At 35.9% G+C, this 101,186-nt stretch overlaps 10 protein-coding genes, 1 long non-coding RNA gene and 6 other non-coding genes across 52 annotated transcripts; 14 read left to right on the top strand and 3 right to left on the bottom strand.

Moving 5' to 3' along the window:
• The first annotated feature begins 9,386 nt into the window (after positions 1 to 9,386).
• On the top strand, positions 9,387 to 10,130 carry LOC147565284 (putative F-box/FBD/LRR-repeat protein At1g78760). The gene has a single exon (XM_086651420.1). The coding sequence runs from the start codon at positions 9,387 to 9,389 to the stop codon at positions 10,128 to 10,130; it is 744 nt and encodes a 247-aa protein (XP_086507546.1).
• Positions 10,131 to 12,638: 2,508 nt separating this feature from the next.
• Positions 12,639 to 18,944, top strand: LOC147565285 (uncharacterized). 6 transcript variants are annotated; one of them, XR_015230150.1, is made up of 8 exons: positions 12,690 to 12,766; positions 13,274 to 13,309; positions 13,393 to 13,454; positions 15,219 to 15,380; positions 15,823 to 15,885; positions 17,507 to 17,670; positions 17,809 to 17,844; positions 17,970 to 18,944. It is a non-coding gene; the product is annotated as an uncharacterized LOC147565285 (long non-coding RNA). The 6 variants fall into 6 exon arrangements; XR_015230151.1 differs by having other exon boundaries at positions 12,737 to 12,800; XR_015230147.1 differs by lacking the exon at positions 13,274 to 13,309 and having other exon boundaries at positions 12,639 to 12,766.
• A 9,792-nt stretch (positions 18,945 to 28,736) lies between these two features.
• LOC147565286 (small nucleolar RNA SNORD14) lies at positions 28,737 to 28,858 on the top strand. The gene has a single exon (XR_015231586.1). It is a non-coding gene; the product is annotated as a small nucleolar RNA SNORD14 (small nucleolar RNA).
• A 75-nt stretch (positions 28,859 to 28,933) lies between these two features.
• LOC147565287 (small nucleolar RNA Z103) lies at positions 28,934 to 29,041 on the top strand. The gene has a single exon (XR_015231600.1). It is a non-coding gene; the product is annotated as a small nucleolar RNA Z103 (small nucleolar RNA).
• A 115-nt stretch (positions 29,042 to 29,156) lies between these two features.
• Positions 29,157 to 29,279, top strand: LOC147565288 (small nucleolar RNA SNORD14). The gene has a single exon (XR_015231626.1). It is a non-coding gene; the product is annotated as a small nucleolar RNA SNORD14 (small nucleolar RNA).
• A 1,064-nt stretch (positions 29,280 to 30,343) lies between these two features.
• Positions 30,344 to 30,465, top strand: LOC147565289 (small nucleolar RNA SNORD14). The gene has a single exon (XR_015231602.1). It is a non-coding gene; the product is annotated as a small nucleolar RNA SNORD14 (small nucleolar RNA).
• A 75-nt stretch (positions 30,466 to 30,540) lies between these two features.
• On the top strand, positions 30,541 to 30,648 carry LOC147565290 (small nucleolar RNA Z103). The gene has a single exon (XR_015231601.1). It is a non-coding gene; the product is annotated as a small nucleolar RNA Z103 (small nucleolar RNA).
• Positions 30,649 to 30,747: 99 nt separating this feature from the next.
• LOC147565291 (small nucleolar RNA SNORD14) lies at positions 30,748 to 30,870 on the top strand. The gene has a single exon (XR_015231615.1). It is a non-coding gene; the product is annotated as a small nucleolar RNA SNORD14 (small nucleolar RNA).
• Positions 30,871 to 32,109: 1,239 nt separating this feature from the next.
• On the bottom strand, positions 32,110 to 38,651 carry TIC62 (NAD(P)-binding Rossmann-fold superfamily protein). 4 transcript variants are annotated; one of them, XM_086651756.1, is made up of 18 exons: positions 38,196 to 38,644; positions 36,917 to 37,046; positions 36,735 to 36,807; positions 36,612 to 36,648; positions 36,298 to 36,471; positions 36,096 to 36,177; positions 35,894 to 35,966; positions 35,692 to 35,802; positions 35,447 to 35,599; positions 34,950 to 35,083; positions 34,664 to 34,855; positions 34,298 to 34,501; positions 33,838 to 34,044; positions 33,402 to 33,608; positions 33,108 to 33,314; positions 32,735 to 32,926; positions 32,544 to 32,590; positions 32,110 to 32,344 (listed from the first exon to the last, which is right to left on the bottom strand). In XM_086651756.1, exons 1-17 carry the CDS (start codon positions 38,371 to 38,373, stop codon positions 32,548 to 32,550), a joined length of 2,397 nt encoding a protein of 798 aa, XP_086507882.1. In that variant the 5' UTR covers positions 38,374 to 38,644; the 3' UTR covers positions 32,110 to 32,344; positions 32,544 to 32,547. The 4 variants fall into 4 exon arrangements, with proteins under 4 accessions (XP_086507882.1, XP_086507884.1, XP_086507883.1 ...); XM_086651758.1 differs by lacking the exon at positions 33,402 to 33,608 and having other exon boundaries at positions 38,196 to 38,651; XM_086651757.1 differs by lacking the exon at positions 34,298 to 34,501.
• On the top strand, positions 34,077 to 45,298 carry LOC147565293 (protein DA1-related 1-like). Of its 10 annotated transcripts, XM_086651766.1 has the most exons (14): positions 39,997 to 40,515; positions 40,820 to 40,849; positions 40,944 to 40,997; positions 41,613 to 41,749; positions 41,977 to 42,061; positions 42,236 to 42,386; positions 42,989 to 43,109; positions 43,232 to 43,315; positions 43,441 to 43,560; positions 43,673 to 43,885; positions 43,987 to 44,052; positions 44,132 to 44,247; positions 44,328 to 44,386; positions 44,485 to 45,298. In XM_086651766.1, the coding sequence occupies exons 4-14, from the start codon at positions 41,639 to 41,641 to the stop codon at positions 44,805 to 44,807; spliced, it is 1,449 nt and encodes a 482-aa protein (XP_086507892.1). In that variant the 5' UTR covers positions 39,997 to 40,515; positions 40,820 to 40,849; positions 40,944 to 40,997; positions 41,613 to 41,638; the 3' UTR covers positions 44,808 to 45,298. The 10 variants fall into 10 exon arrangements, with proteins under 10 accessions (XP_086507891.1, XP_086507888.1, XP_086507890.1 ...); XM_086651765.1 differs by lacking the exon at positions 40,944 to 40,997 and adding an exon at positions 34,077 to 34,108 and having other exon boundaries at positions 40,122 to 40,849; XM_086651763.1 differs by having other exon boundaries at positions 39,871 to 40,849.
• Positions 45,299 to 54,053: 8,755 nt separating this feature from the next.
• On the top strand, positions 54,054 to 60,337 carry LOC147565294 (Pentatricopeptide repeat (PPR) superfamily protein). Of its 8 annotated transcripts, none has more exons than XM_086651771.1 (5): positions 54,054 to 57,448; positions 57,531 to 57,674; positions 57,776 to 57,885; positions 58,025 to 58,211; positions 59,521 to 60,337. In XM_086651771.1, exon 1 carries the CDS (start codon positions 54,294 to 54,296, stop codon positions 57,183 to 57,185), a length of 2,892 nt encoding a protein of 963 aa, XP_086507897.1. In that variant the 5' UTR covers positions 54,054 to 54,293; the 3' UTR covers positions 57,186 to 57,448; positions 57,531 to 57,674; positions 57,776 to 57,885; positions 58,025 to 58,211; positions 59,521 to 60,337. The 8 variants fall into 8 exon arrangements, with proteins under 8 accessions (XP_086507897.1, XP_086507899.1, XP_086507898.1 ...); XM_086651773.1 differs by having other exon boundaries at positions 54,070 to 57,448; positions 57,754 to 57,885; XM_086651772.1 differs by having other exon boundaries at positions 54,101 to 57,436.
• Positions 60,338 to 63,691: 3,354 nt separating this feature from the next.
• On the top strand, positions 63,692 to 66,463 carry LOC147565295 (cyclin-D3-1-like; the record flags this gene model as incomplete). The annotated part of the gene is made up of 4 exons (XM_086651779.1): positions 63,692 to 63,949; positions 64,055 to 64,256; positions 64,349 to 64,483; positions 65,733 to 66,463. Coding segments are annotated over 4 exons (1,137 nt in total), but the record flags the coding sequence as incomplete, so codon positions are not given.
• Positions 66,464 to 69,398: 2,935 nt separating this feature from the next.
• LOC147565296 (uncharacterized) lies at positions 69,399 to 70,991 on the bottom strand. The gene is made up of 2 exons (XM_086651780.1): positions 70,814 to 70,991; positions 69,399 to 70,361 (listed from the first exon to the last, which is right to left on the bottom strand). The coding sequence occupies exon 2, from the start codon at positions 70,332 to 70,334 to the stop codon at positions 69,648 to 69,650; it is 687 nt and encodes a 228-aa protein (XP_086507906.1). The 5' UTR covers positions 70,335 to 70,361; positions 70,814 to 70,991; the 3' UTR covers positions 69,399 to 69,647.
• A 2,978-nt stretch (positions 70,992 to 73,969) lies between these two features.
• On the top strand, positions 73,970 to 78,382 carry LPAT5 (lysophosphatidyl acyltransferase 5). The gene is made up of 4 exons (XM_086651781.1): positions 73,970 to 74,273; positions 75,814 to 76,472; positions 77,098 to 77,228; positions 77,810 to 78,382. The coding sequence occupies exons 2-4, from the start codon at positions 75,871 to 75,873 to the stop codon at positions 78,256 to 78,258; spliced, it is 1,182 nt and encodes a 393-aa protein (XP_086507907.1). The 5' UTR covers positions 73,970 to 74,273; positions 75,814 to 75,870; the 3' UTR covers positions 78,259 to 78,382.
• Positions 78,383 to 84,648: 6,266 nt separating this feature from the next.
• LOC147565298 (inhibitor of trypsin and hageman factor-like) lies at positions 84,649 to 85,200 on the bottom strand. The gene is made up of 2 exons (XM_086651782.1): positions 85,124 to 85,200; positions 84,649 to 85,038 (listed from the first exon to the last, which is right to left on the bottom strand). The coding sequence occupies exons 1-2, from the start codon at positions 85,140 to 85,142 to the stop codon at positions 84,845 to 84,847; spliced, it is 213 nt and encodes a 70-aa protein (XP_086507908.1). The 5' UTR covers positions 85,143 to 85,200; the 3' UTR covers positions 84,649 to 84,844.
• A 5,613-nt stretch (positions 85,201 to 90,813) lies between these two features.
• LOC147565299 (2-oxoglutarate (2OG) and Fe(II)-dependent oxygenase superfamily protein) lies at positions 90,814 to 95,444 on the top strand. Of its 12 annotated transcripts, none has more exons than XM_086651787.1 (5): positions 90,814 to 90,975; positions 91,884 to 91,947; positions 92,120 to 93,202; positions 94,395 to 94,772; positions 94,941 to 95,444. In XM_086651787.1, coding segments are annotated over exons 3-5 (1,422 nt in total). In that variant the 5' UTR covers positions 90,814 to 90,975; positions 91,884 to 91,947; positions 92,120 to 92,160; the 3' UTR covers positions 94,943 to 95,444. The 12 variants fall into 12 exon arrangements, with proteins under 12 accessions (XP_086507913.1, XP_086507918.1, XP_086507917.1 ...); XM_086651792.1 differs by having other exon boundaries at positions 90,815 to 90,980; positions 94,395 to 94,725; XM_086651791.1 differs by having other exon boundaries at positions 90,815 to 90,975; positions 94,395 to 94,725.
• A 1,543-nt stretch (positions 95,445 to 96,987) lies between these two features.
• On the top strand, positions 96,988 to 99,507 carry LOC147565300 (thioredoxin O2, mitochondrial-like). The gene is made up of 6 exons (XM_086651754.1): positions 96,988 to 97,421; positions 97,586 to 97,651; positions 97,749 to 97,799; positions 97,901 to 97,980; positions 98,326 to 98,370; positions 99,212 to 99,507. The coding sequence occupies exons 1-6, from the start codon at positions 97,166 to 97,168 to the stop codon at positions 99,308 to 99,310; spliced, it is 597 nt and encodes a 198-aa protein (XP_086507880.1). The 5' UTR covers positions 96,988 to 97,165; the 3' UTR covers positions 99,311 to 99,507.
• The last annotated feature ends 1,679 nt before the right edge of the window (positions 99,508 to 101,186 follow it).

A 101,186-nucleotide genomic window follows, 5' to 3' on the forward strand; every position in this document is an offset into this window, starting at 1 on the left:
AAAGAACTAAATCAAAAGCTGTGAAGGGTGTAGGAGAGAAATCAGATGTTGTTGTTCAAACACCGAAACAAAATTCTCTATTAAGATGATAAAGGAAGCGCCAAGAACAAGGAAACACACTTAAAAGGCAGAGCCAAAAGACAAGGAAGACAAAGATAATAAGAAGAAGGCTGCAATATCGAAAAAAGATGTCGTCAACGTCGAAGAATTGGAAGATAAGAAGGGAAAGAAGTCAATATCAGATGTTGATGACAAACTAAGTAATTGGAAGAAAAGTAAAGTATGGAAACAAGTGAAAGAATATGAAAAGGGGCTTTTAGAGGAATTTCACCAAGGAGGAAAAAACACGTAATGAATTATTAAAATATACCGTCGTTGTCGTACTTTGATTTCAATCTCGTGTTGTCTATGTAACAGTATTGTGTTTGTAACTGACATTATGTGTTCTTTATAATATAATATATGTATTAATCTTCCTCCAACAAAAAAAAATATGTATTAATCTTATAATTTCATCTTTATGGACTAACAATAATTGATATGCAGAACATTTATATGGGAAACCCAACTAATGAGTGATATCAGAGGGAGATAGGTGGACCTATGAACTACGAAATAGATGCTCAAATTATCAATGGTGGGCAAAGCATCTATCTTCCCAAGTTATGGTTGGAGCTGGACAAGTCTTCGTTCTCAGAGCTGAGTTATGGGTAAGTATGTGTAAAAATATGATTTACTGTATGGAAATTACGACTCATTTAATATACATTTGAAGGATATATCCGTTCAGTCTGAAGGAGATGTCCTTCTGAAGGAGTCTCCTTCGTTCAAGATGGAAATGCGATCAATTGTCAGCTAGGATAACGATGAACTCATCATGAAGATCATCCAGTCCGGTCTAATTAGGGGTCGCAATGCTTTGCTAGAAGCCGCTTACAATCGTCGGATGAACTCGGTGATTCGCGGGTAACATAAACCGGATCCTACAACGGGTTACACATAAGAGTGGTAACTTGATAAGAGATAGATTTGACTAGACGGGGCTAGGCTAAAGATGGATTGTATCCAACTAAATAGGCCAAAAGGGTTCGAATGGCGATTCGGAACAAGATAGAAAGAACCGGACCCAAAAGGGGGTGCCCGGAGCAAGGCTCCAAGGGTCGGCCATGTGATAGCCGACCAGGTTAAGTGGGCCGGCCAAGCCAAGCCCATAGTGGGATGCTTTGGCCGACCACTTAGAAGGGAAACCCTAAAATACCCAAAAGGGGTATTTCAGGTATTATCTTTTCTGTGACCCGAAAAATAGAAACCTAATTTGATTACGATACTAATTAGGGTTTCTCTATATAAGGGTCTTGTAGAGAACAGAAAAGGTGTGGAATTTTCTCATAGAGAAAATCATCTCTCTCAGACAGCTTAGAGAGAGAGGGTTTTAGAGAAAAGGCTCTTGTTCTATCAATCTAGTCAAGAAGAAAGGTTCTTCTCAACCTTCCATTGAGTTCTAGCAGACATTAAGGAAGGGAGATCAAGTTAACCTACTCGGTGTCTTAGGTAGAGGAGCTACACTTGAAGCTCTGGATCTTCACATGCGAATTGGAAAGGTTCGAGTGAAAAACGCGATTAAGGTATTTATCCCTCTTCCAGTTTATTGATTAATTCTTGCTTAATGATCCTGGTAATCTAGTGTTAACATGTGACGTTTGAGATTCCGCTTAGAACACTAGAGAGTAGTCTTAGAGGAGTACAAAACCCTACAGTGGCATCACGAGCCGGTTGCATGAAACTAACTTTGACTAGACGAATTAGATTCGAACTTGATTGATTAGATAAATTTATGTTTGAATATAGATTTAGACATGAAATTGATTAGTTTGAATTAGATTTAGACCTAATCGAATAGAAATTGAAAGAGTTTCAATGCATAAAACCTTAGTTTATCTGTTTTTTAGAAAATAGTTTTCAAAAACAAAGAAATAGAATTTTTATTTTTTATTTAAAGTTTCAAAAATCTGTTGTTTTGATGAAGATTCATCGATATTCAGCAGTTGGATAAGTCAAATTGGAGAAGAAGATGCAGCTCGGATTGAGTGTTTCTATTTTAGAAAATAGAAACAGCCCGGGTCGGACCAACCAGGACGCGTCTGGCCAGTCCGGGACTCCGGGCATCTCGGGAGATATTCCTGAGATGCGGAAAGATCGGATTGGGATATTTCCAGTCTGAGTCCTACTGGGAGTCCGAAACCAGGGAGTCTCGGGCGTCTCAGACGCGTCGAGTACATCTCGGTCTAGGGTCGAGACATATTCTGAGAAGAACTGGGAGTCTGAGACTAGGCCTCAAACATCCCAGATGCGTCTGGGATCCCAGTCCGAGTGCGACTGGGAGTCTAAAATGTCTCGGACATTCCAGAAGGTCTCGGCCTTAGGCCGAGACATGGTCTGACCATCCAATCGCGTCTAGGACGCATCTGGCACGTCCCAGCTTCTCGAACTTAATGTCTGAGAGAGTTATACTTGACCAGACGCGTCTAGGACGCATCTGTGGGCAAGGGACGCGTCTGGCCTAGGGCCAGGACGCGCCCACCTGAGGGACCCGACACGCTTTGGAACATGCCGACCCGGTCCGACCAATGCTCAGACCTTGACCGTGACCTGTCTTGGTCTTCCCGAGACTAGTCAAAGGATCCCTTAACCAAGTTTGACTTGGGTCGTTAGAGTTTGACTCGGGCCTTTTAGGCCTTGACCCGAGTGGGGAGTTTTGATGTTTCTTCTTCCGACTTCAACCAATTTTTTCCGAGAGTGACCCAGGCCATTCGAAGGCCCAAAACGGAGTTTTTCCAAAAATGATTTCAAAATCCTTTAGGATAAAACCAAAACGAGCCATTAGTCTGAATTTTTTGGAAAACTAGACTTTAGGCAAGTTCGACATAGAGATGTCAGTAGTATCCCCTGAATAGTTATTTAGGAAATAACAAACCAAGATTCGACCTTAGGAAGCGAATCTCATACATACTTTGGTGTTTTATGAATGTCATATTATTATGTGTGTATGAATGTGAATGCGGGTTCTAGTATGGCCATAGGAATTGTTTTATACTTGTTTTTAGCACAAATGGGTGCCCGATGTATTGATTACTTTAATTTCAAGTTTATACGATCTGCGAATCGTTAAGTATTGTAATTAGAGTTTAGGGTCAAATAGAGTCCATTGAGGAACCAAAGAATGGGATCGTGGTTCGAGTGGGAGAATTCAATGGAGGTTTGAGGACGGAGATGCATGCGGACAAAAGGCGAAAAAAAATACCTAAGAAGATTAAATCTTTTGGGTTAGGGGTCATACTAGGATCATGTCTGCTTGATTTATTATCTTGCACGTATTTAGTTATTTACTTACGTTTTATGTTATGTATAATTATGTTAGAGTCCATAGTAATGCATGCAAAATAGAAACGTAGGAGTCCCAAAAAAGAATTTTGAGTAATGTCTAACTAGATTAAGACACTTGTTGAGCTCTTGTTCATCGATGGCGGGTCTGCCAAAGCAGGGTTTCATCTTTTACCTCGGGACAATACGGGTAGACCTGTGAAGAGGTTTACGCGTCTAAATGGTTATTCTTAACGAGTCAGCAAAAGGGTTTTGGACTTCGAGGCAAAAGGATGAATTCAACACATAAGTGTCATTCATCAACCAACAGTCATAGGAGTATGATCGGTAAAGAGTTTACTCACCCAGGAGGGTGGAATTGAGGGTAGTGCCAAAGTACGCTTAACTCCATAAGAATGGGATCTTGGAATCATGTTATTCAAACGGAGACGGTTTTCATTGAATAATATGGCAAAACTATTTTTGCTAAACATTAAATGTAGTACTTAGCAATATCCTATTTTGTCTATGTCGAGTAGAAATGGCCTATAGTATTAGTTCGCACTTAGATAGGGATCTATACAACTTTTTAGATTGGGAGAAAGATCAGAGAAGAGTTCTCGAGACTTCGAATAAAGAAAGCGTAATAGAGATACCTGAAAAGAAAAAAAAGTAAGTGTCTATGTTATAGAGGTCAATTTGGCAGATACGACGGATTTCCCCTCATTGGTATTTGATACCGGATGCGGAGCACATATCGTCTCGGATTTAGATGGGCTTGTGGGAATTAGGTATCTGACAAAGAACGAGATGGTTCTACGAGTCGCAAACAAAGCAAGAGTTGTTGTTGTGGTTGTAGGAACTTATAAGCTCAGTTTAAAAACTGGATTAATACTAGCGCTACATAATTGCTATTATGTATCTATTGTTTGAAGGAACATCATCTCTGTGTCGGTTCTAGACAAAGAGGGATATCATGTAATAATAAAGAAGAAATATTGTTCTCTATACAAAGATGAGATGTTTTGTACCAGTGCTAGACTATGCAATGGTCTTTATGTTATGAACATAGAAGACGAAATCCTAAACATAGACGCGAAACGGCTCCGTACTCATGATTCAAACCAAGGCTATCACTGGCATTGTCGTTTAGGCCACATTAACATGAAGCGCATGCAGAAACTTCATGCAAATGGACTTCTGGGTTCGTGTAATTTGGAATCATATGATACATGTGAATCATGCTTAGTGGGTAAAATGCACGATCACCCTTCAAGGGAAAAGGTGATCGAGTGAGTGAACCATTAGGACTGATACATACAGATGTATGCGGACCTAAGAGTACACTCGCAAGAGGTAACTATGGCTACTTCATAACGTTCACTAACGACTTCACTAGATATGGATACATATATCTTATGAAGCATAAATCGGAATCGTTTGAAATGTTCAAACAATTTCAGAACGAAGTAGAGAAGCAACTTGGCAAGAAAATAAGTCATTCGTTCGGATCGAGGTGGTGAATATTTGAGTCAAGAGTTTGAGGATCATCTTAGGAGTTGCGGAATAGTATCCCAACTCACTCCACCAGGAACACCTCAGATGAACGGTGTGTCCAAAAGGAGAAATCGAACCTTGATGGACATGGTTTGACCGATGATGGACTTAGCCGATCTTCCAAACACTTTCTGGGGATATGCTCTTGAAACGGCCGCTTTCACACTCAACCGAGCTCCGTCAAAAGCTGTGGAAAAGACGTCATATGAGTTATGGACTGGAAAAGTTCCAAAGTTGTCTTTTCTCAAAGTCTGGGATTGCGATGTTTATGTAAAGCGTTTACAATGACATAAACTAGCACCAAAATCAGACAAGTGTCTCTTTGTTGGATATCCAAAAGAGACAAAGGGCTATTACTTCTACAACCCATCAGAGAACAAAGTGTTTGTTGCTCGTAATGGTGTCTTCCTTGAAAAGGAATTTCTTTCCAAGAAGACAAGTGGGAGAAATATAGAAATCGAAGAAATTCGATCTGAGCAACAAACTGACACTAATGTACCAATGTCAGAAGTCGCGATTCCTAACTATTCTGAGCCAATAGAAAGGGAAAAAGAGGAAGAGATGGTAGATCTTGGAGATCCTCCCGCGCAAAGTGAATTGGATTCGTAGGAGAACCCTCAAGGAGTTGAGAGTATCTCACCTGTTGTTCGAGCCCTACGTAGGTCCGCAAGGCTGATTGAATTATCTCAACGAACAGATACCCTGTTGATAGAAGATAATGAACCCAACACCTACACAGAAGCTATGACGAGCCCAGACTCCCGAAAAATGGCTAGGAACCATAAAATCCGAAATGGACTCAATGTGTGAAATTCAAGTTTGGAACTTGGTTGATTTGCCTGATGGATTGAGACCCATTGGTTGCAAATGGATTATTAAAATGAAAACAGACAAGGATGGAAACGTGAGCATTTTCAAAGCTAGACTCGTAGCAAAAGGTTACAGACAAGTCCAAGGAATAGACTATGAAGAAACCTTTTCCCCTGTCGCAATGCTTAAATCCATTAGGATTATTCTAGCAATTGCAGCTCATTACGATTATGAGATATGGCAAATGGATGTCAAAACCGCCTTCCTCAATGGAAATCTGGAAGAGGATGTGTACATGACACAACCTGAAGGTTTTGAGGACTCCGAAAATGATGGAAAAGTATGCAAGCTTCAAAGGTCCATCTATGGTTTAAAGCAGGCAAGTAGGAGCTGGAATCTTCGGTTCGACGAGAAAATCAAAGAGTTTGACTTTCTGAAGAACGAAGAAGAATCTTGTGTATACAAGAAGGTTAGTGTGAGCAACCTAGTTTTCTTGGTCCTGTATGTAGATGACATACTGATCGTTGGAAACGACGTTCCAATGCTCAACTCTGTGAAAGAATGGCTTAGGAAGTGTTTCTCAATGAAAGGCCTAGGAGATATAGAATATATTTTGGGCATCAAGATCTATAGAGATAGATCAAGGAAGATGATTGGACTCAGTCAAGAAACTTATATTGATAAGATTCTTGGGAGATTCAAAGTGGAAGACTCTAGGAGAGGATTTCTACCCATGAAACATGGTACGGTGCTTAGCAAGACTCAAAGCCCTCAAGATCCAGATGAGCTAACACACATGAAGAAGGTGTCTTATGCTTCGACAATAGGATCTATCATGTATGTCATGATCTGCACTCGCCCAGACGTCTCATATGCCCTGAGCATGTGTAGTCGTTACCAATTAAATCCAAGTGAGGAACACTGGCCCGCAGCCAAGAATATCCTGAAGTACTTGAGAAGGACAAAGGATCACTTCTTGGTATATGGCGGGAAAGAAAAACAAATCGTGGAAGCTCATGAAGATGCGAGCTTCCAAACGGACAGAGACGATTTTTTATCGCAGTCGGTTATGTCTTTTATCTAAACGAAGGAGCAGTAAGCTGAAAAAACTCAAAGCAGACTACTGTAGCAGACTCTACCACAGAAGTAGAATACTTAGCCGCTTCAGAAGCAGCCAAGGAAGGAGTTTGGATCAAGAAGTTTATCTCCGAACTTGGTGTCGTTCCTAGCATAGAAAAGGGAATAACTCTATATTGTGACAACAATGGAGCTATTGCCCAAGATAAGGAACCAAGAGCACACCAAAAGTTCAAACATATCCAAAGGAAGTACCACGTGATAAGAGAAATCACAGAGCGAAAAGATGTGGTCATTTGCAAAGTCCATACGGACGACAACGTAGCCGATCTGTTAACTAAACCACTACCTCAGCCCAAACATGAGAGTCATACAAAGGGCATTGGTATAAAGTGCATCGAAGAATTGCTTTAGGTTGTAATTGAATTAATGAAAGGAGTTTTATGTAATCAATTAGCTACATTCAATAAAAGAAATAAATAAGTTATTTCAGTCATTAAATAATGGTTTAGTGTTTAATGGACAGTCCAAAAATAGTGAAGCATTCCAAGTAGGTTTATCAGATGCGTGATCTGATAAATGAAACCCTACTAAGTGAACTTGGAATAGATTCATTATTAACTCCCTAGTCCAGGTCATTGTATGGGCAACAATGACTCATGAAGACTAGCATGTGGGATTGACTGATAGCGTTGTTTCATGGGCTATAGAAATATGGTACTCAAGTCAATTACATGAGTGTATGATTGGGGAATATACACTGGATAAACCAAAAATGAGAGTTATTCAAAATATTGATAAACAGCATGAACACTCATAGGCAAATATTTAATTTATAGCCCAAAATTTTACTTGATCGAACTTTGTCTCTTAATCTTCATCTTCTCATCACCTTCACCACCACAACTTCTATCTGCCACCATCGTTTTTGCCCACCACCCTTTAACCACTCACCTTGAATCAACAACTACCTAATAAGTGGAGCTATCGAAACCTTAATCGCACTTAAGAGAGTCGTGATTTCCAAATATCAACAAAAAACATGACACAAAAAAGAGTGAAGTGCGTACAAGGAGGATTTTTCACTTCCAAAGAAAGGAACCCATCTTTTCTAGCCCGAAAGAGGCTTAAGATTACTACCCCTTTACAACATTAGCCACTTATAACCCTTGGTCTTATTGCTAGGGTTTGTGTTAACCTGGAGGAAGTGACTATTATCATGAAAAGAATACCCAGAAGTCATTCTTCCATAATCCTAGACCACGAAAGAATCCAGATGAGATAAATAAAGAGAAAATTAGCAGGAGAGATAGAAAGATAAGAGATAAGATAAGCATGATATATATATACTAGACAAAGATAATTGAGTCAGATTAGTCCTTATAAATTATAGCAGTGTTATTAATGGTTTATTCAAGGAAAATCGACCAGTCAAGCACTTGAATTTCTCACAAAAAAATGACCCTTTCCTACATCTGTCGATAGGAGAAAGAAGATATTGGGTTTTGTGATGAGGATTGTACATGGGAAGAAGAAGAAGAAGAAGACGATGAAAAAGGAAGGAAGAAGAGAGAGAAATAAATAAAAAATTGGCCGAGGTCGTCGGAGCTTGTCGACGACGACTTAACGACAATTGACGCCGTTAAGTCAAACATTGGTTGCGGCATTGCCTCTTAAACATGCATTGCTTTTAACTAAATTAGGGATTGCTTTTAGCGAGATTGACTATAACAACTTTGGGCATTGCCTATAAAATCTCTCATGTTAGAATGTCATTACATTCTGACTAATAACGATTTTTTGCCATATTTAAGGGGATTATTAACCATGGCTTTGTCCTAATTTACTCTTAATTCTATTACAAAGGTTTCTAATTTTCTCCCCTTGCAAAATCGTTCTTTAGCGGCTGAGCTCTCAATCAACTTCCTCGGGATTTCACCACTATCACTAGAATTCTGCATATCAGGTTTCTCTCTCTGTCTCTCTCTCAAGTTAACATTATTCGAGATTAAGATTATGTTATGCATATATATATATTTTTGTTTTCTAATATATTCTTCAAAGATTCAGAAAAAAAGTTATGAATTTCTTTTTCATGTCCTTCTAAGACATTTAGTAGTTTTACTTTCCACAAGCCAAAAACACCAAAAAAAAAATTGTTAAATCTACCAAGGGTCTAAGTAGCAAGTTTTCAAGCATAATACCTTATTTAATTTCCAAGTATCCTATACCTTTAATGGATATTCTTCAACCTAAATATAGTTAGGCTTGACCGTAGTGGGAGTTGAATCAACTCAAATTGGATATCTTTTGATACAACACATAATTGTAGGATTCGCCTTTAAACGAGATTTAGATCACATTCCAAAGATCAATTTAAATTGTAAAATTTGACATCAATTCTTACTTGGTTTATTTACCATCTTCAGATTTAGGTCATATAGATGTTTATGCAATGCGAACTTAGAAAAACTGTTTTTTATCACTTACATGTTTGAGTTCTATGTTTTATCTAATACCAACAATCAATCTAAGATTATTAACACTTATTCATTACATCAGAACTTTGCAACAAGAACTCCATGGATAGAAGAGACTCATCTGTTTGTTTGCGCGAGGATAGACTAAGCAAGTTATCTGATCCCCTCATTCATCGTATACTCTCTTGTATTTCCATAAAAAATGCAGTGCAAACCTGTAATTTGTCAAAAAGATGGATGCATCTTTGGAGACGACTCCCTATTCTTAAGCTTCACATAAATGAATTCAGCTCGGAGACTGAATGTGGTTGTGATGCCTTCGAGCAATTTGTTGGCAAGGTGCTCATGTTACGTCAGTGTGATATAGAAAGGTTTCATCTTAATTGGAATGACAACTATGAGCATGCCTCCGATATTAAAAATCATAATAATGCATGGATCCGCATGGCTTTGGAATTCAACTTACAAGAGCTAGTTATTCATCTTTCTATTAAGGGGCATCGTACCTTTGAGCTCCATCCATGTGTCTTTACCTGTAAGTCATTGGAGATGTTGGACTTGGGTAGTAAGGAGGAATCAATGATTTCTCTACCTGATGTAATTGATTTAGCGAAGCTCGAGTGCTTAGAGCTTAATTCGCTTTCAGTTAGTGATGGGAAATTGGTTAGTGAGCTAGATTCAAATTGTCCAGTTATGGAAACATTAATCATAAAAGATTGCACTGTGAATGTCAGCAATATATCTTCTCTGATACTGAAGTTATTTTTATTAAAGGATTATATACTTCTGTTGGGTGATAGCAGTTGCAGGTGTATACGATCTGAATCTCAAATCCTTCTCCTTTAGTGGTTACATGTGGCACAATTATGTTTTGGAGAAACTTTCTTCTCTGAAAACTGCTTATGTTGATATAAAGGATAATTGTGGACTAATAAGAAGAGTCTCACATGTTACTCCATTGATGAATGAATTGACGCCTCATGTACTCATTAAAGAAAGTTGTGCTCATTTTATAATGAATTTGTTGTGAGGACTTCAGAATGCGATGGATTTAGTTTTTGAGCCCATAATTCTTGTGGTATGGATGTTTTCTTTTTTACTACCTAAAACAAATTAGTTGTTTATACTTTATACATAGTTGTTTTAAAAAAACATCTTACTATTTACCTCGTTTGTGCACTAAGGTTTGTCAGCAGTTCCTCGTTTAATACAAAATTGTGGACTTCGATTAAATAACCTTAAAAGGTTAAGGATGAAGACGTCTTTTTCAAGAGGTTGCTTATTTGTAGTGACATACTTGTTGAAGACAACTCCTAATGTAGAAACTGATGTAGACGCAGCGGAATTTTGGCACCAACTGTTAAGGTTGTTCAATATTCACCCTGCAAAAGAAGAATTTACAATGGTTATGAATCTCATTTGAATAGAAAAATACATAAGAAAGACCAAATGTATTTTTCTATACAATGGTTATGAATCTCTTCCTCTACGATTTTGTCATGCACCGAGTGCTTTACAAAATAGTTCGTGTCGGAGGCACGGGGCATGCCTAGTTGATTACAAAAAGAATAGCCAAATGTATTTTTGATATGATCTCAACTTAGATTCTTACTACTAAGTTTTGTTCATTTCTGATTTCACATCACAAGGATTTCTTCCTCAAGTTGTACCGAGATAAATTTCGTACCTAAAAAAGAGTTAATTTATTTTGAAAATGTACCAAAAGAAATCAACAAGCTTCAGTACCAAAAATGGAACAAGATTCAGACTAAAATGGACTCTCGTTTCACCATTATCATCTATGCAATTCTCATAACCTTCTGATATGATTTAATGTCTCAACAACAATAAGATAAATGGTTAGCGATAAATAAGAAGAATAAGTTTGTAAATTCAACAAAGAAAGGTTTAAATACATTTCAACTTACCAATCGTAATTGACCAACCTTACCAATCTTTTATTTGCTTATATCTTGATCAAGGAGTTGACAATTTCTTCTTCCCTTTTATGATAGAGCAATTCGTGCTGATAACGTGTTGTGAAAAATATAAGAGGGAAGAAGAAATACAATGGAAATATAAACCAAGAGATACAGACAAGAAGAACTTGATTTGTATTCATATGTTTGTAGAGAATGTGTCTATTTTGGTACATTGGTACATTAGCTAGACACCTCTTTATATAGCCCTTTGAATAGATATACCCATCTAATTCAAAGTTGCATATAATCAATGGTGCTTGAATATAAATAGTAGTGGAGAACTTATGATGGTGGCTATTACAAAGTGCGGTGGTCATCTGCCATAAATCAAATATTTATAACAGAAACTCAATTTTCTGGATCTTCGAATATCTTGAACTTTTGTTCATCACTAGATCTTCGACTTCTTGATCTATCACGTTATACACATAACTTATTATCGGCGATAAATGAAATGCCATTTTCTCTAGCTTTGAGTTTTCTTTTTTAGTTTAAATTTTGGGTATTGAGTAATTATTTATTCTAGTGGAGAAGTGTGGTCAAGGGTTTTGGTTTGAGTTACGGTTTTTACAAAGACTCTTGTGATCCATTGATCTTATGGGCCAACTTGAAGGTTGTAAGCACGCTAATTTATATTTTGTACATAACGCAACATCCTGTTGTAATGGTGCACCACTCGACTTACTTGTGCAAGATTTTCCCTGAAGATAGTAAAAACTCTAAATATATCACAAATGGTGCCACTTTCCTTTACTACGAGTTCATGGCCCGTCTTACTAAATGTTTTAGAAATTATTCCAATCTTAGTGCATAGATAATTGGAATAATTTTGTTTTTGATTTCAACTTAGATACTTACTATATTTCATCAAAAAAACTTAGATACTTACTAATGTCAGTTTATTTCTAATTTCAAATCACAAAGATTTCTTCCCTTATGTGTACCCAAATCAATTTCATACCTAAAACAGAGTCAATTTATTTGAAGAACAACCAAAAGACATCATCCCGTTTCATTACCAAAATGGAACACACATCAAACTAAAACGGATTCTTATTTCAATTATAATTCATTACCAAAATGGAACACGCAGCAGACTAAAACGGACTCCGGATTCAATTATAATCATTGGAAACAATTAAACAAAAAGTGTATCACCAAAACGTAACATAATTATAAATTCGATGACTAAAAATCGATGGCGCAAAAATTAAAATGCTGAGTTGGGTTGGTAGAGACTTGAGGTAATCTGTTGCCCTTCAAATACCATGGTTCTACACGGTTACATTTACTATTTCCAACGCTAATATCTTTCTCACATGTTAGGTTGTAAATTATTTCTAATTTTAAAAGGTTAAAATTCAACCATTTCCTTGACTATATTAATTGCAAGATTTTTATTTGGAAAATGAAAGAATATAAATATATTTCTTAACATTTATGGTGCTTAAGCTCCTAGATGGATTTTTTTTCTTGCAAGAGATTCTAGATGGATCTTAGGTAGGAAGCAATCTCATTATAAATACTACGTTAGGTTTGTTTTGTTTTCAACAATCTCATCTTCTTTCATCAAAAAACTCATTCTCTTCCCTTTAACCTTTGGTAAAACAACTTTATTTTTGCTACTTTATACATACCTCATTGAAGGATTGAAAAAAGACAAGAAAGGACTCCATCTTAACCAAGGTTTCTTTTTTCCTTGTTTTCTCTCTTTTTTCTCTTTTATTTTAGTTTTTCTCTTCTCTTTTTCTGTGATTCATCTATGTTTAGTTTTTTTCGTTTTATCGATCTTTATCTTCATGACAAATAATTTTCTTTTAGGATGTCTTCTTAGGAGTTCTATTAGTAATTGATCATTATATTTTAGTTTATTAGTTTTAATGTTTTAGCAAGTCTTTGTTTATTTTACTTAGAAACCTTTTTAAGTTATTTGATGAATCAAACCAAATTAAAACCTTATCATTTTATACCCAATAAAAACCCTAACTGAACTTCTGTTTTGGGTAGATACGCTCTCATCTTGGAAATATTTTTATACCATAGGTAATATTTTGTGAGTGTCTTTAACAGCGTCTTTTGTGTTTTCATAATGTTTTTTAGTTAACTAGACTTTTGTTCTTGTGTAGATTATCCACCAAATGATTTAATTTGAAAGAAGTGGAACAAGTAAGTAAGTAATCAAAGCGAGGTATGCATTGTTTTCTGACTTTTAGATTTTTTTTTTCTATAATATATATGGTTGTTTCGGCTATTCACACCATCTTTACAAATAAAGTTGGCTAAACAATTTTCTTAATTTTCGAACAAAATAAAATTAAGAAAAGTCATTTGATAGGAAAGAAGTTTTAATTGAAGCAATTCATCGTTCTGATTCAGTCGAAATATTTGGAATAACGTTATACTTGTCGGAATGTTGTATTTATAGAATATCACCTTATTTTAATACATTAAAATGGATTAGATTCTAACAGTTAAAAGATGAGTAAAAGTACATCGATCTCTCAAAACTATATGTGGAAACCATAGTTCCATACAGTAGCGAGGCCAGAAAATTGTCTCTGAAGGCACTTTATCGACTAACTGATAAAAATATATCTACGATAAGTTTTCATCATATGAAAAAGTGCAATTATGATGTATAATAGTTTTAAATATGTGTTTACTAAATATAAGTGAATCACTCTCCCATTTGGTTGACTAGCAATCTTTGTTGTAAGAATATACATTTTGTAAGAAAAAGGGTAAAGTTAATGCTAAGAGCAAGTAATTCTAATGATCTTTCAACAAAAAAAAAATTCTAATGATAGACGTTTTTTTCTCTTAATCATTTCTACAAGATGAGTCATCATTTTCATCCGGTAAATTTGTTGTTTAATTTCTCTTGAAAAAAGAAATAATAATGAACGCCTTTGATTAATCTTTTTTTTCAATATTCCCTCGTAAGAACACTATTGTAAACCCGTTTATCCAATGAACGTGAAATTTTGCAGTGATTTAGAAAATCATCTCTTCCAGAATTTTGGAGAAATAAAATTTCTCCAGATTGTCAACTAAAAACATGTTGAGACTGATTTTCAACAAATAATGTATGATAATGCTAAAGGCGCCCTCAATAAGTGTTAAAGGTGCCTCCCTTTAGATTAATAAAAGTAAATCTTTTGAAACTATGGGAACCATAGTTCTTCCTGTCTAAAACAAATATTACCTTTCCCGCCATCAAATACCTTCAAATTATATGATGATATTCCATACGAAGGAAGACAAAAAGAAGTAGAAGAAGAAACGTACAGGGACGGAACACGAAAAGGAAGTAGAAAAATAGGAAAAATGAAAAACAACTTCAATTGGAGAGTACAATATAAATTTCATTATTTAGAAAATATCTGAAATTTTAAATTTCATTTGTAAAGCTTTCGCAGAGTTAGTCTATAATTTTTTGTGGTGCATATGATTTTTATTTATAAGACGTTGTCACTCTCTTCAAAGTTAGAGAAACAGAGATATCATGAATACCTTAAGGGAAACTTGGGTACATGTCAAAGATTTTTATATAATTATGATTTTATAAACTCATGTTAGAAACTCATAAAATAGACTTGGAAGGTTATTTACTCATTTAATATAAGGTAAATTTTTATTGGGAGCTTTTTATAGAATAACCCAAGGGTGAAAGGTAGTATATTCTGAAAAAAAAAAAAAAAAAAAAAAAAAAAACTATGTACTAGAGTGATACACTTTGACTCTTTGATTTCGTGGAAGAGCCACATGCACGTTCGATGAGAAATATCTATTAACACTTCTCCTACGTAAAATATTCGTTACTTTTGGTTAAATAAAACCATTATTTGGGGATTAGTTTTTTGAGATCACCTACAATTTGATTCAATCGTTGGCTAAATATCATATCAAAATAATTTGTATGACAGTTTATTCATACATTATGACTTTGTAGGTTTTTTGTCGGTCATATGAATTTGATTTCCCACAAAGAAAAAATGTCTGCTATCACTGTATTTGAGCTTGATGAGGCTTGATTGTGAAGTTGTCCGAAAGATGAGGTCACAGATTCGATTCCAACCCGTCTATTATTCTCAAGGATCAATTCTTGAAGGAGGTAAAGAACTACTTTAGCACTTAAGTTCTGATTTTGTTGTTGCGAGTTAGCTACTTATCTCTCCTTAGAATTAAACGAAAGACTTTTAGAAATTTTTACAAATTCAACCCATTAAGCGAAGATTTTTACCACTTAACAAAATTGGTCGAGGTCGGCTGAGCTTGTCGGTGACGACTTAACGACAATTGACGCCGTTAAGTCAAACATTGGTTGCGGGATTGCCTCTTAATCACACAGTGCTTTTAACTAAAAACTAAATTACGGATTGCTTTTAGCGAGATTGTCGAAAACAACTTTGGGCATTGCCTATAAAATCTCCCATGTTGGAATGTCATTACATTCAGACTAAATTAGGGATTATTAACTACGGCTTTGTCCTCATTTACTCTTAATTCTATTACAAAGGTTTCTAATTTTCTCCCCTTGCCAAATCTTTCTTTAGCAGCAGAGCTCTCAATCAACTTCCTCGGGATTTAACCCTTATGACCAGAATTCTGCATATCAGGTTTCTCTCTCAAGTTAACATTATTCAGGATTAAGATTATGTTATGCATTTTCGTATCCTTCTAAGACGTTTAGTAGTTTTACTTTCCACAAGCCAAAAACACCAAAAAAATTGTTAAATCCACCAAGGATCTAAGTAGCATGTTTTCAAGCATAATACCTTAATTAATTTCCAAGTATCCAGATCTTTAATGGATATTCTTCAACTTAAATCTAGTTAGGCTTCACCGTAGTGGGAGTTGAATCAACTCAAATTGGATATCTTTTGATACAACACATAAGTGTAGGATTCGCCTTTAAACGAGATTAAGATCAGATTCCAAAGATCGATTTAAATTGTAAAATTTGACATCAATTCTTAATTGGTTTATTTACCATCTTCAGATTTAGATTGTATAGATGTGTATGCAATGCGAACTTAGAAAAACTGTTTTTTATTGATTACATGTTTGAGTTCTGTGTTATTTGATACCAACAATCAATCTAAGATTATTAACACTTATTCATTAGATCAAAACTTTGCAACGAGAACTCCATGGATATAAGAGACTCACCTGTTTGTTTGCGCGAGGATAGACTCAGCAAAGTTATATGATCCCCTCATTCATTGTATACTCTCTTGTATTGGCATAAAAATGCAGTGCAGACCTGTATTTTGACAAAAATATGGATGCATCTTTGGAGACGACTCCCTATTCTTAAGCTTGACATAAATGAATTCAGCTCGGAGACTGAATGTGGTTGTGTTGCCTTCGAGCAATTTGTTGGCAAGGTGCTCATGTCTTATCAGTGTGATATAGAAAGGTTTCATCTTAATTGGAATGACAACCATGAACATGCCTCTGATATTAAAAATCATATTAATGCATGGATCCGTATGGCTTTGGAATTTAACTTACAAGAGCTAGTTATTCATCTTTCTGTTAAGGGGTAGCGTACCTTTAAACTCCATCCTTGTGTCTACCTGTAAGTCATTGAAGATGAGACTTGGGTAGTAAGGAGGAATCAATGATTTCTCTACCTGATGTAATTGATTTACCGAAGCTCGAGCGCTTAGAGCTTAATTCGCTTTCAGTTAGTGATGGGAAATTGGTTAGTGAGTTAGATTCAAGTTGTCCAGTTATGGAGATATTAATCATAAAAGATTGCACTATGAATGTCAGCAATATATCTTCGGTCACTTGAAGTTATTTGTATTAAAGGATTATATACTTTTGTTGGGTGATAGCAGGATCAGGTGTCTCAAATTATATGCTATCAATCTCAAATCCTTCTCCTGTAGTGGTTACATGTGGCATAATTATGTTTTAGAGGAACCTTTCGTCTCTTAAAACTGCTTATGTTGATATAAAGGATAATTGTGGACTAATAAGAAGAGTCTCACATTTTACTCCACTGATGAATGAATTGACGCACTCATGTACTCATTAAAGAAAGTTGTGCTCATTTTATAATGAATTTGTTGTGAGGACTTCACAATGTGATGGATTTAGTTTTTTAGCCCATAATTCTTGTGGTATGGATGTTTTATTTTTTACTACCTAAAACAAATTAGTTGTATATACTTTATACATAGTTGTTTTAAAAAAATATCTTACTATTTACCTCGTGCGTGTACTAAGGTTTGTCAGCAGCTCCTCGTTTACTACAAAATTGTGGACTCCGATTAAATAACCTTAAAAGGTTAAGGATGAAGACGTCTTTTTCTAGAGGTTTCTTATTTGCAGTGACATACTTGTTGAAGACAACTCCTAATGTAGAAACACGTTTCGTGTGAATGCATACGGTAATAATTGGTAGCCTTACTTTTTTTCTACCCATGCTTTCTGTTAGTTTATTTACAGCTTTTCATCTACAATTTTCGACCCTCAAAATGAATATAGTTATTGCCTTCTTTAAACGCTAAATTTTGCTCACTTTGCAGGATTACGCAGACTGTCCAATGTATCGCTATAATTTGGTAACTATCACCAACTCTGTATTGTTGTTAATTCTTTTTCTTTCTTCTTTTTTCCTAACTTGATGAACAGTTTTCAGATGCTAACTTTTAGTTAATGACAATCATTTAATTACGACATTGTTCAGTAATTAGGATCGGATGCAATCAATTATCTCGAAGAAGTGGTGTCGAGCCCACATCACCTCAAGGTTGTCACGATTGTTGGAGTTGAAAGACGTAATAATGAATTAAAGTTCTTAGAGATATCATTGAAGAAGGCCTTAGTCTTGAACAAACTGGTTATTATGATAAATTGGGATGTCCAGAAACCACTCCTACTGTGGGAAGGAATTTTCGCCGAAAGCTACTAACATTTCAGATAGCCTCTTCACGTCTGATATATTGATGATTCCAGCCAGTGACATTTTTATCTTCTTGTCAAATTTGGTGATGAAGATTTCTGACGATTAACTTTATGTTTTGGGTTCTCTTCTAGACTTCTATTTGGTGTTATCCATCTTATGCACCTTGTTTGGGATCTTCCTTCAAGAATTTCAATTATCTATACTATTTGAGTTGCTTGAAAATAAATTAGGATTAGACTATTGAGATACGTGTGTAAACACGTGACATAAGAGACAGATCAAGATGAAGAGATCCGACGATCAAGACTATTCCAAGATATTTCGAGATATATTGAAGATTCGGAATATTTACTTTAATATATTGAGAATATTTCTTGTAATATATCTAATATTACTATCAGATACATTTTATATAGTTTCCTAGTTTAGTTAGGAAAAACTAGGAACCCCTAAACCCTAACTTCTCTATAAATAAGAGTAGGGACTAGGGTCTTAGAATTTAATTATCGAGTTTTCGAGTTATGTAACCGATCAACCCCACATACAATTGTATGTGGTGATTGTTAATAATGAAGGTATTTCTCCGTGGATGTAGGTCTTGAGTATCCGACCGAACCACGTTAAACATTGTGTCTTTCATTTATGTTTATCTATCCGATTACATATTAATCGTGACTTTGTTATATCTCCGATTATAATATAATCGTGAATTTAATATGGTATCATGAGCGGGTTATTAGTCCTGTTTCATCGAAATTTTTTCTAGGTTCATCAACCTTGATTCGCTTCCGCAAAAATTTTTGACATCTTTATTTTTCTTTGAGATGTAATAATGGTTCAATTACTTTGACGATTTTTTTCCAATTCCCAAGTTATTCTTGCAACTATCAAATTCCAACATCATTTTTAATGGTTGTGATTATCTATTGTTTCATAACTTTCTTGAAATTATGATAAAAGGTTATTGAAATGAAATTTAAAAAAAAAGGGTGTTGATGGATTTCAAAAGGGTGCATTAATGTTGGTGTTATTCTTATTTAATGGTGGTGGTGTTCTTATTTAATGGTGGCACTGTGCAGCAATCTATTTATTGGTCAAGATAGTGAAAACCAACCAAAGGTTCATTAATCCAACATGAGATCTTACCGGTGACACTTTGCTATTTTATTTCTCGTAAACCAGGCATTCCGGCCCAAGCTATTTCTATGCATGAAGATGAGAAATTCTTTTTTTTTTGCCGATCAAAGTCGCAGTTATTCTGTCCAACATAACCGATTCAAGTAAGACGCAATTGTGTTTTAGATGTGATTATTTCACTCTTTTCTCCAAGTCGGACAAATTCAAAATTTTTTGTTAAAAACCAAAGTTTCGTATTTTTTTTATTAAAAACCTAAATATTTGTATTTTGTTAGGTTAAAACCCCAATATTTTTTATAAAGGCGGTGCAAGGGGTTGCAAGGCATTGCAAAGGTGCTGCAAGGCGTTGCAAAGGTATTGCAAGGCATTGCAAAGGTGTTGCAAGGTTTTGCAAAGGTATTGTAAGGCGTTGTAAAGTTATTGCAAAATAGTTGTAAAGTTGTCGCAAGGCGTTGCAAAGCTGTCGGAAGGCACTGCGAAGCTATCGCAAGGCGTTGCAAAGCTGCCGTAAGGTGTTGCAAATTAAAAAAGTATAAATTTGGCCAAAACTCCATGGAAAATTTGGACAGCGACTAAAAAGGATCAGTCAATTTTGTTTAGTCTTCAGCTCCCTGAACACTTTTTTAATTTGCAACAACTCTGCAACGCGTTGCGATAGCTTTGTAGTGCCTTGCGACAACTTTGCAGTGCCTTGCGACAGCCTTGCCCGCCTTGCGACAACTTTTCAATTGTTTTGCAATAGTTTTGCAACACCTTTGCAATAGTTTTGCAACACCTTTGCAAAGCCTTGCAACACCTTTGCAATGCCTTGCAACGCCTTGTAGCACCTTGCAACCCCCCTTGCAACACCTTATGACACCTTTTGTAAAAAAATTGGATTTTTAACCATACAAAATACAAATATTTGGATTTGTAACAAAAAAATTACAAAATATGGATTTTTAACAAAAAAAAAACACAAAATATTAGTTTTTAACAAAAAAAACACAAAATATTGGTTTTTAACAAAAATTTTGAACTTGTCTATCTAACTAAAAAGAGTTTAAACTTGCGTCTTCGGCCTAATTTCCTATTTTCTCAATATAAGTGAATTTGACTCCCATTTGGTTGACTAGCAATCTTTGTAGTAAGAATATACATTTTCTCACAAAACGGGTGGGTTAATGCTAAGAGCAAGTAAATCTAACAATAAGCGTTATTTTTTTCTCTTAATCATTTTTACAAGATGAGCCATCAATTTCATCCGGTAAACTTGTTGTTTAACTTCTCTTGAAAAAAGAAATAATAATGAATGCCTTTGATTAAACTTTGTTTTCTCCATATGCCCTCGTAAGAACCGTCGTATTTTTTTAACTGTTTATTTAATGAACATGGAATTTTGCAATTTTCTAAAAAATCGTCTTCTCTAAAATTTGCGGAAATAAAATTTCTCCAAATTCTGAACTAAAAACATATTAAGACTAATTTTAAGACAAATAAACACTTTTTTGTATGATAAGTGTTAAAGGCGACCCAATAAGTGTTAAAAGTGTCACCCTTAAGATCAATAAAAGTAAATCTTTTGGAGCTATGAGAACCATGGTTCTTCCTAATTAAAACAAATATTACCTTTCCCTCTATCAAAGACCTCCAAATTATATGATGTTTTTCCATATGAAGGAGGACGGAAAGAAGTAGAAGAAGAAACGTACGGAAGAGGAACGCGAAGAGGAAGTAAAAAAAATAGAATGAAAGAAGAACAACTTCAATATGAGACTACAATATAAATTTTATTATTTACAAAAATATTTTCAAAATTTTAAATTTCGTTTATGAAGCTTCGCAAAATTTGTCTATCACTTCTTGTGATGCATAGGATTTTCATTGATAAAACTTGGTGACTCTAAAGTTATAGAAAAAGAGATATAATAAATGCTTTAAGGGAAACTTGTGTATATGTCAAAGATTTTTATATACGAAAAATAAACTTGGGATTTTATAAACTCATGTTAGAAACTGATAAAATAGACTCGGAAGGTTATGTACTCATTTAATATAAGCTAAGTTTTTATTGGGAGCTTTTTATAGAATAACCCAATGGTGGAAGGTAGTATATTCTGAAAAAAGAACTTCATATTAGAGTGATACACTTTGACCCTTTGATTTCGTGGAAGAGCCACATGCACGTTCGACGAGAAATATCTATAAACCCTTCTCTAACGTAAAAGATGTTGGAATCGGAGCCGATTTTGGCTCAACCCGACTCGTCATACTCAGAAACAGAACACGCCATTGCATTCGTCTCGTCGAGCTCTTCAATTTAGAGCCAAGAATCACTCAAATCCGATTCCGGATGAATGAGAAATTCAAGTTTAAAGTTTCGACGAAAATCGGTTAAGTTAAGGACTGAAACATCAAAAGAGACAAGTTAATTTGGGGGGCATTTGAGCGAAGAGAACGCGTTCAGATCTGGACGGTCAGCGTTCCTTCCGCGGGATTGCGCCATATCCAACGGTTTCGCGTTGAGGCGGTGCGAGATAGTTTCTATCACGAACCAGAAGCGTTGCATCCTTGCGGATCCAACGACCCGCGTTCATCCCGCGTCGGGACAGATTCGAGATTTCGCGAGTTCCCTCATCTGACGGCCATATGGCTTGCGCAGTGGGCAAATTTCGGGATTGATCTAACGGATCGCGTTATGGCCGAGTTCTTTAACTAAATCTGATGGCTCAGAACTCAGCCGAAAATTCCAGTTAATTAACCAACTCATTTCTAAGAGTTGTGTCCCAAAAACTAAGGGATTTGTCCCCAAACATCAAGAGATGTGTCCCAAAATCAAGTGCTTACTCGATTCCTATATAAACCCACCAAACCCGCTTCATTTCTCACATCAAATTCATTATCTTCTTCTCTTCTCTTCTAACAATTAGTGTTCTGTGTGTCGGAATACTTATTGGGAAGTAATTCTAGTATATCTAGAAAACGGAAGAAAGAAGTTTCGAGTGAATTTTTAAGGCGTCTAGAAGATCATCTGCATAAGTCCAAGAGCTCATAATATTTACGAAGGTTCGTCCGCTTTTAGGATATAGAAGTGCCATCTTAAAATTTTGAAAGGAAAGTCGTTGTATCCCGAAGGCATACACCCTAACGTTTGGTACTGTTACGGGGGTGTAAAATGTCTTAAGAAAAGAGACCTTGTTCTCGCCTCGACTCCATTACTCTCGTCTATCTCGGTTAATCCGAAAGAAGGAGTATTGATAAATCGTTATTCTCTAATAGTCTATCTCTCTATAAGTTAGAGAAAGGAAACTCTGTCTAAATCAAGCCAAGACAGAGATAAATCGACTTATCGATTGATAACTAGAGGAACAACAATCTTAAGACATTTTATATTTCGATTATTTCTCTGGTTATAAGAAATTGATTTGGTTTATTTTCTGTGTGTTTCAGAAATGGCAAGAACAAGAACCACTCTACAAGTTATTCCACCTAACACCACAAATGGGTAAAAACCAGAGAAGTTCATGAAGGAGTTGAAGGAGATGTCCTTCGACCAAGATGACAATGCAAGCAATATGTCGGCTAGGAAAATTGATGAAGAAGATCATCAAGTCCGATTGATTTAGGGGTCGTAGTGTTTAGCTAGAAACCAACTACGATCGTCAAATTACGAAGTAATTCGCGGCTAACTTCGATAGGATCCTACATCGGGTTACACATAAGAATGTGTATTTAATCGGATGATATGACTAGTGGGAGTGTGATGTAACATTGGGAATGTCCCATAAACATATCTCACACGCCTAAATAGAATTTGGGCAAAAGATAGCAAAAAGGCTCGAAATAAGGGTTTTGGGCCTAGGCCGGTTCGGGTACTTCCAAGACTCGGATTGGGCTGAATTTTGGAGGGTGAGTTGCTGACATACCCAGTAGTATGCACGCAAAATTTCGTGGTGTTTGGACACGAAATTTTCAACTATTTCCCTAAATCTTATTCTAAAGGGTGTTTTAGGAAACCTTTGAGGAGGTGTATTCTCATTAGGGTTCTATATAAACACTCTTACGGCAGAGAATAAGGTGTGGAATTTCTCTCTAAGCTTTCTTACTCTACCACATCAAGTAGAGAGGAGAAAGCGAGCTAATTCCCAAGCTATCTTCTAGTCAAGCTAGAAGAAGGTCTTCTTATTATCAAACTACCATTGGAGTGCTAGCGAGCTTTCAAGGAGGGAGTTTAAATACACTATTTGGTGTCCCAAGTAGAGGAGATACGTTTGAAGCTCTTGGTCTTCTTTAATCTATTCAACTAGCTCGAAGGAAATAGAGATTAAGGTAATCTACTATCTTCTTATTAGTTAATTACTAGTTTTGCATGATGATCTTGGGGATACTAGTGTTAGACATTAGATGTCGTTATCCGCTATAAACACTAGTATAAGGGTATAATTCCCTTCAGTGGCGTCAGAGCCTCTTGCAATTAACTAATTTTTGCTAAGAATCGAACTAATTGATATTTGATATGCTTGATAATTTGATAGATTGAGTTTATAAAAGTATTTTAAAAGTGTTTTAAAATCAAAATTGATGATTGAAAGTGTTTCAAAACATTGAATTTCATTGATTTTGAATTGGTTTTCAAAATTGTTCTTGAAAAAGTTTCAAAAACCTATAATTTTGATCCAAAATTGGTTTATTAAAAGAATTGTTTTTGAGTTTTAGAAAACTCCTAAAAACAAAAATTTGGAATTTTAGAAGTATTCTAAAAAGAATTGTTTTTGAGTTTTAAGAAACTCCCAAAAAACAAAGTTTGGAAATTTTAAAAGTTTTAAAAAGTTTGAAAATTTTTAGAAATGTTCTAAAATAGATTTCAAAATTTAGAAAGAGTTTAAAATTTAGAAAATAGCAAATAGAGATTTGCAAAACAAAAAAAATTTGGAAACTACGGTTTTGGAAACCCTAATGTCCGGCCAGGAAGCTTCCTGACCGGACAGAAGCTGTTGGACGCGTCCAGAGCAGCTGTTGAGACGCGTCTTGGTGACGCGTCCAGCAGCAGCAACCAGATTGCTACGGGACGCGTCTTGGAGACGCGTCTAGGTCGTGTCTAGGACGTGACCACCAGCTGCGATGGGAGCATCTAGACGCGTCCAGAGCAGCTAGGACGCGTCCAGGTCGCGTCAAGGACGTGACCAGAAGCTGCACTGGTAGCTTCCTGGACGCGTCCAGAGCTTTCGACCAGATGCGTCTTGGAGACGCGTCTGGGAGGTTCTGGGTGTCTCGGACTAGGTCCGAGACACCTAGTGCTGGTCCGGTCCAGCACCAGACGCGTCTGGTACATGGACTAGCGTCCTGGCTCCGGCCAGGACATGCCGGCCCTATGGGCCGTGCTATGTCTGGACCTTGTCCGAGCCTTTTTGTGGGCTTGGGTCGGGACTTGTACAGGACTTGTCCCGGGCTTTTTCGAGGCTTTTCGGACCACGAAAAGGGACCATCATTCGAGTGGGAGTTTTTGCCAAAAATTTTTCCGATTCCAACCAAATAATTCCAAAATTAATCCGGGCCATCCGGAAGGCCAAAACAGATTTCTCTTTAAATTGATTTATGAAATCATTAAGAATCGAACCAATATTTTTTCCGAAATTGACCCGGGCTTTCAAAACCCGAAACAGAGTTTTTCTTGAAGTTGATTTTAGAAATCATAAAAGATAAAACCGGAATGCACCATTAGTCGAATTCTTCGAATTTAGACTTAGGGTCCGTAATGTGACATGTGATGTCGACAAAAGTGTCTCCCAAGATAATCATGCATATATAATTCTTAGCCTTAATATATTATATGAATGCATGTGATGTGAATGCGGGAAACTAGTATGGCTACAGATTTGTTTTTATATTCTTGTTTTAAGCACGGATGGGTGCATATTTGTAATTAATTTTAATTTCAAGTTTATACAATCTGCGAATCGTTAAAGTCTTATAATTAGAGTTTAGGGTCTATGAGTCCATTGAAGAAACTCAAGGAAGGAATCCAAAGGCGAGTGGGAGAAATCAATGGAGGTTCAAAGATGAAGATCTAAACGAAACAAAAGGCGAAACAAGAAGCAAACCAAAAGAGATTATATCTTCTAGGTTAGGGGCCATACTAGGATCCATGTCTACTTGATTTATTTTCTCGCGCGCATGTTACAACTGTGGTAAACGAGGCCATTTAGCTAAGGATTTTCGTTCCAAAACCGGCAAACGACATAAGAAGGCAAATGACCAAGCCTCGCTAATAGAAGACCGAAACTCAAAATCTGTGTGCTATGATTACTGAAGCCGAAGAAGTGTCTGAGAAACTTCAGAACTTGAACCTCTGTGCAGTGGTATCTAAAGTTAACCTGGTTAACAACCAGAGAGAGTGGTGGGTCGACATCGGAGCAACTCGTCACATTTGTGGTGACAAAAACCTCTTCTCTTCTTATAAATAAGTAGCCGAAGGAGGGACCATGTTCATGGGAAACGACTCAACCACCCAAATCGAAGGAACATGGAAGATCGTGCTGAAATTCACTTCGGGAAAGGAAGTGACTTTGAATGATGTTTGTTCCCATATTCATGACTACTCCTTTGATTTCCTCTGTTGTTGGGAGGCCTGAGAAGGCGCTTAAGTTTTCGTCTGATATCACTTTATATGCACCAAGTATTTCCATTGGTGGTTGAATCACTGGTTCAGCTGTAAACAAATTCTGAGAAAAACTAATCAAATCATTTGCAATATCAATTTCATTTGAGGTCACATTACCTGATTGAGTTCTCAATTGATGGATTTTGTTTTTTTTGTTTTCTGATAGACATTGTCGTATGGAATGCTTTCGTATTCCTGTCTCCATTATTGGCCCACCTGAGTCTAGTGCGTTGTTCACACTTTGTCCGTTCCACTTCTTCTAAATAAATAATCTCCTCTTGCATGGAGCTTTCTACTTCCAAAGTAGCATTCGGCGACTGTAAAGCCTGGATGTCTGTAATCTCTTATGAAGAACCTTTAGTCTGTCTCTAAGGATGTTGAACAATCTTTTGCTCCAAATTAATAATGATGATTTGACCGATTTTGCGTTGTCATGAAACGAGCCCGGAGCCGTATTCCAGTTGTTGGAAAAAGTGTCGCAATAATTTGGATGATGAGTCCAGTATTTTTCAAATCTTTGTATTGTCGGTAAAACCAGACAAGATTGTTTTGAGGGAATGGGCGGGACGTCCAAAATTGGGGCGAAAAAGAGGGCCCAATCCATTCGTACGCAAAAATGCGTTCCCAGTCCAACGCGTCAGAGGGCGATGGAAAATTACGGAAGGATCCGTTTTCTTTATCGAATTTACAAAGAATGCCATCCAGAAAATTACGGAATTGCCACTCTGAAAAACACGGGATTCTCCACTCCGAATTTTACTTTCTCTCTCTACTGTTTTACTTTCTCTCTCTAATTCTCTTTCCAGATTTATTTCTCTTTATTTATTTAACCAAATCCTAATTTCTCTCCTAATTTAACCAATTTCTAACTAATTTAGATTTTCTCTCTCTCTCTCTAATTCCTATTATCTCTCCAATCTCAACAAATTCCTCTCTTTTCAAAATTTTCTCTTCAATCTAAACAAATATTTCCAGATTGGTTCAAAATTCTTTCTTTTTTTTTTCTAGATTTGTTTCTTATCTCAAATTTCGAATTTTTCAAGATTGGTTCAAATTTCGAATTTTTCTTTCTAACTTTCCAGATTTATTAATTTAACCAATTCCTAATTTCTCTCAAATTTTAACCAATTTCTAACTAATTTCGAATTTCTTTCTAACTAATTTCTCTCAATTTTTTTTTCAGATTGGTTCTTGTTTACGGAACTGTTTAATTTACTGGGGATTTCTTGTGTACTAGACACTTTAGTGTTGGCAAATTTTCTGGTTTACCGGAAACTGTTTAATTTACTGGGGATTTCTTGTGTACTAGACGCTTTAGTGTTGGGAAATTTTCTGGTTTACCGGAAACTGTTTAATTTACTGAGGATTTCTTGTGTACTGGACACTTTTGTGTTGGGAAATTTTCTGGTTTACCAGAAACTGTTTAATTTACTGGGGATTTCTTGTGTACTAGCCGCTTTAGTGTTGGGAAATTTTCTGGTTTACCGGAAACTGTTTAATTTACTGGGGATTTCTTGTGTACTAGACGCTTTAGTGTTGGGAAATTTTCTGGTTTACCGGAAACTGTTTAATTTACTGAGGATTTCTCTCTAGATTTTTCCTATTTTCCTTCTCTCTAAATTTTATTCCTTTTTCATATTTTCTCTCCAAATTTTTCTCTTCCCATATTTCCTATTTTTATTCTTTTTATTTCTGTTTAAACATGTTTTCTCTCTCCAATCTTACTACTTTCCTTTTCTCAAAAAGATAGAGATGATGGCAAGAATATAATCGATTTCGAAATATTTATATATAGGTAGAAAATTTACATATCTTCTTCTTCTGTTTCTCTAAAAAATTTAGAGAGAGAAAGAAAAAAAAATATTCCAGATTTCAAAAATCTTTCCAAAATCTGGGCGGGGGGCTTATTACTTTAGATGGAATCTTTCAAAAATCTGGGCGGGAGTTTTAATTTTCGCCAAAATTTAATCCCAAATTTTCAAAATTTGAACGAAATAAGAAAGAATCAGCGTTTTTGAGAAGGTTTTAGAGAGAGAAACAAAGAAAAAACAGAGTATTTATCGGGATTTAGATATATTTAGAGAGAAAGATGTTGTTTTGCGATAATCTAGAGAGAGAAAAAGTCAGTTAAGAGAGTTTAAAGATATTCAGGTGAGATTTTGCGGGATTTATGGAGATGGAACGAGTGTTTAACGTCAACACGGAGGGGTAAAAGAGGAATAAAAAAACAAAAAAAAGAAAACTCCTAGCTGTCCCTGACATTTGGACCTAAAACGCATTTCGGTCCGAGTTTAGACTGAACGCGTATTGATGTGGCAAAATTTGGACCATTCCCTCATTTTATTGATTGTTTTCAGGCCTATATGGACCAAGTCAGGTGGGCCTGGTATGCGCCCCGGTGCTCTAGGGTTTTCAGCGCTAGTGGCGACTGGCGATAACCAATCGAGAGAGTAAAGTTGTTTCGGCGAGTTACCAAATATAACGGAGGGGAGGTGCTGAACATCTTTTTGTAAACCCTAATTTCACCCTATAAGTATCGCTCGTTCTCCTTCTTCTCAATATACCCAAAGTCAGAAACCTTTTAAGATGCATATTATTCTTTTTACTGATCTTCTTGGTTTTTTAGTGCGTACCTATCAAAGTAGAAATTAGGGTTTCAATTCTTTCCTTCATATTTGATAATTGATAGTGATACTGAAGCCCTAATTCCTATTCTGTTTTTGTTTTAGTTCGATTGTGTTTATTGATTATATTAAGAAAGTAGAAGAGAGAATCGATGATGATAATCTTAAGGCTTGTTTCTCAAAACATTCGCAGTGGCCGACTAAGAGCTTTCGCCTTCGCCAGGCTTGAGAGCTAATGCTGCTTTATCCTTCCTTGGATGTCTGAGATTCTCTCTATCTATCTATCAATTTCTTTTTTGTTTGTTTCTTTTCAATTTTTTGAATCTAGGGTTTATAAGAACAAGATGGAAGTGATGATTCTTTCCCCAAATGATCGACTAAGATTATAATATGCGTTTTGTTTAATTCTCTTTCTTATAGGGGAGAATTACCAAGCCAGGACTCTGATCCATCTATTTCTCAAAATCCCTTATTTTTCTATTTCGCTTTGTATTAAATTAGGGTTTTTATTTGGTATTTAAGTTTGAATCTGTAAAAAAATAGGGTTTTATTTTGTTGTATTGGGGGTGTTTATGATGATATATTGAAGGCTTGTTTCTCAAGACATTCGCAGTGGCCGACTAAGAACTTTCGCCTTCGCCAGGCTTGAGAGTTAATGCTGCTTTTTTCCTTCCTTGGATGTCTGAAACTCTCTCCCATTTTTTTAAATCCTCAATTCCTTTTTACCAACTTGTTTTCTTTGATTAAATTTATTTATTTATTTTTCTGTAATTCTTGGAAAAATACTTTCCTTTAAAAAAATTATCGGCCTATGATGAACACTTTGTACCATATGACATTATCTTTGACTTGTCTGTGATGGGAATACAACCCTCTAAGAAGTTCTGAGCCACCTATCCATATCCTTTTCAATTCTAAATTATAATGAGCTTGAAAGGTTTTCGTGCAATAACAAAACAACCAAAGTTAAACAACCAAAGTTGGAACATTCAATTAAATTAAACTTTGGTTGAGTTGTTATCGCATAAAAGCCCTTGGAATATTATTGTAGCTGAAGATAAAAAAAAACCAATCCGTTAATGGATTCAAAGTTGAGACATTTGGAACAAGATTCTGTTGAAATTTGTAAGAAACAATTCAAAATGTAAAGGAAACACTAATTTGTTTGGACCTGTACCAAAAAACAAATAATCAATTTCAAGTTTCATTTTGAATATTGATTTGGATATGCAATTTTACCTCATTACGATTGGATTGGGGAGGTTGGTGGTTTTAAGTCTTCATACTTGTTCATTCAACAAAAAGTAAAACAGACTTAGAGGATGGAAACCAACTTCGTAACAACTACAATAAGCCTATTATCTTACCTAGTGAAGGGTGAAAGTGGCCTTGGTTTTGGTTCACTACCAATCGTAGATTGTGACTTCCGTGCATTAAAATATGTTGAAGCAAGAGGCTTGAAGTCCTCGTACCTGAAAAAGATGTGTCATTGACTAGTGAGCCTAAGGGCTAAAATGAGAATTGTCCTACGTGGACTAAAGGAAGTCTCGTAACCAAAAATCTTATATCCGATGATAAGATCTAGTTTAATTGAACTTACGCGTAGAATGGTGTAAGATAACTTGTTTCTCAAGACATTAGGGTTTCAAATCCTTCATATTTGATAATTGATAGTGAAGATGAAATCCTAATTCCTATTCTTTTTTTTTTAGTTCGATTGTGTTTATTGATTGTATTAAGAAAGTAGAAGAGAGAATTGATGATGATAATCTTAAGGCTTGTTTCTCAAGACATTCGCAGTGGCCGACTAAGAGCTTTCGCCTTCGCCAGGCTTGAGAGCTAATGCTGTTTTATCCTTCCTTGGATGTCTGAGATTCTCTCTATCTATCTATCAATTTCTTTTTTGTTTGTTTCTTTTCAATTTTCTGAATTTAGGGTTTATAAGAACAAGATGGAAGTGATGATCCTTTCCCCAAATGATCGACTAAGATTATAATATGCGTTTTGTTTAATTTTCTTTCTTATAGGGGAGAATTACCAAGCTAGGATTCTGATCCATCTATTTCTCTAAATCCTGTAGCCTGTAGTTGTTGTATTAAATTAGGGTTTTTGATTTGTGATTGAATTTTGAATCTGTAAAAAACAGGGTTTTATTGGGGGTTTATGATGATATATTGAAGGCTTGTTTCTCAAGACATTCGCAGTGGCCGACTAAGAACTTTCGCCTTCGCCAGGCTTGAGAGTTAATGCTGCTTTTTTCCTTCCTTGGATGTCTGAAACTCCCTCCCATTTTTTTTAAATCCCCAATTCCTTTTTACTAACTTGTTTTCTTTGATTAATTTTTTTTTGTTTTTTTTTCAATTCTTTGAAATATACTTTCCTTCAAAAAAATTATCGGCCTGTATCTTTGATTTGTCTGTGATGGCAATATAACCCTCTAAGAAATTCTGACCCTACCCTTATTCTATCCTTTTGGAATTATAATTTATCTTGTGAGTTCAGATAGGGGTGAGCAAGGGTTGGTTTTTTTCATTGAATATATCGAAAATAAGAATTAAGAATCCATGGTACTTTTCTACCATTACATATGCCGAAAATTAAAATTAAAATTTCATTGTACTTTTGCACCATTACAAACAAAAAAAGAAGTAGAATGGCGAATGCAAAATCTATAATTTTAAGTTACTAACTAAGAATAGGTAGTGGTACATAGAAAATTAGTAGACTTACCTCTAAAATTGTTCAATCAAGTTGAATAGGTTGTGGCTGATTAAACCACAACAATTAAGAAGGAGGACAGACAGTAGTATGGAAGAGTTGATTAGGGTTATTCTAATTTATTTTCTTTGTTGTTTAACACTTTATAACTTTACAAAATTATTATTTCATTCTTTCTTATGGTTCGGTCGGTTCGGTTTGGACTATTTCTAGAAACTCAAGTCGAAGCCAAACCAACCCGATTTAGGTTTGATTGGTTTTTCGGTCGAACCGAGTCAAACAGTGATCGGTTCGGCCCAAAAATCGATCGGTGCGGTTCGACTTGGTTTGGTTCGGTCAATTGGTTCGGTTTTTGCTCACCCCTAAGTTCAGATAAGGTGTGAGCAATTTTCCCAAATGAGCTTGAAAGGTTTTCCTGCAATAACAACTCAACCAAAGTTCAATTAGGCTTAAACTTTGGTGGAGTTGTTATTGCATAAAAACCCTTGGAAGATAAAGAAACCAATCCGGTAATGGATTTTTTTTTTTTTTGATGAAGGAATCCGGTAATGGATTAAAGTTGAATATTTTTTTTTTTTACTGTGGATTAGGTTTTCAAAATTGGTTGCACATAATTTTAATACAATATGTAACGACTACAAAAATTGACCTAGCAATGGGTCTGACACCCATGCACACCTTTTGGAGGACTCCAAAAGATTCGGGAAAACTGGGGAAAGACCTAGAAGATTCTATAGCTTAGAATAGCATATGTATAGAATTTGAGGTTGTAGAATCACATTTTTTGTGAGTGACATTGTGCTTTCTATAGTCTACAATCTCTTGAAATTGAATATTTAGTAGATAAATGTGCCCAAATGATAAGGAATACTGGTAGACTGATGAACAAAAAATAATGAACATATAAATCCAATGAATGATAAGATAGTATGACACCCTTATTGAAAAAGAAAGCAAAACCGCAGTTTTCTGTATCTGCTTAGCCTCTTCATCACATCTTGTAAATTACCTTCCTGGCCCCCATTTTGGTGATGAGTCTGAAAAAAGTACACACAATGATGTTAGGGCAAAATAGACTATGTTCTAGGTGAGACAATTGGAACAAGATTCTGTTGAAATTTGTAAGAAACAATTCAAAATATGAAGGAAAAACTAATTTGTTTGGACTGTTACCAAAAAAACAAATATTCAACTTCAAGTTTCATTTTGAATATTGATTTGGATATGCACTTTTACCTCATTATGATTGGATTGGGGAGGTTGGTGGTTTTAAGTCTTCATACCTGTTCATTCAACAACAAAAAAAACAGACAGAACTTATATCAGACCTAGAGGATGGAAACCAACTTCCTAACAACTCTTGCTAAAGGGTTCTTAGCCGAAATGCCATGCTCGTGATGAATACCATAATAAGCCTGTTATCTTACATAGTGAAGGGTGAAAGTGGCCTTGGCTTTGGTTCACAAATCTCATGCTTATCCTCCTCCAAGATCTCCAATGTTGGCTTGTGGGCTTGGCTGACGTCTGGCACGGTCAATATTTGAGGCTCACTACCAATCGTAGATGGTGACTTCCGTGCATTAAAATATGGTGAAGCAGGAGGCTTGAAGTCCTCGTACCTGAAAAAGATGTGTCATTGACTAGTAACAAGGATAAAGGAAAAAAGATACGGTTGAACGAAAATATTGAAAAAGTGTCTGAGCTAAGGGCTAAAATGAGAATTGTCCAACATGGAATAAAGGAAGTACAATAACCAAAAAAATTATATCCGATGATATGATCTAGTTTAATTGAACTTACGCGTAGTATGGTGAAAGATAACTTGTTTTTTGAGGAAGAACTTCCGAAACTTGTTCTTCAATAGCCAATGAAGGTTCTTTCTCTATTACAGGACTACCCCCAATAAAGGGTGGTATAGAATCCACGAGTGGTGCAGCAGTGAGATTTATGTCTTTTGAAGTAGCTTGTGGTGGAGTCGGAGTAGTTGGTGGCTTCAAATCCTCATACCTGTCAAAAACATCTAACGTCAATTGACTATGTCAAGAAACCAAAAATCTTATGTCTTATGATAAGATCTTGTTTAACTGAACTTACGCGTCGTATGGCGAAAGATAACTTGTTTTTTGGGGAAGAACTACCGAAACTTCTTCTTCAATAACTACCGAAGGCTCTTTCTCTATGTCAGGACTACCCCCAGTGGAGGGTGGTATAGCTTCCACAAGTGGTGCAGCAGTGACGTTTATGTCTTTTGACGTAGCTTGTGGTGGAGTCGGAGTAGTTGGTGGCTTCAAATCCTCATACCTGTCAAAAGCATCAAAAGTCATAATCTATGATAATCAAGTAAATAAAATCGAAAGGCGACTCAATTAGCATCCAGATGCTTTAGAGTTACGAGATGCAAACTTAATAGCTACAATTGAAATATTGACACTAAAATGGTGTTGCTTAATTCCAGTTGAAGGTCAATTGACAATGTCCAGAAACCAAACATCTTGTGTCCGATGATAAGATCTAGTTTAATTGAACTTACGCGTAGTATGGCGAAAGATAACTTGTTTTTTGGGGAAGAACTACCGAAACTTCTTCTTCAATAACCACCAAAGGCTCTTTCTCTATGTCAGGACTACCCCCAGTGGAGGGTGGTATAGCTTCCACAAGTGGTGCAGCAGTGACGTTTATGTCTTTTGACGTAGCTTGTGGTGGAGTCGGAGTAGTTGGTGGCTTCAAATCCTCATACCTGTCAAAAGCATCTAAAGTATAATCTATGAGAATCAAGTAAATAAAATTGATTTTTCAGAAAAGTAAATTAAATCGAAAGGCGACTCAATTAGCATCCAGATGCTTTAGAGTTACGAGATGCAAACTTAATAGCTACAATTGAAATAGTGACACTAAAATGGTGTTGCTTAATTCCAGTTGAAGGTTAATTGATAATGTCCAGAAACCAAACATCTTATGTCCCACGATAACATCTAGTTAATTAAACTTACACATAGTATGGCGAAAGATAGCTTGTTTTTTGGGGAAGAACTGCCGAAACTTCTTCAACAACCAGTGAAGGCTCTTTCTCTATGATAGGACTACCCCCAGTGGAGGGCGGTATAGCTTCCACAAGTGGTGCAGCAGTGAGATTTATGTCTTTTGACGTAGCTTGGGGTGGAGTTGGAGTTGTTGGTGGCTTCAAATCCTCATACCTGTCAAAAGCATCTAAAATCATAATCTACTTATTCCATGTATAGTATAAATTGCAATATTCGTTCCTCATTTGAACACATTATCCACACAAAACATTCCACATTCTTTTCTCATTTTACTAGAAAAGAGAAACGTGAACAGAAAAAAAAATAAAGTCTTACATGGAATAAGGAGAGAGAGGCCTTGTATTCTGCAGTTCCACTTGCTCTGATTTTGGAGTAGTTACTTCTGTTATTGGCTCCGATACCCTAACTTGATCGACACTAGTAGTGAGAGAGTCTGCTTTCACGACATTTACTTGTCCACCAGGTGAGATTGGAGTAGGAGATGTAGGTGGTTTTAGATCATCATAGCTACACACACACACACACACACACTTTTTTGTGTTAAAACAATTAAGAAAACATGCAGGTGTTGAAATGGTCAATGTTACGTAAATGTACTTACGCAATATAGGGAGAAAGAGGCCTCATCTTCTGTACTGTTGTTTCGGGTGGTGGCTCTGTGATGACTGTGCTAGTTGCTTCAGGAACACTATTTGGAGAAGGTGTTAATTTAGGTAGAGGTATATCTTGCAGTTCCTGCCGAGAATACAGAATTAATGTGCTACTCTATTTAGGTATATTTTAGAGTTAACTAGCAAATGTTCATCTAGTAGACATACCCCAGCACAGGTCAGAACATAATTATTGCCGATATTTCTATATATATTGAGTAAAGTTTGTTAGCGTTATTATTGTGAAGGTGGCTAGCGAGTATATTACCCAATGGAAATAACTATTTAGTCCTCGATTTTATTTATATGAATTAGACTTAATCCAGACCTCAAAAAAGAAAGACTACCGTTTAAACAAAAAAATACACTACTTTGGTTTATATTCATATCGAAACATAGACACACTGAGCACGAACTATAAGAACAAACTAATCTAAGCGAAGCTTACCTTTGCCGGAGAATTATCGACTCGATCAGATGGTATCGTAGCAAGTAAATCTCCCATGGGAGTCAATGGTGCAGTTGTTTCTGCAATTACTTCGACAACTTTACAGTAAGAAAGGCTTCGGTTTTTAGCCATGAAAGCCACTAGTTCTGCTACCTGCAACATATAAACATCAAAAGTCGCAACTTTACCATACAAATAATATTTGAGACAAGATTATGATAATGAGATTCAGAAGAGAGAAAAACCTGAAGGTTTGACACTTGGCCACCAAAACGAGTATCTTCCTTTGCAAGAACAAGATTATGTGTTTCCTTGTATGCATCAGTAGGCCGTTCCATTCCTCCGGGCCTCACAATCTGAGAAGATCATCAAATAAGTAAACTAAGTCAATTTTCATACATGTTGAACCACATAGTACTATACAACTATGAGTCTGTTTTCACTCACAGTATAAGGAAGACCACTTGCTATCAGTGCCTCTTCAGCCTTTCTTTTCCATATAAGGACTCCCCAAAACAAACTATAGAACCAAAAGAAGAATAAACTCGTCACCTTATAGACTTGTATAGGGTTGAGAATCATTAATAACCTTTTGATAGGCCTAACTTGTATATCATAGATCTATGAGCAAACAAAATCTTCTACTTACTTAAGGATGGCTGCAGGAAATCCGATCTTGTTTGTCCCCAAAGAGGTAACCAAAATGAAGTGGTTAACACCAGCAGATTTTGCTGCAAATTGAAGAATACTTGGTATTCTTATTTTCATCACATTCATAAAGATATTGGTAAAGGGCTAGATAAATATCAGTACAATCATCATATTGATAATGTATATGATCCTCATTTTACCTGCATCAACAAGGTTTTCTGTAGCTTTGTAGTCAATTCTATACGGCCCGGTGATATCGGAAATCTCTTTTTCGCTGGCACCTATGCAGCAAATTACTACAGATGCATTGCCTATTGCCTGTTCTATCCCGCCTTTCTCCAAGTCACATTCCACAATTTTAAGCTTCTCTACAGCTGGGCTAAAGACCAGATAATATCTGTTATTCGCTGAGTAATCTAAATTTATCTTGTCTACTAAAATTTTCATCTTTTGTTTGAATATTTCCTCATATAATTCTGAAACGCTCTATTTATAGATATTGATTTTTTCGTACCTTCGGCTACATCGTCAAGCTTCATTTGTTGGACACTCTGCAAAAAAACACCATTATGTTTCAAGTCAAATGATTTGAGTTACCTGAAAAATGATGCACTATAACTACTATTTGAAGACATACTTTAACTAGTGTATCAGCTTTTTGAGGACTCCTAACAGCAGCTCTAACTTCAAAACCAAGTTTAAGAAGCTCCCTGTTAAAAGTTTCAACGTTTTAGCAACAATATAGGGCCAAGAAAAGGATAAAAGTGAAGAATTTATGTAACCTTAATTCTTGAACTAAGAGTGAAGAATTTATGTAACCTTACAGTCCGCGAACCAACTTTACCAGTAGCACCAGCAACAAATACAACATCACTATCTTTTGACTGCAGTTGCTGCGTACTTGCCTTTACTGTCCCAGGATTTGATTTTCTACTTCCTTGTAGAGATCCTGTTGCACAAAATTGAAAGAGAAGAAAAACCACCAACGCTAAACCGTGAGAAACTTATTCGTCTTTTTAGAAAAACTGCATTCCTCAACTAGACTTGGAAAAGAAAGGCAAAATTATCCATGATTGGTACCCTCTCCCGTTCCCCATTTATACATCCTATAATCCTTAGGCACAATACTAGACATAAGACTCCTTTTCTATCTAATTTTCACGCCTATTACTTTATATCTTCTCTACTTGGGTAGATTGACAATATTTCTTAACATAATTATCAATTGCCTGCTCTATACTTTCAAAAATTGGTATTATGGCACTTGTTAACAATATTCAACTATACTAGATCATATGCACTTTAAATAGAAACACGGTGTCATGTAACTTTTTATATGTTGCATGAATTTATTCGTGCCGTTTACGCGACTGTCATAGAATATGATCGACAAACTCGTTCATCTGAGCATGATCTATTTCTACGGTCATGTGCTTATCCTTGTAGAACGTTTGCAATGTTTAAAATCTAAGTGCATGCCAAAATTGCAGCGTCGTGGATAAAATTTCAATCATTTAGTGTTAGACATCACAATCTAAGCAGAGAATTACATTATTTTAAAATAAAACATGAAAGATTTGGCCTAAAATATCGAAATTTTGCAATGCTTTTAGAGATTTTTGTTGTCTTATGCTGAATATACTTACTCTAATAAACAAACAAAGACTACTTAATCATACCATACAACACCTACCCATATCCAAAAAACAAATGATGAACAATAAATTGGTTCTCTCAAAGATTATGACTAATGAATTATTTAAAAACAACAAACTTTTGTGGTTATGATTCCTTTGAAGTTCTGTGGGGCTGATGTCTAACTAGTTTGAATTATTGAAACAACCAACAAATTGAGTAGGTAATTTCCTGGGGTTACTTATAAATTTATTGGTGGCAGATTATAAGTAATTTATACCAACTTCATAATCTCTAAACAAATAACCAATGTCAGATAATAAGACTAAAATTAACTACTAAATTACAGTTATACCATCTACCCATTTTTCACAAGAAACTTTAACCAAATTCAAAATCTAGAGAACACCCAGAAAAGAGGGTTTTAATTTAAGAATACCCAAATGTGGGAGGACTAACATACCTGAAGCTTGGGCTTTGAAATGGGAAAACTTGAGGGTTCCAGCATTTGGGTGTATCTTTTTAATGGTAAGAGTGGAGATGAAAGAGTGTTTATCAATCAAAATCTTTCTTGATGAAGATGATGATGATAGTTGAGTAGTAGTTATACGAGGAGAAGAAGTCAAAGAGAAGAGCTCCATTCTCTTGTAATTCAAAATACTTCACCACCTTTCTCTCTCCTGTAGAAGAAGAAGAGGAATTCAGAGGGATAATTCATTTCCACTTCTTAGTTTAGCAACTCCACCTCCGCAAGAAGAAGATATGATGGGACCCCCAAAATTACGGTTTATTTGGATGGTTGGTCACAGAAGAAGATATCCCCGGCAGAATTCCAATGTGTCTTGCCAGGTTGAATTTTCTTCTCGGCCGGACTATTTTTCAACAAGCTCTCGGTCGGTCTAACACTTGGTTGCTCAAATGGTTTACAAATGGTTTAAAGTGTTGACATATACTCCAAAAGTCTTTAGAGGTTTCTGGCTCGATTCTCAGAAGTGGAATCTTTGGATTATTGAATTTGAAATTATTATGATATAAATAATGTAGTTGAGCTTTAGGTCATAATTAGTTGGGCTTTAGACCCGTTCTTGTTAGATTTGGGAGTATCGTGCTTATCACATCTTTGATGTATCGATGCCATTGTAATGACTATCGTACATCGTAGTCAATTTTCAAAAAGAAAAACAAGCTCTTGGTCAAGTAATTTCGGGTTCCTATAAACTCATGACAATTATTCTGTAGTTCTTGTGTGATTTGATACCCACCGTAGATTTTGATCTCCATGTACAGAACAATCGGGTCCATATGTACAAGACGCCAAATTTCTTTATATGCATGAATGAATTACGAGACGACTAAGGTCTTCCATAGCAAAGAACATAGAAAGTGGATCTTCGTGATACCTCGGGAGAGAAGGAAATAATACTCATACCGACTATTAATAAGAATGGAGGCAGACGATGGCGACAAACAACTCGCTATTATCTTACCCCAAATAGGAGAGAAACCTACTTTTCGGGAAGTGCTTGAGATGAAGTTCCATTCAAGGCGACTAAAGGCTTTTAATTGACGAAAGAAGATAGTTGTTAGAGGCCTACATATGTTTTAGGGGAAGAAAACTTTTGGAGCAAGAAAATGTGAGTGTGGTAGCTTTGATTGTTTGGATAATTAGACCGAATGGTATCACAATTGAACGGAGAAAAAAAAATAAGTAGCCATCAAAACTCGGAGCTGCTTCAGCTTTAAGGGTTCGAGTTGCTTGCTTGATTTGGTCAAGAAGAGGGATGTAACAAGAAGTTAACTCTGAGTATTCGAGATACTAGGGTGGAAAGGTCAATAATGACCAAATTAATGTATCAGTTCTATGGAGCGGCAATATGCTAAAAATGGCGACCAAAATTGAATAAAGTTCTCCCTCGCCAGAGTTACAAGTTTGAACGGTTTTCTTAATGGATTCAATCTTGTTTGTGTAAACACCTTAACAGCCTGCAATTGGAAGTATTTGGTATTTTATCTCCCAATTTCAAGCAATGATCACATGTTTTTTTTTTAATAAACTTTTCCGTTCACTCTAGTCTATAACATTGTTAAGTTATTGCTGAAAGTTTTTTTTTGTTGTTGTAAAGTAATTGCTGGAAGTTGCTATTCCATTTGTAAGATGGTAGCTAAGGGGTGAGCCATTTCAACTTCTGGTGTCTATCTAGTTACTAGTATCCCCACTTCCTATTTATACTCAACCACTCTCTATGACTCTATTAGACAAAGTTGACAAGTTGTAAAAGAAAATATTTTGATTGATTGCTCAAACAGTCAAACCTGACCAATTAACTCAGAAATCAAATAAATAAATAAATTCCAGTTTTTTACAGACAAATCCGAGGGAGACCTCAAGTATTGGTCTCCATTCTTTTTTGTTGGTGCCACACCCTAAGTGGGTAGGCCGGTAGAAGAATCCTATTCCTTGAACAGTTGTTTTCCTTTGATTCTTTCCTCTTTTCACTTTCAAGTTTCAATTTTTTTTTGCCCCCATTTTTTTGTTGATTCAATAACCTCAATTTTTGTACAAATTTCCCTCTCAAATCTTCAATCAATTGATTTTTACAGAAGAAGATTAAAATTTTTTTATTTGTTTTTCTTTAACTATACTTTTTCAAGAAAGTGAAAAGTTAAAGGACCCCACATGCAAAAAACAAAAAAAAAATAAGAAAAAAATTGTTGATTACCCAAACGGATTTGATGCTTTTTCTCTAATCCTTTCTGGGGTTCAATTTTTTTCTTTTCTCAAGGTAAGATGGATTAGGTTTCCTCCCTTTTGACTTGTAGTATTTTGCGTACAATTCAAGCACTCTTTCTTAATTTGTTCTTGATTTTAGTTGTTTTTCTGTGTTCCCCCTGTTTATATCTATAATCAAAGAGATCTGGGTTTTTCTTTTCTCTATCTTGATCTTCTTCTTCTTCTTCTATCTATGAAAAAAAAATGAAGGGTTTGTTTGGGGATAAGGAATATCTTTTTGGATTATAAATATTGTTATCAACTATGCTTTTATGGGTATCAGGACCTTTTTCTGATCTGGGTTTCTTCTGTTTTAGCCATTTTTATAGATTCTCAATCTCTTCGAGGTAATTTACAGATCCTATGATTTCAATTTTTAGTTTCCTTTTCTCCTTTTCACAGAATAAATTTAAGTCAGATCACATGTTATGAATTTGATAGACATCAGATTGAGCTGGAGGAATCTCCTTTTTGTTGATCTTTAATGAATATGAGGTGGGATAAATGTTTTTTTTTGTTATAGAACTTGTTCAAAGTAATTTTATGTCCTTGTTTAGATCATAAAGGAATTTTTTTGGTGTTTCAAATCTTGGGGAATTCTATGTCTGGTGGGTATTTAATTTAATTTTTTTGTTGTTGTTTGCTAATTGATAGGATAGGTTTGTGTATTTGGAGTTCAATTGAATGTTTCAAGCATAAATTTCTTCAATTTGAGACTAATAATTTCTCATTCAAACTGCTTCTTTGATTAGCTTGGATTGAGATTATGTGGGTTTTTCTTTTTGTTTTGTGCTTCATTGATTCTGTAGTTGGGTTTGTTTATAATTTACATAATTGGTTTTATGAGTCGAAACTCGAGCTATATCTTCCGATTGCGGGTACTTCTGTTTGCCCGTAATATGGTTTATATTTGTTTTCTCTCTTTCAGGAAGTCTCGAATTTCTATTTATTTATCCAATTGCTGTGGATTAAAGTTACAAAAGTTTCATGTACTTTTATCGTCGTTTTATATGCTATAATATTTATGTTATTGCAGAATTTCCATACGAGATGTTGTAATGTGTAAAAGTTTGATTGTTCTCTTAACTGATTTGGGCAAAAAATTTTCAGATTATGAGCAGATAACATCTCGCATTATGGGTTGGCTGAACAAAATTTTTAAAGGGTCCAGCCATAAAATTTCTGAAGGACAGTATCAAGGGAAATATGAAGATGATAGGGTTTGGGATGAACCTGCACAATTAGCGGTAAGTAAGCACATAGGTTTCTTTATAATTCTTGCTCAAATTTGATGACTTTTCAAGAGTTCGTACCTAAAGTTTGAGAAAATGAATAAGCCTAAGTCAATGTTGGTTCTTATTTCCTTCCGTAATCCTATTGTACACTTTCGTGATGAAGAAATTTGTTGCATTTTCCATGAAGGACTCGTCTTTCTTGTTCTTTCACTGTTAACTTGTGGGGGCTACTAATGCAGGATCCTTGGTCTGATGATGAAGATATAGATCGTGCTATTGCACTTTCCCTTTCAGAAGAAGAGCAAAAGGGGAAAACTGTAGTTGGTGAGTAATATTGTTAAAAGTTTATACAACTTTGATGTTCAGGTCAATCTAGTAAGGCTCAGAGTGTTGTATGACAGATCACTTAGGATTTCTTCAGATGGTTATAATTTATATATACATTCAATGAAGTACTCAACTTTAATTGTTTTTGTTTCTTTTGATTTTTTTCTCTAGATACTGGATCTCATTTGGAGGAAGATGAACAACTTGCACGAGCTCTACAAGAAAGTTTGAACACAGAGTCTCCTCCTCGTAGTGAAAGTGTAAACAGACCCAATGGTGATATCTATCAACCTATACCATTCCCCTTTATGGCAGGGTTCAGGTATATGTAGTTTTGATTCTGAGTTTGCTACGTTCTACTTCTATCTCCTTGTAAATCTATGCTTCAACATATAGTAGATCTTTGCACTTAAGTCATAACACATCACAACTTGTATTATTCAAATTCTCCATGTTTCAGTTTCATTTATATGTTACTTTTTAACAACACCAATATGGATTTGACAATCTAAAAAAATAAACCCGAAACGAAGATATGGAGATTCATATATTTTATCTATTAGGTCCTTTATTGTTACTTACAAACTTTTACTTTTGGATCAACCATTGTTACATCATTAACCAATTTGTATTTTATGGTTCTAACCAATTGCATAGAAGTACACTCAGGATTTGATGAAATGTCACATTATACTCTGGACTCAATAAAATTCTATAAGTATTGAAGTTTCATTGATTCGCTTAGATATCGTCTGAATATGTGTTTTGTTCATATTGAAGTTGAGCCTTGTAGCTCCTAATCAACCATATAGTTACCCATTTGCAGATTGTGAAATTTCTACCAGTACTTCCCGTGTGTATAATTAGACGATTTTAGGCCATAAAACTTCTGTCTCACCGTCTCAATGAACAAATCTTGTTTAGGGTTTGTGCAGGATGCAATACTGAGATTGGGCACGGACGGTTTTTGAGTTGCATGGGTGCAGTTTGGCATCCAGAATGTTTTCGTTGCCATGCTTGCAATCGGCCTATTTCGGACTATGAGGTGCGGAAGTAGCTAAAGTTGTACTCGGTTTTGTCCATTCCAAAACACCTAATAAGAGCTGATTGTTTCGTTCTTTCAATTGTCATTTACTCACATGGCTACATCATTGCTTTCGTTTGCAGTTCTCCATGTCTGGAAATTACCCTTATCATAAAGCTTGCTATAAGGAACACCATCACCCAAAATGTGATGTCTGCAAGAACTTCGTATGTACTAGTTTCGAATCAATACCGAGTTCCATTGAGAAGTAATTAAGTAGATGAATCTTATTCCACAAACTCCTCTGAAAGTCTAACTGTTTTCTACTGGTTGCTCAATTATTTTCATACAGATTCCAACGAATGCTGCTGGTCTTATTGAATATAGAGCACACCCGTTTTGGGTCCAAAAATATTGTCCCTCGCATGAGCATGACGGAACTCCACGATGTTGTAGCTGTGAGAGAATGGAAGTAAGTCCGAACTGCTTTATTACCGACCTTTCCTCGTCAAATTTGCTTATAAAAATGAAAATCTTACTCAGAAATTCTAATATTTGAAAATCCTTTCGTTAATTATCTGTAGCCCAGAGATACAAAATACATCTCCTTAGACGATGGTCGAAGGCTTTGTTTGGAGTGTCTAGATTCTGCTATCATGGACACAAATGAATGTCAACCACTTTACCTTGATATCAAGGAATTCTATGAAGGCTTAAATATGAAAGTGGAGCAGCAAGTTCCGTTACTCTTAGTTGAGAGGTCAGCACTAAACGAGGCTATGGAAGGAGAAAAAACAGTAAGTTTACTCTGCCTGCCCGATTTCAGTTCTTCATGTCAAGCCATTAAATAGATAAATCTGAATTGAATTGCTTTCTTCCTTCTTTGTTTTCTTAACAGGGAGGTCATCATCACATGCCTGAGACGAGAGGGCTGTGTCTGTCTGAAGAGCAGACAATCAGTACTGTAAGAATAAATCAACATAATTTCTTCTCTAATTTCGCACCCACGGCTCTAGAGTAATAGTTTTGCTCGGAAATACCAGATTTCAAGGAGACCAAAAATTGGAGCAGGGAAAATCTTTGATATGATAACGGAGCCATATAGGCTGACTCGCCGTTGTGAGGTGACAGCCATTCTCATCTTGTATGGGCTCCCTAGGTACTCTCTCTTTCTCTCTCTAATCTAATGCTTGGTTAAAGTTGTAGTGCACAACGATGAATCTTTGTGCGTGATTGTAGATTGCTAACTGGATCGATTCTGGCCCATGAGTTGATGCACGCATGGTTGCGCCTTCAAGGTACTTCAGTCTCTTGCAACTAATGCCCCCTTTCAACCATGTTTATTTGATGGATTACTCTAGATGAATGCTAAGGTTTAATACTGGTGATTTGACAGGTTTTCGCACTCTTAGTCCCGAGGTTGAAGAAGGTATATGCCAAGTGCTTGCTCATATGTGGCTTGATTCAGAGATCATATCAGGCTCCGGTAGCAACGTGGCATCAAGTTCATCCTCTTCTTCTTCTTCGACAACAACATCAAAGAAAGGTACAAGGTCTGCATTTGAGAAAAAACTTGGGGATTTTTTCAAACACCAAATTGAATCTGATACTTCGCCTGCATATGGAGATGGGTTTAGAACTGGTAATGAAGCTGTTCTCAAGTATGGTCTAAGGCGAACCCTCGACCACATTAGGATGACGGGAACGTTTCCATTCTGAGAGAATTTGTCTAGCGATGATGATTGAGTCATCGTAAAATCATGGTCCTATGATATTACACCCTAGGGCAAAATCATAAAAGACTCAAGTCTCATGAGATTATAGACATGAATAAGAAGAAAAAGAAAAGAAAACATTTCTTTTATAGAGGTTACAAAATGACATCTTCTCCTAGTTTTACATTATGTATTGGATGCCATAAAATTGAATATTTGTTAAAGATTTTATATAAACTTTATAATTACTTACTTGGAAGGCCAAGGGCCCAAGAGACTATAGACATGAATAAGAACCAAAAAAACATTACTGTTGGTGAGTTGTTTGGCCAAAATGATGGTAGATGTTGATTAGTACTTGAGTGTTGGGTTTTCTAGGTTTGTTAAAAAAAGTTAAAGGTTGGCTACCAAAACCTACACACAGAAGGGCTTGTCCCTCGAAATGTCATCTTCCCAATTGAAATAATAAGAATTACTTTTTTTTTGTTGAACTAATGATAAGAATTACTTAGTGAAGTGAAATTTTTACAACCATTGATTGAATTATCAGGATCAGAGTATACAAACTTACAAAGGTAACTTTCGAGTGGCCAACAGGCAACAACCCTTGGCTGAGTGTGGTTAGTCTTCCGCCCGAGAGGTCAAGGGTTCGAGACAGCTGACAACTAAAAAAAAAGTAAAATTCGAGTATGAAGGTTAGACGAGTTCTACACCATTACTTCATTAACATATTAGTAGCAAATATCACTATCAGTCGCATATAGAGTTTAAGCTATTCTAACTGTCTAGCCAAAAGATTCAAAAAAAAAAAGCTGTCCAGCCAAATTTAACTAAGAGCAACTCCAACGTGATGGGGCTGGGGCTCCCAAATTCAAATTTTGGGAGCCCCAGCCCCAGCCCCTCCTTTCCAACCCGGGAGCCCCGGGGCTGGGCTCCCGGTGGGGCTGGGAGCCCCATGCTCCCGGGCTCCCAAATGGGAGCCCGGGCTGGGGGGCTCCCAGCCCCAAATATAGCCGTTGGGGGTCTCCCAACGGCTATTTTGGGGTGGATCCCCTAAAAAGGGGATCCACCCCACCTTATTTTATTTTTTTTTAATTTTTTTAATTTTTTTTTTAAACTAATTTTTTTTTTAATATTCTTATTATTTTAAATACTACTATTTTAAGTATTTTTCTCTAATTTTTATTTTTGTGTTTTTTTTTGTGTTTATCTTTTTGAAATTATCTCTCTCGAATAATATCACATTTTAAATCATAGTCGAAATCTAATAATTTATAGTCGAAATTTAAAATCAAAATTTCGCACACATACTTCGCACACGTATAATATATTGATTTGGGAGCCCCGGTTGGGAGCCCAACGTTGGAATTGAGGAAAGCCCCGGGGCTCCCAAAATTCAAGGGCTCCCAAAATTGGGAGCCCGAGCCCCACGTTGGAGTTGCTCTAAGGTGAGCAGAGAGGTTGACGTTCTGAAGAAACAACCGTAATTTCTGAGGTACAAAAACTCTTTTTACTATTACAAAACAAGACACCACAACTTCTTTCTTCTCTTCTCCCACCTTCGACCACCACCACCATGTCTGACCAACACTTCTGATTTGCGACCACTATTTTCTCTTACTTTCTCTTCATCTCTCTTCCTTATTCTTCTTCATCTCTCACCCCTCCTCTCCTCTCTCTCCAGCGAAGGAGAGAGAAATCTCTTCGTCGGAACTGTCTATATCTGAAAAATCTAGATGAAGGATATATCATTTGATTCTACCGACAATGGGAATTAGAGAGATAGATTTGAACTTATATTTAAGGGTGTGGCCAGTGGCAGATAGTCGACGACATATGACGGTGGAGAATAAAATGAAAACAATATTTATTTTGAGTTAATTCCTATATGGCCCCCTACTTTGTGACCAGCTTCCTTTATGGCCCCATTTTTTTCGTAAATTCAAATATGGCCCCCTATTTTCAAGTAAATGTCATTACTACCCTTCTTAATTCTAAATTTAAAACATTTAAAAAAAGTTATTTCCACCTCACCCCACTCTCTCTCTCTACAACTCACCCCTCTCTCTTTTTCCAACTCACCTCTCTCTCTCTCTCTCTCTCCAACTCACCTTCATCTTCTCTGATTGAAGTCGCCGCCCGGAGATTTTTCCGGCCGGCGACTTCCCAAATTTTTTTTTTTTTTTTTTCTCTCATCTCTCTAAAAATCCGGCGAAGGGGGTTTCCCTTCGCTGGAGCCGTGAACAGACCAGATCTGTTCACGAGCAGACCGATCTGGTCTGTTCACGGCTCCAGCGAAGGGACCGGATTTTTAGAGAGAGAGAGAGATGAGAAAAAAAAAAATTTGGGAAGTCGCCGGATCTCCGGCCGACGACTTCAATCGGAGAAGATGAAGGTGAGTTGGAGAGAGAGAGGGGTGAGTTGGAGAGAGATGTGATGTGGAGAGAGAGAGTTGACATGGAGAGAGATGTGTGGTGGAGAGGAAATGAGGTAAAATTATAATTTTATTTTTATTTTTAATTTTGAAAAAAGATTTAAAGGAAGGGTAGTTAAGACAATTACATCAAAAAAGGGGGCTATATTTGAATTTACGAAAAAAAAGGAGGCCATAAAAGAAGCTGGTCACAAAGTAGGGGGTCATATATTTTTTTTTGTTGAAAGATAAAATATATTAGATAGGAATAAGAGTTCTATTACAATACAACTTACAAAGAAAATAAGGTACTTGTTTCCAAACCTTCGATCTGTTTTTCTTTCTTGCCCATTTTGCCAATTTGTCCGCTGCTTGATTGAATTTCCTGCTTGTATGAGAGAATTTAACTATTTCCAATCTCCTTTTTATTTCTTGGATTCTTTTGATATGTATTAGGGATTGCCATTGAATATTATTCTTTCCTTTCTGAAGATATTTTATAATATTAATGTTGTCACTTTCGATAATGATTTTTTTGTATTCATGAGATTCTGCCCATTGTATTCCTTTGAGGATCGCAATTGCCTCACCTTCCTCTGCGTTTCTGCTTCTTGAGGTGTATGATGCAGCTTCGACCAATTTAGATTCATTGTCATGGACGATAAGACTGATACCTGTGATACTTTGTGTGTCTATAAAAGATGCATCTACATTTATCTTTAAAAAGGACGTTTCAGGGGGGATCCATTTTCCTTGTTCCGTTTTGGTTTTTGTTTCATTCACTATTTGAATTTGTGGGAAAGTCGTAATGATGGTAATAATTGTGTCTAGCGTGTTGATTTCGTGTTGAAAGCAATGGTCACATCTAATTTTCCATATGTTCCACATAATGGTAGCGTAATGAATGTTGTGAATTGTGTAAGCCTTTTGGTCATTTATTTCCCAGGAGAAAATCCAATCTCGAACAGATATAATATTTTCAGAAATTATGTTAAAATAGAACCAAATATTTTTTGCCAGAGGGCAGTGAAGGATAGCATGTTCTATGGATTCTATCTCATTACAATTCGGGCAGATTCTGTTGTTATCAATATATTTTCCTATCCTATCCCTAGGGGTGGGAACCGGGCGGGTATGGGTACCCGCGGGTAACTTAGTCTCGGGTTCGGGCGGGTCGGGTAACTATTCTACTTGACCACTCGGGCACTCGGGTAATTCGGGCGGGTATTTTTTATTTTCTCACTGATCAAAGCCCGCCCACGCCCATGTAGAAGCTCGGGTCTTTCGGGGTCGGGAGGGTCGGGCATCGGGTGATGCTTTAACTTGAGCCTTTCACATATTAGAGATCCATGAAAATGCTACTCACCTCACATCACTTATAAAAGCTTCCAAATAACTTTGCTCATTAGTAAATGAATGATGTGGGACTAAGTATGTGAAGTGTGAACTTCAACTCTTTCCTCTCATCATTTATCAAAGCTTGCTATAGCTTTCTCATTAGTAAATAAGCAATGTGAGACTAAACTATGCGAAGTGTAAATTTTCTATGGACTTAAGAATATAGTCCCACATTGGAGACCACTGATAAAACTTCTTTGAGGTTGTGATAATAAAGTCAACATTCCCCAGCTCCTAAGCTTAAAGATTCACAATGATGCCTACCTGAGTACATATCAGTTGTTGGGCGAAAAATTCATGAATTTTGTATCTTGCAATGGGATTTGTGAAGCCCATTATTATTAATTTTAAGTGATAAAGCTTCGGGCGCCCATCGGGTATAACATGTGGTCTCGGGCTCGGGCGGTTGCGCGGGTAAGCCTCCTCACCCGAGCCCGCCCGTTATATTTCGTCGGGTCGGGCGGGCTATGCCCATCTCGGGCATGGGCGTCCACGGGTAGGTTCGGACTCCGGGCGCCCATAACGGGTGACGGGCTTCCGGGTAGAAATCCCACCCCTACCTATCCCTAACTGGGAGTGCTTTAGTACAAATTTTCCATAAAAACATTTTTACCCTAGGAACAACCGGTAGGGACCAAAGGAAGTTCCAATTAGGGGATTGGGGTTGGGGTGTGTTCATACTGATACATAGGTGTTGGTACATGGATTTGACACTAAATTTTCCTGATTTGGTAAGCATCCATTTCCTTTGATCTTCATTCTCTATAGAGATCGGGATCGCTAGAATAAGATTCTTAGTCTCGTTATCGAATTCATTGTTAAGAATGTTTTCGTTCCAGTTACCTTGGTCAATGAGCTGAGATACCTTAGTTAGGTTAGAATTCTGGTTATAGGGAATGGATGGGAGCGTGGGAATCCAATTATCGGTCCAAATATTTATACTTTTTCCGTTGTGTACTTCCCACATCGTATAATTTCCTATTATATTGAGGTATTTATTAATATTCTTCCAAATCCATGAATGATAGGATTTCGCCGGGCCTGGGTTATCTGTATTATCAAAGTACTTGGCTTTCAAAAGCTGAACCCACATGGCCTCCGGCTCAGATTTAATTCTCCAAGCTAATTTACTCAACATAGCTTGGTTATCCAGCTCTGGGGAGTGGATTCCAAGACCACCCAGGTATTTTGGAAGACATATCGAAGACCAAGATTTGGTACATATGCCTTTGGACTTACCCCACCAGAACGACTTTTGCAAAGTCGTAATGCTCTTGCATATGCCCTTGGGAAGAGCGAAGCATTGCATTTGGTATCGGGGTACGGCCGCCGCTATAGTCGAGATGACTATAGTGCGACCCGCTTGAGAGAGAAAACTGTGATTCCATTTGTCTAATTTTATTTTTATTTTATTAAGAATATCATTAAAAATTTGCTTTTTATTAGCACCAATGAATAATTGTGTTCCTAGATATTTCTCCGACGTGGAGGCGTATTTTACTTTAAGTGAACGCATAATCATACGTTTGAATTTAGGATGAGAATTTTTAGAGTAAAAAATGTTAGATTTTGCGTAGTTGATCATTTGGCCAGACGCGTTGCAAAAGGTATTAAGAATAGTCTTGAGTGTATGGATATTATCTAGAGAGTTACAACCAAAAATAATGCAGTCGTCTGCGAAGAGAAGATGAGAGATGGAGAGATTAGGGTTTTTTGTAGGAAATCCTTTGAAATTATTTCTATCATGTTCCTCTTTAAGCAGACGACTAAGCCCCTCCATTGCTAGTGTGAACAAAAAAGGGGAGAGGGGGTCTCCTTGTCTGATACCTCTAGAGGGGTGGAATATGGGACCAGGACGCCCATTGACTAAAACCGCCATTGAGGAGGTTGTTATGCATTGGGCAATCATATTGATCCAATGAGCCGAATAACCCAATTTAGCCAAGATTTCTGTAAGGAAACTCCATTCTATCCTATCAAAAGCTTTGGACATGTCCAGCTTAAGTCCAAAGTAACCCGTAGCACCTTTCATGGTTTTGAGAGAATGGATGATTTCCTGCCCCATGATAATGTTATCAGAAATTTGTCTACCTGGGACATAAGCCGCCTGGAAAGGGGAGATGATATTATGAAGCGAGTGTTTGAGTCTATTAGCCAATATTTTCGTTATAATCTTATAGGTGGTGTTTAAAAGGCTGATGGGTCTATAGTCGGCTGGTGTTTGGGGGGTTGTGGTTTTCGGGATGAGGCAAATATGAGTATGATTAGTGTCTTGTGGAAGCTCAGCTGTCTCAAAGAATTCTTGCACTAATCTGTAAATATTGGGACTAACAGTTTCCCAATTAGATTGAAAGAAGTAGGGGGGTATCCATCGGGACCCGGGGCCGCTTCTTTTTTAAGGCTACTAATAGCACTATTAATTTCTTCCTGGTCAGGGATTCTATTAAGCTCTATGTTTTGTTCTAGCGTGATGGTTTGATTGAAAAGATTGAGAATGGAGTGGTTATCACTATGGCCCTGAGAAGAACTAATATTGAGTAGATGAGAGGTAAATATAGCTTGGATCTCTTCTAATCCTTCCTGCCACTCACCATTGGTATCTTTTATGGCTATAATTTTGTTAGTCCTATTACGTTGTATGGCTTGAGAGTGAAAAAATTTGGTGTTTCTATCTCCTACTGAGAGGAAGTTGTTTCTAGATTTTTCTTTCCATAAGGATTCTTGTAGCCTATACAAGTCTTCCAGTTGATTATTTATTACGTTGAATTCTTTTTTAGTAGTTATGTTATTAAGCTTTGTGATTAATTCTTTAATGTTATTCTCTATGTTTCCAAAGACCGTTTTGTTCCATTTCGTAAGGTGTCTACTGAGATTTTTAAGGTTAACTTGAATATTCTGATGATTAGTCCATTTGTCCGAAATAAATTTGTGACAATCAGGGTGGGACATCCAGGTACGAATAAATTTAAAGGGTTTGGGTTTGTTGCAGCTTAAGTCTGTGTCTGCTAGGAGAATTGGTAGGTGGTCAGAACCTACAGATTCCAAGTGAAAGATACTAGATAAATGAAATTTTTCAAGCCAGGGGAGGTTTGCTAGGGCTCGATCTAATCTTTCCTGGATAAAGTTTTCTCCAAATTGTCTATTATTCCACGTATAAGGATAACCTTGAAAACCCAAATCTGTTAACTTAAGGTTGTTAATATATGATTGAATTTTGTGAGTGTTAGAATTCGAGATCGCCTTGCCTCCATCTTTATCCTGGACGTCCAGGATAACATTAAGGTCTCCAATGACAACCCAAGGAATCTCATCCTGAACTTTGAGATTATTTAAAATTTTCCATGGTTTAAGTTTGTTTTTATGGTATGGGCTACCGTAAAAACCTGTAATACTATATTCAGGGTTTTTATTGCTATTATAGATTTCCGTGTGAATCATATTATTATCCGAGTATAGGATTTTAAGGTTAAGGTTGTGATTCCAAAACATCGCTAGGCCCCCAGATTTATTGGTCGGCTCAACGAAGAAATGATCATAGTGTTTGTTAATTTTAAAATATTTTTTGATGTTATATGATTTTGTTTTTGTTTCGGCTATGAAGATGATATCCGGGTTGTGCCTGTTAATCAGGCTCATAAGGTGTTTTCGAGTGCTAAAAGTAGAGATTCCTCTAACATTCCAACTAAGGACTTTAGGCCCTAAATTATTGATCATTTTAGACTACCTAGTAGTTGTACTGTTATAATTCTCACCCGGCTCCTGAACTAAGTGAGAAGCTAAAGGCACCTCGTGGGGTCTGCCAGGAGACTAGTGAAAATTGAAGGAAGTCTAGAGGCACCCTCTAGATAGACTAACCCTAATAAAGCCCAAATGTCTAAGGCCTCAATCAAAGTACTTAGGGATGAGGCTTAAGAATTAGAGATTGTGAGGAAATATAGAGGCGCACTCTAGAAAGACTAGCCCTTATCAAGCCCAACTGTCTAAGGCCTCAATCAAAGTACTTATGGTCTCCTACCCTAATAACTGCACTAAGTGAGATGCTAAAGTCACCTCGAGGGGTCTGTCAGGAGACTAGAGAAGATTGTAAGGAATTATAAAGGCACACTCTAGATAGACCAACCCTAATAACGTCCAAAAGTCTAAGGCCTCTATCTGGTCCCCTTCCTTAATTACTGATGAGAATTAAAAGTAATATCTATGTCCTATTAAAGCTAATGGTGGCAAGCTATCTTCTATTTAGAGTTAATGTATGCCTGGGAATCAAAAGGCACCAACAGTAGAGGTTAAGAGAGGATAGCACTAAATCAACTCGTTATTTCATGTATCTCTTCAAGAACTCTAATGTTGTTTCGATCCTGAGTATAACAGACAGGTCAATTAACAAAGGAGAAACTAATAGCTTAGATTTTCGACATAAGCATGAGAAGAAATATAGCTAACCAGATAACATTATATGGTTATAACATTAATATAGCTACTAATTACTTCCTAACATACTAGGATTTTACTCTAAGTATTTCGGGGTTAGAAGTTTACTTTCGAATTAATAAGATGAATCTAATGTGTAGCCTAAAGAAATGAAAACATGCCAAAACAGGAAAATGGAGATGAAGAACTACTAAGCAGGTAAAGGGAATATACTAACCTTAATTAATAGTGGTACTAGATGAGCTTCAGAGTAAGGAGCATGAAGAGCAAAAATAAGGCAAAGCTACTACAAGAGACCTGGCTTCTCCTCAAGTCGATTACTACTAAATCCTCCAAAAGATTAACCGCCACAAAATACACTAAAAGAAGTTGACTTCCAGGGTTTGATATGGAGAAATCCAGAAGTAAACTACCGCTCTACAAATTGTAAACTACTAATACCACCAAAAGATTCATCCCCACTGAGTACACTAAAGGAAGAAGGCTACCAGGATATGATTTGGGGAACTAAAAAATCAAAGTATGTGCTGTGTGAACACAAAGAACTATTAAAAGATGTTGAAGTAAAGTGATTGAATCACATGCAAGATCATAAGAAGTAAGCTAAGGATGGATAAGAGTGAGACTTCCCTGCTCTTTAAGATCCCTGATGGTGTTGGAGTTAATTGTTCATGGCTGCTTGCTTCTAACTTATTAGATTATGTCGTTCTTCTACAAGTGAAAACGAAAATTGATTCCGGATGTTTGAGCTTTTTCCGATCTAGATCATAAATTACCGTGGTTGAAAGAGACCTGATTGTGAGGGATTGATGAAATGGAAGTTTGATGACGATAAATTATGTTTCTATCCTTACTGGTTGTGGGGGATTGAGCTTGATTTGATGAAGTTTGGGGTGAGATTTAGGGTTAGGTTGAAAGAAGAGGGAGGAAAAAATCGCCAGGTGACGTCATCGGGACTCTCTCTCTCCTCAAGTAGGGGGTCATATAGGAATTAACTCATTTATTTTTTTCGCCTAAATTTTCTATCTGGGGAAACTTTTTTGCTTCCCAGTAGGGGAGGGGAGGGCAACTGAGAAGTGTGTGCCTTTTATAGTTTCCCTTTAGTGGAAACCTAATAAGCATTTTTGAGTGAACATTTTATGTTTCCGTCCTTACGGGGAAATAGACTGTAAAAATTTCCTGCTCAAACTTGAAGATTTCATGGCCGACGATTATGATCGGTTCGCCTGAATAAATCAATAATTTGTTGAGATGCTCAGGTACTCTCACTCATCTTCTTCAAATTCTCCTTCTTATCTCATCTTCTCTCAGATTCTCCGTTATCAATCATCCAAATCGACCGGAGGCATTATCAAATGGAAACCTAGACACGAATACAAACTATCTGAATCCGAATTAGTTGATAGACTCTGTCGAATCTTAGTTCTTCAACGATTTAACGCTATCAATAAACTCTACTTCGATTATTCTGATGAAATCCTTGACTCTGTTCTTCGTAAACTGAGGTTTAATCCAAACGCTTGTTTGTCATTTTTTCAATTGGCTTCTAAGCAGCAAAAATTTAGACCTAATGTTAAATCATACTGTAAGATAGTTCATATTTTGTCAAGAGCTCAAATGTATAATGAAGCTAGAAGTTATTTAAATCAACTAGTTGGGATTGGGAATAGTAAAAAGTTGGAATTTTGTTCTTCTGTTTCTTTAGTTTTTGATGAATTAGTTAGGGTTTATAAGGAATTTTCTTTTGCTCCTGTTGTTTTCGATATGCTTTTGAAAGTATATGCAGAGAAAGGGTTGACAGAGAATGCCTTGCTTGTGTTTGATAATATGGGGAAGTGTGGGTGTAAACCTAGTTTGAGATCTTGTAACAGTCTCTTAAGTAAATTAGTTAAGAGAGATAAACACCGTGTAGCTATTCATGTTTATGAGCAGATGATTAGAGGTGGGATACTACCAGATGTTTTTACTTTCACAATTATGGTTAACGCGTATTGTAAGGACTTTAGAGTGGATAAAGCTGTAGATATTGTAAAAGAAATGGAATTTCTAGGTTATGAACCAAATGTAGTGACATATAATACTTTGGTTAATGGATATGTTGGCATTGGTGATATGGAGGCTGCACGAGGAGTGTTAAATTGGATGTCTGAAAGAGAAATTCCATGTAATCTCATTACTTATACGTTGTTTATTAAAGGTTACTGCAGAAAAGGTGAGATGGGCGAAGCAGAGAAGGTATTACTAACTATGAATGAGTACTCATTGGTTGCTGATGAAGTTTCTTATGGTGCTTTGGTTGACGGGTATTGTCGAAGTGGTAAAATGGATGATGCTATTAGGGTTCGAGATGAGATGTTGAGTGCTGGATTAGATGTTAACCTATTTATATGCAATTCTCTCATAAAGGGTTATTGCAAATCTGAACAACTAAATGAAGCTGAGCGTATATTTCTTAATATGAAGTTGTGGAATTTAAAGCCAGACACTTATAGTTACAACACTCTCGTCAACGGATATTGCAGAGAAGGTCATATTAGTAAGGCATTTGAGCTTTCTAGCGAGATGCTTCAGAAAGGAACTCTGCCAACTGTTATCACATACAATACACTTCTGAAAGGTCTATGTCGTGCTGGTGCTCTTGATGATGCTTTGGACTTTTGGCATCTGATGTTGAAGAGAGGAGTCATTCCTAATGAGATAAGCTTCAGCACTTTATTGGATGGTCTTCTTAAGGCTGGGAACTTTGAAAGGGCTCTAAAGTTATGGAAAGACATCCTTGCGAGGGGTTTAACTAAGAGTCAGATTACCTTTAATACGATGATCAACGGGTTATGTAAGTTGGGAAAAACTGTTGAAGCGGAGGAGATATTCCGGAAGATGAAGGAGTTGGGTTGTGCACCTGATGATATAACCTATAGAACTCTTGGTGCTGCATACTGTAAAGTTGGAGATATTGATAAAGCTTTTGAAATTAAGGAGAAAGTGGAAAAGAAAGGATTTCAATCATCTCTTGAAATGTATAATTCTATTATTAGTGGGCTATTTAAATCAAAGAGGCTCGATCAAGTTAATGATATCCTGGTCCAGATGCGTGCACATGGATTAACACCTAATATCGTGACATACGGAGCTCTCATTGCTGGTTGGTGCAAAGAGAAAATGTTAGATAAAGCTTATAGTACTTATATAGAAATGACCAGAAATGGTTTCACACCCAATATAGTTATCTGCAGCACACTTATCAGTAGTCTATATAGGCTTGGAAGGATTGATGAAGCAAATTTGTTGTTGCAGAAGATTGTTGATATCAATCTTTTCTCGGGCATTGAACGTTTAGAGAAATTTACTAACCCTTCTTCAGGAGATCTTGATTTTCAGATAATCGCTGAATCCCTCGATCAAACAGCAACTAAAGATATTCTTCCCAACAACATTCTGTACAATATTGCTATTGCTGGGCTTTGCAAATCAAGGAGGGTAAAGGATGCAAGAAAGCTTTTCTCATCTTTACTGATTAGAGGATTTGTCCCTGATAACTTTACATACTGTACCCTCATCCATGGTCATTCGGCTGAAGGCAACGTGAAAGAAGCCTTTGACATGAGAGATGAGATGTTAAAAAAGCATGTTATTCCAAACATTATCACATATAATGCTCTTATAAATGGGTTGTGCAAGTCTGGAAACCTAGATAGGGCAGTTAACCTCTTTTATAAGCTAAAACTGAAAGAATTGGCTCCTAATGCTACAACATATAATATATTGATTAATGGGTACTGCAAGGCTGGGAATATCATTGATGGACTTAAGTTGAAAGATAAAATGATTCAAGAAGGCATCGCTCCTTCTGTTGTTACATATTCCTCTTTGATTAGTGGTTTGTGCAACCAAGGGGATATAAGTTCGTCAGTGGAAATTTTGAATCAAATGTCTGCGGCAGGTGTAGCCCCTAATATTGTGACATATTCTACATTAGTTCAAGGTCACATAAAGTGTCGGAGGCAGATTTCCCAGCTTTATGACGAGATAAATGCTAAGGGTCTATCTGCTGACATTATTTCTCATACAGATATGGGTCTTCTAGAACCATTATGTGATGGGGGAAATATGAATGCCTATAATATGTCCGAAGCTGTATGTTGATCAATGCTTCGTGAGTTAACAATGTCAGTCAACTTCCACCTGCTACTGAGTTATTCTGTTAAATTGTTGATGGAGCCAGTTGTGCTGCAATGTGTCGTTTATGTCCATTGCTCATCGGAAACGAAGACGACTTGTGTTCATCATCTGGACATTGGATCACTGTACTTGGAGGTTTACCTACTTGCGGCTTTTGGGCCAGCGTTGTCAGGGGCATTGGTGCCACAAGGCTATCCATTGACTATTTTTCTCATGTATGAACTGAGGTATAGTTTGCTTTTCCAGTTGACAGAAGTTCATGCCAGTTTTTCTCAACAGTATTAAGGTTAGTATTTTGCTTTTATCCAGAAAATTATGTCCGGGTTAGCTTTCCTCAGTGCTAGTTATGCTGAAATCATTTCACCAAAAGAATTTGGCATTCTTGTTCTGGTTTCTAATCCAACAACTACACGGCTGCTCTTTCGCACACCAACAATTTTGTCTCTGCCAACTGTGAGTTGCCATTATTTAAAGTTATTTAGTTTCTGGTTATTTGGAGCATATAATTGGAACTATTAGTTGTTCTGAATAGGATTTCTGACCTGAAAAATCAGATGCCTGCGTTGGTTAAAAGTGAACTGCAGCTCGTTCTTGTATATCGTCTTCTAAATATTCAGCATGAAGTCCCCCACAAAATCTCTCTTCTGTCAGCTGTAGTTCAGAGGTAAGCGTTATAAGTTTCTATCGTAAGGAATTAGAATATGGCTCTGCTTTTCATTTATGTATTGTGAATTTATCTCAACTAATAGTTGTTATTTGGAAAATTTTACTCAGATGAGGCCACCATTTTGATTTCATTTTAGGCCTCAAGTGAGATGAAGCACTTCATGTTACTCTAGGGTCACAGGATGCAAGATGAAGGTCACAAAAGGGGTAGGTGGAGGACTGCATTATTATATCGTTCTAGGATGATATTGCTGGTGAATGGTGATGATACTTGCCATGACTCAGGGTGCTGATTAACAATCAGTTTGACTTCTAATAATTTTGGTGAGTTCTTGGACCTTAGATCATCTTAAACTGTGTGTCTTAACTCTTAATTCGTATGCAACTATATGCTTTTTATATTTGTGACATGATAAATACGTATTCAACTATATGCTTTTTAAATTCATGACATGATAAGTTCGTTAGCATGAATAGACTGTGAATTTGATTTTGAAGTGGTATATCTTTTACACACTCTGAAGTGTTAGTTGTTTTTTTTTTTTGTTGAACTACTCTGAAGTGTTAGTTATTAATTTTATTTAGTATCACCCGTTTCTTACGGGTCCTGCGTGGCGGGTTAAGTACGAGATGTGCCTTGAGGGGCTGCATTGTCATTTGTAAGGGGGTGGGGACGTGGGGTTGAAGGGTTTTGGGAACCCAAATCCCAGGCCCGCCACGCTTTGCCTCACCAAATCCTTGACGGGTCACCACAGCATGACATGGCTTGTGCCATGTCGTGTTTACCAGCCTCCCAAACGGGTCGTGCCTATCTGTTTCCGAGTCGACCCGGTCCTTTGGCCACCCCTATATTAAGTGAATAAATAAGCCAAGGGTGTTTGCTTCCAACGGATATTTTTTTCGTATTTGATAGAATCAATTGATTTGTGATGGAATATAACAGTGAAAGGGGTAATTTCAATTACTAACTAAAAAAAATAAAGTCTCTCAACAAAAAAAAAACTAAATTTAATTACATATTATTTCTAGGGGCAAGTTCAACTAACTGAACTTTTTTATGTGTTTCTTATATACTATGGGTGATGACTTTTCTCCTCAACAAAAAAGAAATGGGCGATGGCTTTTATTTATCCTATTATTTTACAAACAAGGACACAACCTGTCCCACTTTATTTTTTCTTACTAAATTTATTGTCGTATTTATTATTTGATAAGTTTATAAGACATCAGATCAGATCTAAATCAAATAATAATCCAGAAAGTAACCCTATACTAAAAAAACACGATTATTCCTTAGACTTCATGATTTATATCAGACAACCAGCTAACAAAGTCTTAACCTTTTGCAATAATGCGTGTATCATCATAATAATATATTAAAACTAAACTTTTCATAAGTTAATATTTTTAGATCTTATCCGAAACAGTATCTTATATCAAGTTGCAAGTAAAAAGTTTTCTCAAATCAAAATCTCCATAAAGAAAACTATATATAACCCTTTCATTTGTACTACTTAATCACACATTTAATTTTTAAGTTTATCAGTGATGAACAAAATGAGGATCTCATTTTCATCATCGTCATTTCTATTACTAGTTTTGTTGTGTTTCATGTTCTTATCTTTCGTATTAGAGGGTGTTTCTGCACGAGTAAAAGGCGATTACATGACGGAGAAGTTGAGCTCAGTCATTTCGGTGAAGGACGTAGCTGAGCAGCTTCAAGGAGGACTAGGAGAACCTAGATGTGGTAAGTCCGATCCCAATTCCTGTTGTTCACCGGGTCGATGTTGCAGTAAGTTCGGTTGGTGTGGAAGTGGGTTCGACTATTGTGGCAAGGGCAACTGCCAGAGTCAATGTCCTTGTCAAAACAATGGGGTCTTGCCCATGGACGATCCCGAGCCCATGCCTAGGATTGTGTCTGAGATTGAGATTGAGGCTGCAGCTGAGATTGAGATGGAGATGGAAACTGAGATTGGAAACTCAACCTCCATCACATTTCAGCAAGAAGATGGTCAAGAACTCATGGCAAGAAATGATTATAGGTGTGGTAGGTTCTTTCCAAATTCTTGTTGCTCGTATGGCCGATGTTGCAGCACTTCAGGTTGGTGTGGAAGCGGGCCCGATTACTGTGGCGCCGGTAGATGCCAGAGTCAATGCTATTGTTCAGGCCCACTCGTAACGAAAACTTACGAATCATCTTCCTCTGCTTAAACTAATTGCAGCTCACAGGTCCAGGCCCGGTTCACTTCTCACCTCTACGGCTCTACTTGTGTTTGGGAAATTCTAATGGCACCTTCCACTTTGGGTTTTATGAGGGGGAATTTTGTTTGACTTTAGCAAAAAAAGAATGGCACCTTCAGAACATCTCTTTTTGTGTTTTACAGTACACTTTTTGTGTACTGAAGCTTGAACAGCGCAAATAAAAATACGAATAAAGTTGTACCGAGCAAGTTAGTTTGTGTTTGATTCTTTTGTATGGTGTTTTTCATCCTATCATTTTATGAGCTTTCTTACATATTGTGATTTACTTTTTTTGTACTCCAAAGGTAATTACATTTGGATGACATTGATACATCAATCCATCCCACACACCAAAACGCGTACTTCATCCAACAAAATTCATACTTCATCTCAGTTCTCTCTCTAGAAATCCAGATGAAGCATCTCACTCCCTCTCTCTTTTTAAATCTTTCAATATTTCTTGTTTCCTCACCATACATTTTTGAAGGTTCATAAAACAAATTGTAAAGCACAATCGAGACTCTAAAAGTCAGAAACAAAACGTCATGAATGATTCATCATCTACATCTTCAAGCTTCTTCTTCATCTTCAAGCTCAATTAACGGTTTGGTTGGTAATGTTTTATTAAGATTTGGTAATGCTCATGATAAGCTCTGGAGAATCTCGAAGCTTCATCTTCTTGTTTTCTTTATGCTTTCGTTTGTACCGTTTCATCTTCAAGGTTATGTTTCATCATCTTCGTTTTTTTAGGTTTCATCTTCAAACTTATGTTTCAGCGTCTGTACCATTTCACAAATTGTTTACTATAAAATACATTTTGTATCATCCATTTCATATATTTTCTGTTCATAAACATGTTGTGTTATATTATGTTTTGTATTATGATTTTTCATATTGTGATGTACAAAACGAGATTTCCACTCATAATAATGTGCAATTTGATGTGTCATTATCTATTAAAAAATATATTTTGTAATACGTAACAAAATTTTTTAAGCAAAATGATGTGTTATTATCCAGTAAAAATATCAAAAAGCGAAAATCAAAGTTTATTAGTAGAAACAATATATGTGTTTTATCAGACATTTCCTATTTTGGTAGATAAATAATATCAATTGTTGATTGGATAATGTTGATTTCAGAGATCTAAATCAATTTTTCTTCTACGAATTGCTGGAAGAAGTTCTAAAAACTAAAAGAGTTAATTCCTATATGGCCCCCTACTTTGTGACCAGCTTCCTTTATGACCCCCAAATTTCTGTAAATTCAAATATGACCCCCTATTTTCATGGAAATGTCATAACTACCCTTCCCATTAATATATTTTCAAAATAAAATAAAAAACAAAAAACTAAATTCCACCTCACTTCCCTCTCCACCACTCATCTCTCTCCACGTCACCTCTCTCTCCAACTCACCTCTCTCTCCAAGTCAGCACTCTCATGAAGGTCGCCGGCCGGAAAGCCGGCAACCTTCAAACTTAAAAAAAAAAAAAAAAAAAAAAAATTTTCACTCACCTCTCTCTCTCTCTCTCTAAGTCAGCACTATCATGAAGGTCGCCGGCCGGCGACCTTCAAACTAAAAAAAAAAAAAAAAATTTTTTTTTTTTCACTCATCTCTCTCTCTCTCTAAAAATTCCGGCGAAGGGGGTTTCCCTTCGCCGGAATCTGGTCTGTTCTTCAACAAACCTATTCTGGTCTGTTCTGTTGAAGAACAGACCGATCTGTTCTTCAACAGAACAGACCAGATTCCGGCGAAGGGAAACCCCCTTCGCCGGAATTTTTAGAGAGAGATGAGTGAAAAAAAAAAAAAAAAATTTTTTTTTTTTTTAAGTTTGAAGGTCGCCGGCCGGAAAATTTTCCGGCCGGCGACCTTCATGATAGTGCTGACTTAGAGAGAGAGAGAGAGAGAGGTGAGTGAATTTTTTTTTTTTTTTTTTTTTTTTAAGTTTGAAGGTTGCCGGCCGGAAAATTTTCCGGCCGGCGACCTTCATGAGAGTGCTGACTTGGAGAGAGAGAGAGAGGTGACGTGGAGAGAGATGAGTGGTGGAGAGGGAAGTGAGGTGGAATTTAGGTTTTTGTTTTTTATTTTATTTTGAAAATATATTAATGGGAAGGGTAGTTATGACATTTCCATGAAAATAGGGGGCCATATTTGAATTTACAGAAATTTGGGGGCCATAAAGGAAGCTGCTCACAAAGTAGGGGGCCATATAGGAATAAACTCAAACTAAAAAGACAAAGGGAAGTCAATGGGAGGCCGCATGGTTGATGTGGTTGGAGAGCCTAAATTTATACCAGATTGCGAATTCAATTTATACAAGATTGCAAATCGAAAATGGAAATTTTTTTGATATTTTTTCACTAACAAACAATGTTATTTTGTTAACAAATATAATTGAAATTTATCTATTTTGTTTGAAGCAAAATGTGGTTTTCATCTGCTTAAGTATGTTTTTCATATACAAATATTGTTCTGTAAATTGCCAAAAACTTTATATTTCCACCCAAACAACCTATAAACTTTAAGTTGAAAAATATACATTGTGTTGGCGACAAAATGAGTATTTTCATCTGGCAAAATGACCTTCTCTAAGATTTCTCTTTTAGCATGACCTAAGAAAGTAAGGAAAAAAGGTAACGAAAAGAAAAATGCGGATGGGGGGATCCGAACTTGTGACTTAGGACGTACACATCCAGAGACAAGAGTCAATCAACTTTCTTTGACAAATACTATCTTCTCATATAGATATTTAGAAAACTAACCCTGACTTTCTTTGACACTTTCTTCCTTCTAATATAGATATTCAGAAAACTAACCCTAGTTGCAACCAGGGTTAGTCTCCATGTAGCTCCGCCCATGACTTCATCTACAAAATCTATCTTGGGTTCAACGTCTTTATTCCAGTTTTTTCTTTTGCATGCTAGCCAGACATAAGTTTGGATCCTGGCTCCGCCGTTGCTTATATATATTTAATTCTTATAATAAATTGGTCATTTTTTTAAAATAAAATAAAGAGTTAATTCCTATATGGCCCCCTACTTTGTGACCAGCTTCTTTTATAGCCCCCTTTTTTTCGTAAATTCAAATATAGCCCCATATTTTCAGGTAAATGTCATTACTGCCCTTCTTAATTCTAAATTTAAAAAATTAAAAAAAAATTTATTTCCACCTCACCTCTCTCTCTCCACCTCATCTCTCCCTACACCTCACCCCTCTTTCTCTCTCTCCAATTCACCTCTCTCTCTCTCTCCAACTCACTTCTCTCTCTCTCCAACTCACCTCTCTCTCTCTCCAACTCACCCCTTTCTTCTCCAGCAAGGTGGTCGGCCGGAAAATTTTCCGGCCGGCCACCTTCAAACCTAAAAAAAAAATATTTCTCTCTCGTCTCTCTCTCTAAATTTTTTTATTTTATTTAAATCTCTCTCTCTAAAACTCCGGCGAAGGGGGTTTCCCTTCGCCAAAGGATCTGTTCGTGAACAGGTCTCTGTTCGTGAACAGAGCTGTGAATAGATGGGTCAACACAAACCTTGTTGATTTTATAACCATATCAATCCCTTATTAAAAAACTTAAATCTGATGATCCAAATCTTTTAATAGCTCGTCGTGATTCTATTGAATGGATGTTAAGGGTTAATACCCATTATGGGTTTTCTTCTCTTACTTCTGTTCTTTCTGTTAATTTCTTTGATAGATTCATATCAAATGTTCATCATTTTCATAAAGATAAACCATGGATGACCCAACTTGTTTCTGTTGCTTGTGTTTCTTTAGCTGCCAAAGTTGAAGAAACCCAAGTTCCACTTCTCTTAGATTTACAAGTAGGTTATCATTTTTCTCATGATTTAATCAATAATCTGATTTTTTTGAAACATGGGTTTTTTAGTTTATCTTACTAACCGATCTGGGTTTGTTTGATTTTGTAGATTGAAGAGACAAAATATGTTTTTGAAGCAAAAACAATACAAAAGATGGAACTTTTGATTCTTTCTAGTCTTGATTGGAAAATGAATCCTGTAACTCCACTTTCATTTCTTGATCATATCATAAGAAGGCTAGGTTTAAAGAATCATCTTCATTGGGTGTTTATGCAGAGATGTGAACATCTACTTATCTCTCTAATTGCAGGTAAATACACCATTAATGTCTTCATAAAGTTTCAGATTTAGAAACAGAACAAGTTATTAGATTCTAAAAACTCTACCTTTTTTCAATTTCAGATTTTAGATTCCTCTGTTATCTTCCATCTATACTAGCTTCTGCAACAATGCTGTATATTATCAATCAATTTGAGCTATCTAATCCAATGAAATACCAAAATCAACTCATGGGTGTTCTCAAAATCAACAAGCTAGGTTTGTTTGGATTTAATCTTTTTCTCAAAATCAACAGATCTGTTCGTGAACAGATCCTCCGGCGAAGGGAAACCCCCTTCGCCGGAGTTTTAGAGAGAGAGAGTGGAGAGATTTAAAAAATAAAAATAAAAAATTTTAGAGAGAGAGATTTTTTTTTTTTTTTGGTTTGAAGGCGGCCGGCCGACCACCTTGCCGGAGAAGAAAGGGGTGAGTTGGAGAGAGAGAGGTGAGTTGGAGAGAGAGAGAGAGGGGTGAGGTGTAGGGAGAGATGAGGTGGAGAGAGAGTGGTGAGGTGTAGGGAGAGATGCCTTGGAGAGAGAGGGGTGAGGTGGAAATAATTTTTTTTTAATGTTTTATATTTAGATTTAAGAAGGGTAGTAATGACATTTACGTGAAAATAGGGGGCCATATTTGAATTTACGAAAAAAAGAGGGCCATAAAAGAAGCTGGTCACAAAGTAGGGGGCCATGGAATTAACTCTAAAATAAATAAGCTATACACTATATAAAAATGTCACAAAACCTGCAAAAACATTGAATGACTGAAAGCCATTACCCATGGTATATAAAAACAATGAGTGAACTCCACCCAACTTGCAAAAGATTGCAAACAAATTGTCAAAGAAGGTAGGCAATATAACTACTTTTGCTTCTTTTCCTCTGATTATGGGCAGGGCATTTCTGTCCAGGTTTGATGTTTGTGTTAACAATAACCATAGGAAAACCGAAAAGGCAGTATAATATATTTAATAAATATAAGAATTAGTTATTTGTACTTGCAATAATCTCAATTGTGAATATGATTTTTTTTGTTCTAAACAGAGTATTGGATGATTGGATCTTTCCCATTATAGAAATAGTGTGAGAATTTAAAAACATGTTATCTTTCGGGCGGCTAGATTTCGCCACTTCTTTCGCTCTCTTTTGATGAGTAAGGTAAAATTTGACAGTCCAGTTTGATTTTGCTCTCCAAGTTTGGGGCACAATATCACAACTAATGAAAAAAGGCAAGTTGTTTATAAAGTACTATCTTTGTAACTTATTCATAACCGAATTTGATCTGAAGTTGCAAATAATTTTTTTTTTTTGAAATTATATCTTCCCAAAATCCTATATATAACCCTTTAAATATGGTGTTTTGAGCAAAGGAGTAATTAACAAAATGAGAACATCATCTTCTTCATCATCGTTATTCCTAGTGGTTTTGTTGTGTTTCATGATCTCATTTTTTGTATTTGAAGGTGTTTCAGCACGAATAAGAGGCGATGAGATAACAAAGTTGAGCTCTACCATTACTGTCCAAGAAGTAGCTAAGCAGCTTCAGGGAGGACTAGGAGAACCTAGATGTGGTACATCTGACCCTAATTCTTGCTGCTCACCGGGCCGTTGTTGTAGTATATACGGTTACTGTGGGGGTGGCCCTCTATATTGCGGCAATGGCAATTGCCAAAGTCAATGTCCTTGTAACGCAAATTGGATAGACACCATGAGTGAATCAGAACCCGAACCCAAGACCGTGTCCAAGTTCACGGCAGAGCCTCGGGGTAAAATTGTTATAGAAACTGATACTAGAAACTCGACAACCATGATACTTCAGGGAGGGGAAAGATCGGATTCTAGATGTGGTCAATACTTTCCAGGTTCTTGTTGCAACCCGGGTCGATGCTGCAGCAGATCTGGTTGGTGTGGTAGTGGGCCTAGTTACTGCGGTAAAGGCGGCAGATGCCAGAGTAATCAATGTTATTGTGATAATGCAATACAACACTTCACGGATACGAATATCAACTACTAATAGTTATTGATCTTCACTCGCATAATCTACTTGGGCTTCGGCTGGCATAGACCGACCTCGTTCCTGCTTGTGCATTACTAAACTCGTCGTTTATATTTGCTTGAACAACATAAAAAGCTAAAATAAAGTTGTTGCAAGCTAAGTTGGTGTACTTCCTACAACATATATAATGATATATTCTCGTTAGATGATCGGTTACTTTATTAGTGTATGGTGATTTTTGGGTCTATTATCTAAAATGTCCTTGCCAAAATAGTTGAACTCGGATTAAACAGATTAATTAGACAAAGAAAACACAACAAAACCCAAATATATGCAACTAAAACTCATCTTATAAAATTATCCAATAACTAAACTTCATCTTTTATATATACTGCATTTTTGGTTTTCCTATCATATTGTTAACACAAACATCAAACTCTGATAGACATGCCCAAGAAGTTGCCTATAATAAGAGCAAGAGAAGGTAAAAGTAGGGCATATGCTAGCAGCATCTTTTGCAAGTTGGGTGGAGTTCACTCATTTTATTTTATGTGCCAGGGTTGATGGCTTTCCTTCATTCAATGTTTTTGCAGGTCTTGTGCTATTTTTTATTCCCATCTATTATAAGATTAAATATATAAGAATTATTGACATTCATGATTTATACGAAAACTACAAACAAAAGGTATACAATCTTTCCAAATAAAGAAGTTATGTGAGAATTTAAAAACACAAATGGTCTTTCGAGGCGGATGGATTTCGACACCTATAGTTCCCTCTTAAGAGTTGGGCTAAATCTGACCGTCTACTTCTTATTTGTGGTCCTTAAATTATAGGGGCAAACTATCACTACTAATTAAAAAACCCAGCCTATAAAGTACAATTTTTAGAACTTATCCACAACAGTATTTGATCTCAAGTTGCAATAAAAAATAATATTTGAAATCTTGTTTTCCCAAAATGTTATACTATATATGACCCTTAGAATTATAGTGTTTTTAGTGAAGGAGTAATTAACAAAATGAGAACATCATCATCTTCCTGTTTCCTAATGGTTTTGTTGTGTTTCATGATCTCATCTTTTGTATTTGAAGGTGTTTCAGCACGAATAAAAGGAGATGAGATAACAATGAAGTTGAGCTCTACCATTACTATCCAAGAAGTAGCTGAGCAGCTTCAAGGACGACTAGGAGAACCTAGATGTGGTAAGATAGATCCTAATTCTTGCTGCTCACCGGGTCGTTGTTGTAGTATATACGGTTACTGTGGGGGCGGCCCTTTATACTGCGGCAACGGAAACTGCCAGAGTCAATGTCCTTGTAACGCAAATTGGATAGAGACTGTGACCGAATCAGGAGCCGAGCCCGAGTCCAAGTTCGAGCCGGAGCCTGAGGCTGAAATTGATATGGAAACTGATATTAGAAACTCGACCATCATGACATTTCTACGAGCGGAAAGATCGGATTCTAGATGTGGTCAATATTTTCCAGGTTCTTGCTGCAACCCGGGTCGATGTTGCAGCAGATCTGGTTGGTGTGGTAGTGGGAAAAGTTACTGCGGTCGAGGCGGCCCATGCCAGAGTAATCAATGTTATTGTGATAAAGGATTACAACACATATCGGATACGGATAACACTAACACTACTAGTAGTTATTGATCTTCACTCGCATCATTTTCTTGGGCTTCGGCTGGCAGAGGCCGACATCATTCCTGCTTGTGCCTTACTGTAAACTCATCGTGTATGTTTGCTTGAACAACATAAAAGGCTAAAATAAAGTTGTAGCAAGCACTTCCTATTATGTAATGATTCTCATTAGATGATTGTGTACTTTTATATATGGCCATTTGGGTCTATCATCTAAAATGCAGCATCTTTAAGTGATAATAACATCCTTGGCCAAACCAAATTACACTTAGATGAATGAGATTCGGACAAAGAAAATACAACGATCCTAAATTTCCTTAACAAATAATCAATATAAATAGATAACAAGAGCCAACAATTGGTTGCCCAGTTGGTAAAACATCTACTCCGCAATGCGGAGGTTCCCGTTTCGATCTTATGGAGGTGCAAATCCAAGAATATTGAACTTAGGTATAAATAAAGTAGTTTCTATGGGCTTTTAGGTCATTTAATTTCGTCGGACTTTAGGCCGTTAGAAATTCAGTAGTTATCGTGTTTATCACATCGCATCGATGTATCAATGCCTCTGTAATGACCATTGTAGTCAATATACAAAAACAAAAATCTAGATAACAAGAGGCGTGCCCCTTATATAAACATACCATAAGACATATATATTCCGTATGTGACCTATATATATTCCAAGTCATCTTTGTGTACACATAACGGCCTGTGACAGGTGTGTGACCTATATATATTCTGTATGTGACCTATATATATTCCAAGTCATCTTTGTGTACACATAACGGCGTAGCCAAAAAGATCTACCGTTAGGTTAAACATTGACTGAGGCATTGCTCCTATACACACATTGCCTTTAACCGTTTTAAGAATTACCTTTAACAACTTTTGCTATAGGCATAATTGTCCACGATTTTCAGACGAAATTCATTGCAGCAAAAATGGTCCAAACTAGAGCCAGATAGATAGAGGAAAATGAAATTAAGGCAAAATAGCATCAGCAATTCGATGGGCTAAATGGGCAAGGAAACATAAACAAAGATGCACATGATCTTATATTCCTCCATCTATCTATCGTTTGTATAACTATCATAATCTTATTTCTTGGTATTAGGTCTCTATTTCAACAACAACAAAAAAAGGAAAAAAAAAATTCGTAGTGTTGGAATTTTCCCTACTTGATGTTAGACTGTTAGTTCAACCACTGCAACGAGGGATGAAACAAATAGAATTTAGGGTTTTTTGAAACATGCTACGTTGTTTGATTTTGGAGCCAGATCTTAACCCGAGCCAACGGTTGAGGCCACTCGCAGTTTTAGCCTAGAAGTTCTATTTTTGTAAGTGTTAAACGTCTTGCTCAAGAAACAATAGAATCGTCATACGATTCACTTTCTTCGACCTATACACCTGTAATGCACCTTCTTCGACCTAAGTTACGTAAAACTGTAAGCATGCAATGAGTCCAAGAGAAGAAAGGAAGAAAAGGTGATACGCAACTACAGAAACAGTGACAATATATAAGATTAAAAACCAGATCAGGGCACAATGTTCTTTCGGAAACACGTTGCAAATATTGCTTACCGATTACTATATATAAACTAAAAGTAGTAAAGTATGTAAACACATTCATCTTATGATTCTTTCAAAACAATTTGTATAAATAAAATAAAAGGGTTACGGATATACAACTATGAGACAGACAAACCTTGAATTTCATCTTCAATTAGAGTTCAGCAGGACATTTGCCTATGCAAATAGAAGTGCAAGGATCACAAACACAACAACTAGTGAGAGAATCGTCAACAGAGAATCAGCCTGATGGTCTTGATTCGTAGGCCGATGTTGCGAAAACCTATTTCCATGACCACCATGGAATGAAGAAAAACCAGGAGGAAACCCAGCAGCTGCTCCATAAGAAGTAGCAAACGGGAACCCATTGACCTGAATATTAAACAAGGATGGAATCCAACCACCAAAAGCTGCAGATAATGTGAAATTTCCAAACCTTTGAGTTGTTCCCATTGGCGAAAATCCACCCGTAAATCCAAAACCATGGGGAGGAAAATGTTGGTTCATTCCATGACGAGGGGCGGTCTCTGGTCGTTGTCCTGTCGGACGATTAGGTATATTGATTCCAGGAATTGCTTTTGATCTAGGATCAGTACTTGGCCTTCCTCTACCGAAAAGAGGAACCAATTTTTCCTCCACGACGAGGGCTTTACAAACCGGACATTCTTGTGAATGTGAAAATATATGTAACCATTTGTAAAGACAAGGCCAACAGAAAAGATGACCACATAGAGTCAAGATTGGTTCTTGAGCTAACTCAAAACAAATATTGCATTCAAAATCGCTAGCTTCGTTTTCGTCGTTGCTTGAGAAAGAAGCATTTTTTGGAGGATTATTGCTTGATTCCCCAAACCCACTATCCATCTTACACTCTCAAATTTAATCTGTATTCTGTACCATACCATTACAAATACAAAACCCTAGATTAATAAGACCAACAATAAGAGAGAAAGACAACTTTTTGAATAGAAATTAACATCCTCATGATGCTATATAAAAAAAAATTCAAGAATTCATATTCCTAAACCCTAATTCATAAAGAAATTAGGCTAAACAATATAAAAAGATTAACATAAGGAAATTATCTAACCCTTTTTTCTGTTTAAATCCCCAATTAAAACTCATTCAAAATCCACCAACAATTGATGAATAAATCCCCCAAAAAAATGTAATGAAAAGAAGGGTTTTTGATTTGGTTATGTGATTCTAACATTGATTTAAATGACCTAATAAACACATAAGAGGAAACGAGCTAAAAATTAAAAGTTCTCATAAACCAAATTAGTCGAATCAATTATCCAGAAGAAACCCTAGAGAGAGAAAGAAAGAGAAATTGAACTAACCTTGAGAGAAGTTTGAACAAGAATGTTAGATTGATCTTTCTGGTTAATCAGACGTTTAAATTTGCTGGTTAAAAAGAAGATCCATTTTTTTATGAAGGTTCGAGATTCTTACTTCCTCTGATTCTCAACCGTTGATTTCCCTTAACCCCACTTCAAAAGGTTTCATGCCGATTGGTCTGAGTGGGAAACTGTCCCCACTCTTTTGGCATTAAAGGGCGCCTTTTAGTAAAAATGATGGGGTTTTCTTTTACTTACCCTAAGAAGGAAAGCTTAACTAAGAATTACTCCTCTTTTAATAGGTAATTGGAGGGTCTAACCATCGGTTGCCCAGCTGGTTGCTAGTGTTGGCACAAACTCTAAAACTTTGAAGGTCCCAGATTCGATTGTTATCACAGGAGGTGGAGTATGAGTATTGAATTTGGATTATTAAAAAAATATAATTATTAGTTTGTTGGGTTGTAGGCTCTTTAGTATGTTATTGAGTTTTTATCGTATTCAGCATAGGGGGTTATCGTGCTTATCACGTCTTGATGATGTATCAATGCCATGTAATAGTTAATATAGATTGTATTTCATTTCCAAAAAAAAAAAGGTAATTGTAGCGGTGAGCAACGGTTCACCAAACCAAGCCGCCCGAATTTGGTTGAAACGAACTGTATGGTTTTTAAGCCGAACCGAACAATGTGTGAATCGACTCGGTTGAGAAATCGATTAACTGAACCCAATTTCGATTTGGGATTCTGAAACCGCATAAGCTAAACCAATTGAACTATATATATATATACATATCATCTCCATCTTAAAGAAAAATGGCAACTTTACACAGTGGCGTGCCCAAGAATTTTGAAGGTTTGTTCGGGAAAATTTTGAGGCTCCATTTCTGATAACTTCAAAGTGAACTAAGTTAGATAAAAAAGAATATGTCTTAGGTGAATCCAAGATGTTTGATTCTTTTATTTCAAATATTTACAAGTATTAATCATATACGTTGAACTACATTTGTTCAATGAAAAACATTTATAAACAAAAAATTGACACTGTCATTCAAAACAAAAAAAATTGACACTCGGACATGTTGAACTCGTGACTTCATGGTTGAGGAACAAAATATTTGCCAACTAAACTACATCTCTTACTTTGAAACATTATAATTGGCCAAACAATTAGATTTAAATTGGTAATTTTTTTTTGAGTAAACCATAATTTCATTCATAAGTGAACAACACAAAGATACATGGTATAATTCTTATTTCTCTCTTCAACTTCATGAGAGTTATATAAGTAAAGTTCATAGAACTTACGAATATAGAGTGCCTCATAAAGGAACAGAAATTGACTCGATACTGACTCAAAACAAAAGACCCTAGACAAAAGATCCTAAAGATCGAGAATGAAAAGACCCTAGAGGTCGACAAAATATTACAGTAAAACTTATAAAAGAATCACCGCCTTGTTGCCGGAGAACCGTCGCCGTCACCGGAAAATCGCCGCCTACACCGAAAAACCGCCGTTGCCGCCAGAAAAACCGCCTCCGTCACCGGAGAATCGTCGCCATCACACCACCACAAGAAATCACGTCACCACCACACCACCTTCACGAAGCACCACCCGATCTTGCCGTAAAAACCAATCGCTCCACCACCACCACCCATCATAATCAATAAAACACCACCACCACCCACCACCACCACCACCAGCATGTTAAAACATCACCACCATACCACCATTAAACCAATCTCTCCACCAATAGATCTGCAATGGACACCACCATTAGGTAGAGTGGATCGATCGAAAGATATCCATTAGATCGATCTAGAAAGGTTTTTGGAACCGATTTTGGAGTATCCCTGACCCTATAGCGATGAATCTAGAAAACCCTAAATCCACTCGAAAACCAGTAGATCTAGCCCTAAAACTAGTCGCACCACCACCACACCACCCCCCCACCTTCAAACCATCACCATTACTATACTCCACCACATAAACCACACTCCCACCACCACATCCCAACACAAAACACCACCAAATCATACCAAAAATCTCATTCGCACCACCACCATCACCATCACAAAAACGGTTTAACTGTATAAGAGATAGAGAGAGAGGAGAGAAAGAGGAAAGAGAAGCAATAAAGAAACCATAAAGAGATTCCGGTGAAGGGAGGACCTTTCGCCGGAGGATTTAACCTAGATCTGGGAAACGGTTTCGATCGGCAGAAGTAAGAGAGAGAAACTATTGAGTTTTAAGTATAGGTTGTTGATGGAACGATCGGAGGATTTAAAACAAGATTTAAATTGGTAATTATGGGACCCTTGTTCTTTCAAAAAAATCTTGTATACTTTAAAGGGAGTTTTAAGAAAATCTTGTACTTTAGAGGGAGTTTTTAAAAAATCTTGTCCTTTGAGGAGTTCAGTTCTTCTGCACCTTTAAGCACCAACCATTTTTGGTAAAATGGTTCCAACAAAGAACTTCATGGTTTGTACCTCAAATGATAATGAAGATGGTAAGAAGAGCAAAGAGGAATAGAAGATGATGAAGATAATGACAAGATAAAAGAGAAGTGAGACAAGGGGTAGGTTAAATTCTCCGTTAAAAAAGAAAATGATAGAAGAGTCTACAAAAGTAGACCTATTCTAGACTTAAATAGGAATCAACCATACATCAAAAGAGTGAAAAAGTTCATCAAGAAAACACAGAGAAGGTGTGTGAGATTTGACCCGAAAATGAGAACCATTGAGTACGCTTAGGTCTGTAGTGGGCTTTGACTTAGCCATTTTTAACATTGCTAGTCAAATAGAGGTTTTCGTCACCGTGTCACTACTGAAATAATTTAAGAGACCTTTTACAGAAATTGTTTTTTTTTTTTTTTTGTTAAAGATTTTACAGAAATTGTTAATGGAGAAGGTTAAATTAGCCGTTAGAACATATACCTTCAATTACCCATCTCTACAAGAGTGTTATGTTATAAAAGAATTATCGATTTTTTAGGAACCCAAAAGAAAATTAAATCATAATCTTTTGTACAGGTACTACTAAGTACTAACCCTCACCAAAAAAAAAATAGTTGAAGGAACCCATAAATGATGACATCTTCAAAGATAAAAAAAAAAAAAAATAACATGAAGACAACAATTGATGTAAAATTGAGCAAAATTCGTACAATAGAGTCGGTTACTTTACCCTACCACTTGTGCTATTGAAAGATTCCCAATAATCTTAACCAGAATCGAGACACCCCATTTACTCCTATGTACTACCATACCACTTCTTCAGTAGACGTTAGAGGGGGAGAGAGAAAAGAAAAAGATCACCTAAAAAGTAGCCATTGATATCCCCCTACTACTATTTCACTTCATTACTTCCTTCTTCAACTTCATTACTCTTTCTACTCTCTCTCTCTCTCTCTCTCTCTCTCTACAATACTTGAAGAACTTCACATGTTTCAGATTGAAGACCGGAGGTAAGTGTATTATTCACATGATCTTCTCTTGCTTAGACTTCACATTTTTTCTCTTCTTTACCCTTTTGGGTTAGGCATTTGCTTTTACTTGTAAAAATTCATTCTTTGCTTCCATTAAGGCTTTCAAAGTTTAGGGTATGATGATTCTTATGATGGGTATTTTGTTAAACCAAGTTTAATTAGATGATGGCTTAGGTTTTCCTAGTTCTTGTTTTGGTTATGTTTCACTAGGAAATGAGATATTGAGAATTGCTTAGACCTTTTTATTTCTTTCAATTCGTATTTGATTGAATGTTGAGCTAAAGTAATTAGTAAAATGATTGATCTAAATGAAATATAATTGAGGAAATTGTTACTGCTAGCTAATCCTAATTGGATTAAGAACTGATAGTAGTCAAATACTACTACAGTCTTATCTTCTGCATTATCTAGTTTTAAACTCAAAAGGTTATTGTTGATAATTGCGGATAATAATTCATTCTATGCTAGGGAGTTTTACTTCAATTTTCTTCTTTGGGTAGTCTCCTTGTTGTTGATTAGTAGAAGTCTGGTTGCGATATGATTTTCGAGTGATTCTTGTACATTTAAAGCAAACAAATTTTGGGTTTTTGTGTTTTACTCAAGTATGATAGTTGTGTTTTATGAGGAACGATAGAAAGTGGTCGTTGCTTAATATTGTGATGTCCTCGGAATCAGAAGTCACAATCGAAATCGTTTGGTAGTTACTAGTGGACTGAAACAGGGTGGCCGAGGTTAAAAGCGACTTGGGTTTCTTCTGTTATTTGAGGCCCTGAGGCAGCAAAATACAAGGATGAGCCTTTAGATACCCACCCCTTCAAAAGTGATAAAGACATTTTGTAGCTTATAGATAAGAACGTAGTAACGAGCAAGTCTGTATTTCTTTAATGTTGATGAAATACTAAGGTTGATGGGAGCTTGATTCATACGTTAATGTTGCGAACTAGCTGCATGCACTAGTTAGTTATTTGTTCCTACTGCATAAACTAGCTGAAACTATGTACTAGGATAATTGTTGAATTGAGGATTGTTTTTGGGAAGGAGATAGAGTTGGAAATGTATATGTTCCTTAAATTCGGAATGTTTTCTTTGGGTTATCGTCATTCATCAACATATTATGTCGGACCTTTCACACTGACGATGCCATGGGTATTGGTTTGGCGTGATCGTGATGGGATAAGATCATAAGATCCACAGTCACGGGACCTACACTTCACAAATTGTTGTATCATTCTCTTTTAGTTTGACCTGTCTAATAATTTTATCTTATGAAAAAGCAAAAGAACACAAGAATCAGAGGATTAAATGTTATGCTCAATGGTTTTTCTTGTAAATCCAGAGACCTTGTGACTGTGCGTCATTTATATCCTAGACTGAGAACATTAGCACAACAGTTTTACCTCAAGGGATTTTATCATTTAGACCTAATTCTTAAAGTTACAATCCCTTTTTGTATTTTGCACTTCACCGAGTCATACCCATAACAATATAATAACCATCTTCAATCTATCTTTTCTTTCAGGAACACTGCAAGTGATTTGAAGCCAAAGATATCCATCACTTGATCAGCTTCTGTTGTATGAAGAATTTGAAGTATTTCTTGAAGAAAATGGAAGCTGAAAAGCCTCCCAAGTCGAATAACAGCTCAAGTCACCACCCTTTATCTCCTATTAGGGTTTTAAGAGGCATTTTGTGTTTATCAATACTAGTTTCAACAGCATTCATGATGTTAGTATTTTGTGCTCCTTTTACTGCTGTTATCTTGCGACTTTTTAGTATTCATTATAGTAGGAAAGCAACTTCTTTCTGTTTGGGTGCTTGGCTAGCTCTATGGCCTTCTCTATTTGAGAAAATAAATAAAACTAAAGTGATCTTTTCTGGAGAAGACGTTCCTCTTAGAGAACGGGTTTTGCTTATTGCAAACCACAGAACTGAAGTCGATTGGATGTACTTGTGGGATCTTGCATGGAGGAAAGGACGATTGGGATATATTAAGTACGTGCTCAAAAGTAGTTTGATGAAGTTACCGATCTTTGGATGGGCATTTCACATTTTGGAGTTCATCTCGGTAGAGAGAAAGTGGGAAATTGATGAATTAACTATGCGGAATATGCTCTCAACTTTTACTGATCCCCACGATCCCATCTGGCTTGCTGTTTTTCCGGAGGGCACCGATTTTACGTAAGTCATCATTAATATTCATTATTCTTCAATCCATATCATGCATCAAACTGCAATTTAGCAACTGATTACTACTCTTGATATTGATTTATATTCTCTTAAAGTTAAATAAAACGTATAGCGATTTTATCTGCTTCAATCCTAATGCTTAGCTGTTTACTTTTTGATTCGCATCCTCATTTTTTTCATCTACATTACCTATGTAACATAGACTTTGGTATGAAAATCAATCAATCTGACTAAAAGTACGAGATGTTGTTTACAACAATCTAAAATTCCGAGACAGGGACATGTCCGTATAAATATATATCTCCTGTCTAAGTGATTAGAGTTTTTACTGTATCAATCATTGTTAAAATGATGCACAAATGATATTAACCTAAAAATGTACTTTCTGGAGCTCGGGGTTTTGTGCAAGTAAACACTAGATGCACATCTTTCAACAAAAAAAAAAAAAAAAAAAAACACTAGATGCACATAAGAATTTCAAATACTCATCAAAGTGTCGTGAGTATTCGTATCCGACACTACAAAAATTATAGGAAGGAGTTTAAATGTTACAAATATCTCTACTATTTCTACATCATGTATCATATATTTATACTCGTGGTTCTTCCATGTGCAGCGAACAGAAGTGTATGAGGAGTCAGAAATATGCATCTGAGAATGGTTTACCTGTCCTAAAAAACGTGCTTCTGCCGAAAACGAAGGGTTTCCATGCATGCTTGGAAGCTTTGAGGAACTCTCTGGATGCAGGTTCATTTTCTACCTCATTTTACCATGCTTATAAGTTAAAAGATTTCACTTTGCCACAAATCTGATATGTCATCAAAGTATTGATATTTGATAATACCATAGATTCCAATCGCAAATCTAAGACATTTTTGTGATATAATATAAGTTTACATATTTATAATGTGAATTTAGTTAGGTAGTTCAAAACATTGCAATTTTTACATATTAATATGATCCATATAGTCAATATCCATTTCTGATTTCCCATTACCTATATATGACGTTTCTCATGGTATTACTATCTAAATGTCAGAATAAACCAAGTGGATCGTCAACCTATTAAGGATCTAATTGTCATCAACAACCATAAATTCTATTTAGTTTTCTATACATCCTTCAATACTATCGGAGAATCTTCAATACAGAATGTACAAGTTTCTTGATTCTTTTGTGTATGAAGAAATTCATGAAATGTTGACCATAAATGTGAACTTGTAATGATTGATTGCCGCTTTTCAAAACCTTGAAGTTTTCGCTTGTTTCTTGCAGTTCTTTCGGTATTCCTACTCATCCTTACATAAGTTATTTTCAATGTTTCACAGTCTATGATGTAACTATTGGCTACAAGTATAGATGCCCGTCTCTCATGGACAATGTCTATGGACTAGAACCTTCTGAAGTTCACATTCACATTCGACGAGTCCCCCTTAACGAGATTCCAAGATCTGAAAATGAAACTTCCTCTTGGTTGATGAAGACATTCCAACTCAAAGATCAATTACTCTCTGATTTTAACGTCGAAGGTCATTTCCCTCTTCAATTAGGAACAGAAGGAGATCTCCCCACATGGAAATGCCTAGTAAATTTTATAGGGGTAATTTCTTGGACCGGTTTATGTGCCTTCATCACATTTTACTTTGTCGGGTTTAGAATCTACGCAGTTTTAGCATGTACTTATCTTACTTATGCGACCTATTTCAATATTCGACCATCTCCACTTCTAGGGTTTGTCAATTCGCGGTTGCATTACAAGATATCGAAGTTTGAGTAGAAGTAGAGTTCTTTATATTGTAACTACTGTCTGAATTTGTAAACTTCTTTCTAGATATGAATATAAGATGTAGAAAACATGCTATTTGGATTGGAATCATTTACTAAGATTCTGCAGTTTGAAATTATGCTTGTAGATATCAGAAGAACTGTCAAAGATAGCTTCCTCTTGCCTTTCATGTATCTGCTCATTTTATTTTGAAAAGATTTATTAGAGTAAGGTGATGTTTGCTTCTTTTCATTGTCTGAATCTGACTCCCGCTAAAATCTGACTTGTCTTCCGAGTATACTGTTACTCATTTTCGTTAGGAGCTCAATAGTCATTTTAGGTCAATTTAGACTTTTTTCTTTATGATTGACTCATTAGTCAAGTCTGACATTCAGAGTTTCAGACAAATATGGCCCACAATGTAAAATAGATTTTCTGAAATCTCACTCGAGTTAATTCAGAACTTCTTTCAGATATGATTTTGAGAAAGTAAGAAGAATAATGAGTATTTAGAATAAGATTCAGAGTGGCCCAAACAACAAGCATCAAACATCTAACTCATAGTTCATAATACAGATCTATATGTATAACATATGATCTACATTTACAACTATAGGATGTTTTTTATTTCGAAATATTACGTAACAGGGCTTTTATTTATAAATATTACGTAATGGTATATTATCTATCCAATTGTGGGTGTTTGAACAACTGTCCCAGCCCGATTAACCCAGACCCGGACTCTTGTGCAAAGAAATTCTAGGGTAACTTTGGTTCCTTCTAGCACAATAACTGCATTCACAAATCGATTTTCTCTCTCAATTGTAGCTGCGGCTCTCACACCTGGTGCCCCAAGTAGCTCAGGCCATGAGCTTTTTCCTGTCGATTTCGTAAACAAATAAATTATGATTTCAGTTTAAAAGTAAATAATAGATATTTGCACATCAAACCGATAAGTTTGGGATATATATAATATTAAAGTTTGAACCTATAGCATTAATGTTACCTCTGCATGTAGTCGACATCTTTCTTCTTTCTTTCTCTCTTTTGCTTTTTCTTTCGGTCTATTTTTTAGGAGAAGGGCTTGGATTTAAATAGTTTTTCGTTTAACATTGTTTTCTACCATTCCGAGATTACTTGTTCTCTACGTATGTTTATGTGCATATACATTTGAATATTCAAACTTCAACTAAAATACACATAGACACAGCACACACCCTCTCTATAGTTTCGTGGCTACTGTTTTGGGACATTTTCAACCATTCGGATAATGCTGAGTTTTTCTTTACTTTGACGGTCATAAACTATGGGAGATAAAAGAAAAGATTTTTAGGTGAGATGAAAATGTTGACTTTAGTGTAAACTTCGCAAACAAATGCTTGTTCAGTTGATAATGTTGACTATTTTTTAAAAGATTTTCGTTACGTAATTTACACATGTAATAAAAATATATTTGGATGGCCTTTTGAAATATCATTGTTGTGGTTGTTTATGATCTTATTTCATCCTCATAATGTATAAACATCAGAGTTATGTATTTATTCCATCGTCCAGTGTATCTATGTTATTTGATGTAAAAATGTATTTTTCTCACACAAAAAAATGAACATTGAATCATCGTGTAACTCTTGTCTTTTTGTGTCTTGGTTTGCGATTATCTATTCTATTGGCAAATTAGATGAAATTATTGGTTATGAATAGATACAAGAAAGAATTAACCATTCAATTTGTGTTTTATAGAACATGGATTTTGATGACTAAGAATTCCAATTCTTGTTTAATGAATGTGGTTACATATATGAATCCGAAAATGTTAGAACTGATTATAAGCATTACCTATCAGAATTTTAGTCTGAACAATCTGAGTGATGGTTATCCGGGAGTAGAAAATAGACATACAATGTCAATATTGAAATAATGTCCTAGATTAAATTTCTAATTGCAATAGTTATAATGATATTATCATATGCTATTTCGGGCTTCACATTTTCAAAAGTAACGCAAAAAGAAAGAAATTATATGTCTTTTACATTGTCAAAAATAGTGATCATTTTTTGTACGTTGTCTTGCACTATGAATTTAAATATTTCAAGAAAAAACATTACTTTCGTATTTTGGTTTCATTTAAGCCACCGCCTAGCAGTCAACTCATTGGGCCAAAGATGATCGAAGCACATCACTGGAGAGAAAAGTCGTATTTTATCACTTTGATTTATGTTTACACTAATAATCCTTGTGTTTGGAGGAGAAGAAACTTATAATCTTATTTCTTCTCCTCTAGATTTTGGGCTTTTCACTATTATAATCTTATTTCTTCTCCTCGAAATGCATTTGGAATAATAATACTTATAATATAATTGAATATGTTTGCCGTCTAATTTTACTAGTTGATTGTTCCGAAAATTTGATCTAAACTGACTGGCAACGAAACAAATCCTAGATATCATATGCCTTTTTTACCCGGGCTATTTAGTGCTCATGCAAATATAGTGTTTTTAGGTTAAATACATTTATTTTGCGAAAATTTATTCGTCTTTCGTATTTGATAATAGAAAAATAAAATCTAAGTAAACATTTTCTTTAATTCATTATACAAAAGACATCATATTCAAAAAATTGCTTAAATTCTAACTATACGTGTAAAGAGAAATTATTTTCTTTCAATCTTTGAAGCTAGTCATGTTCATTAAAAGTCTTTGTTCTGCCGCTGGTCATGTTTAATAAGTAACAAACTGGACGATCTATATGATTTCATATTAAGATCCGAACATTTCATGAAAGTTTAATATTTCATTATGAGAATAAAGAAATTTTTTGTTTAAGTTATTGTGGATTTTAGACTAGATTTTCTTATAAAATGAAAATTTTTTCTTACGACTGTTTCTTTTTTTAAAATACATCTTGATTCATCTATACTATGTACTGGCAATGACAGATTATCTTGTATTTTGTTCAATTTTCGCTTGTAACTTTTTATTGTACTAAAGATCCATAAAAAATTTCGTACTGACTACTTCATCAATTGATTACCAACTTCCTTCATGGATGATCACTCCTGAAACTGTGGCTTCTTGCTGATTTAAAACGCCTTGAACAGGAAATTAGAATTTTAGAATATCTGGAAAAAAAATTAAAGATCGTCAACAATGGCTATCATTACTTCAGCGAATAAAAAATGGTGGTGGAGTTGGAAGAACAAAAAGGAAACAACCCTCACTCAAAGTTATCTCCCCCTAATAAACAAAAAAATAAATTGGTCAACTAATATTATCATTTGTTTACGAAATCTTTGCACCCGCAAGATATTCATATTTTTCCAAAGTGGTTGCCTTATCTTTTTCATCCCTTATTTCAAATACGGAGTTCTTTTTTTAGCTTTTTATTTCTCTGTAAATTATATATTGACTTTCGTTAACTTCTTTACAACTATTGGTCTCCATATTATTTGTTTTTTTTTTTTTTTTGAAACCAAGGGAACAAATTCCATTAATAAGTGATTGAATCACAATGTTTACATGGATGAATTCTTATTTCTCTCCTCTGAAAACTTCATGAGAGTTACATACCTTTAAATGCAAAGTGCCTCATGAAGAGAAAGAAATTGGACTAGACACAGACACTGTTGGGATCCTAAAGATCCGAGAAAAAAGACCCTAAAGGTCTGACAAAAGGATCCTAAAGATCCGTGAAAGGAGACCCTAAAGGTCTGACTAAAAGCAAATTACAACAATAATAATTGAAAATACAAATTAAGAAAATACTAAATTTACATCCCCTTCGTTTTCGCCGGAAGCCATTGTCGCCGGAAAACCGCCGTCGGAAAACCACCGTAGGAAAACCGCCGTCATCACCGGAAGAAATAATCAACTCAGTTCCCTGTGATTCTGTTAAGATCTTCTCCATAAAATCTTCATTTTTTCTTTGTTAGAGAGAGAAATTAACAACTTCGGCCACATCCTTTACCGACTCCAACAAATCTATTGCACACATATATATATATATGAGTATATATATTTTTTATTTTATTTTTTGATGAAATTATATATTTTCTTTTTACTATTTTTCCCAAAAGTAGGCTCATCTCCTCTCTTTTCCAAACTTTTGTAACAACGTGAATTAAACACTTTCAAGACATAAATGACTCTTAAATTTATTTTCAATTGGGAAGATTACACCTCCCAAATTTATCTTTACGAGTTGAGATTATAAAACTGTTTGTGTCCATCGAGGACGGGTTATACACTCATTCTCATATAATCTGAATGTGTATAAGACTAATTATTTTTATTGATACTACAGTCAGTACAACTCACAAGTTAGTAACTATCGAGTTGGTTGAGAATGTATCTTTTTTTTAAAATAAACTAAAATTTCATTCATAGAAGAATATATTCGAACAAATTACATGGTTTTGATGATTTTGACTCCTTTCAGTATTACATGGATTTACTCAAGTAAATAACAAAATGAAACTTACAAAAGTAAAGACAACATGAAGAGAAAGGTGGTACAAGATTGCAGAAATATTAAAAGAAAAAGACCCTAAAGGTCACAAATAAAAGATCCTAAAAATCACTAAGGAGACCCTAAAGGTCACAAATAAAAGATCCTAAAAATCACGAAGGAGACCCTAAAGGTCACAAATAAAAGATCCTAAAAATCACGAAGGAGACCCTAAAGGTCGTGAATTATAATACTTAATTATATGTAATTAGGATGAACCAAGTAGAGATGATTACGTTTCATCAAAAGCGCCATCAAGTTTCTCGGAGACGAATTGTTATACTTGATTTCGAAGATGAAGGTTGAGTGATTTCATAACTTTATCTTCTTGTTGTTTATGTATAATCTTTCCTCCTCCATTGATATTTTCTCCTTATCATCAAGATACGGAAACCCATATGGATGAGGAAGAGAAGGAAATATGGATATGGAAAATACCTTCTAGTTTCCTCTCCTTCTTTTTTGTTTTCTTTAAAATCTCTCAAATCTAGAACAGAAAATCGTATCTCTACTATTAATTAAAAAAATATATATACATAAACAAAGGAAATTCCGGATAACAAAACCCTCCGAAAATAATTGAAGATCTAGGAAACTGGTTTGGAGAGAATTGAGGAGGCGGTTAGGAGAGAATTGAGGAGGCGGTTAGGAGAGAATGGAGGAGGCAGTTGAGAATGTATCTATGATTTATATAAGTCACTCGCTTGAACGTCATACCAGAATTTCGGATAGTTTACAACTGTTAATTATAACTAAAAGCGCCTCCACAAAGAAATTTTTCTGAGTCCACCACTGCCCTTCCAATCTTCTTCTTTCATTTTTCTGATCTCATGAAACTTAGCTTCAATCCCATCTCCATCTTAGATTCTAGGTGAGTTTCCACAATCCTTTATGTTTATTTGATTAGTTCAAGTGATTGTGGAGTAATATAGGAGTAGCAGATTGGTCCCTGTCCTTTCCATTTCGGGGATGTTCAAGGAATCACACATTCTCCTAACCTAGATTAGGTCTCAGCAGCATCCTAAATTGTCTACGAGTATCCACTCATTCAAGGTGTGACTACATTATCAATAGCTTATCTGAAAAATTCAACGACATGATATTATAGATGAGGGACATATCCTGCGCAAGATGATTAAACACTGCTGGGTTGTTTACAAAAGAAAGATGCAAGCGAGAGAATGACCTAAGAATGGGTTAGTACCCAAGTGTCATAGGCATTGAAAAAGTTGAAGAAGTTCTTTTGTATTGATAAGCTGAGTAAAGGTCCGACCCATTACAAAGAAAAGAAAAGAAAACAAAGCCAAACTTGCTAGTTAATTACTAGCCTTTACAAACCCACGTTAGCCCCACCCCTTCCTCATTATCACTGAACCTCTGAATCCATGTTAAAACTACTAACCTCTGAAATCCGTTGCGTTACAAGAAATTGAAGTTGTGAGTAGAACATGAGTTCTTTATATTGTAACTACTGTCTGCACTTGTAAACTTCTTTCTAGATATGAATATAAGATGTTATTTGGATTTGAATCGTTTTACTAAGATTTTGCAGTTTGAAATTATGCTTGTAGATATTAGAAGAACTGTCAAGGATGGCTTTCTCTTGCCTTTCATGTGTCTGCTCATTTTATTTGAAAAGATTATGAGTAAGGTGGTGTTTGCTTCTTTTCATTGTCTGAATCTGACTCTCCTAAACTCTGACTTGTTAGTTTAGACTTATTTATGTAAGTTGACTCATTAGTCAAGTCTGACATTCAGAGTTTCAGACAATTACATGCCCACAATGTAAAAAAGATTTTCTGAAATCTGACTCGAATTAATTCAGAACTCCTGTTTGTTTCGGATATGATTTTGAGAAAAATAGACACCAGCTCGCAAACTTATAATTTTAGTCGAAAGTAAGAAGAATAATGAGTATTTAGAATAAGAATCAAAGTGGGCGCAAGCAACAATTATCAAACATCTAACTCATAGTTCATAGTACAGATCTATATGTATAACAGATGATCTACACTTACAACTATAGGATGTTTTTTATTTCGAAATATTACATAACAGGGCTTTTATTTATATATATTACGTAATGGTATATTATCTATCCGATTTGGGGTGTTCGAACAACTCTCCCAGCCCGATTAACCCAGACCCGAACTCTTTTGCAACTAAATTCCTGGGTCACTATGGTTCCTTCTAGCACAATAACTGCATTCACAAATCGATTTTCTCTCTCAATTATAGCTGCGGCTCTCACACCTTGTGCCCTTAGTAGCTCGGGCCATGATTTTTTTCCTGTCGATTTCGTAAATAAATAAGTTAGAGATTCTACTAAATTACAGATATACATTAAAGTTTAAACTTAAGGCATAAATGTTACCTCTGCATGTAGTCGACATTTTTCTTCTTCTTTCTCTGTTTCTTTTGTTTTCGTTACGCTGTATTTTTCATAGAGAAGGGCATGGATTTATATAGATTTTCAATTTGACCTTGATTTGTGCAGTTAGGAGATTACTTGTTCTCTAGGTATGTATACGTGCATATATATTTGAATATTCAAACTTCAACTAATATATATATATATAATTTTGTTGACTGTTTTGAGACATTTTCAATCATTCGGATAATGTTGAGTTTTTCTTTACTTTGACTGGCATAAACTATGAGAGATGTACAGATATGAATATATGATTAGGAGTCGAGATGAAATTGTTGACCTAGAAAAGTTAACTTTTGCAAACAAATGTTTGTCCAGTTAGTTAATTCTGCATTTTCTAAAATATTTAAAAGTCGCGAGTCATAAATTTTTGAGAGGTCTCAAGAACTTTGCCATGTAATTTTAGAGGTGTAAATAAAGTAAAAATATATTTGGATGGCCTTTCGAAATATCATTATTGTGGTTGTTTATGATCTTATTTCATCTTCATAATGTATTATGTATTATTAATGTTGCTCGCTATGTGTTTATTTCATCATCTTGGTAATTTACCCTTTTTTTATGTAAAAGTCTCTTTATTTCGATAAAAAGTGAATGAGGAATAGTTCTAGGTTTAAACGTTACGTAACTCTTATCTAGTCTAGTTTTCTGTTTCTCTATTGTGTTGGCAAATTGAATGAAATATTTTGATTTTGAATAGATATGAGAAAGAGTGAACAATTCATTTTGTTTTTTTTAGGATCTATGGCTTTTTATGACCAAGAATTTTAATTCTTGTTTAATGAAAATGGTTATATCTATATACCCAATTAGAATTGATTATCAGTATTGTTTACTCCCTTAATGAATACATTTCCGAAAGTAAAATAAAAGGATAGACTGCTTCGTAAATTTTTCTTTCTACTCGTTGGTATATATTTGACCATTTCAGAAAAATATATATTACTTCTTATTTTGCTTTTAAGCCACCACGTAGCGCCCAACTCATTGGGTCAAAGACGATCGGATAAGTTATCGGAAAGGAAAGTCGTGTTTAGACTAATTAATAATCTTCCTATAAATGTAATTTATTTGTATTTCTTCTCTTGCAAAGGCATTTGGAATAATATAATCCAATATATTTGCTGTCTAATGTTACCAGTTGATTTTCAGACATTTTGGTCTAAACTGACGAGCGCAATTGAAGCAAATCATATATATTTTACCAGGAAAAAAATTTATCTTTTAATCTCAATTTTTGTTATTGTACATTGTAGCAAGGTCTCAGAACATACTTGGGCCAAAAGTATCATAAAACAATGTGCGAAGAATGGTAAATAGTCGAGCAAAAGTTATTTTGTAACGAAAAAACAATAGTTATAACACTTTTTATCATAATACAATTAAAAAAGTTATTTATATCCAAAGAAAAGTGATTGTTCAACTGTCATTATCGATAACTTATTTGAACATTTCAACGACATGATGTTGGAGATGAGGGACAGACTCTACGCGAGATGATTAAATGTTATTGGCTTATGGTAATGTGTTCATTTTACAAAAGAAAAATGCAAGCGAGAGAATTACCTAATTAAGAATGGGTTAGTACCAAAAGTGTCATAGGCATTGAAAAAGCTGAAGAAGTTAGCGGGTCGGGCGGGTATTACATCGAATTCAGTCGTGAAGGTGGGGACTGGGGAAGATAAGACTTTTAATGGTAGCTTGAGATGAAGGTGGATAAGTTAGGTCTGACTTGGAACAAAACATAAATATCTTGAAACTACAAATTGTATAAATTATTGAGTTGAATTGTTGTGAAAAATAACAAGCAACAAAGAAAAACAATATAGAAAGTACACAATCACACAAAACTCAAGAGATAACGTGGTTCGGTTGGTGAGACTTACTCCACGGCGAACAATGACGTCAGTGGTGGCGGATTAAACAATTATTTTCTAATATATGGTAAACAAAATTTGACTAATTTGATTAAGGCCTTATTTGGATAAGCGGAATTTTTCTGCAGCTGCTTTTCTTTTAGCGCTTAAAGTTTAAGCGCTTTAAAAAAGTTATATTTGATCGTTTGGCAATGTTATACAAAAGCACTTTTTGTTACATGAGTTTTTTATGACGCATTTGGCAAAAATAAGCTGAAAAGGCTTTTATAACAATTACATATTAAATGAAATTTCATACATGCTTATAAAATAAATCTATTAAATTAATTGTTTCAATTTAATAAACAACCAAATAAGGAAAATTCGTGACTTAATTATTCTCAATTTGCAGTAACTGTATCATTTGCTATAGAATCACGGATAGTGTCCATTTGTATATGGTTTTGCTGATTAATTGGTTGTGAGTCCTCATGGCCTTCTTCATTCTCTTCATCATTATCATCATCATTTTCTACTGTTTCATCATCATATTCTTGCAACAACCAATCATTAGACATCTCTTCGCGAATGAAGTTGTGGACTGCCATGCAAGCTACAACTATTAATACTTGTGTTTCATAAGGATATGGTGGCATCGATTTAAGAATTGGAAATCGCGCCTTTAATACTCCGAAACACCTCTCTATAACACTACGCAATGATGAATGACGATGATTGAACAATTCTTTTCGATTTCTTGCTTGACCGCTACGACGAAAATCAGGAAGATGATACCGTACACCACGAGTAAACAAATACTTTGTGAAGTTCAGTAGTCTAGTGTGCCCTATTTGCAGTACTAGTTCCCGCCATCTTGAATTGGTAATTAAATTTTGGTAAGTGTTAAAAAATAATAAATCAAATTTATTTTTGTCTGACTGAATTACAAACAAAAAGAACAACAAGTAGACATTATAATTTGAAACTTATTATGTTTATCCCATCGTATCGATGACTTCAATGAGACCATTGTAGTCAGTACTCATTATTAATAAACGAAAAAACTCTATTGAAACAACCATGTTAGAACAAGTAGGCAATAAATAAGTTCAACACAAAAAAAAATATGCAGTAAATATATTTTGTATTATACCGCTAGAATTTATGTAAATATATTAATGAGTTATGGGACACCTCCCTCTCCCATCTTTATCCATTACTGTATTAGTCTAGTAGTCTATTCCTTTCTCTTAAGAGAGAGAGAGGAAGGAGAGAGAGAGGAAGGAGAGAGAGAGGCTAAAATAAGCACCAGCTTAATTTTGCCAAACGGTACCCTGATACAACAAGTGCTTAAATTTAAGCTAAAAACGACTTTTAACTGCTTTTAAGCTTAGCCAAATGGTACCTAAAGACGATTAAAATAAAATTTGACTAATTTCTAATATATGGTAAACAACTTTTTTTAAAATTATCTCGAACTAAAATTACATTACGGTACTACACCGTGAACTAACATTTATTTGAAATGACGAAAAGAAAATGACATAACGTGGTGATGACTCTTTATGACCCTACTATAGCTAAAGCATTTTCAAACTTATATATCACTTATCACTATTATGTTTATGTGAGCTCATTTTCAGTAAATGTCGACGTAGTAACATACAATGATATAGCCTTAGTCGACTTATCATTCATATGAAACAAAAAAAACAAAGTTAAAGACGATAGTGATAACTAAATTGAGCTAAATGGATAAAATTGAACGATAAACCTCCGAAAAAAAAACTTTTTGTTAAAAGTTGAAATATTTAATGAACTCATGTTTGAGTAAATAAAGTTACTTTGGAGCAAATACGAAACAAGATTTTCAAAGGTACAAAAGTTTCAACTACTACCGTTAGAAATGTTCGTAATGAGGTACAAGAGAAATAAGTTTAGAGGAGATGGAATTCGATCCTAGGTCGTTGAAGTCCACCACCTCCCATAAGACCACTAGTTTAAAGCAACTTATTCGCTTGTATATTGCAAGAAGAATTGTATATTCCATCAACCTATCAATCAGAAGCTCTCCAACATATACTTCTTAGTTACTTATGGTCTACATAGGGTTGAGTGGAGGCTATAGCCTATCCTCGCTCCTATGTAGATCCGCCATAAAATGACGCAATAATTTTCACTATCATTAAAGAACAAGTTACATAAGATATTTCTAGGGTTTCAATTTATTTAGCTTAATGAAATCCTAATTTAACAGTCTCATTTGCTCTTTCTTTCTAATTCCGAAAAATATACATGAATTTTCATTACATTGATAACCACCCTAAACAGGAGCCCTGCTTCGCAATTAATCCACAAAGGTCATCTCTGCTTCGGTAGCCCCCCTAAACAAGTCGGACAAAAAATTTTGTCCTGAAAGCGGGTTCTCGGGTCATAACCCGATTACATATCAACCCATATTCAAGACACTTTCAATAGAAATGACCTGACATTTCAATTTCTCGTGGTCAGACAAGATATAAAGGCAAAAGGGTAAAAAGTGTCAGAAGACGGTAACTCTAAGAGCATCTCCAATGGGACACTCTAACAAACACTCTAAAAGTCCTAGTTGTCAAGGGCCAATAGAGGATCTCTTTCCTAAATGTCAATATAGAGACACTCTAATTTTTGTTGGTCTCCAATGGAGATCTCTAAAGTGTCTATACTTAATACACATGCCCTTCTTCAATTCAATAGATAAAAAGTAGTTGAAAAGCAAGATTTTCTATTGGTTGAAATTTAAAAGTAACACTTAGAGAGTCTCAAGTAGACACTCTCATTTTAGAGTTTCTCTCTCTAGACACTCTATAATAAATGTGTCCACCTCATATTAGAGTGCCTAATAAAGTGTTCCATTGGAGATGATTTTTTAACAAAAACTCCACAAAATCTATGTGGCACTCTAAGTGCTAGAGATTGAGTGTCCCATTGGAGATGCTCTAATGGTGTCAGGAATGGAAAAATGGTGTTGGGGCCATTTTGCAACGCTGCACAAATATGAGCGCAACATTTTAAGTTAGAGGGTGTTTGATTTTTGCACTTATTAAGTGATTTTCACTTATTAAGTGCGGGCCGGCAATTTTAGGTCGTTTGTTTTTTCACTTAATAAGTGAAAATCACTTCTAAGTGGTGGCAAAGTAAGTGCAAAATAGTAAGCTCCAAGTTGGAGCTTATTATTCTGCACTTACTTTGTAAGTGCTAAAAAGGACATTTCTGTCCTTCTCCTAATATTGTAATTACCAATATAATTTTAACTAAGAAGAAAATCTTAAACAATTGATAAATACAAAATCTTTTTATGACTTTCGCTATGACTATTCTCTATCTTCACTCATTATTCACATAAGTTTTCCTCTTAAATTTTTTTTAACATCTCTTCCTTCACTAATCATGGAACACCCAAACTCCATAATACAACTAAGTTCTTTCACCTTCATAAATCTTAATTATCTACGATTAATATTTTTGACATAACATTCGTAAACCGTAGTTTTCTTTACCTAAACTATCGAACTTATTAGGAATTAGTATAAAATGCTAATGTGTAAATACACCAAGGTTAAAACAGACAATTTTTCATTTTTATAACATTTAGAATTAATATAAAAATTAAAATCAAGCACTTAGAACCGATGGAAAACAAACGCCATAGCACTTACATCTGATATCACTTACTAAGTGATTATCACTTAGTAAGTGGTAGCACTTGTAAGTGCTAAAAAATCAAACACCCTCTTAGTCACAAATTGGAATTAATCCTTACTCAGGACTTGAGGTGCTCTTAGACAACTAAACTCTCTTTCTCTCTCTCTCTCTCCCTCTCACTAGAACCCTAATTTCGACTTCCATTGACGAGTCCCTCAACTCCAAACTCTAGGTCGAATTTCAGTTCGTCGAAAGGTGAGGTAACTTTTTTGTTTCTTCAAAATTCGTATCTTTATTCCTTGTCTATAATGTTCTTTGTCATTTGGCTTTTCATTTTTTGCCAGTTCTTCTGTCTTTGATTCTGGTATCTTATAAAATTTCTTTGTCACTGGAACCCTAATTTCAACTATCAGTTAGTTTGTGAGATAAACAAACTGAAATAACCTAGAAAGTAATATAATTTGAAGGAGTGATTAAGCCTGAGTTGAAATAACAAATGGGGACTTTTTAAATTAATCAAATTCACCTCATAAAAGCTTGAATTAGATTATATGTTTGTCCAGGATCACCTAATAACAAAATTATTGATGACCCATGGTGAAATAGATTATAAATTATGTGTATTTTGAAAGAAATTTGAAAGATGAAACACGTGAATTTCGGTATATATAGTAGGAGCTTGAACAAGTTTATAGATAGAAGTAAGCTGGTTTATGTGCGCTATTTTGATCAAATGGTGATTAACCTGAACTAATTAGTAAAAACGTAAAAGAAAGTTGAACAATCAGGTCCTTTTGCTGATCCCTAGCCTCGTCCGAGTTTAAAAGCTTATATATCAATCGGTTTTCCTTGTTCAGTTATGTATATTGGACGTTTAGTTAGTTTAGCGTGAAAAAAGATTGTTACCCTTGTTTATATCTTGCATTTTATTTCCATTAGACGGTTTTCTTACTAGCTTTTGTTTGCTGGTTAAACAACATTCAAATTGTAATCAATTTTACAAACGGATATAATCTCTGCATGCCAATATGGTAATATCTATGCGGCTATTCATTGTCGATTTGTCGTTGCTACTATATAATATAATGCTGTGATAGAATTTATTTAAACATTATACCATTGCTATAACCAGATCTTGATTCCTTTTTCACGATTTGTTGCAGAAATTGCTGTTCTCTCTTGTTTTTTGTTGAGTTTGACTCAGTCATAATGGAAAATTTTTAATTGGTAATTCCTTTTACATATTTTGATAAAGATTTTACCAGCCTTAGCAATATAGCGTTGTTAGTTATCGGTTCATAGAATAATAATAAACGGTCTTTTCTTTAGTTTTCTTTTCGGGATTTAAATTTGTTTTTCATTTTAATTTGTTTTTCTTTGTTTTTTTTCTTTTGTGCAGATTAAACCGTGCCAGTGCAGTTCACAAACTGAATAGTTATTATGGCAGGCACCAGCCTGCCATCTCTGGGTCGTGTTAAACTCACAGATCTGATAGCATCAGAAGGACTTCCTTCTGATACGTACAAAATCTCTGTTTCAACTTTATCGCAATCTCTATCTCAGTATTCAGCTGTAATCATTCAACTACCCACAAGTGAGGGAGCTCTATTGAGATCTGGGTTGGAATCCTCTCACCTTTATTTCCATCAAAGAACAGCATACCCTACCTCTCTGGTTGATAACCACGACATTCACGACTCTCGTGAGTGGTGCAGGACCTCTGGTTACTATTCAGATCCTCAACTATACCAAGAATCGTATGATTACAGACCTGGGCTCACACTAACAGAGCCTAACAACACCATGGAGTTCCCTCCTGCTGGTTTGCCAGATATGTTCACGTTACTTGCAAAAGCAGCTCGAGAAATCCTGGACGCGATTTGCTTTTCATTGAACTTGAGAAGCCATGCATTTACAGGGATGCTTGATAATGTGCCTTTGAGAAATCAAGAAGTTTCATCCTCAGTCTTGTCTGTATGCTGTCACTCGAAGCAATCATTTCAAGGTTCACAACATGGTTTGACAACCCAAGAGGATGGCCAGTTGCTTATGTTCCCTGACCATGATCATCAAGTTGACAAGGGATTTCTAACTCTTGTTAAAGCAGATAAACCAGGTTTGCACATACGGGATTTTCATGGGCATTGGGTACTCGTTGATGTGGATCTTGGTCCACAAGAAGCCATAGTCTACCCTGGTCTTGCACTTTACCATACTACAGCTGGCTATGTCAGTCCTGCGTTTCATCGAATAGAGACTGGTAACCAACAAGGTTATGGCCGGTGTTCTCTGACTTTCAAACTCATGCCGAAGTCCTTGGCAAGTCTCAGCTGTTCAGAGATGAGTGCAGCCGGTCATGGAGTTGAACCTCAGTTTCAGCTTCCAATGCCTGTAAATGAGTTCATGCAGAGACAGCACCCAACTGACCAACTTTTCAACAGGCACGGTTACCCAAATTACAACTTCCCGGTAGCGCAAGATGGTAAGTTCTCATCACGATAGGTTCATCATGTTTGAATGCTAGGTTTTTCTGTCACTTGGAACTTCATAACTTGTTTCTGTGATTTACAAATGATTATTACACATGAATACCAGTGTGTCTCGGTATCTAACACCGCTACTAGGTCTAGAAACTGGAAGTGGAAAAGGCTAGTACTGGGTTATGCAGATACATGTATATCTTGTTGTCATAGTTATTAGTTCTTTCACTTTTGATCCTTACAAATATTTTTCTTACTTTTGGGCGTCAACCTTGAGTTGTTTTCCATGCTAAGTAGGTTTGATCTTTGAATTAATCTGATCCAGTTCTTACTAAACCTGATAATCGGCCTTGAATAACTTGTTCCTTTCTCGTTTTTGACTTCTCCAATCCGTTGCTCTGTGGTTGTGTCGGTGGGCGGGGGTGGTACATACGGACTGGCACTAAATCTACAATATTTAAGTCACTTTGTGCCTGTAGAAACAAAAAAGGAGTAACCAAATGAATTCACTTGCAAGATATGTTTAAATCTTAGTAATAAACTCTATGTTAAGCTTTTCTCACTGGTACATGTATTCAAGCTTTAGCTTTAATATTATATATGAATGTTTTATAGAACAAATACTATTTCTAGTCTTAATTTTTTATATGGTTCGTTTACGGTAGCCATTCTTGTGATAGTAAGTACAAATCCCTTCAAAATCCTAGTTAAAATATCAGAGATACCAGTTCATCTCTATCATCCCATCCTTTGTTCAAGTAGTTCCCCACTTTTTCCCCATATCTCTTGTTTGTCCTCTCTCTTAAACCCCTTTTTGTATATGGAGGGTTGAAAGTGGAGAGGCAGAGAAGCTGGGGTTTAGAAGATTGCTTGTTCTCTTGTTCTCCTTATTGTGATCCTAAGACCTCTTTACCTCGGGTATTTGGTTACTAGGAAAGCTCTGAAATCCTTAAAAGGGTTTCGAAAACTCACTCTAGTCCAACAATTCTTCCATTTCATTTGAGTTGAGAACAAAATACATTTTGCCTATGTGTGTCCAGTAAGAGGAGTTTTTGTTGTTCGCGAAGGACACAATGTTATTTTTTAGCATTTATGAATCTTGTGGCAAAGTTTGATTACTCTGTTCCCCACTTATATGCTCTTAGAAAGGAGTCTTTAATAACAGGTTGTTGGATCGATGACATGCTGGTACAGGATCTATGAAGCCATTAATGAAGAGGAGAAAGCCCAACACAAGGTGTAAACCTCTACCACCTTCGAAACGCTTACGTCTCGAGGCCCAAAGAGTCCTCAAAGAACGTGTTCAGGAAATAGCAGACAAGAAGGGTATCAAGCTTAGATTCTGCAGCCTGAAGGAGTGTGAAGGTCATATACAAGCCCTAGACAGTCCATGCGGGAGCATAAGAATGGAAATAGGATGGCCACCTGGGGTTCCTTTCGTTCATCCTCACGATCTACCCAATAAAGCGAAACTTGGTTTCCTCGAAGCATATGAACCTGGCTGGACAGCTTCTCAAGATATGGAGTTAAGTCTAATCGAACCTGGACAGGCCATTCAATACGCAGCTAATTGTAACACCCCTTCACGCTTTACGAATGTCTTACGCTTTACACAATCACAGCCGAAAAATGAAATATTAGTTCATTTGGTTTATATTTTGTCATATAGTCTTGAAGGTTACTAGCACATTAAAATCTCAGGTTCTAATAGAAGCTTCACTTGTTTTCGTTTATTTGCAGGAATCGCTTGGCATGAGTTTCGATATTTGGGATCAGCTAGTGACTTAAACAAGTGAACCGGCAGTAGCAATTTGATTATAACCTGTACGATTATCGTGGCAGGTTATATGGATATATCTATTCATCTCTCTGAAGAACAAGATGTTACAATGATTTGACAAGAAGATCTGATATAAATCTTCTCATACCAAGAGGTCCAAAATCTACATTCACCCCACTAATCGTTGAAGGTGCAGCTAGAAAGCGTTGCTGCTCGTCCTTGTCATACTGTGAATGCAGGTTACTTCTGGCTCAGACATGGAAACCAGTCTGAAAAGTGAAATGTAAGATTTGAATTTGGTGTCTTCGTTTTTTGTTGTTGTTTTAAGCAAGGAAGTCAGATGTTATGATTCGAAGCTAGATTCAGTTTGCCTGTTTTCTCTAATGAATTTATGGCCTCAAGATTACCCTGAATATGAAAGCTTTAGAAGGTTTGAATTTATGGAAAGAAACCTAAGTTGTAAATATCTGAGTGCCAAAGGTGGTGGTGCTGGCTCTGACTTCTAGGCTGGTAGGGTACTATATGCTTTGGTACGAGGGTACTATACTATTGGGGTCTAGCCTGATAGCGTGCTCGGACCACCACACTCTAATCTGTGGGTAGAATGGGGATGGTCATTCGAGAACCCTTTGGGGGCTTGGCTCCTCATTCGTCCCTCCATATCGAGACGATGGGACGGGGATGGGAGTTAATTAAGTTGAATGAACACATTGTCACTGGAGGGATATAAGAATTGTGTTATTATATGGATCGAAGTGTGATATCTTCAAGTCTAATATGTAAACAATCCCCAATGTACTCAAGCTTGGTGTAGCATAATGTACTCAAAGGTGGGGTTTATGCCAGGAATTTAGAAGGTATTTATTTTGCCACAAGTTAATCTAGGTAACGATATATAAATAAATAAATAATGGATTTCTGATTGGCCTACTAAGAGCATCTCCGATACAACACTCTTCAATGCAACACTCAACTTGAATCTCAATATGATGTGGCAACAATAAATGGTGAGATAATTGAATGAAAACTCAACAAATCAATATGATGTAGCAACAATAAATGTTGAGATGCTCAAATGAAAACTCAACAATCTCAATTGACCAACATAATCGTTTTATATATATTAAATTAAATCACAAAAATAAATCTAAAGTAAATGTTGAGTTTTTGAGTTTTGTATTGGAGAAGTATTTTGAATTCAGGATCTCAATAGTGTCACCAAGGAAAGAGAATCTTAATTCATGCTTGACACATTAGATTAATTGAGTTTTTGTTGAGTATTGGATTGGAGATGCTCTAAAGTAAATTAAGTTTCATATGTGACCCTGGACAGGACGGGAAATGTCGAGATAGTTTTTTTTTTTTTTTTTTATATTTTCACGCATTAACTAAAAAGTCTGCTTCACAAAAAAAAAACTAAAAAGTCAGGTTGATCGAGTTTGATCGAGTCTGATGACTTTTTTTTAGAGTGTTGCTAGCCGCCTAGCGGCGGCCCAAGATATGACAGTTATTTGTCCGAGTTTTTTTCACCTAAGGCCCATGCATGTATTGGTTTTGTGCTCTTAGGCAATGCAGTAGATTAGCTACCTCGATACTAAGTTTGAGTTCGCACATAGAGTCAAGACTCAGGAAGCTCTCCCTGTGTGTAACTACCACAACCCCCTATTCTTAAAGAGAAGCAGTCTTTGGCTCTAATGTCGCCTCTAACACCCCGATGTCCATGTGAGCATGACAAAAATCTGACAAAGTCTCCTTAATGAATCAGACGGGTCAATCCCGTAAAACATGTTATAAGAATTGAACAGTCACATTACAGCAACAGCTAACTCATTGAAGGAAAACAACATTAACCACAATAGTTCATGCTAAAGTCTATATACCATGCAAATATATGTAGTCGTGTGTATGGAAAATCAATGGACGTCCATCGATACAAGTTCGGTTTTTTTTTTGTTAAAAGATATACCCTTTCGAATATTTTTTTTTGAATATCTTTTTGTTGAAAGTACAGTTTCCAATATGGACATTGTAAAATAAAAAAAAAAATTGGGTTGAAAATCTGCCAGGAAGGGACATAATTTTAACCTAGGTCGTTTCTAACTTTTGGTCTCTGTTTGGATTTAAACTTGAAATATATAACAAGAAAAAGAGACGACTAAATATTTCATTTTAGTAGTAGAGAGCAATGGCAAGAAATTCTCTTCACCGATCTTCTCGTCTCCTTCGTTCTCTCGTTTCTGAAAAACTCTTCCCATCTTTCAATCCTTCTTCTCTTTCTGACTTTTCATTCAAAACCCTAACTATTCCTCAGCTCTCTACTCTTATTCCTCCTGTTCTTCTCTTCCAACTCAACCCTTTCTCTTCTCTTACTACTAGTTGTAATCCTCTTTACAACTCACACCCTATCTTTTCTCAGTCTCGATCATTTTCTTCATCTAATAGTAAGTACCAACATTCCCAAACTTAGGGTTTTTAAGAAAAAAAAACAGTTCAGATTAAACATACCCTTCTTCTTTATGATTGAAATGACAATCAAATGGAAATGGGGTTTCTTTTTATTGATTGAATTTTATGATTTATGAAACTTATAAGTAATTGCTTTCAGGTTCATCTAACTTTGTTGTGGTCAAGTCTGAAGAAGAATTCAGCAATTCACTTAAGAAGGTCCAAGGTAAATTTTTAGGGTTAATAAATTTGAAGTTTTTATTTAGACATTTGACCTAATTTCAAAATTTTATATGTTAATTGGGTTGGAACTTTTGTTGTAGATGAAAACTTACCAGCAATTTTCTACTTCACTGCTGCTTGGTGTGGCCCTTGTAAGATCTCTCAAAATTACTGAACTGGTTGTTTAGGGTTTTTTTTCTAATTTTATTTTTGATGACTTGAAGTTGAGACTTGTTTTTGTTTTTTAATTTAGGCAAGTTAATGTCTCCTGTTATTGAAGACTTGAGCAAGAAATACCCCAGTGTCACAACCTATAAAATCGACATTGATATGGTAATTGGTATTTGATATATTTTGCACTTTTAATTCGAAGTACTAGTTTATCAGTGAATTTGTGCAACTAGTTTAAGCATCTTTGAGTTGTGAACTTTTGGGTCGATCATTTCACGTCTGTGCTGATGGTTGATCTTATCGATTCATGTTAGTCGACCTTATCGGTTGATATCATTTTAGTGTTTGGATTAAGTACATGATCGACTTAAGTAGCTTGAAAGATTCGGCAGCGGATCAGGTGAGAATGTAATAAAAGAAAGGTGAATTTCTGTCAATAGTGTGGGTAACCTTGAATTTTTCTTCAAATGATTCATGGACTTGATCAAAATAATATTATTTTTGCAGGAGGAGATTCAGAGCAAATTAAGCGATTTACAAATTTATTCCGTGGTAAAGTTGCTTAAACCTGAACCATTTCTAGAATATTATACCACATCTTTAGAAGTTCCCTCAATTGGTTTTGCGATATTACATTTGGTACTTGCGTTTCATCATCTTGCTATTCTCATAATCGTCCATCCTAAATATAATAATCATATACTAAACATCCATGGGATAATAATCTCAGGTTTTAGTAAGTAAGCTTGTAAATGTGAAAGCCCAGATACAACATGTTATACAAACGTGTTTTTGATGTTCTACAGTTGAGCACAGTTACGAGCTTTGGGTTATACAAATAATACTTAAGTTCTTTAGGGTGATAACAAGAAAGCGAACAGTGGAGGACTTATAATGTTTTTAAATAAAATAAAACCAAAAGAACAGGTCTACCCGAAATATAAAACTCACTAGATCTGATGGCGTGCCTGTTGAAGAATGAGCCGACGACTTGGTTAAAGGAACCCACTGGAGGCGTAGCGAAAGCGAGTCTTCTATGGCAATTGTCACTGCTTATGGACCTGAAGCTGGGTAATCTATCCATGACCACAATGAAGCTTGGGTGAAACTAAGTCTTGGTCCGAATTCCGAACTGACTGACATTGAAAGATCAGCAGATGACTTGTTGTTAGGGGTGCAATGCCACTCGTACCTAGAGCTAGCTGGTTGTATCCCAACTGCGTAGTGTTCACTCATACATTGAGAATCTGTTACCTAGGTTTCTAATATTCTCAACTAGGAGTGTTGGGCTGTTGGCCAACTATGAAATTCTGATTAAAGTAGAAATTCCCTCATTGCTTTTCTTGGCCAGATGTTTTTTCCCATTGTGATGAAACTGGTTCTTTTATTGCAGCCAACCCTCCATTTCTTTCAAGATGGGAAGAAGGCGACAGAAATCGTTGGCGCAGATGTTGCTCGTTTAAAGCAAACTGTCGAAAACCTTTACAAATGAGCCTTTACAAGTGCATTGCCATATCTGTCAGACACTCGAAAACGTATTTAGCGGGCAGTTGAATTTTCACTTTGAAACTAAAACATCTCAGTGAAATGTTAATTGGAATAAGGAATAGTTTTTTTTGTGTAGTTTAAAGATATTATCATCACAGTTTGAAGCTGTTTTATGCAGATGAAAAAGTCTTGATTCATTTATTAGGTTACCTTTGGGTTATGTTCAGATCATTGATGTCTCTGTTTGGGTGAGTAATTGAAATGATGTTTGATAGAGTAAAATTGTTGGGCCAGCGCTTTGGGGAAAGCTAAATAGTTTTCGGGGAGTGAAATTTTAAAGGGAATATGTAGAATTTTAGAAATTTTCCGGGGAAATAAATTTTAAAGGGAGATAAAAAAAAAACACTCCACCTCACCTCATTCTCTCTCCACCTCACCTCGCTCTCTCTCCACCTCACCTCTTTGTCTTCTCCGATTAGGTCGCCGGCCGGAAAATTTTCCGGCCGGCGACCATGAAAAAAAAAAAGAAAAATTTTCACTCTCTCTCTAGAAATTCCGGCGAAGGGGGCGACCATGAAAAAAGAAAATTCACTCTCTCTCTCTAGAAACTCCGGCGAAGGGGTTTCCCTTCGCCGGAATTTCTAGAGAGAGTGAATTTTTTTTTTTTTCATGGTTGCCGGCCGGAAAATTTTCTGGCCGACGACCTAATCGGAGAAGATGAAGAGGTGAGGTGGAGAGAGTGTGAGGTGTGGTGAGGTGGAGAGAGAGAGCTGAGGTGGAGAAGCTATGTTGCTTTCCTCCTAAACGGAAAATTTTCTGGCCGGCGACCTAATCGGAGAAGATGAAGAGGTGAGGTGGAGAGAGTGTGAGGTGTGGTGAGGTGGAGAGAGAGAGAGCTGAGGTGGAGAAGCTATGTTGCTTTCCTCCTAAATAAAATTGTCAAATAAAATTGACTAATTTTTTACCAAGTCTTCACACCCCGTAAACTATTTAGCTTTCCCCAAAGCGCTTGCCAATTGTTGGACATGAAGTCCCAAGAAATCCTTGGCATCCCAATGGGGAAGAAGGGTTATTTTGAATTTAGTTTGAAGAAATGGACAATTGTTGTTTGGTAAGTTCATTCTCATGGAATTAGGTGACTTTTTAGAAAAATAAATTAGTTTTCATTGTTTTGTTGCAATTTATTTTGGGGAAATTGCTTAATACATGGCATGACTTGACTTCTTTTCTTCCTTATAGTTGTTTGTGTGAAACCCATAAATGAATAACACTTCTGGAGAACCCATTTTTTTGCCCCTTCCAAAATAATTAGTTATATTTAGGAAAAAAATGTAGTTAAATGAGAAACTATATTACTTGGAACAAAAAAAAAATTTGAGAAACTATATTTTTCGATACGAACATAGTTGAATAAGTTATACACCCGTCGACCCTTGGTTGTCCCAAGTGGTTGATTGTGTTGACATAAACTTCAAAATTCTTGATGGTCTCCAGGGTGATAAGGTTATTTGCATGTTTCATTTGACATTTCATATTTTCATGATATAATTAGATTGTGATTTTTGGGCATTTTAATAGATTTTCGGGGCACCTAAGATTTCTCACTAGAAAATTTTTAGATGTCTGAAATCCCTACCATCTCTTCTTCCATCGCGTATACAAGGGTTGTCAACCGTCTCGAGCTTCGGGTTGCACGTTATTTTGTCGGACTCGGGCGTTTTGGGTTGGGTTTCGGGTTTTCGGGCTAAATTTCTTACTTACACCACCGCCACCATTTCTCTTTTCCTTCCTTTCACTATTCTAGCAAACGTATGAGATCCGGAGAAGCAAATGAGAAACAAAACTTTACTTTCGCCTAAATTTTTACACAATCTTTTTTG

Source organism: Eschscholzia californica, unplaced genomic scaffold (genome assembly GCF_041429995.1).
Source record: "Eschscholzia californica isolate CP2 unplaced genomic scaffold, dmEscCali1.0.p SCAF_1, whole genome shotgun sequence".
NCBI classification, from domain to species: Eukaryota; Viridiplantae; Streptophyta; class Magnoliopsida; order Ranunculales; family Papaveraceae; genus Eschscholzia; species Eschscholzia californica.

Coding starts and splice junctions, on each gene's coding strand:
- LOC147565284 (XM_086651420.1), top strand. CDS start 9,387: ATGGATAGAAGAGACTCATCTGTTTGTTTGCGCGAGGATAGACTAAGC.
- TIC62 (XM_086651756.1), bottom strand. CDS start 38,373: ATGGAGCTCTTCTCTTTGACTTCTTCTCCTCGTATAACTACTACTCAA. Junction 35,967..36,095: donor TTTCCTGCAGCCATCCTTAA/GTAAGTAGAAGA, acceptor TTGGTTCTATAG/TTTGTTTTGGGGAGTCCTTA. Junction 32,927..33,107: donor TATCTTTCACCATACTACGC/GTAAGTTCAATT, acceptor CATCTTTTTCAG/GTACGAGGACTTCAAGCCTC.
- LOC147565293 (XM_086651762.1), top strand. CDS start 41,561: ATGTGTAAAAGTTTGATTGTTCTCTTAACTGATTTGGGCAAAAAATTT. Junction 43,316..43,440: donor GTGATGTCTGCAAGAACTTC/GTATGTACTAGT, acceptor ATTTTCATACAG/ATTCCAACGAATGCTGCTGG. Junction 43,561..43,672: donor GTAGCTGTGAGAGAATGGAA/GTAAGTCCGAAC, acceptor AATTATCTGTAG/CCCAGAGATACAAAATACAT.
- LOC147565294 (XM_086651771.1), top strand. CDS start 54,294: ATGCTCAGGTACTCTCACTCATCTTCTTCAAATTCTCCTTCTTATCTC.
- LOC147565296 (XM_086651780.1), bottom strand. CDS start 70,334: ATGGATAGTGGGTTTGGGGAATCAAGCAATAATCCTCCAAAAAATGCT.
- LPAT5 (XM_086651781.1), top strand. CDS start 75,871: ATGAAGAATTTGAAGTATTTCTTGAAGAAAATGGAAGCTGAAAAGCCT. Junction 76,473..77,097: donor CCGGAGGGCACCGATTTTAC/GTAAGTCATCAT, acceptor TTCCATGTGCAG/CGAACAGAAGTGTATGAGGA. Junction 77,229..77,809: donor GAGGAACTCTCTGGATGCAG/GTTCATTTTCTA, acceptor AATGTTTCACAG/TCTATGATGTAACTATTGGC.
- LOC147565299 (XM_086651786.1), top strand. CDS start 92,161: ATGGCAGGCACCAGCCTGCCATCTCTGGGTCGTGTTAAACTCACAGAT. Junction 93,203..94,394: donor CTTCCCGGTAGCGCAAGATG/GTAAGTTCTCAT, acceptor ATGCTGGTACAG/GATCTATGAAGCCATTAATG.
- LOC147565300 (XM_086651754.1), top strand. CDS start 97,166: ATGGCAAGAAATTCTCTTCACCGATCTTCTCGTCTCCTTCGTTCTCTC. Junction 97,800..97,900: donor TGCTGCTTGGTGTGGCCCTT/GTAAGATCTCTC, acceptor TTTTTAATTTAG/GCAAGTTAATGTCTCCTGTT. Junction 97,981..98,325: donor ATAAAATCGACATTGATATG/GTAATTGGTATT, acceptor TTATTTTTGCAG/GAGGAGATTCAGAGCAAATT.